The sequence below is a fragment of the Vitis vinifera genome, chromosome 16, assembly GCF_030704535.1.
Source record: "Vitis vinifera cultivar Pinot Noir 40024 chromosome 16, ASM3070453v1".
NCBI classification, from domain to species: Eukaryota; Viridiplantae; Streptophyta; class Magnoliopsida; order Vitales; family Vitaceae; genus Vitis; species Vitis vinifera.
Window position 1 is genome coordinate 15,496,083 of NC_081820.1, and position 144,179 is coordinate 15,640,261.

General features: G+C 33.3%; 4 protein-coding genes and 1 non-coding gene across 8 annotated transcripts; 3 read left to right on the top strand and 2 right to left on the bottom strand.

The window, feature by feature from the left end:
* Positions 1-47,163: 47,163 nt before the first annotated feature.
* Positions 47,164-71,740, bottom strand: LOC100245029 (structural maintenance of chromosomes protein 2-1). Its single transcript, XM_002269818.4, has 20 exons — positions 71,311-71,740; positions 69,430-70,110; positions 69,095-69,238; positions 68,687-68,977; positions 68,399-68,584; positions 68,122-68,286; positions 67,976-68,035; positions 67,671-67,733; positions 63,304-63,395; positions 62,926-63,022; positions 61,946-62,062; positions 61,562-61,780; positions 58,767-58,907; positions 58,532-58,699; positions 58,277-58,461; positions 57,981-58,074; positions 57,822-57,910; positions 57,460-57,685; positions 49,336-49,410; positions 47,164-47,420 (listed from the first exon to the last, which is right to left on the bottom strand). The coding sequence occupies exons 1-20, from the start codon at positions 71,626-71,628 to the stop codon at positions 47,301-47,303; spliced, it is 3,531 nt and encodes a 1,176-aa protein (XP_002269854.1). The 5' UTR covers positions 71,629-71,740; the 3' UTR covers positions 47,164-47,300.
* An 81-nt stretch (positions 71,741-71,821) lies between these two features.
* On the top strand, positions 71,822-71,894 carry TRNAF-GAA (transfer RNA phenylalanine (anticodon GAA)). Its single transcript has one exon. It is a non-coding gene; the product is annotated as a tRNA-Phe (tRNA).
* A 20,859-nt stretch (positions 71,895-92,753) lies between these two features.
* Positions 92,754-96,257, top strand: LOC100246778 (receptor-like protein EIX2). Of its 2 annotated transcripts, XM_059733610.1 has the most exons (3): positions 92,754-93,941; positions 95,553-95,890; positions 96,095-96,257. In XM_059733610.1, the coding sequence occupies exons 1-2, from the start codon at positions 92,813-92,815 to the stop codon at positions 95,885-95,887; spliced, it is 1,464 nt and encodes a 487-aa protein (XP_059589593.1). In that variant the 5' UTR covers positions 92,754-92,812; the 3' UTR covers positions 95,888-95,890; positions 96,095-96,257. The 2 variants fall into 2 exon arrangements, with proteins under 2 accessions (XP_059589593.1, XP_002270042.1); XM_002270006.5 differs by having other exon boundaries at positions 92,754-95,890.
* Positions 96,258-96,682: 425 nt separating this feature from the next.
* LOC104882120 (receptor-like protein 51) lies at positions 96,683-100,938 on the top strand. Of its 3 annotated transcripts, XR_002032202.2 has the most exons (3): positions 96,733-97,691; positions 98,788-100,294; positions 100,448-100,938. XR_002032202.2 is itself a non-coding variant. In XM_019226192.2 (2 exons), the coding sequence occupies exons 1-2, from the start codon at positions 97,358-97,360 to the stop codon at positions 100,549-100,551; spliced, it is 438 nt and encodes a 145-aa protein (XP_019081737.1). In that variant the 5' UTR covers positions 96,761-97,357; the 3' UTR covers positions 100,552-100,938. The 3 variants fall into 3 exon arrangements, 1 of the variants encoding a protein (XP_019081737.1); XR_002032201.2 differs by having other exon boundaries at positions 96,683-100,294; XM_019226192.2 differs by lacking the exon at positions 98,788-100,294 and having other exon boundaries at positions 96,761-97,691.
* A 21,515-nt stretch (positions 100,939-122,453) lies between these two features.
* LOC104882146 (uncharacterized) lies at positions 122,454-124,944 on the bottom strand. Its single transcript, XM_010664187.1, has 2 exons — positions 124,662-124,944; positions 122,454-123,145 (listed from the first exon to the last, which is right to left on the bottom strand). The coding sequence occupies exons 1-2, from the start codon at positions 124,942-124,944 to the stop codon at positions 122,454-122,456; spliced, it is 975 nt and encodes a 324-aa protein (XP_010662489.1).
* Positions 124,945-144,179: the final 19,235 nt, after the last annotated feature.

Consider the following 144,179-nt stretch of genomic DNA (forward strand, 5'->3'; position numbering starts at 1 on the left):
CAATGAATAGGGATGACAATTTCGCAGGTTTCTCAAGTCACCCGCCCCGCCCTACCCCTATTAGAATGGATATGGTAGCATAGTAATAAGGGATGTGATGGGTTTGAATTAATTTTTTATAACCTACATCGAGTTTGGGGCCAGGTCGTGTTTTGTAATAATTTACCTCGCCTTGCCCCAAATATGAAAATACAAATTTACCCTTTATATCCTACAAAATACCAAAAAACTTCACCTATAAATATCTTCTTCACCTTTCGTTTCTAGTGTTTCTCTCACCAATGCAAACATCTTCTTCTCAGTTCTCATACTTTTTTTTTCCTAGACTGATTTTCTAAATTCAAAAATCTTCTAGCCCCAATTTTGAGCTGTTAGTTTCAAATCTATATTCATTTTTCTAGTAATTTTTTTTCATATTTATTTTCAAATATCAATCACCAAAAACTCACCAAAAACCAGAGAATAACAAAGAAAGAGTTGGAAAGTGAGCGACGAAGAGAGAGATGTTGATGGCAATGGCATTTTGAAGGCTTTCATCATCCCCCGACAAACCAATTCGTAGCATCTTCATTGGTGGTTCCATCTATTACATGGTTCTTTCTTTCTTATTTCTCTATTTGATGTTAAGAAAATACATGAAAAGATGGAATGGTGGAAGAACTTTTGGTAGTTCTAAACTTGTTCATTTATTTTCCTTTTCCTACATTTTTATAGCACCCTATTTCTTTGGAAATGCTTGTTCTGTTTCTCCCATTCCATTTTTTGTTTTGGTTTCATTTTCCAGACAATGAAAACAAGACCTGACCCAACCCGATCCAAAAATACATACACGGGGTGGGTCAGGGTGGGGTGGGGACGGTATTTTAATATATGTTTGACGAGAATGGGAACACATACCCTTCCTCACCTCGGGTTTGGGACAGGGATGGAAAATAATTATATATTTTGGGACGAGAATGGGAAAGGGGTGCCTTGTCCCAAACCCGCCCCGTTGCCATTCCTATTAATGAAGATTTATCATCCTTAAATGAATGGACAAAGAGATGTTGTTACTAAAATTTTGGAGATTTATCTTCAATGTTTTACAAGTTCCTAGCCAAAAGAGTGGTTTAAGTGGTTGTGTTGGGTTGGGTATTGTTACAATATTAGTTAGCAATTCATAGTGCAAAAGACTCATTTTGAAATTGTGTATGGAAGAAGCCTCCACAACTAATTGATTATGTTCTAAAGACCGCGAAGTTGTAAGCCATTGAACATGAGTTGATTTCCAAGGATTGAATCCTCAAAGAAGTTCAACAATGTATTGTACAAGCTTAAGCTTAAATGAAAAGGTTGTACAATTCCACACATACTAAAAAAGAGTTTTAGGTCGAGGATTATGTTTATCTTAAGCTACAACCATATCGTTAAACATCCATTGCCTTGAGAAGAAATTTTAAGCTCTCTACTTGTTACTATTGGGCCTTTGAGGTAAAAGAAAAGATTGGTAAGGTTGCTTATGTTTTAAAACCATCTCCTTCTTCACAACTTCATCTTATTTTTCATGTCTCATAATTAGATAAAAAGATTAGAGAGGGTTGCTCTATGTTGCCAAATCTTCTAGATATCAACTTAGATGATCCTCTAGCACTTGTCTCTCAAGTTGTTTTGAGTCAATGTCGTGCTAGAAGTTTTGGTTTATTGGCAAAGGTATCTTCGACAAAAACTACATTGGAAAAACACAAGATATTCTTAGAGAAATGAGTTGGGAACCTTGGATTACTTCGATCACTTGGCCTAGATCTCGTAGGGTGCATGCATCTATCCCTAGGGTTCTCTAGATCTAACACAACGAAAAATAATGACTTCAAAAACCATTATAGATTAAAGATCTAAAGATTTGAAACTTATACCTGTGATTTGGGTGTTCCCAAATCAAAATCCATTGGTTGAAAAACATGCCCAAAAAAACTAGAGAGTCTCTTTCCTCATGCTACTGCCCATGCGTGCATCATGTGCAGTTCTCATGCACATAGCCTATGCGCATCCTGTGTGATTCCCGTGCACGCAACTTATGTGCGTCCCGTGCGATTCTTGTGCACTCAACCTGTGTGCATCCTGTGCACTATAACCTTGTATCCAAGGAGGTCTCATACACCCAAGATCTTCTGCTTGATGACTCAAGCCATGATCTTAGCACTCCAAAACGTGGGGTTTGGAATAGAAGAGACTATGACTCGGTCACTCTTTGGAGGTGGAAGACAACTTTCACCAAAAGTCATTAAGAAACCCTAACCCCTAAAAGGGTATTTATATCCATTGGGCTTAATTGACTTATGCTTATCAAGGCTTGGGTCACTTGATCTAACCTAAAATGGGTCCTAATTGATTAATTAACCACATAAAGTCATCTAGTTAATCAATTAGCCCAAACCAAATACCTTGTTCATTATCTTTTATGCAACCTTGCGAAATTATCAAAATGTCCTTATGCACAAAAATGAACCTAGAGTCAATCCAACCCTCATAAACCATGTCATCATGGTACATGAGCTCAGAGTAGGGACCATTAGGAACCATAGGAGTATTGGCTCCCTCATAATTCAATTCTGAAGTTGATTCAACATTCTACTAAAGAGAATCAACTAAACTCAAATATCTTATGTAAATAACAATGAGAAAAAGCTCGGGTCCGTGACATACTATACTGTCCACTGCATGCAGACTCCCTATGAATTAGTGTTTATAATCTAATAAGGTAGTGTTATCACTTATTAAAATTACCTCTCAAATCCTTGAGTTACAAATTCTACTTATTACATGATCAACTGACATACTCTAGCTTTAAGGAGCATATATGTCAAATTCCACTAAAGGAGTTACTATGGCCATAGATTTCATATCACATGCCCTTTAAATCACCTAAGGGGACATATTGTTTCAATCCCATGAGATATTATGATGCCTCTATTGAGAATACTTGTTGTTACCAGCCTCCATCAACAATGACCCAATCCATATATAAGGATATATAACCACTTTAGGGTCTCATGCATAGGTCAAAACTTCTTATTGATTTTGGTACATACTCAATATCCTCTTAAGATTGAGAGTCCATGTAGTATAATAACTTGGTGAATAATGACAATTGATAGACTTACGTCATGATTCACCCTAGGTCTTGTCCAGTGTGCATCACATACATTAGTGCACTCACCATGGGAAACTCATCCCTACGGTCAAGACAAATCATCCCTCTAATTAGGAGGTGGTGCACTATGGTTTCTATTGGATTTCCCAAATCCATGAACCAACTATGGACAACTTATGTACTTACAAGGAACTCATGACTTGTATCTTCTGTACAACTCCTAATGAACCCAAGTCATGTACTATGTAAAAGACATGAGTTGAATGTTCAAATAAACTTCAATACATCAAAGGGATAACAAGGGGATAGTTAAGTCTAACTTTGTTAAATCATTCTTACTTTTATTTGCTCAATCCCAACAAAAGGTTCCCAAAATTTCATATGGAGGATGAAGTGTATTGATTTTCTTTGTTTCTTTGTTTGGGGGGAGTTGTTGCATGCACTTGTTTAGTCTATTAATTTTCTTTGTTTTAACTTCCTTTTTTCTTGGACTTATTTAGGTTGATAAGGAAGAAAACAATAAGGACTCTATCTTCTTTCTAGTTTGTTCCTATTTTTGTAGAGTAGGTTAACATTAGACATTCCTATATATAAGCCCTTGTTTCAATGGAATAGGTGGCCAATTAAAATCTTATCAATTTGAGAGTTGTGTTCAGAGGAGTTAACCCCTCAAAGTGTTAGTGAATTACATATATAGTGTATTGGACTACAAGTTTACTAATTTTTTTTATTTATTGAAAATACAAAAAAATGTTATTGGTTGACTTTATAAGATTATCATTAATCTAAGTTCTCAATGGTATCATTTAAAGAAAATAGTTTGCAAAATATTTTCTATTTTATGTATGTATAAAAGGATTTCATTTTTTTTAAAAAAAGGGTTTTGATGTGTTTAGTTAGTAATTATATATAGATCAACAATAGATATGAGAAAAGTATACACCATTTATCGATATGATAGATAGTCTTGTACTTTCTTGAACTGATTATTATTATGGAAAGTTTTATCTGTAATCATCTACAAGTTGGGTCTTAGCATAATATTTCCTTTATCTTGGAATTTAGTCATAACATATTAGTAAGATTTGCTCATGCTTTATCAACACCAAAGACTATAGAGATTGATTGAAATATTAGTGTGTTATAACTAATAAGGAGCCATGACATAAGATGACCATGATATAATGATAGAAAGTAGTTTCGATAGTGAAAATGCATAGGAAAACAATTAGCGTTCCTTGGGAGTACATTAAGAATTAAAAGTAAACAAGAATTGCTTGAAATAGTAAGCAATGGTATATCATCCTATTGGACCCCTCTAGATGGCTTGAACTCTTCTATAGCTTCCCCATTCCATAATACCCGCCTATGACGATATATATATATACCTATAGGTAATCCAATCTCCACTAAAATGAAAAAATTACATCAAATTTTGTCATAGGCCTTCTCGAGGTCCACTTTGATAGCCATCAAACCCCTTTTTCTTATCTTCTAGAGTGAGCTAATTTTCTTATGTTGGATGATCAACTTGTCTTCAGTTCAAGTAGAGTTTGTGTTTTTCCTAAGTCCTAGTTCTTGCCAAGTCTAACTTCTATTCTTAGAAGAAAGAAGAAGCAGCCTTTAATGGTGAAGCCCACCCCTACTATTGGTCTAGTGGTGTGAGAGTAGGAAGAGTGGGAAAGGGTCTTCCTACGCTCTTAGAGGAGATCCACAAGGAGCAAGCGAAAGACTTGTTGGCAAAATCAACACAGGGGTACACAAATCCACCCTAAGCGACTTTCAACAGTGAATTAAGCAAAAGTGCAAAGTGAAATTCACCCCCACACCCTAGCAAGAGTAGATTTATAGTAATAATTTTGGTCGATGCTCAATGTATTTTTGTCTTAGATCCATTTGTAAAGACTAATGAAAGTGTTTAGCATGGGATAGACATGAGGAAGGTTGTTGAAAGTGGATTCTTTATATTATGCATGTTCTTGAGTTGTTGCATAAGCATGGAAAAGGTAAATTGCTTATTTGACAAGCTTTTATTTGAAGACTATGGAAAGTTATTCTCTCTCTGAGAGCAATTTAAATTCTAAGATAATCTAATGAGGGTTTCTAATCTACTTAAGGTAATATATTCTAGGCTCTATTTGAAATAAGAATATCACTCAGAATATGGATCAAATTAAGAAAGATACCAAAGAGAAATAAGTTAGTGGAAGAGAATTTCATACTTTTAAATTGCTCTTTTAGGACTTCTATCATTCCTCCTGACGCTATCCTCCTTTCATATCCTTCTTGAGTTTGCATGCATTCCAAATAGCTAAAATTTATTAAAACATCCTAAGATTTTTTATAATGAGTGGTAGTGAGAAGCCTACATCCCTAACTGCATGACACCCTCAAGAGCACTATCTAAAGAACTCTCATTGTTAACACAGACTTTGAGTTCATGATTAGTGGCTACATCAAATCATCTTGAATTCAAATACACTAAATATAAAAATCTGGGCCATTGTTTAATTTCATGAGCACAACTTATGATTTCTATATTTATGATGAGTTTGTTTGGGTGTCTGTAAATAGTTGTAGCCTAGTAAATAGGGTGTTGGATTTCCTACTAAAGTTCCCATGGCCATCATTTCAAAAGCCTTTCAACTGGAAGTTAACTGGGTCTATGCTAATTTTTTTATAATACCAACCCTTGCAACCTTTTCTCCTGAATTATTTTTTGGAGTTCTTGATGTTCCATGCCATTTTTCCTGTCTTTGGAATCCTTTTGTCATTTCAAAGGGTTGCTTGCTTAATGAAGTAAAATTGAATTTCATTCTCCCAACCACATTCTTTGCCCAGAACAACTACATTATTTAGAAATGATAATTGATTTCTGTAAGAAGAGTTAGAATGCGTTCAATAGTTTTTATATTCGAAATATTTTTAGTAAAAATGTTAATCTAAATTTTTTTTTAGAAGAATTAACTAAAATATATAAAAGTATTTATTAAATTTTATTAAAAATCAATTTTTTTTAAAAAATATTTTTAAACTAAAAACGCTTCTTAAAATTACTATTAAATAAACTTTTAAAATATGTTTGACAATATTTTTATTAGAAGTGTTTTTAATAAAAACATTTTCTTTAAAAATATTTTTAAGAGAATTACCCATAATTTTTAGATTTTTAAAATTCCTAAAATCACAAATTTCGCTCCCTTAATTCACAATTTTGAGTATGAAAATATCTTAGCCCACTTGTACACTTGTTTTACTTCACGCCGAAGGATAAGAGATATTATCACAATGATAGATTGATTGGAGCCGATTTCAAAATATATTCTTAGCATAAATGCTTTTGAATTTTAAAAAATTAAATCCATTATTCTTTATTGTACCAAAATATTCCCGTTATTATTATTCAATGCAGAGTATAATGATATTTTGGTTTGGGATATTATTGTACATTTAATGTACCAAAATTTCCGAAGCATGAACGAAATTATAAATGAAAATTTTCTTGTTAATAGACACTCTCTGGGTGATAAGAAATTTTCTTTTTTTAATCATTTTAGTTATGATAGTAAAATAGTGGGTAATTTAGATTATATAAAAAAAAGTGTGATAGAAACTTACATAAGTATTGGTTTTATGATAATCAAGACAATATTTTTATATTTATGATCAAATTTGAGAGCCCATTGACTTAGGTGTTGCTTGTTTTTTTTTTTAATTTTTTATTAAAAGTAATTTGTTTTCAAATTTTAGATTGTTTATTTTATTTTTATTTTTTGCTGACTTATTATTTATTTTTTAATTTTTTTTATTGAATAAAAAATACATAAAATATTTTACTCTTTCTAAATGCTAAAGTGAACCTTAGTAACTAAAATGAATGTATTGGTTTTTTTTTAATTTGCTAATACTTAATAGAAACAAAATATTAAAAAAACAACTTAATACTTAATATTATTAAACATTATTTAGTAATAAGTAAAAAAAAAAAAACAAACATTGTCTCTAAAAGTATTTTTAGGAAAATTATCCATCAATTGTTTTCTTATAAAATATTACTAGTAATTTTTCAACACTATAAGTAATTTTAAAAGTATTTTCTAAATTTTGTCAAATACTTAATTTTTTTTATTCAAAATTAGTTTTTAAATAAAAATTACTTCGAATGCGTTTGATAGTGATTTTAGAAAATATTTTTAGTATTTCTAATACTTAAATTGCAAAAATTTTTAAGTGTTAAAAAATTTAAAAATATTTCCTAAAATCATTGTTAAACAGACATTCCTTTTTAAAATCAATATTAAGAGTTTGAAAATTATTTTAAAAAATATTTCTAACATTTTTAATATGTGAAATATAAAAATTTAACAAAAAAAAAATTAAAAACAATTTCTAAAATCAACCCAACACAATTTGGTATAATAATCATAACAAAACCAAGGAAAATATCAAAATAGAGTGGAAAAATGAGGAATGTAATAATAGTTGAAAAATCAGTAATCAGATGTCACCAACACGTGTTCAGAGAGGTAGCCTAATATATTTTCGTTTTTGAAACTGAAACAACCAATTTAGTTTACTTTACTATTTACAGAAATGTTTGAAGATTAATTGAGATCAGTTGCTAACTTTATTAAAGCTATTGTTCATAATTCATACATATATATTTTATCATTATTTTTTGAAGTTTCTGGAATCTCTTCTTGTAGTTTTAAAGAATAACTATTTCAAGCTTTAAATTTTTTTAATAAATTTGATAATTTTGCCTTTTTAATTCACTTATTTGTTTTTTTATTTTATTTACATTTTATTTTTCAAACCTTCCTAGTATGTATAGTTTATTTTGTATTTTAATTTTCTTAAGAATTTTTTAAAGTTTTGTTGTACATTCTCTTTTGATTTTTAAGATTTTCTATGTTGTCTATTATTTTCTAGTATTTATTTTTGATAATTGGTTAATAATTTGATATGCTTGATGTTAAAAGACACAACCACCTATCCTATTGTTTCTTTTATCTTTTGATACAAAAGGGAAGGATGGAGTTTCGTGATCATATTGATTACACGATGATCCTAATTTTCCTTGACTTAGTAAATATTTAGTAAATCAACTTAATAACTTAAAGTGATTTAATAATTTAATTTATATCATTAAATAAATTTAGTATGTTTGATAAAATAACTTAATAATATAATTTAAAAAAAAAACAACTTTAAGGAATAAATAAAAATAATTAACTTATTCTTAAGTCCACATATTTATTTTACCTTTTTACTCTTATTTGTCCTATTACCTCTGGGGTCCCTTTTGTCGTTTCATGACCTCCTCTATTATTTGATTTCCTTTACTTCAGTTATGATTTATGAGAATAAATATGTCAATTTGATGATTTTGAAATGAATTTTAAGTTAATTTTATCAAATAATCTTAATACTTAAAGTAAGAATTAAGTAATAAATTTAAAGTTTTAACTTAAAGTCAACTTAAATTATCAAGTAACAAGTATTTATTGAAATCATAATCCGACTTAAAGTCAAATTATAATGAGTTTAGGAATTGGATAAATATTAGGAATTGTTATTTATTTAGGCTTCCTATGTTAATTAGGACTTTTAGTCTAATAAGAATTGAGGTCCTATTACAAGTATGATTAGTTTATTATAAATAGGCTTGTTATTATGTTGAAAAATAGAAAGCAATAAATTTTTTTATTTTTAGCAAAAATATTATCAATACCTAATTGTGTGGGTTCCAACAAATGGTATCAGAGCCAGAAGATCATAGAATGTGAATGTCAAATCAAAGTTAGAATACCAGGGAATGTGTAGAATCACAAGAAAGTTGCAATCTTGTTGATGAAATTATGACTACAAATAATAACTCAATTCATCTTCAACTCCCAAAATTCACAGGTAAAAATTTTGATAATTGGTGTATTTAGATCTTAAGATTTATGGGATCTAGTGAATATTGATTACAACAAAGTTATCGATTCAAAAAAATTTGAGGCACTATTAAAGGAGCAGAAAGATTCATTGAAAGATTCTCGAAAGAAAGATAAAAAAGCACTTTATGCAATCTTCCAAGTAGTGGATGAATCCATATTTGAGAAAATCTCAGAGATGGAAACAGCAAAAGAGGCATGGGTTACTCTACAAAAGTTATACAAAGGTGATGAATGTGGCAAGTGAATGAAGTTGTAAACATTAAGAGGTGAATTCAAGTCTCTTTGCATGAATGACTCCGAATCTATCTCATATTATTTTAATCGGGTACAAACTATTGTTAACTAGATGCAGGTTAATGGTGAGAAGCTTGATGATCAACGACTAGTAGAGAAAATTATGTGTTCTTTAAGTGCAAGATTTGACTATGCTGTTGTAGACATAAAAAAATTAGTGGATTAAATTACCAAAAATTTGGTTTTCAAAAATAAATAAATAAATAAAAATCCTCTTATGGATAAGTCTCTTTAATCTCCAACTATAAAAAGGATAATAATAATAATAAGAAAATTACTATTATTATTATTATTATTATCTTGTTGGTAAAACCTCCCGGAGAAGAAAATTTACTAAAATTAAGGAACCTAATCCCTTGAATTAAGCAACTAAAATTCGGGAATTTGAAATTCAAATTCTTTATCTTCACCTATAAATAGAAGTGTCTTCTATCAAGAAGAGTGGAGAAATCAGAAAAATCCAGAAAGGAAAATCTCAAGGAAAAAATCTGAAGGCAACTTTGTACGGGAAAAGAGGCTTCACAACAAAAGAAAAAGCTTCATCAATTCTCCTACAAGTTCAGTAAACAGTAAAAGAACTGCTACACACGTTCTTCGTCATTCAACAAGGTCATTTGGGAATAAGCCACTTTTGGCCTTCGATTGATCTTCGAAATCCAGAAAACGTCATCGTCGTATTCCAAAGTGTGATCAAGACAAAAAAATCAGAGGGAAAAATATTCTTTTGGAAAGAATATTATTTTTGAGATTGTTCCCACAATATTCTTAATTTTAATAAATATTTTGTTCACATTATTTTCCTATTTGTTTTTCTAATTTTGCAAGACAAAAAATTTACGAAATTTGTGCATACAAATTTCTGACATGCAAGGTGGGACATCTCTGTCTCTCATCTCTTTTGTTAGAAGATTGATATTTACTACATCGATGACACCCAAAAGAACTCAAGTTGTGCATGTCAACAAGGGCAATGACAAGATCATCATTGCAAAATTGACACATGACACCGTTATAGGCCCCATGACTCGTAGCAAAGCAAAATCAACATCTTCAATCTCAACAAAACAAACAAGTGAGTCTGCTTGCTTGCTAAAATAGGTAAGAACACGTGATGAACACCAACCACTCATCACTTTGGTCTCTCTGGGAGCAAAGAGACATAGTCCTCGTAGCAGGGGAAAAAACCCTTCAACACTACAGGACTTTGGGGATAAATCTCCTTGCTTTGTTACCGATGCCAACTCTAGCATTGGTTCACACACCGGATCGCCAACTAGAATGTCAAAGGAGGAAAACTACTCCAATCGTTTTGACTCTTTTATTTCTCCCTTCTCGATGACTATGCCGGTAATGGCAACTGACACTACATTCAAAGATGAACAATTAGCAGAGATGGCTAGTGCCATCGCCAAACTCACCAAGACGGTTTAAGAGAAGGATATGCAGATAGCCTCCCTCATAAACAAGGTTGAGGCACAAGTATAAAATACGGGTGAGTCAAGTCAAGGACTCAACCACCTTCTGAATGTTGCATCTCCTCTCGATGATGCACCACATATGTATAGGACAATGCAAGTTGAGAAACAAACGGTAGAATCTGCCTCAGTAGCATCATTATCTGTCCAACAACTTTAGGACATGATAACTAACACCATTAGAGCCCAGTACGGTGGACCCTTATAGAGTACGCTCCTGTACTCTAAACCTTACACTAAGAGGATTGATAACCTATGTATGCCTATGGGTTATCAACCTCCAAAATTTCAATCATTTGATGGGAAGGGAAATATAAAACAACATGTTGCCCATTTCGTTGAAACTTGTAATGATGCAGGTACAGATGGTGACTTATTAGTTAAACAATTCGTCCGTTCTCTTCGAGGGAATGCTTTCGATTGGTACATAGACCTTGTGCCTGAGTGTATCGATAGTTGGGACCATATGGAACGTGAATTCCTCAATCGTTTTTATAGCACTCGACGAACTGTAAGCATAATGGAGCTTACTAACACTAAGTAATGGAAAGATGAGCCGATTGTAGACTATATCAACCATTGACGTTCTTTAAGCCTTGACTGTAAAGATAGATTATCTGAGGTATCAATCGTAGAGATGTGTATACAAGGAATGCATTGGGGTCTCCTCTACATTCTCCAAGGGATATGACCTTGTACCTTTGAAGAATTAGCTACCTAAGCACATGACATGAAGCTCAGCATAGCCAATCTTGGTTCTGAGAAGGACCTTACCGTTGATCGGTAAAAAGAGAGACATGATGGGAAAAGGAGTGACAAGACCTCAAAAAAACCTATCTAGGAGTCAATGACGATAAATACCGCTCCCGTCAAAATCTCAACAAGGGATAAAAAGAATGAAGTTAAAGAGGATGGACTAATCCAAGAAAATGAGAGGCGTCGATTCACCTTGAAAGAATTAGAGGAGAAGAAGTATCATTTTCCTGACTCTGATGTGCCTCACATGTTGGAAGACTTGCTCCAGAAAAAGGTTACCGAGTTACCTAAGTACAAGCATCTAGAAGAAATGGGTCATGTTAATGATCCAAACTACTGTCATTACCATCGAATTGTCAGTCATCCTGTGGAGAAATGTTTCATTTTAAAAGATCTCATAATGAAACTTGCAAAGTAAGGAAGAATTCATTAAGATCTAGATGAGGTAGTAGAGTCAAATCATGCTACAATCACATTTGGGTCGTTTGATCCTATTCCATGAGACTGGAGGCATGTGCCAATACTATTCAATGCGAGTCACTGAAACTAAAGCAAACACAAGTGTCATGTCAGGATAGCTTTCTTCGTCTTTGCTCTGATAATAAATCAATGCCATATGAAAAAGAGGGTTGGACATTGGTGACACAAATAAGACATCGCAAGAAGCAAGTGTCGCATTCATACGCTAACCTTCCTAGGAAGGGATGACATTAGTGGAATACTCGTCAACATCTGAAGAAGAAAGAAAAAAGAATCTTGAGAGAAAATAAGAGATTGTACAAATAGACAACTTTTTGGTTTAGAAACTCATCACCCCTATCACCCTAGGAGAATACTTTCCCCAAGGGTTCTTTGATAAAAAAAGGGTGACAATATCAACTCATATGGTCTTTTGCAATGAGACTTCAAAAGAAGAGGGGTTAAGTGAAGATGAGGAAAGCATTCTTAGTGTTGAGTCAAGAAAAACTAAGGAAGAAGATGGGATAGTAGCAAGCTTACAACACCTACCCTCACTATTTAGTAACCACGAAATGCTACAACTTCCTAATGAGATGCGAAATGCGTTGATTCAAGTACTTAAAAATCCAACACTCTATGCCACCAAAATAAATGGGGCAAAAAAACTTGAGGATGAAAGCCACAATTGGGCCAAATGTTGTGCAACCATCACCTTTACCGATGAAGACCTTCAGTTAGGGTCAAAACCACATAATCGACCTTTGTTTGTTACCGGGTACATACGGGAACAAAATATCACTCGCATCTTAATTGATGGAGGGTCTGTAGTAAATATCATGCCCAAAACAACAATGAAACGACTCAGGATTGCTACGAAAGAACTAACTCAAAGTCGCCTAATGATCCAGGGCTTTAACCTAGGAGGACAATGAGCTATTGGTATGATTTTCCTAGAGCTTGTTACGGGTGAATTGAGTTCAAACACATTGTTTCATGTAATCGATGCAAAAACATCTTACAACGTATTACTTAGGCGACCATGGCTTCATGAGAATGGGGTAATTCCTTCGACATTACACCAGTGTTTCAAATTCTATAAAGGAGGGGTAAAGAAAGTAGAGGCTGATACTAAGCCATTTACAGAAGTCAAGTCTTATTTTGCTGACGCTAAATTTTACATATGAAATGATGCTATGGAGGAAGTCCTTCCTACGATCATTCCCTCAACTGGGAAAACTAAATTTAAGGGAAAAGTTAAACAGTGTAAGCCGACATTAGTAAAGAAAATTTCACAACCAATGATGACTCGAATTGAAGAAAAAGAGAAATCCTAAAAAAAATCAACACTGGACTTGACGATTGTCACTACTTCCCTAGTTTTTAGATACATCCCAAGATCTCGATGAAGTGAGGGTCAACCACCTTTCATAGAATATAAAAGTGAAGTACAACCTCGAATATTAGAAAATGGGGACCTTCAAGTCATGAAAGAAGATGCGACCATTCCCCTTCCAAACTTATAACTTATCTTTAGGGATGAGACACAAAAATCCGTCAAATCATCAAGAGATCAAACAAAGCAAGAATTCTTTCCTGGTAAAATAAGATATGAGGGGTTCAACTCTAAGGCTTATAAGTTATTAGCCAAGACAGGGTATGACTTCACTTTGTTATCATGATTAGGAGAACTTAGTCCCGAGACTACAGGTGAAAAGATGCATGACCTTAACGAAACTCAAAAGAAGTTGAAACAACAAGGGTATGTACTCAAACCTTCTAGGGTTGGTTTAGGGTTTGTACCTTTCGAGCCTATCAAAATTTCAGCTAAGACTAAGAAAACTAAGGTGATTCGTTCCCAATTGGTGTATCAGCTGATTCATGTCCTCTCAATGGTCCCAAACAACGATGCCATTTGATTCATGTCCAGCTGATGTTCCTTGATTGCGGTCCTCATATGGGAGTAATCAACAAAATTTATAACCTATTACACCATGTACTAGGATAGCCTCAGCTAGCATAGCATAGTGGCTCTAGGATCGTTCACTGGGATGTGTTTTCACTTCACACTTGATATTAATTCAAAGTTGAATTGATGTTTTTTCATTTCAAGGTTAGCTCTAAAAGAAAACATAAAGATGTTTCAAAAGGTTGGTTTTAAGCTAACAAAAAATAAAGTAACGAAAATTACTTATAAAGAAAAGTGTTTCTTGGACTTTCAAATCACTAGGCTCAGGTTCCTAATACAAAAAGAGAGTTCCGGTCACTTGTTTCTTTTCCTCGCGTTGGGGATTTAACATATAGTTATTTCCCGAACCGATGTGGTACAGATGCTTCCCTTTAATGGGTTCAAACACTAAATTCCTCTCACTGATTCATCTTGCAATGGCTCGTGCCTCTCACATAGCATTTGCCATTCAAGGATCCTTAACCTTGGATTACCCGTCAAAAGCTCGCAAGAGATAACTAATGGATGTCTCCTTAGAGTCCAAAAGCTTACCAAGAAAATCCTACCTTTAAACCACCTCCCAGAGGCTCACAAGAGATAAACTAGTGCATCTCAATGGATGGAGATCACTTGCCTTACCAAGTGTTGGCCCAGGTGATTAAAAGGCATTTTAAGTTAACTAAAAAGATAAAAACCATTAACGGATCACACTTTCTCTTCATTAAAAGTTGAAACAATAAAACTTCCAATTTTTGCATGTGGAAACTTACCCGGCTTTCTTCACTCCAAGAGACAAAGAGTCTAGCCACTCATCCTTTGAAGAAACATCCTCAGAGTTTGATTGGCTAGAAATAAAAATAACGAGAAAACAAAAATATGAAGGAAAAACAGAGCAAGTGCTCTGTAAAATATATTTCTTACTATCGTCGATTACATCTATGATCTATGATCTATTCTCCCTTCTTTACATTGGTTCAAAGATATATGTAGAGAAGATATTTTCTAAGAAATATCCCAATAATATCTTTGACTTATTACAAGGAGAAAATAGAAATTTACACAAAATATCTTGAGAAAAAATCTAAGTAAGTCGGTTGCAAATATCTGAGTTTACATAGGTGGATTTCGTAAGGTGATTCACACGTTGAATTATCCATTTTGCAAGTTTGAACTTTGATTTTGCAAGTTGAATTTATGATTTCACAACTTAGAGATGATTTGCAACTTCATTCGCAGCTTGGAGGTGATTTCGCAACGTGGTTCGCAGCTGCGAAGATGGAGGCATAGGTTGCGAAATGGCACTCATGTGCCAAAGGTGGGTTTCGCAGCTGCAAAATAGGCTTTGGGCTGCGAAATTTTCGCTCAGCTTTGCGCGATTGTCTTCAAACGGCCATAACTTCTTTGTTTCAACTCCAATTCGTGCACCGTTTGAAGCGTTGGACTTTTGACTTCCCAAGCTTCGAAAGGACATATAGTATGCATGAAATGGACTCCAGGAAGTACTCGAAATGTTTCCTAAATTTTCTATCCTCTTGAATTTCTTTTTAGATTCCTCTGTTTTTCCTCATTGCATCCTTGATTTGGCTTTGGCAAAGGACTACGAAGCTCCAAAGCTTGGATTGTTCATGTAAATGAGTTTCCATTTTCTTTTCCATGGATTATATAAAGCTCTCCCTCATTCTTGGATTGCTTTGGTGATAAAAAAGCTATCAAAAACACAAAACTTAACACAATTTGATTAGAAACGATTGCAAGGGTCCTTAACATGTTAATTGAGTTAAAAGGTAATAACTACTACTCAAAAGTGTTTAAAAGAGTTAATTATAAGCTATAAAATATCACTTTTTGAGTAGTAATCATAAGACAAGTACACAACATATCACTGTAGAAGACATGGAAGAGAGTAGTGGGTTAAATTCTCCTCCTCGAATTTCAGTATTTGATCGGATTGAAGCTTCAATTACACGAGCTTCAATGCTCACTAGGTTGGGCGATTTTAACCAAGTAGAATGGAATTTAGCACATATTCCACAAAGGTCAATACAACAAAGGATTGGGACTGTACCCTGAAAATCATGGCGACGAAATCCCAATAAGAAACAATGTATTAAACTAAAGGAGGATGCAAAGACAAGAAGTTTAATCCCATCATGGATGAAGTGCCATTCAACTTGGAAAATTTGTACTAATGGTTCATTAAAAGTAAAACAATGTACCATCGTGATCACCAAATAGTCGACCAAGGGATGCCCTAAAGATGTTGAAGAAAGTTCGACGCACACTAGCTACCATGTTATAGTAGAAGTTGACTCTAATACAGAATTTTCAGAAGATGAACCAGAGGAAGCTCCTCATGTGTTTGAGGACGGGGGGCAAGCCACTGTAGATGAGTTAAAAGAGCTTAATTTAGGAACAAATGAAAAGCCAATGCCAATCTATGTAAGTATGCTTCTAAGTCCTTTTGAAGAGAAAAGTTATTTTGAGTTGTTACTCGATTATAAAGATGTTTTTGCATGGTCGTACAAAAAAATGTCAGGTCTTGATCCAAAAGTTGCAATACATCAACTCATGGTGAAGCATGGTGTCCGACCAATTAAGCAAGCCCAAAGACGATTTCGACTAGAACTTGTTATGCAAATAGAAACCAAAATTGAAAAATTGATTGAAGTTGGTTTCATTAGGGAGGTAAATTACCCGACATGGATTGCTAACATCGTTCTAGTTAAGAAAAAGAATGGCCAGATCCGTGTTTGTGTGGATTTAAGAGATTTAAACAATGCTTCCCCAAAAGATGACTTTCCATCACCAATCATCGAGCTTATGGTTGATGCAACTACTGGTCATGAAGCTTTATCCTTCATGGATGGATCATCGAGGTATAATCAAATATGAATGGCGCTAAGGGATGAAGAGCTTACTGCATTTCGTACCCCAAAGGGTATTTACTATTACAAAGTGATGCATTTTGGACTAAATAATGCAGGTGCAACATATCAACGTGCTATGCAGAAAATCTTTGATGATATGCTCCGTAAAAATGTCGAGTGCTATGTTGATGACCTGGTTGTAAAGTCTAGGAAGAGTAAAGACCACCTGCAAGATCTCTGTAGGGTGTTTGATAGGTTAAGAATGTACCAACTCAAAATGAACCCGCTCAAATGTGCTTTTGGTGTTACTTCTGGTAAGTTTCTAGGGTTTATTGTTCGACACCGTGGAATTGAAGTGGATCTATCTAAGATCGTAGCCATTCGAGATATGCCGGAGCCGAGGAATCTTCAAGAACTTAGAAGTCTTCAAGGACGTCTTGCTTTTATTCGACGGTTTGTTTCAATCCTTGCAGGACGATGTCAACCCTTCAATCGACTTATGAAGAAAGATGTCCCATTTGTTTGGGACGAAGCTTATCATAATACCTTTGGGAGCATAAAAAAATATTTGGCTAATTCACTAATCTTAGGTGCTCTTATGGCAAGGAAGCCATTGATACTCTACATTGTCGCACAAGAATGCTCTCTTAGAGCATTACTTGCACAAGAAAATGAGGAGAACAAAGAAAGAGCATTGTATTACCTAAGTTGAACTCTAATGGGACCAAGAATAAATTTTTAATGAGTCCTTTGTCACTGGCTGATTACTACCTAAAAAGTGCTATTTTGCGCCTTTAATTCATTATGTTTTAAGCACTTTTGTGTAGTAGTTCTCCATCTTTATCCCAATTGGCATGTTAAGGACCTAACAATGACTTCTAATCATATTTGTGGCTAGTTTTAGTATTTTGACAGCTTTTTGGATCATTAAGACAAGCCAAGCAAAGGAGAGAAGCAAAGAGAAGCAAAGAGCAAAGTGAAGAAAACAGAGGACAGTAGCTGCAGTCTTCTTTCGCACTTTTGGAGCACTTCCCGAAGTCCATTTTCTACATGCTATATACCATTTCAAAGCTCAGGAAGTCAAAAATCCAACGCTTCAAACCGTGTACGATTTGGAACTGAAATGAGGAAGATATGGCCTTCGGAAGACAACTGCTCCAGGCTTGTGCGAAATTCGCACAACACCTTGAAGTTTGCACAACACCTTAAGCTTGTGCGAAGCTTGTGCGAAGCTTGTGCGAAACTCGCACAACACCTTCCAAATTCGCACATCCCATGTGTGGTGCGAATTTTCCTCTATTTCGCCGACTCCACGCAAGATATTTTCTTTTAGATATTTTTGTATAAATTTCCATTCTTCTCCTTGTAATCCACCAATCATAAGATTTCTTAGCTAGGAAGGTTGGAAAAACTTCTCTATATATATTCCCTTTCATCCATTGTAATAGAGAGACGGAGAGACGGAGATACAGAGACGGATGGAGATGTAAAATATATAAATATATAGACTATACAGAGCCTTGCTCTATTTTTCTCTCTTCTCCTGTTCTTCCCCATTTCTATTTTCTTAGTAGCCAAACAGCCTCTGAGGGCTTTTCCTCAGAGGATGATTGGCTAAAACTTTTAGTTTCTCAAAGTATGGATGTTATGTGATGGCTTGGATGCAATCCCATGGAAATTTCTCGCACCTGGAAGGTAAGGAAGTCGTTTTTCATTAAAGGTTCATTAATGCAAAGTTTGGTTTTTTATTTCCTTTGGACAACTTCCAACGGCCAATACTTGATAAGCTTTTGGATTTCTATCCATTAGTTATCTCCTACGAGCTATTCAAAAGTGAGGTTTTCAATTCCAAGTTTTGCATTAATCCGTTAGAACCAATTTCAATGGCCATTGAAAGGTGAGTTTATCACCTGGAATGACTTTGAGTTGCCAATATTTGGTAAGCTTTTGGATTTAGACCATTAGTTATCTCTTACGAGCCATTCAAAGGAAGTCTAAGGTGAATAACCATTGATGAAATTCACTACCATCTGTTTTGCCATTTTAAAGGATTAAAACTTGATTTGCTAAATCCATACCGGTTCGGGAAGCAAGCATCACCATAGTTGCAACCCCAACACGAGGAGCCTATCCTGAGATTTCCAATTTGCATAAGAGCCAGAGCATAGCTATCCTATCTTTGAGAAACTTGTTTTTACACCCTTTCATTTTAGTCTTTAATGTTAGCTTAGATTAGTTTAAATCTTTCTAAAACATTTACATCTTCTTTTAAAACTAACATCCATAAGAAAATCACCTATTTTCCTAATTTGAATATCACTAGTGTTTGCGAAAACCCTTCCTAGTGAACGATCCTAGAACCACTATGCTATAGTAGCTTGGCTACTTTAGTAATAATATTTAAGATATAAATTTTTTTGATACGCCTTTAAAGCTAAGCTACCATGAGTCGAATCACTGGCACCAACAAAGATTGAAGGTCAGTAAGTGACTTATGCACTGACAAGGTGGTGTTTTCCTCAAAATCTTCACTATCATCCTCAAGAATGGTTACGGTCTTCTCCTTGAAACATTTGAAGAACGCCATCCTACACAAAAAAAGGGAAAGTAGAAAAAGAGATGAATAAAATATGGGTCTAAGTTTTTAGATGCCACTATGCATTTAAGTCAGGCCAATTGGCATGAGTGAAGACCTTAGCGCTCAAGTCGTATTAAGTGCTGGAAGTACAACATCGTGTAGTATCAGGGCCATATCTTGTCTGCATAGATACCAAGTATTATTCCGGTTTTAATTAAATATCAAAACTTGAATATCACTATGCATTCAAGTCAAGCCAATTTGCATAAGTGAAGACTTTAGCACATAAGTGCCGAAAATACAACACTGCGTAGCATCAGGGCTATAACTTGTTTGCATAAATACCAAGTATTATTTTAGTTTTAATTAAATATTAAAAATTGAATATCACTATGCATTCAAGTCAAACCAATTTGCATGAGTGAAGACTTTAGCACATAAGTGCCAAAAATACAACACCGCGTAGCATCAGGGCTACAACTTGTTTCCATAAATGCCAAATATTACCCCGATTTTAATTAAATATTAAAACTTGAATATCACTATGCATTCAAGTCAAACCAATTTGCATGAGTGAAGACTTTAACACATAAGTGCCAAAAATACAACACCGCGTAGTATCAGGGCTACAACTTGTTTCCATAAATACCAAGTATTATCCCGATTTTAATTAAATATTAAAACTTGAACACCACTATGCATTCAAGTCAAGCCAATTTGCATGAGTGAAGATTTTAGCACATAAGTGTCGAAAATACGACAACGCTTCGCGCCAGGGCTACGACTTGATTACATGAGGGTCAAATTTTAAATATTCATTTTTTTTATGGATATTTAATTTTATCAAAAAAAATTCCCCTCAAATATTAAGGTAATTAAAAATTAATTAATTAATTAAAAAATTAATTAATTAATTAATTAAATTTACTTGAAATCAAATTCGTCTCTGCAAATGATGAATGCTGACACGTGTTCGAAAAAGGTAAGTCTTTGTCTTCCTTTAAAAAAAATGTTAGCAAAAAAAAAAAAAAAAGTTTAAGGAGAACACGTGTCAACATATATATAAATATGTATGGAAATCACTTATGGATGGTTGACTTTTTCCATGCATGTTATATATATTAAAAGAAAATCTCCATTCACTTTTTAAGAGATCACGTAAATGAATATATACTAAATCTTCATATGTACGCCAATTGAAGCTCAAATATATATATATATATATATGCAGGTGATCACGTTTCAAGGCAACGCCATTGTGGCACGTTTCCATTGAATTTGATATGCCACCCACGACATGGTCTTGGTATGGCATGATATATGTATATATATAACAAAAAAAAAATTTACAAGTTTGAAGAGGTGAAGATTTCTCCCGGTGAATTCAAGTTAGATTTCTCAAGTTGGGTTGAAAAACACCCAAAAATCAAAAGAGTTCTCTGAAAAAAGTTCAAGTCAAGTTTCTCAACTATTGTCCTCTTTATATAACAAAAAAATGTATATAAGGATGACAAATTGGAAAGGATTGAAAGTGTAAAGCAAAAAGAAAAATGAATCGGAAGAGGATTCAAAGTGTAAAGTAAGAAGGAAAACGAAGTGGAGTTTGAAAAAAAGTGGGAAAGAAATTTTTTTTTTTTGAAAAAAAAAAACCAAATTACTTCAAGACTCACCCCATTTACATGACAATGCATGTACGCGATGCGTCTTGAAGTGGGGGCATTTGTAGACATAAAAAAAATTAGTGGATTAAAATACCACTAATTTGGTCTTCAAAATGAATAAATTAAAAAAAATGGAACTACGTTTCACTTAATCCCCTCTCTTTGAAGGTACGTAGGCAACTCGGGGAACCACATGAATTTAGTCACTACAAAAAAAAAAGTCTCATTTTAATTAATAAATAAATCTGGCTAACAAATATTAAACTTTATTACATCTTAATAAAAATAAAATAATGAATGAAGGAAAAGAATGAAAGTTAAAACTAAGTAAAAAGGTACAACGATCACATCCACACCAAGCATGCAAGCTTGTCACGTTGAGTTCTTAAGGCTTCTTGAAGTGTCTCTAAAGTCTTGACATCAACATCAGTAAGCACGGGGGTTTGGGCAATAATGACGTGTTCTTTCCTCAAGCGAGAAACATCACTCTCTTTATTAGCTATAATCTCATCGATCTCCAAGATTGAGTTCTAAAGGTGCTCCTTTTGTATACCTAGTTGCTCCAATACCTTCTTAAGTGCTTCCTGTTTAGCATCAAGAGTAACTAAATCAACCTTTAATGATTGACAATGGTTTGCCTGTACACCTTCAGAGTTTAGAGCATCTGCAATCTGAGACGCAACAATAGTTGAACGTTCGCTTTGTACTTTCGGAGATATCTTCATAGAATGGGTGTCTTGCACTACATCGAGGTGATCTACACTTTCCATGTACTTCTCAATCTGAGACTTCAATGGTGAAGGGTTCACTCCAATCTTTGTGATAGCATTGAAAAGCTCATCAATTTTTCCTCTCAATAATGGGAGACACTCATTGGAAGTTTTGATAATCATCTCCTTAATGCTTTCTCCTATCATAAGTGCTGCTTGGCATTTGGCATTAAGGATGATTTGTTAAACATCGAATGTGTGAGTGGAAGTAGAATGAGCAACCACAGTAGGGCATGGAGATTGTTGTTCAGCAATTAAACCTGCAACTGCTAAAAATGTCAATTAATCATATGTTGTATCTCCAATTGTGGTCTTTTGACCTTGAGATTCAATCAAAACATCACTTAAGATGTTAGTAATACCTTCATCACCTAAACGAGAATGAGGCGAAGGTAATGGGATGATAGAGTGATTATCTCATTGCATAGCCAATGTAAAGGGCATAGACTCCCTAGTAGCAACAACATTTTTGAACCGATCCTTAGGAGAGGACTCATCCCCTTCATCGACAAATTGGTTGTCACTCGCCACTTAAGGCAAATATTTATTTTTGTTAGTATCAATGCTAAAATAATAAAAATTACCTCTTCACCATCAAGTTCTATTAGTTGAGTAGAAGTTGGGACGTCAGCAAAAAAGACATCTGCATCAAGAGGATGAGAGTTGGTCTCATTATAGTACAGAAGGTTGGGTCTAATCTTTCAGCTTTTCAAGTGACATTCACTTGTATTTTCAAAGTCGTCATCTGATACATAAAGACCCTATGCATTGTTATGTTGTTTAAAAGTCTTGTGACAGTGAGTACTACCACCATTGAAAATAGTTTCCTTATACTTTGAGTGTGTAGAGTTATTAGTTCGATGTCCACCCATTGAACGCTTAGAAGAAGCTCTTGAATCATCAGGTAAATTATCAAAATCATTCTCAACATTGTCTTTAACATTCTCCTTAATAGAAACACTTAAGTCATCCTTGCGCATTCTACTTTCTAAAGATTTTGAGGGTATTTTCCAAGAAGAATCAGCAGGGGGCTCTATACAAGCAGTAGTAAGAATTTCCTTACCAGGATTACGCACTCTGATCCACCAATCCGCATAAGCTTTAGTGATTGAAAACTCTTCAAGATTATGATAATCTAGTATAGTAACTTTGGAGTAGTTACCAAGCCTCGTGCATGACTCCCAATGTTGATACACCACCTCTAAAGTTCCAATGCGAAAAATCTTTGGCAAATTCCCTGGAAGGTCTTGAGGATACCCAAATTGCTTGGAAAACCGATGAGTATAATATGGTTGGATCACCCGATGGTTACCTTGTCGCAAAGATAAATAGCTAGAGCGAAGACTTATGAGATAAGAAGCTTAGGTAACACTAATAGATTCATTATTAGTCCAGTGCACACGCTCCTTGTGGCGCAATGCCAAGTGGTCCAACTTTACACCTTTGCAAGACATTATCAAAGTCTAAGCTTGCAAATCATCAAAACACTTAGTAGATAACTCTCCAGCGTAATAAGTCATTCGTGAGGGATGGTTCCAAGAAGGAGAAATAAAATGGGTGTCGAAATATTCACCTAACCATCCGTATAAGTAATGAATGGGAAAAATAGATGCATTAGTCCCAGGTTTCGAAGAACAAGTAATTTCATTTAAGTAGTTGTAAATGTTTGCCAACACCAGAATAGCAAGGCTACATGTCTCACCTTGAGCCATTCTACTAGCTATTTTGAAGATTCTAGGACAAATCAGATTGACACCCCCTAAGGAAGAACAAATTTACATAACCAACATGCTAAGAAAGCGGTCAAGTAAGTCTCTTTAACATCTGTCTCAACTACGCCAAGGTTGTCAAAAACTTCCATCTCTGACTGAGTACAAGATTTAATAGGATCAATTTCCCCGGGCGAGTTATGAGTCTCCTTAGGCCTCTGTGCCTTATTTCTTGTACTTTTCTTCGGAGGTTTGGCATACTTCATAGAACCTTTGTACCAAAAGGCTAACTTGACTGAAGACTTCCCTTTCGTCTCAGAGCAAATTCAATGATATGCAAAGAATAAGTTTCGACAACTTGGTGGGAGTGAGGACTTTGTTGCATCATTAGATAACTTTTCCGCACTCGGTACCATCTCATCATAAAAAGATCCATTGATGGGTAGTCCAGCAATATGATACAAGTCCCAAAGAGATATGGAAACCTCTCCAATGGAGGTATGCAAGGTGTTAGTTATAGGAGACCAACGTTTGCAAAAGGCTCCAATCACAGAGGCATGATGATCATAACTGAATAAGGATGCAAAAATAGCTTCATAAAGTTTACATCCTTTAAGAAATGGTCCATGCCAATCCAATACCTCCTCAGCCCATTCCCAATATCCTTTGGTAAAGAAAGATTTCCCAAGTACTTTGAATGAACTTCGTCATTTGGCTTCTCCATCACGAACACGAGAACCTAACAATCCAAATTCATCATGAACTTCAGTAGTAGTTGGGTGAGAAGAATTTAGCAGTAGAACATCATAAACAGGTTTCATCTTATTAAGTTTTGAATTGCTGATATTTGTAAGCTTGCAAGATGCAACTCGAGACTAGGAATAAATGTGTAATGGGTCCTTTGTCACTAGCATTGACAAAGATTGAAGGTCAATAAGTGACTTATATACAGACAAGGTAGTCCCTTCCTCAAAATCTTCACTATCATCCTCAAGAATGGTTACGGTCTTCTCCTTGAAACATTTGAAGAATGCCATTCTACACAAAAAAAAAAGGAAGGTAGAAAAAGAGATGAATAAAATATGGGTCTAAGTTTTTAAATGTCACTATGCATTCAAGTCAAGCTAATTTGCATGAGTGAAGACTTTAGCACATAAGTGCCGAAAATACAACACCGAGTAGCATCAGGGCTACAACTTGTTTGCATAAATACCAAGTATTATTCCGGTTTTAATTAAATATTAAAACTTGAACACCACTATGCATTCGAGTCAAGCCAATTTGCATAGGTAAAGACTTTAGCACATAAGTGCCGAAAATACGACACTGCTTCGTGTCAGGGCTATGACTTGATTACTCAAGGGTCAAATTTTAAATATTCATTTTTTTTATGGATATTTAATTTTATTAAAAAAATTCCCCTCAAATATTAAGGCAATTATAAAATTAATTAATTAAATAAATAAAATTACCTGAAATCAAATTCATTTCTACAAATGATGAAGACTGACACGTGTTCGAAAAAGGTAAGTCTTTTTCTTCCTTGAAAAAAAAAATGTTAGCAAAAAAAAAATTAAGGAAAACACGTGTCAACATATATATAAATATGTATTGAAATCACTTATGGAAGGTTGACTTTTTCCATGTTATACATATTAAAAGAAAATCTCCATTCACTTTTAGGAGATCATGTAAATGGATATATACAAAGTCTTCATCCATACACCAATTGAAGCTCAAATATATATATATATATATGCACGTGATCACATTTCAAGGCAACGCCATTGTGGCACGTTTCCATTGAACTTGATATGCCACCCATGACATGACCTCCAAGGATGAAAATATCGATAATCACGGATATATCGGTACTTCGATTTTATGGATATATCGGCGGATATTCTGGAAAAAAATATCGGTAGGCTTAAAATTGTTAAAAACTCATAATAGATGAAGGAAAACCTCATAATAATATAATTAGAAGTATAATAGACATTTTAAAGTTGTTTTATTGAAAATTTTGATATACATATGATATAATTTGTGATATTAGATGTAATTATATCATGTTGATCTATAAGAAATGTTAATTTCGTAATTGTTCTCATTATAAAGTCACATAAAATACTTCATTTCATTAAATATCAATAATTTGTACACATTACATTGCAATGTCCCTTTAGTACCAAAATGAGGATCGATGTGGTTCAATGGGATTGATAGATGAAGAAACCCTGGCTTGTTGTTTGAGACAATATTGGTACCAACTCAATAAGCCTCAATAATATTGGTTATAAATTCTAACATGCCATGCATATATCTCTTAAGTCCTGCCTACTGCCTTTACATGGATAAGATACTCAAAGTTCACCTATGTATTAATGTCAAATCCTTCTTCCATCTGATATGGAACTTGGTATGGCATTTGTCTGGAAGGGGAATAATGTGATATACCATACTCTTCATCTGTTGAACTTGAAGGTTAACCATAACTCATCACATAAGGAGGGTAGACGTTAGCTTCATTTGAGGAGTCACTAAATTAAGTCCTTATACTCATAGATTCAAAACTCCCTGAAAGTAACTCCTCGTTATACGGTTCCATCATTCGTTCTCTTCCCCTATAAGGCTTCCCAATAGCTCCTATGCCTGGACCAGCTCTTCTAGAGCCATGGTCTTCATCCTGTGTGCAGTGTGTGAAATCATTTTCACAAGTAAATTGGTTGATTGGATATTGACTATGTCGACGTTCATCAATACTTCCTCCCCCATTATCACCTCCATCATCAGTTCCACCTCTTGAACCATCGTAACCAGAAGCAGAAGTACCTATAGCACTAGGTCTACCACTATGGCCAACACTTGTGGAGTCAATCTTTTGGTGGGAATTCAATGCCGCCTGAAGTGAATCATCGGTATCTTTACTAAAACTTTCAAAGTGAACTTCTTCGGACAACACACGTTCAACATTAACTCCAAATTCTCGAGCATGAGCGGCAATTCGTGGATCAGGATTTCCAACTTCGTCATCCAAGTGTATAGGCCTAACCCATTGGAACAACTGATTATCTTCTTCTTCACCCACCTCGGCTAAAATGTTAAGAAGATCAAGGTAATCTTTTTCAGCAACTCGATCATTTTCTACCTCCATATCGCGTAACTTTAGCCTCATATTATAGTAACAAAAAACTAATTGCTCCAATCAAGGGTAAGCCAAACGATTTCTTTGCTTTGTGTTGATGAGAGCCAACGTGCTCCAATTTCTCTCACATGCAGAAGATGATGCAGTTTGTGAGAGAACTTTGATGGCTAACTTTCTCAATGTAGGTGTTTGATTCCCATACATAAACCACCATTCAGTTGTAACGAATTTGATAATCATATAAATACTTATGTGGTGAATTTACAATAATGATAATCAATTTTTTCCTATAAAGACTCACCGGGCACCATGGTTGACCTTGCTGCAATTGCCGCTCGATCACTGAATCCTCTTTTTGCATCTCGAAAAAGGAGAAGCTATGTATTCAACATTTAATTTGTTAGTAAACGTTCAAATAAATTGATGAATGAAATTATTGTTTTATTGACAAAAATAACAGTTTTTTATTCACCTCATTTCCAAATTGACTAAGCGATTCAGTAGTTGGATCTAATTTTGCAAAAACATCATGGACAACTTGAAGTAGTTCCGGATCACTACCAACTTCACGCCTATATTGAAATCTTGGATTCAAGAAGTATGCTACAATAAAATTTAGTAGAGTTAGTATTTTTTTTTAAAGAAACTTAAATACAAAGTAAAAACTTATAAAGATATATAGTACTTAAGTACCTGCTGCATGAAGTGGATGTTTTAGGGTTTTCTCCCAACGATCTTGTATTATTTTGAACATCCAATCTCTAGCTCCTTGACGAATAAGGTTCTCTTTCATCACATGCATAAGCTCGTACACAAATGGCATTGTAGGAAAAACTTCATAATCCATAAGTCGAAGCACCACGTATAATGGCTCATATAATAAAACTATATTTGTCAATCTGTCCCAATACGTATGGTCAAAAAATAATTGCTCCAATTCTCGTCCAAGTTTTGTTCGAATGAGTTTGTGTTGTGCCCATTCATCACTCATAAACAATTTTTTCAAATCAACCCTTTTTTTTTAGAAGATTGTCAAGAGCAATATAATTAGTAGCAAACCTTGTAGCTCCTGGTCGAACAATGTCTCCACCACAATACTTTCTCATTTGTGCTAGTAACCAACCATGATTGTAAATGAAGTTAGTTATCTTGCGAGCATTGTTTATCACCTCGATAACACTGGGTCTTTTACCGATGTCTTCAAAGATTAAGTCAATGCAGTGGGCCGCACACGGAGTCTAATATAAGTTATACTTCTTCATCAATTGTTTCCCTGCTTTCATGAACGCCAACCAATTATCTGTGACAATTTGGACCACATTTTCCTAACCGACTTCTTTGATAATAGTCTTCAAAAGCTCATATATATACTTGTGGTCTTTGATATAGTTCGATGCATCAACTAACTTAAGGAACATCGTGGTCCCTTTAGAATAAACCATGAAATTAATAATACTTAATTTCGTGGGCCCTGTCCATCCATCTGACATTATTGTGCACCCATATGTCTTCCATTTTTCTCTTTGTTGGTTCACATAAGCTTCCATTTCTTTGTACTCCATTTCCAAGTATTTGGTTTTTATTTCATATGGAGATGGAGGTTCGATTCCCATTCATGCACTTCATATGTAAAACATGTCACAAAATACCATACTTACTAAAAGTGTAACACAATAGAACATTTGATAAATTAGTAATTACCTGCTTGTTGTGCACCAATAATCATATTCTTGTAGTGATGAGACTTTCCTTTTGCGGGTGCGACACTCTCATAAATGAAGAATTTGCTAATTAAGCGTCCCATCATTTCTTTAATTGCACCACCCTTGAATATATCTTTGATATTTTTTTTGTCTTGTTGCAGAAGACTTGTAAAACGAAAGGGCAATAGGGGGTAAATGATGAGAATGTTGCATACTCTGTGATTTTCGCATCGTCAACGGTATACCAGTAGAAGACTCTCCCGGTTTGCATTTGCTTCCTACAATATTCTCATGTTGTTCACGTTCCCAATTAGATGCTTTCGAGGCACTAACTATAGATCGATATGCATCCCGCTCATCTGGGTGCATATCTATTGGATACATATACACATCTTCATCCTCAGTATCTTCATCATCATCATCTTCGTTTACCAAATGTGTATGATGAGTCCCCATTGTGCCACGTAATTGACTACGAATGTCTTCAATATTAGCATTTTTCTTTGTTCTTGCTTTTTTTTTGTCATGCACCAGCAATCGTATCTTTTCTTTCACTTCGGGCGGCACTCTTGGACACTTTTTGGTGTTGTTATGCGGGTCTTTATGCGTTAAATGAGACTTGAATCGCATGATGCCTCCATTTTTCATTACCAACTCATAGAAATTACAAATTGTTCCATTTCGGTTACCCTCAATTGGTGAACAATACTTCCAAGCCGGATCTCGCCCTGGCATGGCAGAACCACCTTCACTAGCCATGCTAAATCTATTGCAAGAAAAATAAACTTAAATTTAAATCTATGTTAATTAAACTAATTAAATAATTTAGCTAAGTTAATTTTTTTATTCTCTATGATAAATTTACTAAATATAGAAATTAATCATAATTGAATATGAAAATAAATTGCAATAATAAAAAAATTGAGCATATTTAATATTCCATATATAGTAGTTCATGTTAATTAAACTAATTAAATAATTTAGCTAAGTTAATGTTTTAAATGTAAATGTAATTCTATTCTATGATAAATTTACTAAATATAGAAATTAATCATAATTGAATATGAAAATAAATCGCAATAATAAAAAAAAAATTGAGCATATTTAATATTTCATATATAGTAGTTCATGTTAATTAAACTAATTAAATAATTTAACTAAGTTAATTTTTTAAATGTAAATGTAATTCTATTCTATGATAAATTTACTAAATATAGAAATTAATCATAATTGAATATGAAAATAAATCGCAATAATAAAAAAAAATTGAGCATATTTAATATTCCATATATAGCAGTTCATGTTAATTAAACTAATTAAATAATTTAACTAAGTTAATTTTTTAAATGTAAATGTAATTCTATTCTATGATAAATTTACTAAATATAGAAATTAATCATAATTGAATATGAAAATAAATCGCAATAATAAAAAAAATTGAGCATATTTAATATTCCATATATAGTAGTTCAAGTTAATTAAACTAATTAAATAATTTAGCTAAGTTAATGTTTTAAATGTAAATGTAATTCTATTCTATGATAAATTTACTAAATATAGAAATTAATCATAATTGAATATGAAAATAAATCGCAATAATAAAAAAAAAATTGAGCATATTTAATATTCCATATATAGTAGTTCATATTAATTAAACTAATTAAATAATTTAGCTAAGTTAATTTTTTAAATGTAAATATAATTCTATTCTATGATAAATTTACTAAATATAGAAATTAATCATAATTGAATATGAAAATAAATTGCAATAATAAAAAAAATTGAGCATATTTAATATTTCATATATAGTAGTTCATGTTAATTAAACTAATTAAATAATTTAGCTAAGTTAATTTTTTAAATGTAAATGTAATTCTATTCTATGATAAATTTACTAAATATAGAAATTAATCATAATTGAATATGAAAATAAATCGCAATAATAAAAAAATTGAGCATATTTAATATTCCATATATAGTAGTTCATGTTAATTAAACTAATTAAATAATTTAGCTAAGTTAATTTTTTAAATGTAAATGTAATTCTATTCTATGATAAATTTACTAAATATGGAAATTAATCATAATTGAATATGAAAATAAATCACAATAATAAAAAAAATTGAGCATATTTAATATTCCATATATAGTAGTTCATGTTAATTAAACTAATTAAATAATTTAGCTAAATTAATTTTTAAATCTAAATGTAATTCCATGATAAATTTACTAAATATTGAAATTAATCATAATTGAATATGAAAATAAATCGTGATAATATAAAAAATTGAACATATTTGATATTCCATATATAGTAGTTCATGTTAATTAAACTAATTAAATAATTTAACTAAGTTAATTTTTTGAATCTAAATATAATTCTATGATAAATTTACTAAATATAAAAATTAATCATAATTGAATATGAAAATAAATCTCAATAATCATAAAAATGAACATATTTCATATTCAAAATATACTAGTTCATGTTAATTAAATTAATTACATAATTTACCATGTTAATTAAATTAATTAAATAATTTAGCTAAGTTAACTAGTTTAATGTAATTCTAAATGTGAATTACAAATAATCATCTAAAATAAATATATCAATTTTTAATTAAATAATAAAATTAACCTAAATTAATTCAATAAAAATATACAAATTAATTACAATTGAATGTAAAAATAACATTAAATCATCCTTGCAAACATACTAATTAATTAAAAATACATGAATTAATTACTATTACAAACAAAATTAATTACAATTTAAAGCAAACATACCTTAAAATGATTGAATAATTGAGCAACCTTAGAAAAAATTGGAGTAATAAGAGAGAAAATGAAGAATCAAAGCAAAAATTGATGAAATTGATGCAAAATGGGCTATTTATATATGAAATTTGGGCCAAAATAGCCATTGGAACCTTAAGTTATCGTTGAAATTTAATTTTGGTCGTTGGATCACAATTTGGGAGCAATCTGGCCGATGGATCTCTTTATTACCATTGAGATTCAAATCTGGCCGTCAGATCAACACGGGCGTGATCTGGGCCATCAGATCACGCTGGAAAGAGAGGGCTGATTTTTCGCAAAAAATGGCCAAAAAATCGGCAATATATCACTGATAAATCGACAATTTATTGGCTTCCTAGGCTATTTTTCCTTAAAATCACCGATTTATCGCTAATCGCCAATATATCGACGATATATTGCCGATTTTTTGCGAAAAATCGCCCCTCCGACATATCTCCTCGAAATATCATGTTGCTTGCCTCCGATACGCGATATATCGCCGATATTTCGCGACATTTTCCTCCTTGATGACCTCTACATCCCAAGGTAACCACTATCATGGCTCACCTCTCCACCAACATTGTGGCTCCATCCCACCAAGCTCCAACATATATATATATATATATATTAAAAAAAAAAACACTTACAAGTTTGAAGAGGTGAAGATTTCTCGTCGTGAATTCAAGTCGGGTTTCTCAAGTTAGGTTGAAAAACACCCAAATATCAAAAGAGCTATCTAAAAAAGTTCAAGTCAAGTTTCTCAACTATTATCCCCTTTATATAAAATATATATATATATAGGGATGACAAATTGGAAGAGGACTGAAAGTATAAAGCGAGTAGGAAAACAAAGTGGAGTTCGAAAAAAAAGTGGAAAAGAAATATTTTTTTGGAAAAAATAGGAAACTTCCTATTAAAATATTTCTTTGAAAAAAAAAAATTTACTTCAAGACTCACCCCATCCACATGACAATGCATGTACATGATGAGTCTTGAAATGGGGGCATTTGTAGACATAAAAAAATTAGTGGATTAAATTACCACTAATTTGGTCTTCCAAAAAATAAAAATTCTCTTATGGATAAGTCTCTCTACTCTCCAACTATAAAAAGGATAATAATAATAATAAGAAAATTATTATTATTATTATCTTGTTGGTAAAACCTCCCGGAGAAGAAAATTTGCTAAAATTAAGGATTAAATCCCTTGAATTAAGCAACTAAAATTCAGGAATTTAAAATTCAAATTCTCTATCTTCACTTATAAATAGAGGTGTCTTCTATTAAAAAGAGGGAAGAAATCGAAAAAATCCATAAAGGAAAATCTTAAGGAGAAAATCCAAAGGCAACTTCATATGGAAAAAAATGCTTCACAACAAAAGAAAAAGTTTCATCAAATCTCCTACAAGTTCGGTAAATGGTAAAAGAACTGCTACACAAGGTCATTTGGGAATAAGCCACTTGTGGCCCTCGATTGATCTTCAAAATCTAGAAAACGTCATCGTCGTCTTCCAAAGTGTGATCAAGGCAAAATAATCAAACGGAAAAATATTCTTTTGGAAAGAATATTATTTTTGAGATTGTACCCACAATATTCTTAATTTTAATAAATATTTTGTTCGCATTATTTTCCTATTTGTTTTGCTAATTTTGCAAGACCAAAAATTTATGAAATTTGTGCGTACAACTATTGCAATAATTGAAGAAGGAAAAGACATTTTCACTCTCACAATTGAAGGGTTGATGAGTTCATTGTGTTCTCATGAACAACGAATGAATCAGAGAATCAACTCAACAAATTTGGAGTAAGCCTTGCAGAGTAGAACATCTACTGGAGGTCGTGGTGGCCAACAAGGTGGTAGAGGTTGTGGTTGTGGTAGAGGTAGAGGAGGACACAACAACTTCAACAATAAAGATGGAGATGGTGACACAAATTCTTCTAAAGGAAATGGCAACCCTTCTAAACCTAAAGATAAGTCACACATACAATGTTTTAGATGCAAAAAATGTGGACATTATAAGTCAGAATGTTGAACAAAATTGCAAAATGAACAAGATGAGCAAGCGAACGTCGTCAAGGTAAAGCATAATTTGGTATTGGATTGCAATGTGGCAACATCAAATGTAGATCGACAAGATGATTGGTATCTTGATACAGGATGCAGTAATCACATGTGTGATAAGAAAGAATTGTTTTCACAATTAGATGAATCAATCCAAGGCGATGTTAATTTTGGACACAAATCCAAAGTTTCTATCATGGGCAAATGTAATGTTAAAATACGTTCTAAAGATGGTACTGATGTTACTGTAGTAGACGTATTTTTTGTTCCATGTATTTTTTGGAATTTGTTGAGTATCGGACAATTAACAAAAAAAAAGGCATATTATTAATATCTCTAACGAAGTTTACACCCTTAGTGATAAAAATAAGAAGATGATTGCAAAAATGCAGATGACAAAGAATAAGATGTTTCCTATGTTTCTTTAAGCAAAAATTTTATTTAGTTTGAAGACAACAGTAGAAAATAGCAATTGGCTTTAGCATCTTTGGTTTGGTCATCTCAATTTTCATGGGTTTAAGTTGTTAGTGCAGAAGAACATGGTAACAAGATTACTGATTCGTCCCCATTGCAGTTGTGCCATTTGATTATGGCCCAGATGGGTGTTATCAACAAAATTTATAAAACCTAAATCACCTTACACTAGGGTAGCATAGCTAACATAGTATAGTGGCTCTAGGATCGTCCACAGGGATGAGTTTTCATCGTATAGTTGACTTTAGTGAAGGAAACAAAATGGTGTTTTTCCTTATGAAAATTAGCTTTTAAAGAAAATGGAATCGTGGTTGGAAAGATTGATTTTAAGTTAAGCAAAAATAATAAGTCAAGTTAACTATAAAGAAAAGGTCTCTTAGAGCTTTAGGTCACTAGGATCGGGTTCCTTAGGCAAAGGGGGAGATTCCTTAGGCATAGAATCCAAAAATCTTACCAAGTATTAGTCATTCAAGATGATTTTAAGGGATTTAAAGCTAAACCTTGAAATAAAAACCATTAATGGTTAACAACTACTTTCATTTAAAGTAAGGACAACTCTCACCTTTGCATTCGGGTCCTTCACCTAGCTTCCATCACTCCAAGAAACGTAAAACCTAGCCACTCATTCCCTGAGAAATCATCCTCATAGGTTGTTTGGCTAGAAAGGAAAGTGAAAACAAAATGAGAAGGAAAGGCAGAGCAAAAGCTCTGTATATTTCTTACTACGAGAATTTACAAGTGTTCAATGAATTCCATCCATCTATGTGTCTCTCTGTCTACCAAAGATGTTACCAAAAGATATAAAAAAATATAAAAAGAAAATATCTAGGTTGATTACAAGGAGAAAATAGGAAATTACACAAAATATCCGGAGATAAAAATCTAACGGAATCGGTGCACAGGAAGATTTCGCATGGTGTGCAAAATTCTTTGGCTTCCTCTTGTGGTTTCGCAGGGTGTGCGAAATTTCGCATAGTGTGTGAAATTTGTCCTTCACTCAGTCCTATAGCTGCTCCTCCTCTAAATTTTCGCATAGCCATGCGAAAATGCTAGTTGTTGGATTTCTTCCTCTGGTTTTCTTCCTTGCATCTTTGATTGGCTTGTCAACCTATTGCCAAGCTTGGCAAAGGGCTATGCAGTGCTCCAAAGCTAGGATTCTTCATGTATTTGAGCTTCAACTTGCATTGCCATGAATTTCCCAAAATTCTCCCTCATTCTTGGCTTGTTTCAATGATCAAATAGCTACCAAAAACACCAAAACTTGCCAAAAACTAATTAGTAACCCTTGCTAGGTTCCTTAATGTGCCAATTGAGTTAAAAGGTATTAACTACTACTCAAAAGTGTTTAAAACAGTTAGTTTCAAGTTATAAAAGAGTACTTTTTGAGTAGTAATCACTCCCCCCAACCGACATATTGCTAGTCCCTTAGCAATGAAAGAGAGATAAAGAAAAATAGACAGTAAAATAATTTACAAAATCATGCTGATCACTCAAAAAAAATTTCAAGTGGCATGATGCGGATTATACTCTCTCATGGAACATCAAAGAGGCAAAACCCAACCTTCAACAAGAGTCATCAAATCTCTTGCCTAATCACAATTTAAAAAGAGTAGGCATTATGAAAATTTAAGCATCAAAAGAATTTCTACTCCCAAAGGTCCAATCCTTATTTTTCCACAAAAATCTAAGTGTTAAGCTTATTAGTTTCCGATTATAGTATGTCGAACTATTTTCTCCCCCCAACATAGTTCTTTCTCAAACCTTAGCAAACTGACCAACCTCCAATAGGCTAAGAACGCATTTCTTTTATTTCACAAATTTTTTTTTTCATTGTAGGAGTGCAATGCTAAAGGTATTGTTTTCTAAAGTGTCCATGTAATGGGGATCCATCGATGACTCCCAACCAATCAAGGTTTAGGGCATCAAGCTTTAAGGATCTTTCGACCACTAACTCCTCAGATTTTTCCCCGAACTTTTGAGATTGAAATTCAATACCCAAGCACCTACAATATGTTAAACTTCACCTATTCACCCTTGTAACGAGCATTGAGGTCGGTGACTCCCAACCAATAAAGGCTTAGGGCACCGTGTTTTAAAGACTTTTGCCATATACCCCTCGGACCTTGCTCGGGTTTCAAGGCAAGTGTAATACTTTGTTCTTTTTTTTTTTTTTTTTTTGAAGGCTCATTGGCCTTTTATAAGGTGTCCCAACACTATTAAAACGAGGTCAAAGGTACCAAGTCGAAATTTTCCTAAGTTCGGGGGGTGAGATAGTTTTTCATCTTATAATCGGAACCTAATATGCACAGTGTATAGTAAGATTAAAGTGGAAGAAATAAGGTTAAATTCAATAGGAGTTTCAATAATTCAAAACCTTTAATAAGCATAATACAAACTCTAAGATTCAAGTAAAAATGCAAGAACTCAATTTTCCCCATTTCATTTTGAGAATTTTCCTTAATAACCATGGAGAGTAGGGTAAAAAACTTTTAAAATTAAGATAAAAGTAACTAAATTAAAAAATTAACCTAGCATTATTATCAAAACTTCCTTCCTCAACTCCCCCCCCCCCAACCAAGATCAACATTGCCCTCAATGTGTCAAGAGCAATTGAAAATAAAGGGAGGAAGTGATACCTCCTGAGTGAAATGGAGTCTGAGTCGTATAGGAGAAACCACATGAGTATAAAAAAACAAATGAGTAATGAGTAGAGGAAATAGAAAAATGCTAAGTATAATAAAAAATAATAATAATGTCTATATATTAATATGAGAAAGTACAATATGAGATATGATCAGGTAATACATCCAATCCCGGAATATAAAACATCAAAATAAGGACAAATCTCCACTAATATAATATGTAAATACAATAAGATATAGAGATGTCCTATGATCAAGTAGTGGCAGCCTCAGGTGGAGATGATGCATCCTCAGGTGTAGTTGTGACTGTGTCAATTGTTTGAGGCTCATCCTGAGGATCATTTGAAGCAATGGCATCTGTGGTGGCCTCCTGAGGTGGCGAGATCTGGACCTCTACTGTGGTAGTGTCCTTAGCTGGAATAGTATCCTCAGCTAGAGCTAAAAGCCCTGATGATGCAGGAATGTCAGGTTGAGGTGGAGGCAGAAGTCCCAAGTGCTGCTGAATCTGGCGGAGTATAGCAGTCTACTGGTCTTGATGGGCACGCATCTCAGCCATTTGTTGAGCAGCATGTGTGGTGGTCAATGTCTGAAAGGTATGTATAAGGTCACGAAACTTCGAAGCAGAGATGGTGTTGGAAGGCTCGGATGTAGTAGGAGCAATTAGTGGAACAATAGGAGTCATAGGGGGAGCAACAGAAGTAGCCTCAGGCATGGGCACTGGTGGTGCTGAAGTAGGTAATGCAGGGACCGGTGGTATAGTATCTGTTGGAAGCTTGCCTAGCTCTGTCTGTGGGGGCACTGGAGATGCTACCATGGGAGGGGCTCCTGGAAGTGCAGAATAGCCCGCCAACTGATTCTATTTGTCGAGAGTGAATCGCTCTCGACAAAGGTCGTGACGCTCAAGCCGAGGCTTAGTAGGAAAGCCCATATATTCCAAGATCTGGCAAAGCAACCTCGGGAATAGTAATGGAATGGTGTCCGCCCTCTGAAGCTTCTTCCTATGGACCTTCTCCTCAAAGTGAACAAGGGAGACCATGATCAAGTGGTGTGGACCAAAGTAGAAGCCCTCTGATATACAGAATAAAGCATCCAAAATAGCTCATCGCCTCTATACAGAATGTTGTAGGGGAAAGAGGTTGGAGCGTAGCACCACATCTATGAGGAGCATCCCAGGTGGAAGCTCCTTCCGTAGAAGAATCGAATCTATAAAGGTCCCCCTAGATAAAATGTGGACCATGTCCCTCTGATATACTGGGGACCACTGGCGGAAAGTAGATGGATCCATTGGCTCGAAAGGAATCTGTAGAGCCTCTCCAATACCTCTGGCATCGAGGATACCATGACGTCCATCAATGGTGAAGTGAATCGCGGTAGGACTCGAGACGCAACGAGTAGTTATGGACTGGTAAAAGTCTAATGCTACTCTAGGATAAAAGAACTCACGAGGAGTCATAAGGTGCTCAAGATGGTACCTCTGCAGTAGGTCATAAGAGTCTCGGAGCTCAGGCTGCATTCGCATGACCTATTGATCAAAATATAACTCTGAATGGAAAGGTCTCACTTTACAATCTAAGTTGCCTTCAATGGGCGGTGCTGTGAGCATCGGGCATCTGATAATAGACTCCGATGACATGTTAGAAGGAAACTCACAATCTGTAGGAGGCTCATGTTGTGAAGCTCTGAATGACTCGCCTGGGCCTAAAGTCCTAGCCCTCTTGGCAGGAGGGTGCTGCACTGAACTCTCAAGGCGCAAAGTAGTCGCCTCTAGTGTAGTAGGTGGTCTCCTTGTCTCATATCTGCGCTGAGGAGCAGGAGAGGAAGGACTAGTGGGCGTTCCACCCTCAGAAGGTGGAATCTGCGGGGCCTCCATGGCCTAAGATGGAGAATCACGAGGCACCCGAGCAGAGGAGGCTCACTGCCTCGGAGTGCGACTCGGTGAAGGGGCAAGAAGGGCTCCTCGGGTCCGTGCCATGTCGGAAATGGAAGGTGGGCCTCGAGTCTATGCTCGAAGAGGGCTCGGAGTGCGACTCTTTGACATTGTGAAGAGATGAGGTCGTAAGGTGGCAGAGGAAAATGAGGGATTCGCAATGATAGGGGTGCTTGCGAAATGGGGAAATTAGGGCTCGGGGGTTTAAAAAGATATGGCAGAGTGTCTTTTGGTTTTTGCACAACGCCTTTTGATTTTCGCACAGCGTGCAAAATGGGTTCGAAGACCCCTTAGGTTTTCACACAGTGTTTTGCACGATGTTGGGTATGCGAAATTGGTTAGCAGGGTGTGCGAAATTTTCGCACCCCATGCGAAATGAGCCATGAATTTCGCAGGGTGTGCGAATTGTCTTGGTTTTTCCTTTGCTAAGAATCTTTAAGGACACGTCCAACTGCTTTGAAGTCCCCCTTGCAATTGATCATCAAAAACCTAAGTTAAATCAAACCAAAATAAAATTAAAACAAGACGGGTGTTATCAACAAAATTTATAAAACCTAAATCACCTTACACTAGGATAGCATAGCTAACATAGTATAGTGGTTCTAGGATCGTCCATAGGGATGAGTTTTCATCATACAGTTGACTTTAGTGAAGGAAATGAAATGGTGTTTTTCTTTATGAAAATTAGCTTTTAAAGAAAATGGAATTATGGTTGCAAAGATTGATTTTAAGTTAAGCAAAAATAATAAGTGAAGTTAACTACAAAGAAAAGGTCTCTTGGAGCTTTAGGTCACTAGGATCAGGTTCCTTAGGCAAAGAAGCAACAAGTTGTAGCATTATCAACTACAAAAGTTGAACACATGGAAATTACTTCCACAGCATGTCAAGCAGTTGGCTTCATAGGATGCTTAGTGAATTGAAGTATGAACAGAAGGGCCCTATAAAGATTTTATGTGATAACAAGTCTGCTATTGCATTGACAAAGAATCCGATGTTTCATGGTAGAAGCAAACACATAAGCATCAAATTTCATTATATTAGGGAACTTGTGAAAAATCAAGAGATTGAACTTGAGTTTTGTAGATCAGAAGATCAAGTTGCAGATATTTTTACCAAACCATTAAAGACGAATGTGTTTGAGAAGTTGAAGATGATGCTTGGTGTGATTGACTTTACAATTCGGATTAAGGGAGACTATTGAAATCATAATCTGACTTAAAGTCAAATTAGAATAAGTTTAGGAATTGGATAAATATTAGGAATTGTTATTTGTTTAGGCTTCCTATGTTAATTAGGACTTTTAGTCTAATAGGAATTGAAGTCCTATTACAAGTATGATTAGTATTATAAATAGACTTGTTATTAAGTTGAAAAACAAAAAACAATCAATTTTTTATTTTTAGCAAAAATATTTTCAATACCCAATTGTGTGGGTTCTAACTATATTAGGTTTTGCCAAACACCCCCTTAAGTTGATTTTGAACTTTAACATTTACTTTTAGTAAGGAACATAAGGAGATTCTTGATTTACATGATTGATGAGTTCTTTGTATAGGTTAATCATTTCATCTAATCTTTCTTTGACTCTTTAACTTATCCCTTTCTATAAGGACTATGAGAAAACAATCTATAAATGTCTTTTAATTAAGATTGGTTATAGTCTATTTTGGTATCTTAGTGAAAGAAATACATCTTCCATTTTCTTCCATTTAAATTTAAAAAAGAATTTTATGCTCTGAATTTCAATATCCTTTTAGTTGCCCTCTAAATCCTACAACTAAATGATGCACAATCATATGATCTGAAATTTTTCTTACTTGAAGAGTACTAAATATTTAATTTAATGTTCATTTATTCTATATATATATATTTCATTGTATTCACATTTATTCTATTGGCTTGTTTGGGAATTCATTTTGAAAATAGTTTTCTCTTTAGAACATAAAACATTTTTGTAATTTAAAAACCATGTTTGATAAATTTCTTTACTAAAAAGTATTATTTTTAAGAATTTGTTTTAAAAGTAGGTTGCTTGTTTAAAGCAAACTTGAGTTGTTCTTTGAAACCTTTTGTGTATAATTTTGATGAATCATTAGAGATATGAAAAATATTTGAAAATTTTTCCATTATATAATACATAAGTGCATGATACTTAATAGAGACTAAGTTAAAGAAAATTATTTTTCATATTTGAGTTTGAAAACATAATTTTTTTCTTAAAAATAATTAAGAGTGATTTTTAAGATTTGTTCTAAAAACTTAAATCTATATATATATATATATATAAAGAAGTTCTTGATATCTATTCTTGAAAATAATTATTTGTTTTTCATAATATAAAATAGTTTTCTATCTTTAAAAACAATTTTTATAAACTTTGGATAGAAAATGGGGTTTTAGAGTTATTTTCTAGAAATAAATTATATTTTAAAACAAATTTGAGGTGTTTTTAGTTGTCTCTTATAGAAGGGTATAGGTAACACTTAAAGCAATGGAAAATATTTTGAAAAGCGAAACTGTTTTTCATATTTCAATTACAAATACAAATAAAAACTATTTTGAAAATTGCTTTTAAATACGTCCTTAGAGCAATAACAAAGAAAGAAACAAAGGAACTCCAATAAATAAAAACTATGTAGTTTATTTATTTATTTATTGTGTGAGCATTAGTTTACATTTACATGATTTCTTCAAAGAAAAATATGCATATACAAGTTTTTCTATTAAATTTTCCTTTCTTTTGGATTGGTCTTATTAGATTGATATTCATACATTTTGTGGAGGTTTTTTGTTTTTTATTTTGTTTTGTTTTGACATTCTATTTATTAATAAATAAAAAAAGTATTTTCTTTTTACATAACTCAAAGGTTATGTTTGGTTGTCAAAAGATTTGAAAGAAAATGTAAGAAAAAAAATATAAAGAAGAAAAATGAAAGGAAAGAAAAAATTTTAAAAAATAAAAAGTAGATTTAAAGTTAATAAATTATTTTTATATATTTCATCAAACTTATTTTAATTATATTGTTTTCTTCTTTATTTTTTATAATGAAATGAAAACCATTTTTCTTAATATTATTTTCTTTCTTTACTACTTTCCGCAACCAAACATAAGCAAAAAGATTTTCCATATTATAAGTACAAATCAATTTATATATTTATATATATATATATATATATATATAAATACAGATAACCTTTTCAAATATTGGTAAAGGATAATAATTGTCCTGTTGAGCATGGTTGAAATTAGTTTGCTAAGGTTATCAAATTAGCAATATTAATAAAGGGAAAAAATATAAGAAAAAAATTAATAAAGAAAATTTATAAATTTCCTTTTCTTTGAAATTTGATAAATGTATTTTATGGTTATTTCTCACATTTTCTATCACATTCAAACCTAAGAAGACATAATTTTCTTTTATTTGCCACGAATAGAGAGTATGAGCCCATGAGAAAAATTTTTATTTAAAAGAGTATAATTGGAAAATTAAATGTAATTGCTAAAAATGTTTGAATAGAATTCTTCAAATAATTTTTTTTTTCAACATGAATTGCAATTTTAGACATTTTCGGTGAAGTTTGAATATTAATATTTGTTCCTCAATGATAAAATTCCTTTTAATATTTTTCTTAAAAAATAGAGACTCCTATTTAGTATTTTCTTCATATAAGCTTTCTATCCTAGTAATTTTTTTCGTAATCTATTTACTATGGTTAAAATTAGTTCCCTTAGGCTATGTTTGGTTCCCATAAAATTTGTGGGAAAATGCGAAGAAAAAAACATAGTGAATAAAAGTATAAGAAAAGAAAAAGTAAAGTAAAATAAAAAAAATAGAGCTAAAGTAGATAAATTATTTTTATTTGTTACTTCAAACTCATTTTATTTATTTTAACTCATCAATATAAAAATTAAATAATTTAAAAATGCATTAGTTTAACTAATTTTAATTTTATTTAATTTTCTATAGGATAATTAAACTTGAGAAAATAATTTTTCTTAATATTTTTTTTCTTTCTTTAATACTTTTTGAGAACCAAACGTAACCCAAAGTTTTCAAAATAAGAATACTAATAAAAAATACAGATAAAGAAAAAAGTATAATTTTTTTTTAAAATAATTGACCATCTATAAAAAAAATAATTAAATTATTACAAAAATGTATTTTCCTCAAGCTTCTCTTTTTCATTTTCTTATACCTTTTTTTTTAGGTTTTATTTATTTTTATTTTTTTTACACATTTTCCTACATGGCATTTAAACATAAGAAAAAATAGTTTTCTTTTAAGAGGTTTTCGTTTACCAGCGCGTAGGTGGTCTAAGTTCTTATGATCGAGTCTTTTTGACCCCTATGAACATCTTTTTTTTTTTTTTAATGTATTAAAGATGGTCTCTCTAACGGGTGAAAAGTGGTGGGTGTCGACTAATAGTCCTTCTTGAAGGAAAGAATGAAAAAAAATGTCATTATAGTATCTTTTCTCTCTTTCAAACCAAGGGTATGAGGTAGATGAACATGCCAAGAATCAAAATTTTCATCAAATACTTTATGTTAAAAAGGGAAAGAATCAAAATTTTGAACATAAATAAAGCAATAAAACAAACCCAAGCCAATTGTCTCAAATTAATACTCAATCATTAAAAAAGCAAGATTTAAAATCACAAACATAATATAAAAAGTCAAAAAATTCAAAATCCTCAAGATAAATAAAGCAATAAAGTCAACCAATGGCAATAGTATCATATTAATATGGTTTTTTTCCTCTTCTCGGCAGTCATTAAACAGGCAAAGATCCAAAATTACAAAAGCTTTGGAAAGAATTTTAACAAATGAATAAATAATTGGATAAGGAAAATCAGAAGCAAACAAAAAAAAAAAAAAACAGTGCTTGTTCCCTGATCAAGAACTTAGAGGGGAAAGGGATAAGGAAAGGGAAATTTTTACTTGTTTTGGCTACCTAGATTTGGTTGTTCTCTCCTACTTTAGATCTTATCTTACATATGGAAGGGAGAGTAAAGAATGTCAGTCAAAACAATGGTGGGGAATCAAAAGGAAGTGCAAAATAATGGCAAGTAAAGAGACAATGTAAAATAATGACTTCTTGTGTTTGTGGTAAGGGAATGGACCGACTTGAAATGAAAAGACTTCACATGAACAACATACTCTGTAGAGGCCTTAAATAGTGACAGAGGATCAAAACCTATAATTTGACATGCACTTTATCATTAAAAAGAGTTATTAAATCTTAAGTTTTCCTATTAAAACAATCTAAGGTGTTAAAGGGCATTTGTGTATCAATTTCTCACATTTTGTTAATGTTTGACCTTAGACTTTGGCCAAAGTGGCTCAATCGATCACTGCTCACATAACCAACCAGTTGAAATGATTTATTTATCAGTTGATGAACCAATTGAAGTTTACAAAAGCTTATTCTAACCGGTTGAGGTGGAAACTTGTTTGGTAGACCTTTTGTAGGTTAATGGTAACTTCTTGTACATTCTAATGCCTAATGATTAATCACTAGTTTGACCGATCAACCCCAAATCATACCTAATGGTTAGTTTAAGCTACCAACTCTTATTTAAAGGCTCCAAGCTTCTTATATAGAGTGTAGAAGAATTCCAAATCATTTTTTTTAGTATTATTTGAGTCTTCGGGGAATGGTTTTTTAATATACTTACTCTCAACCTTGCATTTTATCTTAGCGCATTATTCAATTCTAGTTTATTTGGATTACATTGTGACAAATTATAAATTAAGAGTTATATTTTTGATAAATCTATTTTTGCATACCTTGTAAGGTGGGCTCAAATGTAGGGTGATACTTGAGGGTTTCGCAAATGCGGTGTAGCATTTGGGGTTTCAAGAGTTGTTATCTTAAGGTAATTGTAGAGGATTCTCAAAATCATAATCTAAGAGTGTACTTGAGACCATAAGTCCAAGAGGGTTCGAAGTCATAATCTAATTGTAAAACTTAAAAGTTTGGGTTTGAAGTTTTGTTAATGAAACTTTCACTTCATTAGAAGCTTGAGGAGAATGAATATAGGTTGGGTTACGTCGAATACTATAAAATCTTGATTTTGCATTTCTCTTTTTCCTACTTCCTTTATTTCATATGCAATTGTTTTTCATTATAATTGTTATATTATTACATACAATTGTCACTTCTTTTCTAAGTTTAAATTTATAAAAAATGATCATCACCTTATTCCTCTTTGTAGGATGATTATCTTAAATTGATGTAACTAAAATCTTAACCACTTTTAGATATATTTCCTTTTTATTATTATTATTATTATTATTATTACTTTAAAATTCAAAACAAAAAACTAATATAAATGCTAACCAAATTATATTTAGAAATTCAATTCAAATTTGTCCAACCTCACTACAAATTTTATTTGCTAAAAATTGGAGATTCTATCATGTTGAAGGAATAAGAACAACTTTTGGACACCTTTTATAATCATCATGTGAACCCATATTTTTCACGTGTCCCCACTCGATGACCAAACTCGCTTTTTATTTACGAAAGAATGATATTTAGAAAAGATTTGAAATCGCCACTTATTTTTATTTTATTTTTAAAAGGAAAACAAAATAAAAAAGAAAACTTTATTTGACTCCTTATTTGGAAAAGACGTATTTGTAAAAAATTAAGTTTGAATTCGAAGGTCAAGTTATGTATCAAGAAAGTACGGTGATGAGCCATAGCACACATTTAAACCCGTATATCTATAATCTCTATTAAATAAATTGAGGTAATTGTGGTAATTAATTAATTAATCATAGATACCAAGATTAAAGAAGCAAATCAATATATACAAAAATGATAATAAAATTTAATTAAAAGAATGTACAAAATAAATGACAAAAGAATTATGCAAAATGATTTATTGAACTAAATAAAAATAAATAAATTCAAAAGAACTAGTTTTTAAGAAATTTCAAAAGATTTTGTCAAAAACAATTTTGAATTAATGATTTCAATTAATTTATTCACAAAAAAAGTCAATTTATTTTTTTTCAAGTGATTTGATTCAATTTTCAAAAAAGTTATTTACACTTATTGTATCAAAAGAATTTATTACAAAATTTCAATTTGACAACAAAAATTATTTTTACTAGAAATGAATGAATTTTTAGAATTTTATTTACAAAAGTATTTTAATTTGATTTTATTTACAAATGAATTAATTTATTTATAAAGAAAATATTTTCGTTCCAATTGAAGAAAATGATTTCTACAACTTCAATTTGCAAAATAAATAAATAAACAAATAAAAATTCATTTTATTCTCATTAAAAAAATTATTTAAAACCTTTATCTACAAAAATTACTTTTAATCCATGTTAATATAAAGAGATTTAAGTATGCAATAGTTCGAAGAAAGAGTTGAATTGAAAAAAAAAAAAATCTAAAAAATCAATCAATACTCTTATGAATTTTTGTTTTTTTATTTTTCTTTATGGACTTCATTAATTATTAATGTATATATCCTTGGACCCTTAAGGCTTTTTAAAAAATTTATTATCTCATGCATTTAGCTAAATTATTAATTTTTTTTAATGATCCAAATTATGACCAAAAGATTTTGTTATTTAAATGAGATTATTAATTTTTTGAACATTTATTTATCAAGTTTAGTTACACTAGATTATCAATCCCAATTCCTCCCTCTTATGTGTGAACAAAACAAATTAATGATTTACTAAAGTCCAATAACATCATATCCCTAACAACTTATCTCATCTTAATGAAGGTGGCTAATAACCAAGCTTAATTATCACAAAAGTTCAAAAAAAATAATAGTAATTGAAAAGATAAATGAGAAAAAAGTGATGAAAGAAAAAAAAACATTTTTTTCATTAAAACAAAATCATCTTACAATAAATAATACATTGAAAGCTTGAACAGGCCAGCTACTTAAAACACATGGAAAATTGTCCCCAAGATATATAAAAGCTGGACCTTTTTCTTTATCTTTTTTCATCATGGGGTGGATGCAAATGAGGTTCAATTATCATCAAATTGAGCTTAAGATGGATAAAATCTCGAAATAATTTATAGGGTTAGCAATTCAATACAAGCACAATGAAAATTACATTACCAATTGAGCTTAAGAATCACACATGCATATACACTTCTCAGCAAGGTGCACATTATTGCAGTTGTATTTCGCATATACTATCAAAGCAATAGCTTCTCCAAGAAGAGGTAACAGCTACCACTTCTTTAGTTCTTAAGACCAAACACAAGATCTAATGCACTCATTCATCAAAGGAATATCAGAATTAGCAGGGTTAAAATGGCCGAAGGTCAGGTGTTTTAGGAGGTCTGGTCAGGGTGTTTTGATCCTAGGGCCAGATTAAACCCAGATTTACTAGCCCATCTGAGTATCAGGTCACGCCTAGTCATGGAAATTCAAGCCCAGCCCAACAGTCCTTGCCTAGGGCTAGTTTCCTAATTGATTTACACAAAAACGATATGATTATAATGAAGCATATGATTTATATTCGCTAGGTACTAAAATGATTATTTTATAGTTTAGGATTGGGCAATAGTTCACTATGATGTTTCAGGGACCAGGTTAGACTGAAAGTGCTTAGGCCCGAGGTAATAGGTAAAGCTAGGGCCGATACATTTCTTGTTAATTTGTAAAGTGGTGCAGCCCACTACACTCCTGATCAGAGGTTTCCCTTGAGTGGAACCAAAGAATCATGAAACAGAAGTACCTAGATTAGATCATAAGAATTGGCACATCAAAGGCATTGACAGATGCCAGATCTATATCAGTAAAATTAAAACCTAATAAACCCCATGATCTGTAAAATAGGAATGGCACTGTAACTTCCCACCACTACAAATTGGTCAATAGTATTGTCATGTAGGGATTACAACTATATACATCAAACTGAGTCAGGACATACCGCTTTAATACAGAAACTAAGAAGATAGCAAAATCACTTGTTCTGCTTAGCTGCAACAGTTCTCTGAACTGTGGAAACACCATCCACAAATTTTGTCCGGAAAAGAACATTGGCATTATTGAACATGCCTTCTTTAAGAGAAACCACAATGAACTGAAAGACAAGAAAACAAACGAAAAGGAAACCCATTGGATACATGAAAATTTGATAAAAAGAACATGAAATCTTGTCTGCCAACTGCTTGATTCCTGATTTATAATAAATGTTGAGTACATTTGATGCATTTTATTCTAAAATTTTCCCTTGCAATCCTTAGATTTATTTAACCAACCCAGGATACAACTACTACAGCAGAAACTAAATCCATGTTTAGTTCAACGAACAGTGGTGTACAGTGTTCTATTCTATACTAGGTTGAGCAAGGGTTCAAACTGATCCATTAAATACAGACTTCCCCTAACTTTCATACTTGTCACTTATAATATAATATATAACATATGTCTATATCTTAAAATTTTCATAACTTTTCTTGACTATTCATTTGACTGTGTAGCAAAAGCACAACTACAATAATTGATCTTATGGCCACTTTATTAACTTCTAGAAAGTTTCATCTTGCTCTTAGTAATGAATAGTTTATTCTTCCAGTTGGCCATATGAACAAATCTAATTATAGAAATACTGAGTAGAGTTACATCTAAGATAAAAGTGTTGACTCCTCTTTCTGCTGGTTTCTTGAGTTAAGAACCCCTTATGTTGATTAATGTCAACTAGGTAGCAGACTCTTCTAGAAACAAGCATTGTTCATGTCATACATGCTACTCTTCATACGCACCTGAATGCATTTGAAGGTATTATCCACTAAAATATATATAACTAATAAAAATTAACATTTTACTATTTAATATATAATGATGTATTAGATTAGGTTGATAATTTTGTTCCATTATTGTATTGAGTCCAATGTAGCTTACCTCCTGAGGGTCTTACCAATTAAAATCAATCATTAGTTACTTCAGAGTTGATTCGCATTTGAGGTACATATACATTAGGTGAAATTAGGCCATGAGAAATGGTTACCACATGAGTACTAGGTGAAATTTTGGAGAAGAGATTGAAAAACTCAACCGAGTGGGCAAAATGCAGGTTGGACATCTAAATGTCACTCAGGAGACATTCAAACATCTCAAACATCACCTACAGACTTTCAAACATTGGGCCATATTCTTGCATATTTCTAGCCGTTTTCCAATTTTTTTAAAGGATATTTTGGTAAATTTTTGGAAAAAAGATCTCCAAAATTGTCTCCTAATATTTTGATATAAATACTAAGTTTTTATAAATTGAAGACATGCATAAGAACATGACTATTATCTCTACCCTAGATCTCCATCTCTCAAACCTTTCAAGCACAATCTTGAAAGAGTTTTCATTGAAAAGGAAGGTATGTTCTTTCATAGCCTTAGCATGGGATAAGGTATTCAGTAAGGAACAAAGAGTGTGGCGATAAGGATATGAAAAGTTGGGTAGGTGCTTACCGGTATAAGACCCTTTGGGAGTTGGATCTTCCAGATTAGGTAATCTACATACAATCTTTTACGTATTTCGTGACTCTATTCCCAATCATTCAACCTATAGGTTTATCATCTACGAAATTTCTCGAGAACTTTGTAAGTGTTATTTCCACCTATAGTTGATGTCCTTTTATGTGATTGATTTCTATATATACATTGTTTGAATCTACCTCTCATAAAATTTTAATAAATTTTAAATTGGGAAATAAAATTTTGGACTACCTATTCGCTTCCCCTCTAGGTAGTTTCATGTATTAAGAAACAAACTCTCAATCTCATTAGTTGACTTTTGGAGGCATGAATCATGATACCTTTTTCATACCATAGAAAATTTATTTTTTGATTATAATTTAATTATAACTAAAGGCCCCATTGTCTATTACAAGAGCTAAAATTCAATTGGCAAAAAAATATCCTAAAGTTTAGGAGGATAAAAAGAAAAGTGAATCAACATGCTGATGAGAACAAATAAAATAAAATATATATTTACTAACCTGGGAATGTGGGAAATGGGATTTAATCATTCTTCCAATGTTTTGAGTGTGACTTAAATCAAGGGCAGCATCGACCTATCAACAAAATCAAATTATTTGCAGATCCATTTGAATATGCAAGTAGAAGTATAGAGCAACAAAATATAGAAGGGAAAATGACTTTCATGAACAAAACCAGTAATGAATAATGAATATTCTAAGTAGGGAAAACTCTGTTTTTAGTTCATAAGTTTCTAGAATAAGGTCTTTTCTTCAATCTAGACTGACTAAATATGGTCTTAAAGTTTTCAAAATCTCAAAATGCTGAGTCTGATTTCGCAAAATTCCAGCAAATGTTATGACTATATTATCTGAATCGGAAATAAAATTAATATAACAGCCATCATGTGAACAAGGATTAAAATATTGGAAATTGCAAACATGTAAATGTGTGATGGTTGGTGGGGTAAAAAACTCCTACTGTTCCTGGCAATACTACTGCTGATAACTCTGCCCTGACAGCCTGTAAAGATGACAGTTCCCATGGAGATACTTGCAACAACAGAAGAAATGACAACCTTTGGTGTCACTGTCAGAGATCCAATCACAGCCACTTCAGATACTGAATAGCAGAAAGGAGAGAGCTCTGTCAATATTTCCTTAAACAAGGAGCAGTTAGAGAAGCTCTACAAATTGTTAACACCATCGTTAGCCTTGGTACCAGCAGAATCAGGCACTAATACATCCTAAAACCTCATTAACTCATCCTTCCTAGCCCAAAAAGGTACATTTCAGACTGCTTTGAGTGGAACAACAGAAAAACTCAACCCTTGGATCATAGACTTAGGGGCAACAGACCATATGACAGGTTGTGCAAGTCTTTTTTTCTACTTATACTCCAGGTTCTGGACACATTAAAGTCAAAATTGCAGATGGATCTCTCGCTACTGTTGCAGGGACTGGTACTATAATTTTAGTGCCTCATATAACCCTTTTCAATGTTCTCCATGTCCCAAAATTATCATGTAATTTGCTGCCTAAGGAATAGGATTGGCAGTGCTGAGGAATATGGAGGGCTCTACTACTTCAAGGAAGACAATACCAAGGATGGATAAGTTCTATAAGCTGGTTGTGAATCTTCCTAGAGGACTAAGCAACAAGAAATAGTGTTGTGGCACTTTAGTTTACGCCACCCTAATTTTCAATATTTGAAGCATTTGTTTCCTTCTCTTTTCAATAATAAAGATGTTTTTCAGTATGATGTTTATCAATTTGCTAAACATCAACGGTCCAATTATCCTTCTCAACCCTACTAAGCATCCAAACCTTTTGCAATGATACATAGTGACATATCTCTTGAAAGAAAAAAATGAGGTAGAACCAACATTCAAAAATTTATCAAATGATTCAAAACCAATCTAATGCTAGAATCCAAGTCTTACGAACGGATAATGGGAAAGAGTATTTTAATACCATTTTGGGGAATTATTTGTTAGAAAAAAGGATTATGTATCAAAGTTTGTGTGTAGATACACCTCAACAAAATGGAGTGGCCGAGTGAAAGAATAGACATTTATTGGAAGTAGCCCGATCCATTATGCTTACCACAAATGTACCAAAACAATTTTGGGGAGATTCCATTCTTACAACCTATTATCTTATAAATCATATGCCTACCCGAGTTCTCAATTACCAAACACCATTAAAAAGATTCCTTCAATTATATCCACAAACTTAGTCCATTAACCAACTTCCCCTTAAGGTTTTCGGCTATAAAGGCTTTGTTCATGTTCTTGATCAAACTCGAACTAAACTGGATCCTACAGCATTAGCCTATGTCTTCCTTGGTTATTCAGCCACACAAAAGGGGTACGTTGTTACTCTCCTAAAAAACAAAAATACTTTGTCGCTTTGGATGTTACATTTTTTTGAGAACTCACCTTTTTTCTCCAAAAATTCACTTCAGGGGCAGAATGTAGATAAAGAGAATTTTTGGGAATTATCATTGCTAAGCCCACTACCAGAACAACCACCAAACTTGCTGCCTAATCTAACTATATCACCAAAACAACTATTAAACTGGCCTTCTTACCCACTTGAACAGCCAGAACACCTCCTTAACTAGCTAGTGTTTGAAATTGACAAACCAGAACAATCAAACCCAGCCGGACCTGGGGTGTCAACAACAAAAACAGATTGATTCACTACAGCAACCAGAACTTTGTGTCTATTCAAGGAGTAGTAACTCAAGAATAGTAGAGACCAAAATGGACCAATAGTGCTGTCAAGAATCATAACAAACTGTCCTTCCTGAGGTAAGTGACCTTAATTTGCCTATAGCCATAAGAAAAAGAGTTTGGCCATGTACTCAACACCCAATATCCAATTTTGTGTCATACAACCATCTCTCACCTCAATTTCAAACTTTTATTTCCAGACTTTTAGGAGAAGTTCTGGAACACATTCATGAGGCTCTACAAGATCATCGATGGAGAGAAGCTTTGATGGAGGAAATGAAAGCTTTGGAAAAAAACCGAACTTGGGATTTAGTGGACAAGCCCAAAGGAAATATGCAAGTTGGATGCAAATGGGTGTTTGTTGTAAAATACTAGATGGGTTCATTGAAAAGTACAAGGCGAGGTTGGTAGCCAAGGGATTTGCACAAACTTATGGTATTGACTATCAAGAAACGTTTGCCCCGATTTTCAAACTTAATACTATAACAATTCTTTTATCCCTTGCTGCAAATCTGGATTGGTGACTTCAATAACTAGACATAAAAAAACGCTTTTATGAATGGAGACCTAGAAGAAGAAGTGTACATGGAATTGCCTCCTGGATTTGATCAAGGAAGGAAGGTAGGGAAAGTCTACAAGCTTAGAAAATCTCTCTATGGGCTGAACCAGTCTCCTCGTGCATGGTTCAAGAGATTTACTAAGGCCATCATGATGCATGGATATACACAGGATCAATCCGATCATACCTTGTTTTACCATCACAATGATGGTAAGGTCACTATTCTCATTGTCTATGTGGATGACATTATAGTGACTAGGAAATGATCTAGTGGAGATGGAACAATTAAAAGGGAAGCTGGCTGCTGAGTTTGAAACCAAAGATCTAGGACCTCTATGTTACTTTCTAGGGATGGAAATGGCAAGGAACAAGAGTGAAATATCAGTTTCCTAAAAAAATATATATATTCTAGATCTCTTGAAGGAAACTGAGATGCTAGGATGTAAACCTTTTGATGGTTCAATGGACCCGGTAAAGAAGATTGGAGAACAAAAAGAAAGCACACCTATCAACGTCGAAAGATATCAATGTCTAGTAGGGATGCTAATTTATCTTTCCCACACTAGACCAGACATCACTTTTGCAATAATAATTGTGAGTCAATACATGCATGCTCCTTGCAAAGAACATATGGAAGTCATGTATAGAATTCTAAAGTATCTTAAAGGATCTCTAGGGAAAGGATTATTCTTTAGAAAAAATGAAAAGAGAAGCATTGAAGGGTTCACGAATGCTAACTGGGCAAGTTCCCTAGATGATCAAAGATCAACTTCAAGCTATTGCACCTTTGTGTGAGCCAACTTAGCGACTTGGAGGAGTAAGAAGCAAATGGTAGTAGCTAGAAGCAATGCAGAGGCAGAATTTCGTGCAATTGCTCATGATATGTGTGAACTACTATGGCTTAAACAACTTCTAGGAGAAATTGATGTGAAGGAGGAGATGCCAATGAAGATGTATTATGACAATAAGGCGACCATCAACATATCACACAACCCAGTTCATCATGACTGAACTAAACATGTGGAAGTTGACAGACACTTTATAAAGGAGAAGGCTGAAGATAGTACAATTTGCATGATTTATGTACCAACAAAATAAACAACTAGCAAATGTACCTATCAAATTACTATCAAGAAGATGATTCGAACAATTAGTAGACAAGTTGGGCATGTTCAATTTGTACCGCCCAACTTGAGGCGGAGTGTTGGAAGATAATTCAAACAAAATCAAATCATTCTAATTATGGGCAGATTTTGTTTCAAACTAATAGCCGAATAATCAACTCTTATTTGAACGTTATTTGACTTTTTTCATTTTGAATAAATGTTGTTGATTAATAGCAACAAAATCTTAAGAGATATGACTTTATTATTCCTAGAATTAAGGTTTGTTTCACGTTCTACTTTGTATAAATTAGAGCTTGTACCTCTAATTTATTTTTAATAAGAATTTGGTGAATGTTGGTTTTTTCTTTTGACCCCTGGCAAAACCATCAAAAGACTCTAATACTTCATTATTAGCATAGAGAGGTAATTTTTTTTCTCAACCTTTGGTAGTTACAACAATGATCTAGAACCATGATGATTGACTCTAGAGCCACAAATCATATGATGGACTACATAAAATTCTTCTCGTCATATAATCCAAGTTTAGGAAGTTTCAAGGTTAAAGCAGCATATGGATCTCTTTCAACAGTGGCAAGAACTAGAACTATTAGAATTAGCCCTAATATTGAAGTACATTCTTTTTTGCATATTCTAAATTTGTCTTGCAACCTTCTCTATATTAGTAAGCTAACTAGACATTTAACGTGTGGTGCTCATTTCTTTGAGTTTTCTTATGTGTTTCAAGACCTGACTTCGGAGAAAAGGATTGGCAATTCTAGAGAACATGAGGGCTTATATTATTTTGAGAAGGAAGTTGAATTGAATAAACAAACTTAAATTGCAAGTTGTAAGTCTCTTTCTGGAGAACAGGAAATAATATTGTGACATTGTAGACAAAGCCCCCCAAGTTTTTCATATTTGCAAACTTTGTATCCATCACTATTTCATAATGGAGATTTTTTTCAATGTGGAATTTGTCACTTAGCCAAGCATGTTCATACCACTTATCCTCCTCAAAAATACAAAGTGTCATCACCTTTTTCTTTATTCCATAGTGATATTTGGGGTCCTTCACGTGTTAAACATTTTAACGAAAAACAATGGTTTATCACATTTATCGATAATCACACTAAGGTTTGTTGGGTATATCTTTTGAAAGAAAAATCAGAAGCAAAGCAAGTGTTTAAAATCTATTTTAGAAGGTTTTCTCTCTGAGAAAGGCATTATTCGTAGAAGTTTCTGCAGAATAACCCCACAACAAAATGGCATTATTGAAAGAAACAATCGCCACCTTCTAGAAGTAGCTAAAGCCACTATGTTCACAAATAATGTACAAAAATACCTTGTTATCTAATAAATAGAATGCCAACCCAAATTCTCAATTATGAAGCACCAGTAACTTGTTTTCTCAAATCCTATCCTCACAACCAATCTATCTCTTCACTTAAATTAAGAGTCTTTGGTTGTACTTCCTTTGCACACATCCACGATAATAATAGAAGTAAACTTGACCCTATAGCTCGAAAATGTATTTTCTTAGGATACTCTCCTACGTAAAAAGGGTACAAATGTTATTGCCAAACACACGCAAATATTACACTTCTATGGATTTGATATTCTTTGAAAACAAATCTTTTTTCACCAAAAATTTCCCTCAAGAGAAGAGAGTTAGTGAGGACGAAAATATTTGGGATGTGAGCCTGAATAGTCATAAACACCCTTTGGCGAACCTACTATGACCATGAACAAGGGTTCAATGATAGGAGGACTTGCAACTCCAATCTCCCAAGCCAATTGTTTATTCAAGACAAAAAAATACTCAAAAAGTGGAACACCTAACGGACCTCTTGCAAAACCATGAATTTGAATCAATATCAAGTACTCAAACTTCTAACCCACATGTTACTTTTGGAGGTAATGATCTTAATGTTCCTATAGCTCTCAAGAAAAGAATATGATCTTGTACTCAACACCCAATCTCCAAGTTTGTAGCTTACAATCACTTGTCATCATCTATTCAAGCTCTTGTAACTAATCTATGGAAATTTTGAAAACTACATAGGAAGCTTTATCAATGCCAGAATGGAGAAACACAGTAAGAGAAGAAATGTTAGCTCTAGAAAAGAATAGAACTTGGGATGTTGTGGAAATGCCAAGGAAAAAAATCCCCTATTGACTGCAAAAGGGTTTCTCAGACATATGGAGTTTGACTATCAAGAGACATTTGCATTAGTGGCAAAGCTAAATACTATTCAAGTACTCTTATCCTTGGCAACAAATTTGGAAAACAACTTGATGTCAAAAATGCATTCTTGAATCGTGAGTTGGAGAAAGAAGTCTATGGATCTACCAATAGGATTTGATGACGCTAGAATTAATGGAAAGGTTTGCAAGCTCAAAAAATCTCTTTATGGAGTGAAACGGTCTCCACGGGCTTGGTTTAGTAGATTTACGAAGGCTATTCATCAACAAGGGTACCAATAAGCTCAATCTGATCATACTCTGTTCTATAGACATAAAGGGGATAAGCCTATGATTCTCATAATCCATGTTGATATAATCTTGACTACTGATGATATTGTAGAGATGGAAAGGCTAAAAAAATCTCTTGCAGCAGAATTTGAGATTAAAGATCTAAGCCCATTGAGATATTTTCTTGGTATGGAAGTAGCAAGAAATAGAAGTGATATTTCAATTTCTCAAAGGAAGTACATCCTTGATCTCTTGGAGGAGATAGGGATGTTAAGGTGCAAACTTGCAGATACACCCATAAATCATAATTTGAAACTAGGCAAACAATCTGAAAGTACATCGGTTGATAAAAGCTGATACCAACGTCTAATAGGAAAGCTTATCTATCTTTCTCATACTAAACTGATATTGCCTTTGCAGTTAGTGTCGTGAGCCAGTATATGCATTCTCCTTATGAAGAACACATGGAAGTTCTGTGTTAGATTTTGAGACACCTCAAAGTGACTCTAGGATGAGGACCTATTCCTTAAGAAAAGTGAAGAGAGGAGTGTTGAGGCTTTTACATATGCAAATTGAGTAGAACCAGTGAAAGACAGGAGGTTAACAACCGGATATTGCACCTTTGTGTAGGGTAATTTAGTGACGTGGAGGAGCAAGAAACAGATAGTGGTGGCTAGAAGTAGTGCTGAGATAGAATTTAAAACTTTAGCACATGGGATCTGCAAGTTACTTTGGTTAAAGATATTGTTGGATGATTTGAAATTTATGAGAAATGAGCCTATGAAGATTTATAGTGACAACAAAGTTGCCATCACCATCTCCCATAACCATGTGCATCACAATAGAACAAAACATGTAGAGGTGGGCCGCCACTTTATCAAGGAAAGGATTGAAGAGGGGAGCATTTGTGTCGTGTATATACCTTCATCACAATATGTTGCAGATTTGCTAACTAAGGGATCATTCAAGCCGGTGTTTAAGATTGGTTGACAAGTTGGGTCTATTCAATGTGTTTAGTCCAACTTGAGGGGGAGTGTAGAGAATCTCGGATAATTCTTATTCTCTAAATAAGGATAAAATCCAAGATGTGGTTTATTTTCTAAATATGGGAGATTGTGATTGTGTTCCTTGTTTCTATTTCTAATTGCTAGCTATAGTATTACAGCTAGCTTGAATCTCCTAAAATACAACTGATTTGAATCTCCTAAAATAAAGGGTTGTGGTTACAAAGTCTAGCCCATAAATCTACTTGTATTGAAGAAATAAAAAATAACAATAGCAACCTCCACTTTATGGTCTGCCCTTTTTTTCTGCAGTGCTTTTTTTTTTTAATCATTGTTTTTGTTTCCTGCCCAGTTTCAGATACTTAGAATATCTAGAGGGATACAATATTCATAGCTTGTAAAATTTTGAAAAGATCAATTATAATATACAATAGTAATGGCTTTGAAAATTTTTGAAAGATGAGAGAAAAAATCCCTCGGTTTAATGTGCTTCGCAAGAAGACCCTCAGACTAAACCCTCATAAAAGTAAACTGCACCATTTGAAAAACTAAAGAAAAGTTGTACATAGTACCATGAACATAGATGCATAAAGCAAATCCAGCTATAACAATTATCAGAAGAATCCTTGTAAACTCTTCCTCAAAGCAAATCCATTTAATAAGTTTGGTAATGCAATCTATATTATAAGTTTCAAATGCTAAAGATATGGAAAAAATATTTCAAAACTATGCCAAATTATAAATGAAAAAAGAAAATCGTACAGCACCTCATCCAGAATATAAAGTGGAGCTGGTTTGAAGAGGAGCAATGCCAAGATTAGAGAGAGTGCAAGCAGTGAACGTTGCCCTCCACTCAATTCTGACAAGGACTGTTTCCAAACACTTCCAAATGCAACACGAACCTCAAGACCATCCAAGAAACTGCATCCTTCAGGAGGTTCCAGCTTTGCCATTGTGCCTGGTAATAGAGTAGAAAAGATGGATCCAAAGTCCCTGAAAACGAGACACAAAATTATGAATAGTAAGCTTCATCAAGTTCTATAAAATCAAAGATCAATAACCAAATAAATGATTAATTTTAGTATCAATTAAAAGAACCATGTAATCTAGCATGATGCAATAGACTCACTTGTTAACTTTAGTCCAAGTAACCTTTAATGTTTCCTTCTTCTTTTCATCCAGCTCTTCAATCACCATCTTGATTTTTGACTTGTCATTCTATTAAAGGCATATTATCATAAGTAAAATCATAGTATGACAACATGTCAACAGATTGAGAGCTACAAACCTCAATTATGCTTTTCTTGGATATTAATTCATTGTACTCATCTTCTGCTTTCTCAAACATTGCCATAACTTTCTTATTCACCCTTTTCTCCAGGCTACATTAGTGAAAAGAAGAAAAAACAATCAGTAAAAAATTGTTCTTTGCTACCTCTTCATTTCACAGAAGATAATGATAGCACGGTACTACGTTTGAGTATGAGAATGTTTGGAAAAATCACTCAGCTCTTGAAACCAAACCAATACAAACAATAATGAGAAGAGACAAGGAAAAAGAAAAAAGGTTTCTGAGCTACATACCCTGATTGTTCAGTTTGCAGTTTGTCAAGTTCAGCCCTGGCTTTACTAGGATCACGGCATGCAAAATCATAATCAGTTCCACTTCTTCCGAAAAGCTGCTTTTCTGATGCAATCCAGGCATGCTTCTCAATTAACTTTTCTACCTTTGAAGAGCAATCTTTTTGTTCCATCTCCATTCGTTTTACCTAAAAAAATGGAAAGTAGATTATTACTTATCAAGTCATGAAGAACACATATAAGGCAATTAGAATTTACCTCATTTTCCAGCTTCTTCCTTTCAATATTCATCTCACTGAGTTTGTGTTGAAGCTTCTCCTGCTCCTTGAGAATGCAACTAATTTGAGAATCACATTCCTTCATCTTCAAACGGATCAAATTGAGCTCAGATTGAGCCTGATCATGATTGTTCTTTACTGAAGAAACCTGAGAGAGAGGCCAGAAGGTTAAACTTCATGTTACATAACTTGCCAAAACAGATGTTGAAGGGTACCTTGTTCTTAAGTTGATCTACTTCTGATGTGAGACTGTCAATTTGTCCTCTCAAACATGTTAGTTGACTCTCCAAAGATGCACGTTCCTCTATGACTGCTTCCATTTCCATAATAAGCCTCTCTTTTTCATTCTCATGCCTCTACTAGCAAGAAAAATCAAACCATAAGAAATTGAAGCGCTATTGAGCACTCTAGCACTTCATCTACTAGCAAAATCAGAATGTATATAAAAAAATATAATTACCAAACAGATTTTAAGAAAATGGTGAATAAAATGATTTAGTGAGATGCAAAATCAAAATGAATAATGTCAAATACAACATATTTAAACTTTTTAGAGAGAATAGTAGAAGATATTTCACATTGTGAAATGTCTTGCATTCTTGGATTACTTGACTTCTAGGCGGTCTCAAATTCTCTTTGTGAACATATTTCATTAAGCATTATAATGGAAAACTAAGGTAAGGATTATAGAGAAAATCAAGAATTAATGGAAGAGGACGAAGTACAAGATGATGAGAATAGGAAAATTTTGTTTAGCCATGGAAAATCCAAGAAAAAAGAACTCCAAAAAAGGAAATGAAAGAATAAAAAACTCAGGGAATTGATTGCAGCTCTGAGTTGAAGCTTCAATATAAATAATTTTAAAGTGTACCTTAGTTGTTCTTTGCAATCAAACAAATGAACTTAGGCAATCACATCAAGTTTGAAGCTTCAAGGTACAAAATCTCACTTGAGCATTCATTAACCGTGAAAGAGATTCTAACAATCCCTTCTATAAATGTGTAAGCCTAATATGATAAATTCTAGCACTTGAATAAAAGTATTCCAACCATCAATTAAAAGTTAAGAAAAAAGATACTCAAAATGATAGAAAAGCCCTTGCTAATTGATGGTGTTAGTGTGTTTGTGTTGGGCAATTCTGGATCAAAAAGATTTTCCATTGTATTCTACCATTCCAAGTCCTGAAATTCTCTCTTGGACACTCGTCATTTAAAAAATACTCATGAATATGGGATGGATTCACAAATTGATCAACCAAGTTTAAAGTTCTCATACTTTTATCAAAAATAGGGTTGGAAACTTGGGAGGAGAAAAAACTTTTGTTTTAAACCAAATGGCTCTAGTTTTGATTGCTCATGCTGAAGGGAGATTATTCAATTGTTATATAGAATGTTTCAATCTTACATTGGATCAATCATTGTTTCAATCATAACTTAAAATTTTCATTTTTTTCCAAGCCGATTTGAGTCGTTGAATTAAACTTTAAATCCTACCATTTAAACTCATTTCTGGATTAGGGATTTATAGTAGAGAGAGATGAGTGTCTCCTTGAGCTTCAAATCTGTTTCATATTAAGGAGTGTTTGTTTTCTAGAAAAAATTTTAGGTATTTGAGTTGAAAATTAGATTTGATTGAGAAATTTTCCAACAAAATATGTTGATTCATTTTTTTGTTTTCATGCCTAGTCTTGTTCTTCATCCATTGGGACAAAAGCAAATACCTTCTTGTGTAAATATCAAGAAGAGGCTAAAATCCTGTTTGGAGGTAATTCAAAAGGGGTTCCATATGAAGATGGTGGGAAGTTAAGTTTCCTAAGGTAATAAACAAGCAATTTGGGAGAGGATTGACAATGTTATTAAAGGCAATTGCTTCAAAAGGCTAGGTAAAACCTTGTACTGATTATTTTCTTCATAGCAATGTTATTAAAGGCGATTGCCCAGGTCACCTAGGCCATCAGGCCAAGTGGGACAGATGAAAGTCACTTCTTAAGGACTAGGCAAAGCGGCTTCAAAGAGGCAACGCCTAGGCGATTGCCTTGGGATAAGGCACAAGGCATAGAGGTGGTCACCTTTGACCATGAATTAAGATTAAACATACTTAGATTATTTTCATTCAATCTAACATTAGATTAAGATGAAATATTATATTATCAATTATAGAGATAATAAAATGGAGGGCCATTAACCTAGTCTTGATGGAAACGATGACAATTTAATTTCAATGATGACTGTGATGATGATACCCAAAAATTTTCTAAGATGTTCATTCTCTTATTTTATTTTTTATTATGACTTTTAGATGTCTAAAAAATTAGAATATCCATTAAGACAAGAAGAATATCTTTAATATGATGTTTCTTATAATGTGGGGTATAATATTTAACACTTTGAATAATTATTACTATTTTGTCGATTTTATAAAACATCATGAGCGATGAAAAATAAATAATATTGATTGTTGAAGACAACGCTTATATTGGTTAAGTATCGAATAGGTAAATATATATATATATATATTTTATTTTTTTATTATAATCAGGCTATCGCTTTGTTTTTCACCTTTCGCCTTAGGCTAAAAGGAGTCTTATTGCCTTTTGCTTTTGACAACACTGCTTCATAGTGGATGTTGCAATTATGATTAACCCATGTTTTTTTTTTCTCTTTGGATATTTTCCATGTTATATCACTGTGTCTTTGTCTCTCTTTTATTTTCTAAATTTATGTTTTGATTCAATTTATAGCATGAATTTTAGATTTGTGGACCATGTTTTAAAAGGTATTGAGGGTTATACATTGAGGCTCACCTCAAGGCAATTGAGGTGATTGAGGCTTAAGCCTCACCCTATCAAGGCTTATAGCTTTGAGGATATAGCCTCAAGGCTGTTGAGACCTAATCCTCAAATATCCAAAGGGTTTTTGGTCTTTATGGGCTTTTGGTATATATTTTATAAGAGCCTTAAGTCTCTATTCAATAAGTTTTAATATGATCTACTTCAGCAATTACAAAATACCTTGAGGTCCTTGGAAGCTGATGTCATTTGAGACTTTAAAGCCTTTGCCTTCTTCTCTAAATCTTTAAGCCTGCCAGCCCGATTAGTAGCATGCTCTTTGATCGACTTCTCAAGCAGTGACACTGTATTTATACAGTTTTCAAGCAGAAGTTGCTTTTCTCTAGCAGCTGACTTTGATTCCCCAAGCTCCTGCTCAATCCTTTTAACCAGTTCACTGAGCTACATTGCAAGCAAAAATAAAAAACAAAAAGAATGTAAATTAGAAAGAATAGAATCATATTACATGAGAAGAGGCAGCCTGATGGTAAAAATATATTGCTTCATATGGCATAACACCAAAGCTTCCTCCTAGATATTTTATGTGAGAAAGGAAAGGCCCAAAACCTTATGATGCTCATTTTGCTCAGCCCTGTTCTGAAATAATGAAAGGTCATACGACTTAAGTTCCAACCGCGCTTTAAGGTCCATGAACCTCTTCTGAAGAGGCATGAGGTCGGCGATCTGCAATGTCAACCAAGAAATAGGCAAAAACATAAAATTAGTATTGGAGAAGACTGATTTTATTCAAATCGCAATGAATACATCTGAAGAGAAAACATACACTTGCAATAATAAAAATCATTTATCTTCAAATGATTGACAAATAATTAAAAGATAGATGTCAAGTTTGTTCTCAAAGTTCCAAATACGTACTGAATAAGTAAAAATAATATGAATATGATGCGCTATTTGTGTTCATTGAATAAAATCTCCAAAGCTGATAATAGTTATGCAACCACAATACAATCAACTTTCAATAAGAAACTTTATATAACTTTGGACTGATCATAACCTACTAGAGACAAACAATAGGGAACAGTGCCCCTAACTGTTTATGAACTTCAGAAGCTGGCAACCCAATCAGATAACCTGAATGTTTATTTATCATATTCATTAACTATAAAATAAAAAAATAAAATAAGGTTCATATAAAGATAGCATTTTTAAAAGAAAACAGAAAACATCTTCCCATTGTCATGTTGAATGGAGATAAAAATTAAAACTTTGCAAAGTAATCATCATTTTACTGGAAGTTTTTTCACTTCATGAACACAAACACAACAACCCTGTTGAAGAAAACTTATAAGATATTAATATTTTGAAAACATATGTATGGTGGACAACATTAAAGTCACAAATGATGTCAAGGACTATTGGGTTAAATAAATACTTCTTATTAAAAGAAGATGCAAACACATGCATACAATATTAACATATTGAAAAGAAGTTTTATTTAAATAAACACATGAAGATTTTTACTTCTATTTTTTTTAATCTCAAATACTTCATTTTTCAGGAAATAAAGGAGGCTGTTCAAAGTTGACCTTTGCTTCAATTTCTGATAACTTCTGCTGATGAGTTGAAAGTTTTGATTCAGCCTCTGCCAAAGCATGAAGTTGCCTCAATAGATCACCACCACCTCTGAAACAATAAATTGTTAATTTAAAAGGTTATTTTACTAAAGTAGATTTGAACCTTGAGAGCATCTTCTAACATAGGTACGGTAGTACAAATGGCCTTTTTCCAACATACTTGAAACATATGTATGCATAAAAATTGAAAAATAACCAAAAGAACTGCAAAATTACTCAAAATTTTGTATTTACATGTTCTTACAAACAATAAGCAATTGAAATGACAGGTAACTACACCCTCATAAAGAATGTTAACTAGATAGAAAATAAGCAGGCAGGGTGGTTTACTTGCGACTACCACCAGTCAGAAGACCACTTGGTTGAAATATATCACCATCAAGAGTAACACTTGGAGTGGAGATATCCCTGTTAAAAGCAACCTGTCGACCATTCATTTCAATACAAATTAGCTTTGGCTAAATCAAAAATAAAATTTACCATATAATTCACACTATGACCAGTTTGCATTTAAATAAAAAGCAATAAGAAAGCAGTGAACGTATTAGAGCTGAAAATAATACCCTGGACCTGGGACCACCTGATTTGATCAGGTTTACCTCCATCCCTTGAGTAAAACAGGTTAACTAATTATAGACATGTCAGGTTAGAGGTTAGGCTCTAACACCAGATAAACTCATACCCAAGCTGAAGTTCTTGAACTAGGTTATAAACAGGACAAGCTTTGGTCGGATAGTGTTAGAGAACATGCAGGTATGGGGCTGCACATCCATGAATGAGTGAGGGTGTAAGAGAGCATGACCTTATGAGCCCAAATCCAAACAACTTAAGCTTTTAAACCTGACCACATGTTTATTTCCCCAATTTATCGAGCTCAAAGGAGGTTGTTCACAATTTGTTTGCCTATGGACTCATCTATTTCTCCATGTATGGGAATAGGGCCACACATGAAAGAGGATGCTAGAACACATACAGGTATGGGGCCTCCCATGTGGCCTGTGGGCCTATTCATCTCTCCATGTGTGGGTATGAGGCTACACGAGGGAAGGTATTGGAGAACATACAGGAATAGGGCTGCACATCCCTCATGGTTTGTCTATCTCTCTTCATACAAATATGAGGTCACACATGAGATGAGGTCACACATGAGGAAAGGTCTTAGAAAGCATATAGTTATAGGGCCACACACCCACAACTATTAGGAAAATTGGTTGTCCAAACAAGTAGTTTTAGACCACTACTCTATCAATTACCAACTCTAGATATACATCCAAATCATTATGTGTTTTTTACATATCATACACTTCAAAATCACTGCAGAAAACAAACAAAATGGACTGAAAATGATATTCCCAAATCTTATTTCATTCAAACAATAATTTAGCAAATCCTTGATGATATAAATAAACCAACAATACTAATTTGATGATACAAAAACATAATATCCTTGACCAATGATTTTGAAGACTATACACTAAAGGAAAACCCAAAGAGTTAAGAATTAACTTTAATTGGCATAATCATCAATTTTCTTAAGCACAAAGCAACTGAACTTGGTTTCCATGCCGATATTTAGAGTTATATTTATCCAATTACTCATTAAAGAGCAATTCCATTGTAAGTATCTATTTGGATCATTAATGGTTTTGATTGACACTACCATCATGGTCCTAGCTTTTCTCTAAGGGACCATTTAGATGAGAGGTGCAAAAGAAGGGGTTTCAAGATAAATAGAATTTGGCATTGTCTTCTTCAAAATCCATAGATCTCTGTGTTTCAGACAAAGATATAGAGCCATAGACAATTACCCCACCCACCATTTCCGCTAAACCATCACTATAGCCACCAACACTCCTATCACTATGCCATCTTCACCACTACTTATGTAACCACCACCACTAACACATTAGCTCTATTGCCAAATCATGCCACCCCACTGTCATTGCCATGACAACAGATCAATACTTCTGCTGCCAGGAAAATGCTTTTCATACCATATTTATTACCATCCTTATTACAGCCTACTCATATGGTAAGGGATTGTTGGATGTGAAAAGAAAAAAACCAAATAAAAAGACATTTTTACTTATTTTATTCATTAGCATCTTTTCTACATCCAATAACCACCTGCTACATTCAGCAATGGTAAAAGAGGTGGTATAGAAAATGTTAATGATAGCATCATGCCCATTGCTACTACCATTCCATCACCAGTACAACTACAACAACTCTCATTGTTTTTAATAAGTAAAGGCAATGGTATTAAAAGAAAAAGTATACAAGACATATACAAAGCAACCAAGGTGCCAGTACACAAAGCAACTCTCATTGTTACAATGCCACCATCACCATCCTATCAACCTTCAAATTTATTAACATCAAACATACTCTTCTAAATAGTAGAATCTTCAAGAGACCATTGGCATTCCATTCATTCAAATACTTGATCACAAAATCCTTAATGTTAAATCAAAATCATCATCCAAACAACGATTAAAAGAAAAGCATTGATCGGAATGAAACTTCTATTTGTTGGCTTAGTTTAAAATTGTCTTATTACATTAATACATAACAAGTGTATTAGTCATTTCATTTCAAACCCATTTCTATCATGATAAATTGCAATATATGAAATGGGTTTGACGAACTTCAATTTCCATAATCTTTAAAAAAATTCATTAAAATAATTCTGCATAAGCAAAATGCAGTCAAAATCTACTACCTAATAGGTCCCACATACTACCCTCAATGTACAAAGGCCAATTTAACCACATGATTTTAACCATACAATTTTTCACATACTATTTTCCTTAGATATGATAGGGGACTTGCTCTATGTTCTGAGGGGTTACAGGCCCTCTTTGGAGGAAGACTCAGTTTTTTGGAAGGGAGGAAGAAGCGGATAGTTTAGGGTCAAAGAAGCGTACAGCTTGTTGGTCAATCCCAATGACATTGTTTTTCCGTCAAGTTGTATTTGGGTGGATAAAGTTCTAACCAAGGTTGCGTTCTTTGCTTGGGAGGCTACATGGGGGAGGGTGCTTACTCTTGATAGGCTTCAGAAAAGAGGATGGCAGCTCCCTAATTGTTGCTTTCTGTGTGGGTGTGAAGAAGAAACTGTAAATCATATTCTTATACACTATATAGTGGTCAGAGTCTTGTCGAATATTGTCCTTGGGTTATCAGGTGTACGGTGGGTCTTTCCAGAAACTGTAAAGGAAGTCTTAACTAGTTGGAAGGGCGCTTTTGTGGGGAAGAAAAGGAAAAAGATTTGGAAATCCATACCGTTGTGTATTTTTTGAACGGTTTGGAAGGAGAGGAATAGATTAGCTTTTAGGGAGGGAGTGTTAGATATTCAAAATCTTAAGAATTCTTTTGTTTGTAATTTATGGAGCTGGGCTAGATTGTATATTGGAGAGACACGTCTATCCCTTATAAGGTTCTTGAAGTGGTTAGCTTCCAATTAAGGGGTGGTGAGGCTCTGTTGGTTTTCTCTTTTGTTTTGAGAGGTGCTAGTTGCTTTGTATACCTCCTGTATGCTTTGTAGCTTTCGCCTTTGTTTTAATACAATATGTTTTACTTATCAAAAAAAAAAAAAAACATTTACCAACTGTTCAAACTTTTTTATATAACTCAATGAAAATCCAAGGGAAGAAATGTTCAAATCAAGGTATCTTATACATAGGGTACTAAATCATGCTCATTAGATGGTGATTTCAATTTTTTATTGCTGATGACATTGTTTGAGTATAACAGTTGAGGAAACCTCAGAATAGCTCATAAGGTGCAGGGCAGTATGGCAGTCCCATATTTGCTTATGAAGCTATATTTATAGCCATTTTAAATTTAGAGGATGGAACTAATTGATTGATACAAGCTATCTAATTCTATTTAACCTATATGTCACCAGTAGGAGTAATCATCCTCAAAAGAGAATTAATAGAAAAAATCTACTAAACAAAGAAGAATCTCTTGGAGGCAACTGACACAGAAACCTCAAAACAAAATGAAAAACAAAGGTGCTGAAGCCTCAAACATATTTCCATAAAAAATTGCCTACAAGGCAAGGAAATTTTTTTAACAAGATTGTCCTTTCAGATGATGGCACGCACTTGAAATCTTAAGATGGTATTGTCCTTGTTTCCTAAATATTCTATTTAAATGACTAGATGGACAAGGAATAGGAAAGATCAAAGGATAGAATATTCTCAAAGTAGATCAAATAATAGGTAACACAGACACACACTAAGTATTCTACTTAAATGACTGGATGGACAAGGAATAGGAAAAATCAACGGATAGAATATTTCAAAGTAGATCAAATAATAGGTAACACACACACACACATAACACATGTTTCATCATTTCACTTTTTACAGAATTGTTCAGGGCGATGTAGCAAAAATATATGAAACTTTGTGCTTTGAAGTAAATTCCAAAAGAGCAGAAATATACTTCTGCTTTTCTGCTGCATTTCTGGAAAAATCATTGCGTGCTTCATTGTTTCATTTTTACAGAATTATTGCAATGCAGCAAAAATATGTCAAACTTTGTGCTTTGAAGTCAATTTCAAGAAAATAATTTTTCCAGAAATGGAGCAGAAAAACAAGTATCTGAAATATGGCATCAACAAAACATTCAAATAGAATCATACTGCTCAAATAACTACACAGATAACTGCTTTGCCAAAATGAGTTTACCTCCTTTGCAGCATCAATCCTTTTACAAACAAAGGTTGAACCAAACACATATTCCATTGCACTCTGCGACATTTATACCAACTTTTAGTAAAGCTATTATCCAGCAGAATTTGGTTAAAAATGCAAGAGGTCAATGCTCAATTCCCACTGCGTATGCTATGCAATAAGATAAATAAGGTTTGCCCATTCCACAGATATGTGATGGAATTATGTCCAAGCACTAAAGTTTCTAGTAACATGGCAATATACAAACATTTCACAATGCGCAACATTCAGTGATGAGGTTCAACATCATGGAAGCATACCTTCAGTTCCTCATCATATCCAACCAAAGAAAGAGCCAGTTCTGCATTCTCCTTACCAACCTGAAGATGCAAAATAATAATATTTGAACCATGGCTCACAGACTGAAACCATTAATTTATGGAGAAAAATAAGTGCATTGACTAACCAATCTAGAAGCTTCTTTTTGAACTCTTAAAGGAACAGTATGGGATTGAATTTTGTTCAACGGAATGATCGTTACTCTTCTCCGGAGATCACCATTTTGAAGCAGTAGTTTTCCAGTGTTTTCTGTGTCTACAACAACATTAAACAACTTTCCACCAGCAGCAACCTATAAGTGAACTCAGCATAAGAATGCGTATGTTATTTTGTAGTCATAAACATTGGCAAATGAATTAAGCCCTTGAAAGCAAACCAATTATATACTATCATGCATTCCCAACCTCTAAGGCAGTCATTGTGGAGCTATCCTTCACTTTAATTAGTTTTGCAACCACACCTTTCACCCTTGACCTATCAAAATTCTTCAATGGGTCATGGTATGTAAACTGAACATTTCCCAGTTGAGCAGAAAGAATCCTTGTCTCATCTTTTAACTCCTGCACCATGCCCAGCTCAAGAGCACGTTCCTGAAAAGCATTTTGCAATCTAATATGTAAAAGTGTGATCAAATTGGGATTCATATATCATTCATGTAGTGCTGGGAGCCATTTGGGGAAGAGCACACTAACCTTTTGTAAAGCTTCCATCTGACCTTCTTTGTATGTAAGAGATTCCAATGCCATTTTGATATTTTCCACATCCTTTCTCCTCACATTAAGCTCATTCTCAACAGAAACAGCTTCTTCATGCTTAGATATTAACTCATTTGTTTTCTCTTTCAGATCTTTTTCACAATGAGTTATTTTTGTGTTGAGCTGTTTCAATTCTGTTTCTGCACTCCCAACTGCTACTTTAGCATCAGCTAGTTGATCTTCAAGGCATTTTTCCTCACTTCCACTGCTCTTACCAGCTAGAACACCCTATCATGGTATGTACAACATCGCTTTTAAGTACAGCTCAGCTTGCCCATAAATGAGAGCAATAACAATGCCCATCAAGTTCAATGGCAGAATGTGATACATTAGCACTCTTTTTACCTGGTACTCTCTTTCACACTCTTCCAAATTCTTAGAAAGTTCCTCAACTCTTTGTTTTAGATCAGCCGCCCCATCTTCAGCCCTTTTGACAGCAGAGGCCCTCTCTTCAACAGACTGTTTTAAATCTTCAATACCTCTAACAATCTGGTAACATCAGCACAACTAAATGTGATATTCCATACAACTCACAATAACAGCAGAAAAATATTAGTACAAAACAGAAAAAGAAAACACAAAAAGCAAACTGTCAAAAAACAAAAGCTAGTGGTAAGCATGCAATGCTTGCAACCCAGAGAAAACATATCTTCATTTGCTTGGTGCCAGGCTCCAGTTACCTTTGCAGCATTCTCTTTTTCACTCTTGAGAGTGTCTTCTTGATTTTTCAGTACTGATGCTTGCTTCACAAGCTCACGAGAAAGAGCATCTACATTCTCTGATAAAACTTTTACCTCTCCACCCATACTTGCCTCCTTTTCAGCAGTCAAGTTTGACACTTGTGTCTCCATTTCCTGTATTTCCACCTGCATCCTTTTGTGACTGTCTTCAATATCAGCAATCTTCGTCTTTACTTGTTCAACCCCAGAGACTGCACTGTCCCTAATCTTCTCTGCCTGAACAAATTCATAGGCAATGCAGAACCTTTTAAGTCGATCTAATTCTGCATTGCCATTAGCCCATTGCATATACTGCATCCGTTCTTTCCTCAACTTCTCCAAAGCAGGCAATATCTCCTGGTCAAGAAGCTTATCAATCTCATCAACTTTGCTCTGCTTCTTCTCAAGTGTTTTCAGAGCAGCCTCTTTCTTTGTTTCATACATTCTTGTCCCAGCAGCCTCTTCAAGCATAGATAAAATCTCAGGAGGTTTCATGTTTAAGACCTTGGTGATGCGCCCTTGCATTATGAGAAAATGTGGGTTGTTAACATTGAGCTGTACAGAGTGGAAAAGGTTTTGAACTCGACTAGGCTGGGCAAGGTGTCCATTTATCAGGTATTTGTTCCTTCCACCAACCACAATCTGCCAAGTAAGCAAACAATTCTAGTCTAAGTTGGAATAAAAGCAAAGCATTGAAGGTCCAAAAGGACATTAGCATAGCACAAGTTGGAACAAACCGATTATTGGGTGTATTATATATGCTATCACATAAAAGTGACAATTAACTTTTGGAAATATATGTGAAATGACTTAATGCTGATTAATTTTGGTACAAATTTGCCATGGAAAGTAAAGTCATGATCCAAACAGTAATAGAATAGAATTCTTGTCATTTAGTAAATCCCAAAATTATAATTTTATCTTCTTTTTTTCCATATTTTATGTTTTTTTTTACCATCTAGAATAGAGCCATCAACAGAAGAACCAAAATAGTTTTAAAAAGTCATAAGAATTTGGTCAGTTAACACCCTTAAATAACAATGTTTATCCCAGAGTGAAGAGAAAAAACTAGACTAAGTTCTTATGTTATTAAAATTAAAAAAAAAAAAGAAAAAAAAGATAAGACTTTGTCCTCCATTTAGTTGCTGAGAAAGGTAGGAAAACAAAACATCGGATAAAATTTTGAATCTTCATGTTCCATTACTAAGGACCATAGGATCTGCAAACCTCACCCAACTCAATGTACTACAACTGTTCAGCTTAATTAGGATATTTTTCAGTTGCGGATACAAAAACCACATAAACAGAGAAGTTAAATTTCTATTCTAGTTATTTTCTGTGCCTGAAAAATGCACAAAAATCCCCCCAGATCTAACATTTTTACCAATTTCTCAAGTTCAATCGTGTTCTAAGATTGGCCTATTTCACATCATGGGTAACCAAAGAAGAAAGAAAGAAAGAAAGAAAGAAATCCAAAAAATAAAAAAACTAATTACACTGAAAACAGGCTTAAATCATATCCAAAGGATTATGCAATTTCTGAATACAAGCAAACATGCTTCACAATTTCACCCATATTAAGCTTTCTTCTTTCAAATTTGAACAATCTAAAACATACATACCAAAAAATAACAAAACAAAACATAACATCACATTACATAATAGTATTACAATACTTCTCAACAGTTCCCCAGCAACCAAACAGGACATCTTTCTTTTTCATTTTAATGCAGTTGTCAAAAACTCGCATGGATAATACATTCACAATAGTCAGAAAACCTAAAATTTACCAAACGGCTATAAAATACACTAAAACTAAAAACCAGTGCAAACCCCACGCACCTGCCGTGTTACCGTAATTTCTGGACAATCCTGGTAACCGAGCGGACTCCGACTCCTATCAGAATTATCGAACACCACCGACACGGTGGCCTTAGTAATCCCAGCTTGGCCTTGCTTATAGACCAGCTCCTGGAGATTGGAAGCCCGAACCTGCTGCAAATTGGTAATGCCCAACACAAAGCAAATGGAGTCAAGAATGTTGGACTTGCCGGAACCATTAAGGCCCGTGATGGCATTGAAGTAGGGATCGAAGCCAGGGACGACCGTGCGAGTGGCGTAGGATTTGAAGCCCTCCAAGCAGATCTCCTTTATGTACATTATTGGGATGAAATTGAAACCCTAAGGGGGAGAGCTGAAGAGGGTGGTCTCGGAGATGGAAACCCTATAGTTCGAGAGCGGGAGTTGGGGATTTTGGAGGGCTTTTGAAATGAATGTCTCAAAGGCGGGAGATATTCCATTTTTAATTTTAATTAAAATATTATATAAATAAAGTATAATCATCACCACAGTAGCGGGGATAGCTCAGTTGGGAGAGCGTCAGACTGAAGATCTGAAGGTCGCGTGTTCGATCCACGCTCACCGCAATCTTTCCTTTTTAACGAATTTACATTATTTACCCTTTTACTTCTCTATTTTCTATGAGGCCCATCACCAATTTGTTTTTTTCATTTTTTCACACTTGATAATATTTGGTGCATATTATTTGAACTCTTTTGAAATGATAGAAATGTTTTTTTTTTTTAACCTAAATTCATGAATTTATTTTTCTGATTTAAATACTCAATAAGATTAATGTTCCATCTAACAATGAAAAACATTAAGGAAAGAAAAAATATGAAAGAAATCATAGTACCAATTTGGAAACCATTGTTGAAAATGATTTTTGGTTTTCTAAAATAGAAAAAAGTTTTATAACCTAAAAAACACGTTGACAATTTGCTGACTAAATATGATTTTAAAAGTATGTTTTTAAAATTAAATTTAAAGTTTTTTCTAATTTTTTTTATAAAGTATTATAAAAGAATTAAATTATAAATAATACTTTAAAACTTTTATATTATATAAAAATGAAGATTAATAAAGAAATTTTTATTTTCATAATTGAGTTTTTAAATAAAATTTTGTTCTCAAAAATTAAGTAAGAATTTTTAAAAATAAAATTGTCCTAATTTTTTTTCTAAAAAATTGTTAAACTGTTTTATGATGTTTGTTTTTAAAAACTATTAATTTTTACATTAACAAGTTAACACTGGTACATAATATTGTCATATTAAATGTTTATATAATCAAATGTTTCTTTATTATCATTCAGAGTGACATAATTTCACAAATTGAAACATTTAATATACAAATAATTACCGGTGCATATCATTAGTTCTCTTATTTATTTTTTCATAAAAATTTCAAAAAGTAAAAATAAAATAAAAATTATTTAAAGAGTCTCCAATAATAAATAGCAATGTAGTGTTATTTTTAACATTGATAATTGTTTTTGGGAGAATTGTGTTTTGGGTCTAGCTGGTCCAAAAATTAACATTTGGTCCATGTATCATGCATATTTAAGCTCAAAACCCAAACAAAGTATGAAAATTAAGATGAAGGATATTGTCTTTCATTAATCCATAAAATATCCTTAACCCTTATATAGACACAAGTGAGTGTGAATTTTAATTTGCTTGTATTTTTTTTCTTTTTTTTATTCTCTATTAAGTATTACTCATTTCTAACTTTTTTTTTTCTTCCAATCTATATTTCTATTTTATGTCAAATAAAAAGCATAGGTGTAGACCCCAAAATTTGTCTAATTTTTATTTTAAATTGATTTTGACCTCAATTTTGTCCATAGATTTTAAATCTCGATTACACGTGTTTTTTGACTCACTCACCATTTATTTCTTAATTTTTATTATTTTGTATATTATTTTATTTTATTTTATTTTTATTATTATTATATTTTATTTTTTCTTTTATGTTATTTATTATTACTATTATTATTATTATTTTTATTATATTTTATTTTATTTTATTTTATTTTTTCTTTTATTTCCTTCATTTCTCTCTCCTCTCTCCTCTCACTCCCCTACCAACCCTTACCTACCCACGTCCAAGCCATACACCCCTATTCCCTCTATTTCTTTTTCTTTTCTTTTTTTTCTCCTTTCTTTTTCTTTTTGGCCGCCCCCCATTCATGGGCTCTTTCTTTTTGAATTTTTTTAAGATCTCCCCCATTCCCAAGGCAAAAAGGGTCGGGCCCCCATTCCTCTCTTCCTTAGCTTTTTTAGTTTTTCTCCCCCCTACCCTCAGGTGGCCGGAGCTACCCCCATTTAGCCCCTAATTTTTTCTTCTTCATTTTTTTGGGGAACACGACTCACAGCGGGCTCCCCCATTTTCCCATTCTTCTTCTTTTTTTTGGTTTTTTTGGCCCGACACTGGACTCTCGGCAGGAGCTCCCAACTCCCCTTCATTTTTCTCTCATCTTTTCCCCTTCATTCCCTAATAGCAGCCGACCCCCCTCGATTCTCTCCTCTGGTTTTCCCTTTCTTCCCCTCCATTTTTCTTTCTCCTAACAGCCCTTCCTCCACTGCACCTCAGACACTATCGGCCAAACACCCCCTCATTTCATTCCCATCTTTTTTCTTTCATTCTCCATTTTTTTCCTTATTTTCTTTATTATTATTATTATTATTATTATTTTCAAAAATTCAACCCCTCACCGCCGCCGGGACACCGACCAGTCGCCGCCGGCGAGCCACTGATGGTCGGCGAACCCCTTCCCACCTCATCTGTTTCCCATTACTACTATTATTATTATTATTATTATTATTATTATTATTATTATTATTATTATTATTATTTATCATTATTATTATTGTTCATTTTGCTCGATTTGATTATAATAATAATTGTTGTTTATGATATTTGAATTATTGAATTAATACGAAATGTGAGTTAATTTATTGGTGGTAAATTAATAGGAAACTTGAGCTATTTTTGTTTTTACATGGGCTCATTCTGCGAACATGTTGACTGAGTATAAATTTATGACACATGGAGTACGGAATTTCATGGAACAAAGTGAGACTCGAAAAGCTGTAAATGGAGCATTGAACTTGTTGTAAGCCTACTGGGTACATATTTGATTTCCCATTTATACTTGATATTTGATTTCCCATTTATACTTGGTTTTATTTTTAATGATTTCTGTAAATATTTATCTGTGTATATTTACTTGTGTGTACAGAATTGAACATCAAACAAACTAGAAATTTTGTTTAAATGAGAGGAAGAATTCAGTAAATGTGTTTTAATGAAACAATAATTTTAAAATATTATTTTTAATAAAAGGAAGTTTTTTTTTTATTTATAAAAATTCAGAAAAATGCGTTTAGAAAAATCCAAAAGAATTACTTTTAGAAAAATTGTTTTTAATAAAATTGTCTAAAGATTTATTTGTTTAATAAAAATTGTCCAAAAAAAGATGTTTTTCTTAAATGAATTCTTTTTCCTTAATTAAAATGGGATTAAAAGTATTTTTTAGAAATTGAGGATTGGATTTTTTCTTCTTTTTAATTAAAAATTCTTTTGCAAATAAAGTTTTTTTTTTTAATAATTTGTACAATTACTTTTCTTAAATAAAAACAAATTGAAATACTTTTGTAAATAAAATTGTAAAAATTCATTATTTTCTAGTAAAAGCAAGTAAAAACAATTTTTGTACCCCAATTGAAATTTTGTAATAAATTATTTTGATACAATAAGTGTAAATAACCTTTTTTTTAAAATGGAATGCAAATGAAATTGAGAAAATAAATTGATTATTATTTTGTAAATAAATAAATTGAAATAATTAATTCAAAAATCATTTTTAATAAAATCCTTTGGAATTTATTGAAAACAATTTTTTTTTAATTTTTTTTAATTCAATAAATCATTTTGCATAATTCTCTTATAATTTATTTTGTGCATTTTTATAATTAAATTTCATCATTATTTGTGTATATTGTTTTTCACTATGACTTGTACATGCTCATTTGCTTGATTATTAATTTTGGTATCCATGATTAATTAGTTAATTGCCACCATTGTTTCATTTTATTAGTAAAGACCCGACTTTAGGGACTTAGAGGGGTGCTACAATCTTTACCGTACCTTCCCGATAAGTAATCTGACCCTCGAATTCGATCCGGTTTTTCACATACCACCTTTTCCAAAATAAGGAGTCACATTTAGGGTTTTCTTTCTTATTTTGTTTACATTTTAAAAATAAAACAAAAATAAGTGACGACTCAAAGTATTTTTCTAAAAATCAGATTTCATCAAATAAAATAAAAAGCGAGTTTCGCCATCGAGTGGGAACGCATCCAATGAAATGCGGGGTCCACAATAGGTCATATGAAAACATTTTAATTGAGTACTTAAAATAAAACTCTCCATCCATCCTCTGTATTTCTTTTTCTTTTTCTTATTTTAATAAATTTTCAATTAATTCAAATCATTAAAAAAAAATCCTTAATAAACAAATTTGTAACATTTGATATAACTTATTACTAAAAGTCATGTTAAAAAAGTTATTAAAATAAAGAAGGGAGAAGATTAAAAAAAATTAAACTTTTTATTTTATAATAGTAAAAAAAAAAAACTTTAAAATACTTTTTAGTATAAAAAAAAAATTAAAATAGTGAATATATTTATTTTAAATGGTATTTTAATCATTAAATTATTTACTTCTAAATTGTAAAAGATAAAAATAAATGTAAAATATAATTTTTATTTATTTAAATTAATATTTTTTTTAAAGTATTTCCCAAAATAGTCTTTGAATCATTAATATAATTTTTGTTTATTTATAATTTAAAAATAAAAAATAATGTTAATTTTTCAATTATTTATAAAAGAATTTAAAAAAATAATGAAAAATCCAAAAATGGTTAAATAAGAAATAATAGTGGCAAATAGTAGAGAATAAAGACAAAAATGAGTCAAGTGAGTATTTTTGTCGATTATTATCTCATATCCTTATCATCAATTATGAGTGGTTGGAGGACCTTATCTTAATTATGAACCCCATATGGATTGAAAACACAATTGTCCTATTGTTTTTCATAACAAATGCCAAATTTTGATGGATACTTCAATAACAAATGCTAAAAAGAATGTTCTTTTGGTCAAAAGAATGTTTTGTTTTACTGTTAATACCATAATTTTTAAAGCTTAAGAAAAACAAGTGAAAAAAACAATTGATTGAGTTTGAATCAAATTTTCATTTTCTTTTTGTTCTCCTTTCCCTCTTTATTGCGTCTCTACCTTTTTTTTCTCCGTACTTTCCCTTCCAATTTTTATAATTCTTAGAAAACTTGGATGTGATTTTTTTTTTTTATTTTATAAAATGAAAGATGATTTACGCTCTAGCGCCAAAAAACAATCAAGTCAAGATATATATACATTGCAATTGAACTTTTAAATTAATTTACTACCATTTATTACAAATTTCTCAAGTGCTACTACTTGTAGAATAATCTAAAAGTCTATTTAGTCATGTGATTTGAAAATAGTTTTCTATTTTTAAAAATAAAAAATTATTTTTAAAAATTTATAATACGATTTGACCGTTGTTCTTTAAAAACAAAGTAAAATATAGAATAATTTTTAGATAATAAGTAGGAGTTGTTTTCATTGGTTTAAAAAAAAAAAAAACATGAGCCCGTTTTGTCATATTTTTCAAACTTATTTTTAAAAATTGTTTTTAAGTTATAAATATAATCAAATTTTATATTTAATCAAATTTATCTAATCAAATTTTAGAAAATATAATCAAATTTTTAGCCAAATTTCACTCAATATAAATATGAGCTTTTCTCAAAATAATTAATTACAATTCCCGACCCAAGGTGGGCTCAAAGCATAAGCCAAGTTGGGCTTAGGATTAAACTTGAGCTAAAAATTAAATTTCTAATTGGATATATGACTTGTTGGGCCTTGTTACGGCCAACTGAGCCCAAGCCAAGGCAATCACTTAATGTTGAAGATGGGACATTATATTAGCCCATTCCACATCAGAACACATAAGCTGAAGTCCAAGGTTGGTTCAAAAAATTGGGGCTTGAGATTGGGTGTTGCAACATCTTGGACATGGGCATCTATCCCCACCTGGAAATTATTGCTCACCATATTTATGTTATAAAAGTCTATAATGGTTTTGGAAATTTTATCCTTATTCCTCCATTATTTTTACTAGCAAATAAAATAAAAATTATATTTACATTCGAGTAAGGATTTAATAATGTCAGCAAATATACATGTCGTTTTGATAGGTTGGTGGGCCATTGAATCAAGTTAAGTCAAATCGGATTTAGCTAGTCAACAAGTTATAATTACATTTTTACTATCTCTTGTAGTTGATATACATTTAATAAGGAATTGATTGTCAAATTTATAAAAGTCATATTTTAATGGGCTAATATTTGAAATTATAATAATTTCATTAAACATGACAACTTTTAATGTAAGAGAAAAGGGCCTCCATTAGAAGTAGTATCATTATTCTTGCTCATACATATGAAAACTCTTACTACGATTAAAGAGGAGCTTTTAGTTTCAAAAAAGAAAATCCAAAATAACATTTGGCTCTCCTTAGTCTTATGGAAAATTTTATTTCATAGGAGGAAAAGAAGTTACTATGTTTTAAAATTTGGAAAAAAAAATTAAAAAGTTACGATTTATAAGTTAGTAGAGTATTTTGAAATTTTAACTTTTCTAACATAGTATATTAGAACTGAGTAGTGCCCAATACTTTTATTTTCAAATTATTTCTTATCGCTCAAACACAAAGTCCACAAACTTCATTTCCTACAAGTGAAATGAACATCAAAATTAGCAAAAAAAAAAAAAAAAAGATCAGCATATTGGTTTTATAAAATAATATGTGGATACAAACTTGTGTTATTTTTGAGAAAATAATAACTTGAATATCTTATTTGGTTTTTTTTATGTAGATCCAAGAAGTTAAGCATATGCCCTTAAAATGGAGTGATTAAGGGGGTATAGGTAGTCATGCTTGATTCTTCCTCAAAGTTGTTAAACCACCTCTGAAGTTGTGATGATTTTGGCCTGACAAGTCAAAAATCAGCACTTACGATTATGTTTGACTTTTTCATATTGCTCTATACAAGTTTAACATGTGCCACATCCTTCGTCAAACTCATTGAAGCACATTTTAAGTTGTCTTAGATTTTGGAGTTTTTTTAGGTCTCTTGTTGTATTTCCACGAAGAGACCAATATTTATGGGTGGTGGATGCCTTTTTTGACATCCTAAGATTTGATTTTATTGATTCTAAAAATTTAATTCATTGATTGCATTACTTTGTCTTTTCTTAGATGACATTTTACTAATGCCAACAAGAGTAAACCCTCTTAATTTCCTATAATTTGATTTGATTTTCTTTCGCAAGGTAATTTTCTTCCATAAGGCATTTTTATGTATAGTTTCACAAAATGATACAAAAGTGCTTCTATAGTCTAGTGATAGTTATTGATTTCATGGTTTAACAAAATGATGAATATTGAAAATTATGGATAGCGAAGTAGTACTTCACCTTATAATGTCAATCTCTTATTTATTGTATGAATAATTTTGCTTTAGGATAGTCTTTCATAAATTTAAAGAGCATTTGATATAGTATTGAAGAAAAATCACACTTACATGGAACACAATCATATAAGGTGAATTAAAGGGGTTTAAAAGTAAAATATGGAATTCTTTTATTTATTAACTTATTAAATTTTTATCTTTTACTAAGAAAGAGAATAAATTGGGGAATGGTTAAGAACAAACAGAGTTCAAATGTTACTTTTTATTTTCTATTTTCTTTTACCTTCTAAAATTTTATTTTATTTTTTATTTTAATTTTTTAGCCCATTCAATTTGAGATAGCAAGATAAATATAGTATCATCATAATCATATATGTATATTTAGGTTGTTTGTTATTGGGACTTTTACTAAATTGGTATACTTTACATTAAGATCTAGCATTTCTTTACAATGGTCTTATATATTAGGTAAAAAATTTATTTTATATAAATCTTTTTCAAAAAGTATTTGCAAAATGTCTTGCGTGAAAAAAAACTCCAAGAACTCAATACTCTTGTTAAAAGAATTTATAAATACACAATCTTGTAACTTAAATTAATCAAATAAAGTTACCACTTTATAGGTTATAATAAGACCTAGCATTTCATGAGGAGGGAGAATTTAAAAAAAATGTCGGTGGTTGGGTAAAAGAACTTAAAAACTTTATGAATAATAAGTTTGGTAAAAGTTAAACAAAAAGCAAGTCTTACTTTTAAAAAAAAGTAAAGTTGAATTGTGGATGTCTTAATCCACTAGCTTGACTAAGATGCAAGAATGCTTTATGCCATTAAGATCATGAGATGTTTTAATTTATTACTTATGAATTAAAGGATTAGGTAGACTTATAGAAAGGTAAAGACTAATATAGTTATATGATTGTTAAAAAGTTAAAAAAAAAAAAAGAAAAGATATCATAGTCTCTCTTTCTTATTCTTTGCTTGGGGAACACATCCCTAGTTGATTGACTTGACTCTAAATCATTTAAAATCTAATGATTTTGCAAAAAAAAAAAAAAAAAAAGTGACCTTAAAAGCAAATACAACCGTAGTTCTAAAATTTTATTTCCAAAATATATCTTCTTGTGAGGATACAAAATTGACTCTTAAGAATTAATATAGTTTCATATTAAGTGTATCTATGTCCAAGATTCTTTTTTTTTTCTTCTTTCTAAACAGTGCATTGTTTTTTATATTAAAAAGAAAAAAAAAACCTTTTAATGTCAATCTCTTATTTTATAAATAATTTTACTTTACAACATTATATTATAAATTTTAAAAACCTCTAATTTAATATTGAAGAAAAATTGCATTTGCATGTACACAATTATATAATATAAATCAAGAGGGTACATAAGTAGTAAATACCAAAGACACGAGCTTAAGAGAAGGTGAAGATGTATATAAATTAATAAAAGGTTTAATGATTATAATCTATGGGAGATTGCTCCTATATATCTTCCTTTTAGGTACCCTTCACCGAGCATTAAAATTCTCTCAAAATTTTTCAAGTGTATATCATATTGAAGTCATGATAGGTTGGTGAAATAAATTAAATAAATTTTTGGATAGGCTTAGTATTTTGTGTAATGTGATGATGAAACTATACATTTCATTCATAATTTGAAGAATTTAGCCCAAATATAATTGAAGAATCAAATGAATAAGTGAGACTCATAATAAATAATGAGATTTTTGGACTTCTTTTTTCCTTCCAAAGTAAGGTGACTTTGATGCATTGCTTAAGGTAAATTAGTGATCCAATACTTAATTAAAGTAAGTCAAAACTCAATGGTTTCCAATGCCAAATAATAACAAAAAAACAAAGATCAGTTTGGAAATTGTTTTTTAAAATAGTTTTTTATTTTTTAAAACAAAAAACATGTTGTAGACCCCCCCTGAGGCTGCGAAGCAGGGGGGAGTTTCTTTGTTTTTTTTTTCTTTCTTTTTTCTTTTTTTTCAGGCGGCTGATGGGAGGTTGGCTCGGGCAGAGGAGTGCGGCGGATGGCAGGAAGCAACGGCTGGCTTGCTGAGGAAGACAAGAACAGAAGAAAAACGAAGGAGAAAGAGAAAGAAGAAAAAAAAAGAGAAGGAGGAAGGAAGACAGAGGATTTTAAAGAGGATCCTTTTGAGAGTGCTGGCAGAGGATCTCGGAGGAGAACTGACTGAAGAGGGGGGCGAAGGAACGGGACCTAGAAAGAAACAATCTCAGGTATCATTCTTAACGTTTGGTTCTTCCACGTTTATGTCTTTTTATTATGGTATCTAGGTATCAATGAAGTTCGTTTTCAGCGTTTGAATGTGTCTTGTGGCATGATCCTCGTTTGTTTTTGCGGAATTTGAGCTAGCTTGCTTTGGCCTTATGTTTGTTTTCCTAGTCTGTTCTATATCCCCTGTTTTGAGTTTTCATCTGATCTGTGTCTTGAAACTCATTCTGGTAATTGTTTCGCCCCCCCTCCTGCATATGAATTCATTAATGGATACATGAGATGAGACTCGTATGGATATGCTTTTGGTCGTTGTCACTTGTGTCCCGCTTTGTTGTTTCCCTCTGTTCTCAATCCTCGTCATTTCGCATACCCATCCTCATGCTCTCTCTCTTTACCCTTCGCTCACACCCATTCTTCCCTCACCGTCCCCGCCACTTCCCATCACCTGCCCCAAGCATCACCCATTCAACCGTTCCTTTCCTTCTCCGCGTGCATGAAGCTCCATGCATGCGTGCATGGGAGCCATGCAAAGGTGACCCATCCTCCTCCTTTGCAGCCAGTTCAACTCTTCCCTCGCCGTCGACGCCCTTCGAAGACGCTTTACCCAGCTCGCCCGCTACAAGAACTCGATGGCCGCGGCATTGTCGGCGACGTGCGTGGCGAGCTCTCCCCCAGACGGCCAGGTTCGACCGAGGAAGCCCCTCACGCGCCTGTGAAGGTCCCAGCTGCTGGCTCCGTCCTCAGACGCAGACGCCAGGCCGCAGCTGCAAGCTTCAACGCCGACGCTAGAATACGACTGAGAACGCGGCACGGGCGGGGATAGTCGAGGCGGCGGCGCGGACAGCGGGCAGCCTGGACAGATTTTGAGGCCCTCCGGCGCTGCCTCTCTCACCTCCATTTCCTCCGTCGCCGTCTCCGGAGGTGAGGAAGAAGATGAGGACTTGGCTTGGGCTTAAGGAGGGCATAGACTTGATGGATTTGGGCTTGAGGGAGATGGGCTCTTTTAATGATTGGAGATGGGTTTAGGCTTAATGGCTTTGGGCTTGATGGAGATGGGGAGCTTATTAGTGGGCTTAGGCCTATGGACTTGGGCTTAATGGGTATGGATATTATTATCATTATTATCATCATTATTAATTATTATTATTATTATTATTATTGTTATTAACTAGTGTAATTATCATTCTCAGTAGATATCATTATTATTATTATTTATCATTATGGTTGTTATCGGATATTATTATTATTAACGAATTATTATCATTATTATTATTATTAGTGGATATTATTATTATTATTATTATTAACTGATATCATCATTATTACTTATCATTATTGCTATTATTATTATTACTATTATTATTATTATTATCATTGTCATTATTATTATTTGTTCAATTTTTCAAATCTGGCCATTATTATTATTATTATTATTATTATTATTATTATTATCATTGTCATTATTATTATTTGTTCATTTTTTCAAATCTTGTCATTATTATTATTAATATTATTATTATAATTATTATTATCATTATCATTAATTATTATTGTCATTGCTATCATTATCATTATTATTATTATTATCGACATTATGATTGTTACTATTATTATTAATCATTGTTACCATTATATTTATTATTGTTATTATTAATCATTATTATCATTGTTATTATTATTATTATTATTATCATTAATCCAAACTTTCAACACCTATTCATTATTATTTATTATTATCATTAAACCCAACTTCCAAAATCTCATCATTATCATTATTATCAATTCACATTTTCAACACCTATATATTATTATTTATTATTATCATTAGCCCAAACCTCCAAGATCTCATCATTATTGTTATAATTAACTCAACTTTCAAAAATCTATTTATTATTATTATCATCATTAATCCAAGCTTTCAAAAACCTCATTATTATTGTTATTATTACCTCAACTTTCAAAATCTTATTATTATTATTATCATTGATTAAAACCTTCAAAACCTTATTATTATTATTATTATTATTAATTCAAACTTTCAAGACCTTATTATTATTATTAATTCAAACTTCCTAACTTTCAATTTCCAAGCCCAATTTATAAAAATTCGACCTTCAAATAATACTTCAAAATTCCGATCTTTAAAACTCAATTTCGATTTCCGAAAATTCTCATACTCACTTTAATCTATTTAATTATTATTATTTTGATTATTCATTTCAAAACTCCATTTTAAATCAAATTCTCTAAAACTTCTGATTTTCCGAATCAAATTCCTAATCCAAAAAATTCTCATGTTCCCACTAAATTATTTGATCATTGGTATTTTATTTATTTATTTATTTCAAAACTCTGTTTTAAATCAAATTCTTTAAAATCGTTGATTTCCGAATTAAACTCCCGATCCCGAAAATTCTCATGTTCTCATTAATTTATTTAATCATTAGTATTTTATCTCCATTTTAAATCAATTCTTTAAAACTTCAGATTTACAAATCAAATTCCTAATCTTGAAAATTCTCATATTCACATTAATTTAATCACTAATAGTTTGTCTATTTATCTTAAAATTCTATTTTAAACAATTCTTTAAACTTTCTGACTTCTAAATCTAATTTCTAATTTCAAAAATTCTAGCATTCCCATTCGTTTATTTAATCATTATTTTCGTCCTTATTATTATAAGTTCCTTTATTTATTTCAAAATTCCATTTTTAAACATTTTTTTGAATCCCAACCTTCGCACTTAATTTCTGATTTCTAAAATTCTAATTTCCTTCAAGTTTGACATCCTAAAATTCCAACTCTTAAATTTAATTCTCAAGACTCCAATCTTCAAATAATTTTCGAGACTCCAATTTCCAAATAAATTTCAAAAATTCAATTTCCTCTCTAACAGTTTTAATTCCCTTCGGGTTTCAAATAATCTTCGATTTCTCTTGATTTTATATAAACTTGAATGCTATTTTCATAATTCCAGAATAATGGGATTTGTGATATTAATTCCTGCAAAAATGAACGGGCTTTGGTGGAGCCCAACATACGTGCTTTCCTCATGAATGATTGATTGTTTGTTTGATTAAATTGCCATGCATGATCGATTTTATTTTGCTCTATGACATGCTCGAAATTATTCCTTAATTGTGCGCTAGCCTCACTTCTTGATAGCGCTTTATGGATTACTGTCCAGGTACGCATCCACCCCCGCTCGGGTCATTTTTCTGTATGCATGTTTAGATTCCCACATGTGCATGATCACTCTGGGTATTCATTGATCTCTTAATTAATTGCCATGATTGCTTCATTTTATTAGTAGAGACCCATTTAGGGATTTAGAGGGGTGCTACGGTTTTTACCGTACCTTCCCGATAAGTAACCTGACCCCCGAACCCGATCCGGTTTTTCACAGACCAGCTTTTTCCAAAACAAGGAGTCGCACTTAGGGTTTTTCTTTCTTATTTTGTTTACCCTTTAAAAATAAAACAAAAATAAGTGGCGACTCCAAGTCATTTTCAAATAATCAACAAAAATCAATTTTTTTTTCAAATAAAAATCGAGCTCGCCATTCGAGTGGGAAACGCATTGAGCCGAAATGCGGGGTCCACACACGTTTGATAAACAAAAACTATCTTTTGTTTTTTGTTCTTAAAAACAGAAAATTAAATGTTTTTAAATAACATATTTTAATTGTTTTATTTTGTTTTCACTTGTTTTTTGAGAGTTATTTTAAGAAATAATTATACAAACATATAGAATGATTAAAAATAAAATACTAGATATAAAAATTATTTTTAAAACATATTTAAAAATATGTTAAAATTATTTTAGATTTTCAAATAATTTTTTGTTTTACAAAAATTAAAGAATAGTTTTTAAAAATTGTTCTCAAAACTATTTTAAAGAGTTGTTTTCGAAAATAATTATCAAATATGCCCAAAATTTTTTTAAGACTATTTGAACACTGTTCTTGAACTTTGTTTTTTAAGTCAAAAAATGCATTTGATTAACTTATGACCCAAAATAGCTTTGTAATTTTTTTTTTATATAAAAAATAGACTATTTTCTAGAATAAATTTTATATATTTTCAATTGGTTTTTTTTTTAATAGTATTTTGAGCAACAATTAATTGATAATATGGAGAACACACATCAAAAATTTTATGCTACACATAATTGCTTAGTAATTTCATTTAGAATAAGCTTAGAAAACTATTTCCATGCATGTTTAACTTCTCAAATAGAGTTTTATTTTTGAAAATAATTGAGAACTATTTTTAAAAGCAATTATCAATAATTGTTTTTTAAAAACGTTATCAAACAAACCCCAATATACTATTATATCAATATGCTCAGGAAAAGCAACAATAAAAAATGTAATTCGAATTTGTCATTCAAATAGTTTATGCAATCATTATTGACTTTATCAAACAGCAATGAAATACAATATTAGTTGATAAGATAGAAAACTTTTCATGCTTAGATCATCTTCATATATTATAAAGATCACCGCCCACTGTTCTGGCCGTCCAGTGAGAGTGGTCATAACAGACTTCTGCCCCGGAGGTCCCTGTGCCTCCCTGGTCCTTTAAACATTATTTTATTTTGGATTAATAAAAGGTGAAGATTTTATAAATTAATAAAAGCTCTGTGAAAATCAGGAAGGAAAGTACAAAAGAAAAATAAAAGAAGGAAAGGAAAAGAACGAAAAACAAAGAAAAAAAATGAGTTGAACAATTTTTTTCTTACATACTTTTAAATTTATGTTTCTACTTTCCTTTTTATATAATTAATAAAGATTTGAAGATGCTTAAATATTTATTATATTTATTTCTCTTTCTATCATACATCCAACTAGAGAATTTAGACTTTTTCAACTTTATTTTTATTTTTTTATAATAGTTTCCATGATCTGAGTTATATCTAAAATATCTTAATATTACACATGCTTCAAATTTTTTTTTTTAATTTTTCCCCATCTTCTTTGCTTGTTGAGCACTAACAAAACATATTGTGGAACACATGTTGTCCCAATCTTAGGGTGTAATTATTTGAAAGACCCGCAAGAATAATAGCCACTTTAACAATTAGATAAAATTACTACTTTGTATGTTAAACTCATAAATTTTTCCATGTTCTTTAGTAGGTAGAGATATTGTTAGATCAAGTCAATTGGTATTGAAAACCTAGACCTTGATCAATTATCCATTTTCTTTGATCTCTTTCACACAAGGTAAAGACATACATTGATATTTCTATGTCTTTTGCAAAGGATACATTACAGTTTTCTTTTTGGAGTTTTTTCAGGTCAAGTCAATAGATGCATGGGTGGAGGAGAAAAAACAAACTAACAAACTTGGACCTTAGACCATTACTTTTTTCTCTTTCACACATGATAGTGGTCCTAGTTCATAAATTTTTCTATGTCCTTTAGCAAGGGTAGGGACTCTTCATTCTTATCTCTCATGTCGTTAGTTTCCATCTTTAATATCGTGCACGCTATCTTATTCCATCTTTAACTTGTAGCTTGGTGGCAAGTCTATTTATTGTGACTTGTAAGTCAAGTATTTGGAAAATTTGAGACTGTTTTTTAGCAAGACTATTAAGTCTTGAATTTATTCTTTCATAAAAATTCTCTACAAAATTTAAGTAAAAAATTTATGTAACATATAAAAAAAAATTTAAAGAAATGAAATATTTTGAATATACATAACAACATATTTGCGGGAAAAAGGAAAAGAGAGATATTTTAATCTTACTTTCTTATCCCTTATTTTTAAGAATGTCCCAACTAATTGCTTTAAATAAAACATGTTTTCAAAGCATTATGGACCTAGAAAAATTAAAGCTATGTGAAAATCATGAAAAATAGGAAGGAAAGTACAAAAGAAAAAAAAAAGAAGGAAAGGAAAAGAACGAAAAACAAAGAAAAAAAACGAGTTGAACAATTTTTTTCTCACATACTTTCAAATTTATGTTTCTACTTTCCTTTTTATACAATTAATAAAGATTTGAAGATGCTTAAATATTTATTATATTTATTTCTCTTTCTATCATACATTCAACTAGAGAATTTAGATTTTTTCAACTTTATTTTTATTTTTTTATAATAGTTTCCATGATCTGAGTTATATCTAAAATATCTTAATATTACACATGCTTCAAAAAATTGTTTTAATTTTTTCCCATCTTCTTTGCTTGTTGAGCACTAACAAAAGATATTGTGGAACACATGTTGTCCCAATCTTAGGGTGTAATTATTTGAAAGACCCGCAAGAATAATAGCCACTTTAACAATTAGATAAAATTACTACTTTGTATGCTAAACTCATAAATTTTTCCATGTTCTTTAGTAGGTAGAGATATTGTTAGATCAAGTCAATTGATATTGAAAACCTAGACCTTGATCAATTATCCATTTTCTTTGATCTCTTTCACACAAGGTAAAGACATACATTGATATTTCTATGTCTTTTGCAAAGGATACATTACAGTTTTCTTTTTGGAGTTTTTCAGGTCAAGTCAATAGATGCATGGGTGGAGGAGAAAAAACAAACTAACAAACCTGGACCTTAGACCATTACTTTTTTCTCTTTCACACATGATAGTGGTCTTAGTTCATAAATTTTTCTATGTCCTTTAGCAAGGGTAGGGACTCTTCATTCTTATCTCTCATGTCGTTAGTTTCCATCTTTAATATCTTGCACGCTATCTTATTCCATCTTTAACTTGTAGCTTGGTGGCAAGTCTATTTATTGTGACTTGTAAGTCAAGTATTTGGAAAATTTGAGACTGTTTTTTAGCAAGACTATTAAGTATTGAATTTATTCTTTCATAAAAATTCTCTACAAAATTTAAGTAAAAAATTTATGTAACATATAAAAAAAATTTAAAGAAATGAAATATTTTGAATATACATAACAACATATTTGTGGGAAAAAGGAAAAGAGAGATATTTTGATCTTACTTTCTTATCCTTTATTTTTAAGAATTTCCCAACTAATTGCTTTAAATAAAGCATGTTTTCAAAGCATGATGGACCTAGAAAAATTAAAGCTTTGTGAAAATCATGAAAAATAGGAAGGAAAGTACAAAAGAAAAAAAAAGAAGGAAAGGAAAAGAACGAAAAACAAAGAAAAAAAATGAGTTGAACAATTTTTTTCTCACATACTTTCAAATTTATGTTTCTACTTTCCTTTTTATACAATTAATAAAGATTTGAAGATGCTTAAATATTTATTATATTTATTTCTCTTTCTATCATACATCTAACTAGAGAATTTAGACATTTTCAACTTTATTTTTATTTTTTTTATAATAGTTTCCATGATCTGAGTGGTATCTAAAATACCTTAATATTGCACATGCTTCAAAAAATTGTTTTAATTTTTTCCCATCTTCTTTGCTTGTTGAGCACTAACAAAACATATTGTGGAACACATGTTGTCCCAATCTTAGGGTGTAATTATTTGAAAGACCCGCAAGAATAATAGCCACTTTAAAGATGCATTGAGGTCCACAAAAATAATAGCTACTTGAAAGATTTATTTTAGGGTTTTCCATAAGTCTATTTGTTTATTTCTTTATTGTCCTTTATCTTTTGGTGATTTAAGTAGAGTTTTAAATAAGTATGCTTTTCTGAACCTAAAGAAATAGTAAAATATTATATTAAGATAAATAACAAGTATCCAACCAAATTTTATTGAAGTGATATGTTATTTTATAACATAGTAGTCGAAATGCCCTCTAATTGATATTCTTATCAAATTTTATATTTTATATTTAAAATCAACTATTGATTCAATTTTATATATGTATATTAGACTAAAAATTTTAAAAAGTAATTATTGAAAGTTTCATATGAAAAAAAAATTCTTAAATGTCTACAAAGTTGCTCATAAATTCCAAAAAAATAAAAAAGATAGTAATTTAAGGTAGTAAGTTAAGACTTTGCGTGTCGGAACCACATGATTTGGTATTAGTAGTAATTTACTAGAAATATTTTATTTCATTTTTCTCTCTTTACATCAACATAATAACAAACTTATATTTATAATAAACAAATAGTTGAATATGACTCTATTTCATAATTACACTAAGAGTCCCAATTAACATAATAATCTTAAATAAATTTGAATTTCTAATATTTTTCAAATCCCTAATATACTTCTAATTTGAATTGAAGTTAGATAACTATATATGACTTATGGGTTATGGTGATTATATCAAAAAAAAAAAAAAAAAACCTTTTAATGTCAATCTCTTATTTTATAAATAATTTTTCTATACAACATAACACTATAAATTTAAAAAGCCTCTAATTTAATATTGAAGAAAAATTGCATTTGCATGTACCCAATCATATAATATAAATTAAGAGGTTATATAAGAAGTAAATATTCAATAGAAGGTGAAGATATACATAAATTAACAAAAAATTTAATGAATGTAATTATATGACTATGTCATTTAAACTTTATTGATGTTTTTAATGGAATCACACAAATTTTATTTTCTTGTAAAAAAGCAAACATTGGATTTTTATAACAAGAAGTATTTGCATGTAAAAAAAATCCTAGAAGTTTACACTTTTACCAAAAGAATCTACAAATACATCATCTTACAACATATTAATTAGATAAAATTAGTACTTTGTATGTTAGACTTTATACTTGATAATACATGCTTTAACAATTTGGTAAATTTTTTTTATTAATGGTAGTCTTGTAAGATATGATAATTAGACTTCATAATGCAAATTAACACCAAGTACCATGAGAAAATAAAGGAAAAATGAGTGCCTCTCATGTTTCTAGGTGATAAATGGTGATTAAATAAAGAACGATATTTATTTATTTTTTTACTTTTCATAAATTTTGTTTTCATTATAGTGGCATGCATACCATCCTAGAAGATAAAATAAATGTAAAATTGGGGAAAGATTAACTAAGAAAAGTTGAAACAAAGTAATATATAAGTCTTGCTTTACGTGTAATGGTCTTCTCTTTAATATAATTTATGCTTTATATGCCATTGAGTTCATGAGATGTTTCAATTAATTATTTATGAATTAAAGTGTGTGGGAAGAGAAAGACTAATATGCTTGTTGGAAACATAAACTTTAGACAATTGTCCTATTTTTTTTCCTCTTTCACACATGGTAGTTGATAGGTGGTCCCAATCAAAGCTGTAAAAAAAAAAATATATCTTTAAAATAATATTGTGCTTGAGGTGAGAATAAACCTTGTGATTTTATTATCTGCCGTCCCTTGTCCTCCATGGCTAAAATGATTAAATACATAAAGGACTCAACTACTCCACTAAACAAAAGGAGTGAACAGCTAGTGGACAATAAAATAGCCAACAATGGTGGAATTATTCTTTCCACTTATTGACCGATTCCCATGCAAACAAAATAACATAATAACAACTTATTGACCATTGACTGATTCCTATGCTGCAAACAAAATAACATCATAATCTGCCAGCCCATGGTCCCATGCTCAACCCCTATACCTTGGATTCTTGATAGGCACTTGAGTTGATGTTCTTAGCTTATCAGTAGTGGTAAACACTCACAAATTTTTCCATGTTCTTTAGTAGGTAGAGATATTGTTAGGTCAAGTCAATTGAAATTGAAAACATAGACCTTGTCAATTATCCATTTTCTTTTATCTCTTTCACACAAGGTAAAGACATACATTGATATTTCTATGTCTTTTGCAAATGATACATTACATTTTTCTTTTTGGAGTTTTTTCAGGTCAAGTCAATAGATGCATGGGTGGAGGAGAAAAAACAAACTAACAAACATGGACCTTAGACCATTACTTTTTTCTCTTTCACACATGATAGTGGTCTTAGTTCATAAATTTTTCTATATCCTTTAGCAAGGGTAGGGACTCTTCATTCTTATCTCTCATGTCGTTAGTTTCCATCTTTAATATCTTGCACGCTATCCTATTCCATCTTTAACTTGTAGCTTGGTGGCAAGTCTATTTATTGTGACTTGTAAGTCAAGTATTTGGAAAATTTGAGACTGTTTTTTAGCAAGACTATTAAGTCTTGAATTTATTCTTTCATAAAAATTCTCTACAAAATTTAAGTAAAAAATTTATGTAACATATAAAAAAAATTTTAAAGAAATGAAATATTTTGAATATACATAACAACATATTTGTGGGAAAAAGGAAAAGAGAGATATTTTAATCTTACTTTCTTATCCCTTATTTTTAAGAATGTCCCAACTAATTGCTTTAAATAAAACATGTTTTCAAAGCATGATGGACCTAGAAAAATTAAAGCTCTGTGAAAATCATGAAAAATAGGAAGGAAAGTACAAAAGAAAAAAAAAAGAAGGAAAGGAAAATAACGAAAAACAAAGAAAAAAAATGAGTTGAACAATTTTTTTCTCACATACTTTCAAATTTATGTTTCTACTTTCCTTTTTATACAATTAATAAAGATTTGAAGATGCTTAAATATTTATTATATTTATTTCTCTTTCTATCATGCATCCAACTAGAGAATTTAGACCTTTTCAACTTTATTTTTATTTTTTTTATTATAGTTTCCATGATCTGAGTGGTATCTAAAATACCCTAATATTGCACATGCTTCAAAAAATTGTTTTAATTTTTTCCCATCTTCTTTGCTTGTTGAGCACTAACAAAACATATTGTGGAACACGTGTTGTCCCAATCTTAGGGTGTAATTATTTGAAAGACCCGCAAGAATAATAGCCACTTTAAAGATGCATTGAGGTCCACAAAAATAATAGCTACTTGAAAGATTTATTTTAGGGTTTTCCATAAGTCTATTTGTTTATTTCTTTATTGTCCTTTATCTTTTGGTGATTTAAGTAGAGTTTTAAATAAGTATGCTTTTCCAAACCTAAAGAAATAGTAAAATCTTATATTAAGATAAATAACAAGTATCCAACCAAATTTTATTGAAGTGATATGTTATTTTATAACATAGTAGTCGAAATGCCCTCTAATTGATATTCTTATCAAATTTTATATTTTATATTTAAAATCAACTATTTATTCAATTTTTTATATATATATTAGACTAAAAATTTTAAAAAGTAATTATTGAAAGTTTCATATGGAAAAAAAAATTCTTAAATATCTACAAAGTTGCTAAAATAGTTTCATAACTTCCCAAAAAAAAAAAGATACATCATCATGGAATTTAAGGTAGTAAGTTAAGGCTTTGCGTGTTGGAACCACATAGAGGCCTTCCAACTGTGCTAAACCCAGATGAGAAAGGGGTTTTATTCCAACCCAAAGGTAAAAACGACGTCGTTTTCTCAAACTAGGACGACGCCGTTTTGGGTCAGGACGCAATGAAATAATATTGAATTCACAGTCGTTTCCCAGTCTTTCATTATTTGCCGCTTTTTCCAGTTGCCGGAAACGACAAAGCTTCACGGACTGAGTGGTATAAGAATTTCAATTAACTTAAACAAAAGTGATTTCAAAAAACAGTTTTTAATACAAAAATTATGAATTTCACTCTTCAATAAATTAAAGTGGAAGGAATCTTGGTATTGCGTTCATATGGTAGAGTCAAACAGATACTATATATATGTGAGTGCTTGGTCTCCTGGGAATTCATAAGAGAAAAACAGCAGTTGCAAAGCCTCTCTTCTATTACTTGCAGACCATGGCAGGACGGTCCTTTCAACACCTTCTTAGCTTTCTTGTGCTTTTGTTGCTATGTGCCAAACCTGGCCTGGGGAAAGTTACTGGGTGCATAGAGAGGGAGAGACAAGCTCTCCTTCACTTCAGACGTGGCCTTGTCGATCGCTATGGCCTTCTTTCCTCTTGGGGAGACGACAACAGAGATTGTTGCCAATGGAGAGGAGTCCAGTGTAGTAACCAGTCTGGTCACATCATCATGCTTCATCTTCCTGCCCCGCCAAATGAAGACTATTCTCAAGATGTTATTTACCAGTCTCTAAGAGGTGAGATAAGTCCTTCTCTGCTTGAATTGGATCACTTAACTCATTTGGATCTCAGCTATAATGATTTTGAAGGGAGGCATATACCTCCATTCCTTGGTTCCCTCAGCAGAATGCAGTACCTCAATCTCTCTCATGCCAATTTCGCTCAAACTGTTCCCACTCAACTGGGAAATCTTTCCAACTTGCTTTCCCTTGACCTCAGCGATAATTATCTCTTGAATTCTGGGAACCTGGAGTGGCTTTCTCGTCTTTCTTCTTTAAGACACCTTGACCTGAGTTCTGTCAACCTTAGTGAAGCCATCCACTGGTCACAAGCAATTAATAAACTCCCTTCTCTCATTCACTTGGACTTACAACACTGTTATCTCCCTCCCATCCCCCCACTCACCATTCCGTCTCTTTCCCATGGGAATTCCTCTGTCCCTCTTGTTTTCCTTGATCTCTCTGGGAATTATCTCACTTCTTCAATATACCCATGGTTGCTCAACTTTAGTACCACCCTCCTTCATCTTGATCTCTCTTTCAATGGTTTAAACGGTTCGATTCCGGAATATGCTTTTGGGAACATGAGTTCCCTTGAATATCTTGATCTCCATTCGAGTGAACTTGATGATGAAATTCCGGATACAATTGGAGACATGGGTTCACTTGCATATCTTGATATCTCTGAAAATCAACTGTGGGGCTCAATTCCAGATACAGTTGGGAAGATGGTTTTACTTTCACATCTTGATCTCTCTCTCAATCAACTGCAGGGCTCCATTCCAGATACAGTTGGGAACATGGTTTCTCTTAAAAAACTCTCTCTCTCTGAGAATCATCTTCAAGGTGAGATTCCAAAATCCTTGAGTAATTTATGTAACTTACAAGAATTAGAGTTGGATAGAAACAATCTCTCTGGACAGCTTGCACCAGACTTTGTGGCCTGTGCAAATGACACATTAGAGACTCTGTTTTTATCGGATAACCAGTTCAGTGGATCAGTTCCTGCTCTCATTGGATTTTCATCCTTGAGAGAGTTACATCTTGATTTTAATCAACTAAATGGAACTTTACCTGAAAGTGTTGGACAGCTGGCCAACCTTCAATCCTTGGATATTGCCTCAAATTCATTGCAAGGCACTATCTCTGAAGCCCATCTCTTTAATCTATCCTGGTTGTCCTATTTAAACTTATCTTCCAACTCTCTCACTTTCAACATGAGCTTGGATTGGGTTCCTCCATTTCAACTGCTTTCTCTACGATTAGCCTCCTGCAAATTGGGACCTCGTTTTCCTAGTTGGCTTCGTACTCAAAACCAGTTGAGTGAGCTTGATATCTCCAATTCTGAAATTTCAGATGTCCTCCCAGACTGGTTTTGGAATGTAACCTCAACTGTCAATACCTTGAGTATTTCCAACAATCGGATCAAAGGGACCTTACCGAATTTATCATCAGAATTTGGTTCTTTTTCTAACATAGATATGAGCTCAAACTGTTTTGAGGGTTCAATACCACAACTTCCTTATGATGTGCAATGGTTGGATCTCTCCAATAACAAGTTATCGGGGTCCATTTCTTTATTATGTACAGTTGGTACTGAGTTACTTCTACTTGACCTCTCAAACAACTCGTTGTCGGGAGGGCTGCCCAATTGTTGGGCGCAGTGGGAAAGCTTGGTAGTTCTTAATTTGGAAAATAACAGATTTTCTGGGCAAATTCCAATTTCATTTGGTTCCTTGCGATCAATTCAAACACTACATTTGCGCAACAACAATTTAACTGGAGAATTGCCTTTATCTTTTAAGAATTGTACAAGTTTGAGGTTCATTGATTTGGCAAAAAATAGGTTATCAGGAAAAATACCAGAATGGATTGGAGGAAGCCTCCCAAATCTGACTGTTCTAAACCTAGGATCTAATAGATTCAGTGGAGGTATATGTCCAGAGCTATGCCAATTGAAAAATATTCAAATATTGGACCTCTCTAGCAACAATATGTTAGGTGTTGTACCGAGATGTGTTGGTGGTTTCACTGCCATGACTAAGAAAGGGAGCTTGGTCATTGTTCATAATTATTCATTTGCAGACTTCTCTAGTAAGTATTCACTTATTAGGAATGCCTTTTATGTTGATAGGGCATTGGTTAAATGGAAAGGAAGAGAATTTGAATATAAAAGTACCCTTGGGCTTGTAAAGAGTATTGATTTTTCAAGCAACAAACTATCGGGGGAAATTCCAGAAGAAGTAATTGATCTTGTAGAATTAGTTTCATTAAACTTATCAAGGAACAATTTGACGAGATTGATCCCTGCAAGAATTGGTCAATTGAAATCATTGGAGGTTCTTGATTTGTCTCAAAATCAACTCTTTGGTGAAATTCCAGCTAGCCTTGTTGAAATAAGTGATCTAAGTGTCTTAGATCTCTCTGACAACAACTTGTCGGGTAAAATTCCACAAGGTACTCAACTTCAAAGCTTCAATATTGATTCCTACAAGGGAAATCCTGCACTCTGTGGATTGCCTCTTCTGAAAAAGTGTTTTGAAGATAAAATAAAGCAAGATTCTCCTACTCATAACATTGAAGACAAAATTCAGCAAGATGGAAATGACATGTGGTTTTATGTTAGCGTTGCTCTTGGATTCATTGTTGGATTTTGGGGAGTGTGTGGAACTTTACTACTCAACAACTCATGGAGATATGCCTATTTCCAATTCTTGAATAAAATAAAAGATTGGCTCTACGTGATTATAGCAATAAATATGGCTAGATTACAAAGGAGTCTTCAAAGCTAAATGGTACAATTCTCTCCCTCTCTCACTCTCTTTCATTTGTACTTGTTTTTTCAGGCTAACAATTGTCAAAGAAAAGTAGGCCTTTACATATCCTTGGGATATACTTTATAAATCACGAATGCTAATGCAAATTTTCTTTCCAAGCAACTAATTGAAGGGATTTTTTCAAATTGATGAACATTGATTTTTACTTTGTGTTAATTGCAGGACTGCAACTCTTGTTCTTGCCATATTAGCATGGTTGAATGCAAATCGTTGTGTCCTTCCTTCTATGATTGATCTTGGGATGTAATAGGTTTCTTGTTTTATTTTGAGGATTACTAATGTTCTTTAGATGTGTATTTTATATTTTATTCAGAAATTTGTGTGACATATTATCTCTTTTCTTCCTTACACAATGCTTTTATTTGGTATTTGGATACTTTATGATTCATCCAAACAGTATTATACAAGGATATCAAAGGTATATTAGAGTCCAACTTTCTAATTTTAAAAATATTTCTTTAGCTCTAAAACTAATTTTTTTTCATTAAAATTAAAACAAAATAAAGGATAATGTCATTTGGTTATGTATGACATAAGTTTTCAACCAATTATTAATAATTAAATCATAATTTCAAAACTAAAGAATTTTTTTTTTCACAAGTTATTAATGATATGTTTCTCTCTTTCTAAAAAAACTAAATTACTCTAATAAATGGGAAACTCTTACTTTCAGTTCGTTTAAGCTTTTTCACTTGAAGTTGTCTCACATGTAGATAATTTTTGTGGAATATTTTGTTTTCATCAATTTTATAAAATATTAAGTCTAACTTCTTTTCTTAATAAAAGGTTTTTTCTAAGCAATTAAAAAACCTCTTGTTCTTTTCTCTATTTTAACATAATTCAACTTTAGGATGACTAAAATATGATTGAAAAATATAAAATAAGAGAGAATAATTATTTGGATCTTAGCTGTAATCATTTTGAAGGGAGGCACATACCTCCATTCCTTGGTTCCCTCAGCAGAATGCAGTACCTCAATCTCTCCAGGGCCAATTTCTCTCAAACTGTTCCCACTCAACTGGGAAATCTTTCCAACTTGCTTTCCCTTGACCTTAGCGGTAGTTATTATGAGTTGAATTCTGGGAACCTGGAGTGGCTTTCTCGTCTTTCTTCTTTAAGACTCCTTGACCTGAGTTTTGTCGACCTTAGTGAAGCCGACCATCCACTGGTCACAAGCAATTAATAAACTCCCTTCTCTCATTCACTTGGATACAAAATTGTGGTCTCCCTCCCATCCCTCCACTCACCATTCCATCTCTTTCCCATGTGAATTCCTCTGTCCCTCTTGTTTTCGTTGATCTCTCTTCGAATCATCTCACTTCTTCAATATACCCATGGCTGCTCAACTTTAGTACCACCCTCCTTCATCTTGATCTCTCTTTCAATGATTTAAACTGTTCGATTCCGGAATATGCTTTTGGGAACATGAGTTCCCTTGAATATCTTGATCTCCACAAGAGTGAACTTGATGATGAAATTCCGGATACAATTAGAGACATGGGTTCTCTTGCATATCTTGATCTCTCTGGCAATCAACTGTGGGGCTCAATTCCAGATACAGTTGGGAAGATGGTTTTACTTTCACATCTTGATCTCTCTTACAATCAACTACAGGGCTCAATTCCAGACACAGTTGGGAAGATGGTTTTACTTTCACATCTTGATCTCTCTCGCAATCAACTACAGGGCTCCATTCCAGATGCAGTTGGAAACATGGTTTCTCTTGAAAAACTCTATCTCTCTCAAAATCATCTTCAAGGTGAGATTCCAAAATCCTTGAGTAATTTATGGAACTTACAAGCATTTGGATATGTTTCAACCAATTATTAATAATCAAATCATAATTTCAACATTAAAGAAAAAAGAAATTTTAATCGCAAGTTATTAATGATCTGTTTCTCTCTTTCTAAAAAAACTAAATTACTCTAATAAATGGGAAACTCTTTCTTTCTTGTTGTCAAAGTTTTTCACTTGGAGTTGTCTCACATGCAGATAATTTTTGTGGAATATTTTGTTTTCATCCATTTTTTGCTTATCTCAAGTTAACTTCATTTTCTTCTTAGTGGTTGATTTTATAGGATATTAAGTCTAACTTCTTTTCTTAATAAAAAGCTTTTTCTAAGCAATTAAAAAAAAACTATTGTTATTTTCTCTATTTTAACATAATCCAACTATAGGATAACTAAAATATGATTGAAAAATATAAAATAAGAGAGAATAATTATATTTTAATTATACTCGATAAGTAATATCAAATATTTGATTCACTTATTAGAAAGTAGTATTGATCTCCAACATCATGAGATTAACATCCCAATGATTTTTTTTTTATTTGTTAAAAATTCTTATCTTTCAATACATTACAAAATTCCTTAAACACTTTAGCCCAATGATCTCATGTTGTTTTGTTTTAGTTTTTTTTTCCTTCATTTCCAGTCTTTTTTAAGGTCCTCCATAGCTTGGATTACACTTTGTGAGAATTTACTCAAAAAGTCATTAAGAATCAAGTCCTATCAAGTTTTTAAAATCGTAAAAATGAAAACTTTTATATTACCATTCTTTTATAAGTTTTTGTATTTATTAATTTTTATTTATTTCTTTATGATAAAATCTTTTATCTAAAATATTTTTCATGAAACAATAATTCTTTACTATGATTTTTTAAATTTAAAATTATAAAAGACTTCAATTCTTATTAAAAATATTATTTATATTAATATTTTCTTCTGAGCTCTTTCTATCAGAACAAGTAGTGACTGTGTAGATCCCTCATTTTGGTTCTAGATGAGACTTAATTCTTTCTAGTCATCTTTCGTTCTATTTTCACCTTTTGAATGGTGAACTGTAAAAGACAGGTGGCAAAAGAGGATATTATGGTGGCAGACTATGAGGGTAAGACACGTGGCAATGAGGTTTTGGTTTTTCTGTTGGCTGTTTTAGAGAGAATAGTGGAGTGTCTTGGTGGTAGAAAGAGTCGGGGGTTGTTAGAGGGCAGTAGAAAATGTCCTCTGCAGGGATGGCACGTATCAGAGGGATATATTTTCCTTTTGGGGTATCTTGAGAAAAGGAAAAAGAAAAGGGGGAAGAGGATTTTATAGGGAGGTGATACGCTGGATCTCGAGAAGAGCTGAGGAAAAGCTGTGAAACAGAGAGAGTGAGTAGGCTGTGAGAGAGCCATTGTTGAGAGAGTAAGCAGGCTATTTTTGAGAAAAAAAGGGATCAGATTAGGAGCTCACCAGTTTTGTACTATGCATGCTTGTGGAATCTGAGACCATTTTTTTATGTACTTTATATCTGGTTCTACTTTGGCTCCTTTGGCTCTGTTTATGAACAACTTGTGCATTTCACTTTTTATGAATAACTTGAATATGGATCCATCACTAAATCTGATTGTTAAAGATCATGCCCCAACTTTCTTTTGATTCCACCCTAGTGTAGCTCATTGACAATCCATGAAAGAGGGCTAAGATTCATTGATGTTTCGTTTATTTGTTCGTTTATGCTCTGCCCCTGTTTTCGTTCTTCCCTATATTCCTCTATTTCTGGTGTCTCTGGGTGAGGATACAATAACTTTGGTTAGACAGCCTTTGAGAAGTCTACATATTCCTGGTATCTATCACCATTTTGTTGGCGTGTTGGAGAAGCATTGCATTGGACCAGGATGAGATGGTAAGAGACTTCCAGCTTCGGAGCAATACCTTTGCTTTCTTGCTGAGTACCAAAGCTGGGACTGGAAATCTGATCAGTAAAAAGAATAGTGAGCATTTCGGGTTGAATGAGGGTCCTTCGAGAGTCTACGGATGATGGCTACTTGATTTTGGAGTTGGGGAACGAATTTTCTCACTACCGATGATATGAGTGTCATACTAGTTGCAAAACTGAAGAGAAGATTGGGATGTGAAATGTGGGCAAAATTACATTTGACTGGCATGCATGTTGACATGGGTATCAAGTTCCACTGGAGATCAGGTAGAGGCAATGGCCTTTCTAGGGGGTTTAAGACATAAAATGTGCTTTAATGGCATGAGAATTTCTGGGTCCCTTTCATCTAGTACTGTTTATTTGTTAATTTGGAGACCCATTTTTGGTTTTGTTGAGGGTTCTGAGTTGAAGTTGGCCTGTGTTCATGTGCAAAGTTTTGTTGGTAGAATGTTAAAATCATTAAGAGTGACAGTTTACGCCGAGCCACATTGTTCAGAAAGGAGAAGTGGTTTTGAAGGAATCAATCCCATGAAGTAGTTGCCTCCAACAAAGATTTGAGCATTTTGAAGTCTGGGGCTCTGAGCATTGTACACTTGAAGAATGGCTTCAACAGGGCTCTGAGCATTCTTGGGTTGCTAAAGTTGCCTCGGTTCATTCCAGGTGCTAATCAAAATGATAGTTAAATTAAAGAATATAAATAACATAATGATTTCCAAGCTAATGAGTGTTGTATGCTTATATCATGCTCTATCTATCATCTTTTCTCCACCATAACGGTGTTTTATTTTATTGGTTTTTTGCTGGTACTGGCAGATGTTTGTGGGTGGTGGGAGTATGCTAGAGCTGATCACATGGGGGCAATTTCTTTTGTTGTTTGTTTCTCTACCAAATTCAAAGTGTTAAGCACACAAGGGTAACATGGAGATGTTTATATCCTCTGTAGTCTGTTATGTAAAAGAGTCTGAACAGAGCATATGATTGAGATGCGGCTTCGCCAACAAAATTAGTATGGTGTTTTATTTCTTTTCACAGAGCACCCACCTGCCCATTCCCTGATCGTGAGTGTTATTCCTCTTCCTCGGGATGTCTCGTAAAGGCCCTTCAGTCTATGGCGTTGAAGACGGCATTCTCAGTTTGGAGAGACTCCCAATTTGCTGATTGTAGTTAAGAGTTTCACTACATATATAGTTCTATCATTCAACATACTTATTCCGGAGTTAGGAATGTAAGGGATAAGAGCTTATTTCAGACTATTTATTCATGTTCTGTTTAAGATTTTTAAAAGAAAAACGAATGTGTGGCAAGTGAACCGCTTGAATATCTCCCTCAACACAAATCAGGGAGTTCGACATTCCTCAAAACAAGTACATTATCTCAGTTTGCAGTAAACAAGGAATTTACCGTCCATAGACAAATAAACCAACGGCTGGCATGTGCCTCTTCAAGTAGTCTAGGCTCTGCATTGAACCATTCCACACTTAGAACTTTTGAGAAATCAATAGTTGAGCGACATTCAAATGACTTTAAAGCACTCGAGCTTATTCTTATCATGAAAAAGATGAAACAAAGAGAAATTTAGTTTGCTCTCAACTGCAATCCATATCTTCTGGAAAGGATGAAATTCATTATGGGCATCTCGAAAGCATATTTCAAGGCTGAGAAATTCACGAGTCAATTAGGAAACACAGGGCATGTCAAGATGCTACAGCCATTTGCGTTTTCTTGCTTTAACATGGGAACAAACAGAAAATGATGTAACAGTTCAAGATGAATCAGAAAAGATAGTCTTGAAAGCATCAAGTTTTCCCAAAAGGGGGGGGGGGGCGAGTTCAGACCATGAAGTGTAGGAGAAATTGGTTGGATGCATATCTAACAAGAAGACATGTTTCTAAGGCATATAACCAATTTTCCAGATTCTGATTTTCATGATTTTGATATCGACGAAACTGAGAGTTCCTTTGGGGATGACCAATTTTAGTCTGCATATGATAACAAATGATGAGAGAAGCCTCCTCAATGTAAGCAGCTCAGGGCCTTCTAAGGCATTTCCCTACGTATATTCCAGCAGATAAGGACGAAATTAATATTAGGACTTATGTCTATGGAGATGTGGAGCTAGTCGAAATTGCAATTCAGCTTTCAAAACGTTATTCTAATAGGATGCTTCCAAAGATCCATGAAGCTGGAAATTTGAGACAACAACTCTTTTGCTGTTAACATTTGGAACCAAATCGTAACAGATATTGGTATTGCAATAACCAAGGAGCACATTGACCATCTTGGAATCATAACTCGAGATGGTGCTCCATGATTCTTAAAGGCTTTTGAGGAAATTAAAGGTTTCGAGGTTGATGGTGTACTGATTGGTCAACTTGTTGGCATATTTCCTACATTTCAGGTACAGCGAAGGTGGCAGTGCCAATGAAGGGCTCATGATCTGATGAGCAATATATCTGAAAGGCATCAGGATCTTCACCCCATTCTGCAAGTGATACATGCACGAGCAACAGGCTTGAGATCATTATTGATCCTTATCCGAAAAGATGCTAGTTAGGGAGCAGTTCTGGAAGGAAAAGAATTCCTACAAGCTCCACAAAATGAGAACCTTATTCTCATGATGACAAAACAACAGTAAAAAAAAAAAGTTTGACTAGGAATTCATAATGAACAGGGGAACACAAAAGTTGAGTTACAATGTTAAGGCGAATGAGTGGCAGCACAAGCAGTTTGATCCAAAATCAAACTTTACTGCTGCACCACAAGCTGTTGTTGTTGATGAACAAGGATTAAAATATCGAAAATTAGGGGCAACAGACCATATGACAGGTTGTGCAAGTCTTTTTTCTACTTATACTCCAGGTTCTGGACACATTAAAGTCAAAATTGCATATGGATCTCTCGCTACTGTTGCAGGGGCTGGTACTATAATTTTAGGGCCTCATATAACCTTTTTCAATGTTCTCCATGTCCCAAAATTATCATGTAATTTGTTGTCTAAGGAAGAGCATTGGCAGTGCTAAGGAATATGGAGGGCTCCACAACTTCAAGGAAATACCAAGGATGGACAAGTTCTATCAGTTGGTTGTGAATCTTCCTAGACGACTAAGCAACAAGAAATAGTGTTGTGGCACTTTAGGTTAGGTCATCTTAATTTTCAATATTTGAAGCATTTGTTTCCTTCTTTTTTCAATAATAAAGATGTTTTTTAGTGTGATATTTATCAATTTGCTAAACATCAACGGTCCAATTATCCTTCTCAACCCTATAAAGCATCCAAACCTTATGTAATGATACACACTGCATATGGGGTCCCTCACGTCTACAAAGTCTAATTGGGAAAAGGTGGTTTATCATTTTTATTGATGATCACACGAACTACATGGCTATGTCCTTGAAAGAAAAAAATGAGGCAAAACCAACATTCAAAATTTTTTATCAAATGATTCAAAACCAATCTAATGTTAAAATCCAAGTCTTATAAACGAATAACAAGAAAGAGTATTTTAACACCATTTTGAGGAATTATTTGTTAGAAAAAAGGATTATGTATCAAAGTTCGTGTATAGATACACCTCGACAAAATGGAGTGGTCAAGTGAAAGAATAGACATTATTGGAAGTAGCCCGATCCATTATGCTTACCATAAATGTATCAAAACAATTTTGGGGAGATTCCATTCTTACAACTTATTAAGATAATAAATAATATGTCTACCTGAGTTTTCAATTACCAAACACCATTAAAATCATTCCTTCAATTATATGCACAAACTCAGTCCATTAACCAACTTTCCCTTAAGGTTTTCGGTTGTAGAGCCTTTGTTCATGTTCTTGACCAAAATCAAACCAAACTAGATCCTACAGCATTAGCTATATCTTCCTTGGTTATTCAGCCACACAAAAGGGGTATCGTCATTGCTCTCCTAAAAAACAAAAATATTGTCACTTGGATGTTACATTTTTTTTAGAACCAACCTTTTTCTCCAAAAATTCACTTCAGGGGCAGAATATAGATAAAGAGAATTTTTGGGAATTATCATTGCTAAGCCTACTACTAGAACAACCACCAAACCTGTTGCCTAACCCGACTATATCACCAAAACAACTATTAAACTAGCCTTCTTACCCACCTGAACAGCCAGGTCACCTCTTTAACCAACTAGTGTTTGAAACTAACAAACCAAAAACAACCGAACCCAACTAGACTTGGGGTGTCAATGATAAGTCCCAAACTCAGTCTTTGCGAAGATACTTTGTTTTCTCTTCGGGTGAGAAACGAACCACAATTTGATTGCAAAGAAAAATACCTCCTATTAACGAAAGCATTGGCTGCTTTAAATAAGCAAAGCCACGTACAAACGAACCGAAATAAAAAGGAAACTAACAGCTAACAAATGGAACCCAATACACTTAAAACAGAGCATAACAAACGGAAATAAAATGACTATTCAAGCAAAGACTGGTTAGTCTCCCATGTGGCGTCCTCGACTGGTAGATGCTTCCACTGGATAAGATTTTCTTCTTCAAATTTATTCCCCCGTTTGACCTAGCGAGTGTCCAGTATATGCTGAGGTTCGAGTATAACAGCCCCTTCATCATTAACTGGCGGCAGCTCTTGTGAAGGTTTTGCAAGTTCTCCCACGAAATTTTTTAAGAGTGACACGTGGAAGACAGGATGAATGTGGGCTCCTTCCGGCAGTTGAAGTTTATATGCGACGACCCCAATCTTTTGTATCATTGGATATGGTCTGTAGAAGCGACTAGCTAGCTTCTGGTGGGCTCGTTTGAAGGCTGTCTGTTGTCTGTAGGGGTGCAATTTAAGAAACACTAGATCACCAACTTCGAAGAAAACATCCCGACGTTTTTGATCCGCAATCTACTTCATGCGATTAATGGAAGTCTCTAGATTAATTTTGAGTTGACGCAACAGTTCATCTCTAGCCTCTAGACTTTGGTCGACTTCATGCACCGAAGACATCCCATTATGGTAAATGGGAATTTGAGGAGGTAATATAGTGCCTGAAAAGGGGTCATTCCTGTGGACGCATGATACGTTGTATTGTACGAGAGCTCAGCCCATGGAAGGTAGTTGCTCCACTTGCGTGGCCATTGATGAACCATACTCCGGAGGCATTGCTTAACACAACGATTGACAACTTCTGTTTGTCCGTCCGTCTGTGGGTGGTAGGCGGAGCTAAGTTGTAGCTTGGTTCCCAACATTTGAAAGAACTCCTGCCAGAATTTGCTGATAAAGATGGGGTCCCGGTCGCTGATGATAGACTTGGGTAGTCCATGCAATTTAATAACTCCTTCTACAAACCTTTCAGCCACGATTTTAGCAGTAAAAGAATGAGTTAAGGCTAGAAAATGTGCAGACTTACTCAAACGGTCGACAACTACTAAGATTGTGTCCTTCCCGTGGATGTCGGTAGTCCTTCAATGAAGTCTAAGGTGATGTCGTCCCACACTTGACATGGAATGGGTAACGGCTGCAGGAGCCCAGTTGGAGGCATTGTTTCAGACTTAACCTTCTGGCAAGTTTCACATTTCTTGATATACTATTGCACCGTCTGGTACATTTTTGGCCAGTAGAATTGTTGGGCCAATTTCTTGAATGTCCGCAAGACCCCAGAATTCCTCCTATTTTTGTATCGTGCATTTCATGGAGTAGTTTCGTCTGTAAGGCAGCATGAGAAGGAATGATGACTCTCCCTTTAAAGAAGAGCAGCCCATTACGCCATGCATACGGCCCTTCTAGTTGAGCATTAGCCAGTCGAGTTAGAGATTGGACGTAAGAGTCTCCTTCATAAGCTTTTTTAATCTCATCCCATATGGTCACCATTGGCACATGAAGATGGAGAAGAATTGGACTACTAGACTTGCGTGAGACGGCATCCGCTACTAAATTCTCGTGGCCTAGGCGGTAAATAATCTCATAGTCATAGCCCATTAGCTTGACTACCCATTTTTGCTGTTCTGGCGTAGATACATGCTGCTCCAAGAAATATTTCAAGCTACGCTGGTCGGTGAGAATGAAGAATTTTTTTCCCAGTAGATAAGGACGCCATAGGCGTATGGCCTCCACAATTGCAAGCATTTCCTTGGCGTAGGTTGACCAAGATTTTTTTGTAACCCCCAATGCTCGACTCATAAATGCTATAGGCCTGCCTTGCTATGATAAAACTGCACCAATCCCCTCCCCAGATGCATCAGTTTCAATGGTGAAGGAGTCATTGAAATTAGGCATAGCTAATGTTGGAGTGGTTGTCATTGCTTGTTTGAGAGCTAGAAAGGCTGCTTCGGCTTCATCATTCCAGCCAAATTTTCCCTTTTTGAGCAAGTGGGTTAGGGGTCACGCTATGATGCCGTAGTTTTGAACAAACTTTCTGTAATACCCTGTTAAGCCTAAAAAACCACGTAACTCAGAAATATTAGTGGGGTGTGGCCATGCGACCATGGTTGCAATTTTATTGTTATCAACCTTCACTCCTTGATGTGTGACAATGTGCCCCAAGTACTCCAGTTCCTGTTGGCCAAACACGCATTTGCCTGCCTTGGCAAAAAATTGGTGTTGTCACAAGGTCTCCAATGTTTGTTTAACATGCACCATATGCTCATCCTAAGTGGGACTATACACCAAAATATCATAAAAAAAGACCAAAATGAATTTTCGAAGGTAAGGTCGAAATATTAAGTTCATGATGGCCTGAAATGTCGAGGGTGCGTTACAAAGGCCAAAAGGCATTACGAGATATTCGTAATGGCCATTATGAGTACGGAAAGCAGTTTTAATAACATCGGAAGGATTTACTCTTACTTGATGATAGCCGGCCCTCAGATCAAATTTGGTGAAGTAAGTGGCGCCATATAATTCTTCCAACATATCATCCACTGTTGGAATGGGAAAACGATCCTTGATGGTGGCAACGCTAAGTGTACGGTAGTTTGTACAAAATCGCCAACTGCCATTTTTTTTCTTCACTAGTAGTACCAGCGACGAGAAAGGACTGGTGCTCGGACGAATGAGCCCCGAATCTAACATTTCTTGGACCTGTTTCTCGATTTCTGCTTTCTGAAAGTGGGCATACCTATACGGCCGGACGTTAATTGGCTCGGTTCCCTCCTTTAGCGTAATACAATGATCCACTTCATGTGCAGGTGGTAAACTTGAGGGCTCTTGGAACACGTCCTCATACTCTTTCAACAACCTCTGCATACTTTGCTGGGTAACTTTAGTTGGTGCATCAGCTGGTGCGGTTTCCATGGTTGGTTGGAAACACACAGCAAATAGCGCATGTCCTTGGCGAAACTCCTTCAATATTTCTTCTGGTGAAGCGGCCTGAATGGTTTGCACGTCCACTCCTTGCAGCCTTCGGTCTTGATTTTCCCAAATAAAATCCATGGTCAACTGTTTCCAGTTACAAACCACAGATCCCAGCATTTCAAGCCATTGAACGCCGAGGATAAGATCAAGACCTGATAAGGGCAGAGAGAAAAGGGTGAGGTAGAATTTAGTACCTTGTAATTCTACCCGTACCTTATCGTAACACCCCTGACACGTTAGTCTTTCTTCGTTGGCCACCTGGACAGGGAATGTCTCTGTAGGTATGACTGGCAACCTAAGCATGTTTGCCAAACGGTTGCTGATGAAGTTGTGTGTCGATCCATAACCCACAGGTCCCATGTTTCTTATGGGAACCAACAAGGAGCGAATTGAGCACTTGGAGACTAGACTCGGTGTAGTTCAGGAAGAACTACAGCGAATGGAGTTGGGTATGATCGACAAACTCCACCATCCGGAGGAAGCTCTCAATCGACTTTCGAACGTGTTGCTCGCTAATCTGGAGTCCTTAAATCAGGCAATTACCACCAAGAAAACCAAAATGGAGGTCGGTAGATCGTCTCGTCCAAATCAGCCAAGCTAGAATTTCCACGCTTCTCTGGAAACGATCCAATGAAGTGGTTCAATCGGGTGGAACAATTCTTTGACTACCAGGGCACTGCAGAAAACCAAAAGGTTCCTATGGCTGCTTACCACCTTGAAGGGGAGGCCAACCAATGGTGGCAATGGCTTCGCAGGATGTTAAAGGAAGGACACGTGATTTCGTGGGGGAAATTTGAAGAGGAATTATGGGCTCGCTTCGGACCATCAGGATGCGAAGACTTTGATGAAGCTCTCTTAAGGATCAAGCAACTGGGAACTTTGAGGGACTAATAGCGCGAGTTTGAAAAGCTTGGCAATAGGGTCCAAGAATGAACTCAGAAAGCATTGGTGGGGACATTCATGGGTGGCTTGAAGGCTGAAATAGCGGATGGGATTTGGATGTTTAAGCCACAGTCGCTCAAAGAGGTCATTAACTTGGCACGGATGAGGGACGATCAACTCGCATGGCAAAGAAGGTTCATGCGGTTACCACCTGTGAGAGCTCCGATAGCTCTTCCACAAGCCACTCGTGTAGCTCTTGCTACACCTGCAAAACCCATTAAGCTTTTGTCTTGGGAAGAAATGCAGAGGAAGAGAGCACAAGGTCTTTGTTTCAACTGCAATGAACGTTTTACAGCAAGCCATAGATGTCAAAAACCACAACTCTTACTCTTGGAGGGGCATGCAGGTAACGTGTATTGTGGGGACGGTACTGATCAACAAACGTTGGAAGATGACCATGGTGGAGAGGCAGCAGAGGTGCAGGAACATGAACGTAAACCAGAGATCACCTTGCACACACTAACAGGATGGACAACACTGAAAACCATGCGGGTAACAGCGAAAATGGGTCGCCATGAAGTAATGGTTTTGATTGACAATGGATCGACACACAACTTCATCAGCAACCGTTTGGCAAACATGCTCAGGTTGCCAGTCATACCTACGGAGACATTCCCTGTCCGGGTGGCCAACGGAGAAAGACTAAGGTGTCAGGGGCGTTACGATAAGGTACGGGTAGAATTACAAGGTACCGAATTCTACCTTACCCTTTTCTCTCTGCCCTTATCAGGTCTTGATCTTGTCCTCGGCGTTCAATGGCTTGAAATGCTGGGATCTGTGGTTTGTAACTGGAAACAGTTGACCATGGATTTTATTTGGGATTTGGTTTATGGCCCTTCTCAGATCGTCGTGGCCTATCAAAGTTCCCAGTTGCTTGATCCTTGAGAGAGCTTCATCAAAGTCTTCGCATCTTGATGGTCCGAAGAGAGCCCATAATTCCTCTTCGAATTTCCCCCACGAAATCACATGTCTTTCTTCCTTTAACGTCTTGTAAAGCCACTGCCACCATTGGTTGGCCTCCCCTTCAAGGTGGTAAGCAGCCATGGGAACCTTTTGGTTTTCTGCAGTGCCCTGGTAGTCAAAGAATTGTTCCACCCGATTGAACCCCTCTGTTGGATCGTCTCCAGAGAGGCGTGGAAATTCTAGCTTGGCTGATTTGGACGAGACGATCTGCCGACTTCCATTTTGGTTTTCTTGGTGGTAATTGCCCTGATTTGAGGACTCCGGATTAGCGAGCAACACGTTCAAAAGTCGATTGAGAGCTTCCTCCAGATGGTGGAGTTTGTCGATCATACCCAACTCCATTCGTTGTAGTTCTTCTTGAACTACACCGAGTCCAGTCTCCAAGTGCTCAATTCGCTCATTGTTGGTTCCCATAAGAAACCTGGCTCTGATACCAATGATAGGTCCCAAACTCAGTCTTTGCTAAGATACTTTGTTTTCTCTTTGGGTGAGAAACGAACCACAATTTGATTGCAAAGAAAAATACCTCCTATTAACGAAAGCATTGGCTGCTTTCAATAAGCAAAGCCACGTACAAATGAACTGAAATAAAAGGGAAACTAATAGCTAACAAATGGAACCCAATACGCTTAAAACAGAGCATAACAAACGGAAATAAAATGACAGAAAACTCTCAACTACAGATGACCCATTTCCTTCTGCACGTAGGACTCTCAACTGCCACGACCTAGTCCAAGTCCAACGGTCCTTCACGTTCCAACTCATCCCAAATATTTGGGATTTGGTTTATGGCCCCTCTCAGATCGTCGTGGCTTATCAGTCAACAACAAAAACAGATTCAAGGCCAGGAGAGATTCACTACAATAACCAAAACTTCATGTCTATTCAAGGAGGAGTAACTCAAGAATAGTAGAAACCAAAATGGATCAATAGTGCTGTCAAGAATAAGAACAAACTGTCCTTCCTGAGGTAAGTGACCTTAATTTGCCTATAGCCATGAGAAAAGGTGTTTGACCATGTACTCAACACCCTCTCACCTCAATTTCAAGCTTTTATTTCCAAACTTTTAGGAGAAGAAGTTCTGGAACATATTTATAAGGCTCTACAAGATCCTCGATGGAGAGAAGCTTTTATGGAGGAAATGAAAGCTTTGGAAAAAAACCGAACTTAGGATTTAGCGGACAAGCCCAGAAGAAATATATTTGTTGGATGCAAATGGTGTTTGCTATTAAATAAAAGTCAGATGGGTTCATTGAAAAGTACAAGGCAAGGTTGGTAACTAAGGGATTTGCACAAACTTATGGTATTGACTATCAAGAAACATTTACCCTAATTGCCAAACTTAACATCATAACAGTTCTTTTATCCCTTGCTGCAAATCTGGATTGGTGAATTCAATAACTATATATCAAAAATGTTTTTATGAATGGAGACCTAGAAGAAGTGTACATGGAATTGTCTCCTAGATTCGATCAAAGAAGGAAGGTAAGGAAAGTCTACAAGATTAGAAAATATCTCTATGGGTTGAAACAGTCTTTTTATGCATGGTTCAAGAGATTTACCAATGCCATCATGAGGCATGGATATACATAGGATCAATCTAATCATACCTTATTTTATCATCACAATGATGGTAAGGTCACTATTCTCATGGTCTATGTGGATGATATCATAGTGATTGGGAAATGATTTAATGGAGAATGAACAATTAAAAGGGAAGCTAGTTGCTTAGTTTGAAACCAAAGATCTAAGACCTCTACGTTACTTTCTAGGGATGGAAATGGCAAGGAAAAAGAGTGAAATATCAGTTTCCTAAAGAAAATATATTCTAGATCTCTTGAAGGAAACCGAGATGCTAGGATGTAAACCTTTGGATGCTACAATGGATTCGGTAAAGGAGATTGAAGGATAAAAAGAAAGCACACCTGTCAACACTGAAAGATATCAATGTCTAGTAGGGATGCTAATTTATCTTTCCCACACTAGACTAGACATCGCTTTTGCAATAAGAATTGTGAATCAATACATGCATGCTCTTTACAAAGGACATATGGAATCCATGTATAGAATTCTAAAGTATCTCAAAGGATCTATAGGGAAAGGATTATTCTTTAGAAAAAAATGAAACAAGAAGCATTGAAGGGTTCACGGATGCTAACTAGGCAAGTACCATAGAAGATCAAAGATCAACTTCAGGCTATTGCACCTTGGGGCAAGTACAATATATTAACCCATTCCACATCAGAACTCATAAGCCAAAGTCCAAGCTTGGTTCAAAAACTTAGGCCTTGAGATTGAGTGTTGCAACATCTTGGACATGGGCATCTATCCCCACTTGGAAATTATTGCTCACCATATTTGTGTTATAAAAGTCTATAATGGTTTTGGAAATTCTATCCTTATTCTCCATTTTTTTATTAGCAAATAAAATAAAAATTATATTTACATTCAAGCAAGGATTTACTAATGTCAGTAAATATACATATCGATTTGATAGGTTGGTGGGTCATTGAATCAAGTTAAGTCAGATCAGATTTAGCTAGCCAACAAGTTATAATCACATTTTACATCAATTTAATTAGGAATTTCCTTTCAAAATAAAATCACATTAAATCAGCTTACTACCTCTTGTAGTTGATATACATTTAACAAGGAATTGATTGTCAAATTTATAAAAGTCATATTTTAATAGGCTAATATTTGGAATTATAATAGTTTCATTAAACATGACAACTTTTAATTTAAGAGAAAAATGCCTCCATTAGAGATTAAAGAGGAGCTTTTAGTTTCAAAAAAGAAAATCCAAAATAGCATTTGTCTCTCCTTAGTCTTATGGAAAATTTTATTTCATAGGAGGAAAAGAACTTCTATGTTTCAAAATTTGGAAAAAATAAAAAATAAAAAGTTACGATTTATAAGTTAGTAGAGTATTTTGAAATTTTAACTTTTCTAACATAGTATTTTAGCTGAGTAATTCCCAATACTTTTATTTTCAAATTATTTCTTATCACTCAATCACAAAGTCCACAAACTTCATTTCCTACAAATGAAATGAAAATCAAAATTAGCAAAAAAAAAAAAAAAAAAAAAAACCAGTATATTGGTGTCATAAAATAATATGTGGATATAATCTTGCTTTATTTTTGACAAAATAATAACTTGAATATTTGATTTGGTTGTTTTGATGTAGATCCAAGAAGTGAAGCATTGTGGACTTGCATTTTTTCACGTGCGCCCCCACTCAATCGGTGAGACTCACTTTTATTTGTGAAAAATTATTTTTGAAAAAGTCAGAGTAACCAATTTGTGGACCTACATTTTTCACGTGCGCTCCCACTCGATCGACAAGACTCGCTTTTATTTTTGAAAAATTATTTTTGGAAAAGTCGGAGTCGTCACTTATTTTATTTTATTTTAAAGGGAAAATAAAATAAGAAATAAAACCCTAAAAAAATGACTCCACATTTTTGGAAAAGCATGTCTCGAAAAATCTAAGTCTAGGTCCGGGGATCAGGTTATCTATTAGGAAGGTACCTCTAAAAGGTAGCATCTCTCTAAGCCTTACAAAGGTCTCTACTGACTAATTTAAGGGAAATGTGGCAATTAATTGATTAATTGAGGATACCTAGGTAGGCTAAGGTGATTTCAAAAAAATAGCATGCCAAACAAGATCAAATCATAATAAATGAGAGTTAGGATGCGTACCTGAACCGCTTCTCAAGCGCTATCATAAAACATCAAAGTCAATATAGAAATATAACACACGACATGTATTTAATCATAGCAAATCAAGCATACATCCAAGAACCTAAGGATCATATCAAACATAAATAAGGCTCATAACAACATGCATGTTCATGAAATTCTGAAAAGTAAAGATAGAGAGCGCACCTAGATAACATGCATAATTTATAAGATTCCTCCAAAAATGTAATAATGGTTAGGACAAGTATAAATTATATAATATCTCTATTATATCTAATATATAGTACCAAATCCAAAAGTGAACCAAGGTAAGTCAAATGACTCCAAAAGCAGATAACAAATTCCAACAAGTACTGAGTCATCAACATGCATATAGTAAAGGGAGCATCACAAAAAAATTGCTAAAAAAAATGTCTTGGAGTGGAATTTAATCACAAAAAATTTCCATAAGCAACTCCTACATATCTAGAACAAGATACCAAAATCAAAACACTCATTCGAATGACAAATTGCAACAAAGACACCCAAAAATTCCAAAAGGTCCAAATTAGGTAAAAAGAAAATAATGACATGCATAAACGAATTTTTTAAAGAATTATAAGACATCACATAAATTCTTACAAAAAATCACATACATCATTCAAGGTGTTTATATCACAAAGAAAATAAATCCAGGGTTGGGTGGTACTAAAAAATATTTTAAAAACACTCAAGCTAATCAAATGTCCATATTCCATCATGCACAGTAGGTACAAATTTGAAAAGTCATATCTCCCTCAACGAGGCATGTGTTTTAATATTTTATGTGTCTAAGATCAATTTCAAGAAGCCTAGAATTGAGAAAAAAATATTGAATCAAATTTAAAAAATCGCCTGGTATTTTATTTTTTCAAAAAGTTCTCGAGTGTCCAGAACTGGGTGAAAACAAAGCCCCCCTAAAGACTCATTCATATTTTCTATTCCAGAATGACTTTCTAACTCAAATGAAAGTTTAAATTCAAGTTCAAGAAGTGAGGAAAGTCATGCAAGTTTTGGAAAACTTTTAAAAACATTCTAAAGTTTCTAAAATGAATTTTAAATCTAAAGGGTCAGTGGCTATAAGTGAAAATTTGTAGCAAGGAAGAGTTTTGAAAAATTTTCTTATGTAGGGGTTTCACCAATTCCCTAATTGATATATACAAATCCAACCTAAAATCATCCCATTTGTTTGGGACCACAAGCTTGAATTCATATTCCGTTCAAAACCAGGATATTTTTTTGAAAACTGAGAAAGATGCAAAATGATCAAAACATGGTTGCATATTTTTAAAGAAAATGGGATTTTGATTCTGAAGACTGTATATTTTTTGCACAAAATTTTCAAAGGTATCTTTTGAGAAAAGCATTTGACTTTAAAGTAAAGGGAATTAGTATGAAAACAACAAAACATAAGAAATGAAATACCGAGCAAAACAGAAGAAAACGAATTCACAAAGTGAAATTTTTTACAATCTGAGTAAACCAAAGTGGTGAGAATGGAGGCCAATCTTCACTTTTTTTTTTATGACCTATGAAAATAAAATTAAAGATAAAATTATTATAGCAACCTACCAGAGATGTTTAGATCAAGTAAACTAACATTTTAACAAATCCAACTTTTAATTTGGCACCAAAAATTACATGCTAACGTTTTAAAAAATCTAACTTTCATTCTATTACTAAGGAGTATGGAAAACAAGTGTCTAAAGAAATTCTATCTTTTAAATGATCACCAAGAATAAAAAAAAAAAAAAAAAGACTTCAAGAAAATCTTAAACTAGCATAGATAATCAAGAACTAATTGTTGGAATTTTAAATGCATCTAAACTTAAGATAAATCAATCAAGCGCTTAGAAATGAGTTTTAAAATGAAACTAATAATACGGGATATTCACAATTATCAACTTAGTTCCAAAGAAATAGTAAACGTCATCGGGATCACTAAAACAACATCTAATAATCTAAAGAACAACATATAATGGCATAAATCATCAAAAAACAGTAACTTATTGCTTAGAATCGAATGTAAATTAACATGGGTTTTTAAAATTAACTACTAAGGATTCAGGGAATAAACGAAACATCATGGATCAATATAGAAAAGAATTCATAAGTATGCACTAAGGGGATCAAAAGATTTCATGAGTGTTGATTTAAAAAAAAAACAGTTGATTCCTAATTCAATAGTTCTAATGAATTTTATTTATAAAAGAAAGTTTTGATTAGTTTAAATAATAAAATGCTTTAATTTCATTTAAGGAAAATACTTTTAAAAAGTTTATTTACACGAAAATAAATGTTATTACTTTTGTAAAAGAAATATTTCATGAGTATTAAAAAAATAATTGATTTCCTATTCGATAGTTTTAATGAATTTTATTTATAAAAGGAAGTTTTGATTAATTTAAATAAAAAAGGCTTTAATTTTATTTAAGGAAAATATTTTTAAAAAGTTTATTTACACGAAAATAAATGTTATTACATTTGTAAAAGAAATATTTCATGAGTATTAAAAAAATAATTGATTTCCTATTCGATAGTTTTAATGAATTTTATTTATAAAAGGAAGTTTTGATTAATTTAAATAAAAAAAGGCTTTAATTTCATTTAAGGAAAATACTTTTAAAAGTTTATTTACAAAAAAATACCATAATTCTATTTTATTTACAAAGGAAAAAAAATTCATAGGAAAGAAATGAACAAAAATAATAATAATGATAAATTTTATCTATAATTATAATAATAATAATAATAATAATAATAATAATAATAAAACCTCATAAAAAAAGAAAAGAAAATTATCTCACCATTTTTAAAAATATTTTATAAATGTGAAAAAAATATATTTTATAATTTTATTTAAATTGTGTACGATATTTAGAAAGAGATAGGATTGTAAAGTATTGGAATAGGATTTTTTTTTTTAAATAGGAAAATCTTTCGTGGAGGATGATTGGCTATTGTGCGTCACCATTGTTTTCATTTTTTTTTTTTTTTTAATGTAATTTCCGGGGACTCATTAGAATATGACCACATATGGAACCGTACTAGCGGGAAGGCCGACATCCTCAAGCCTAGGGTGTACTTCCTTCGCCAAGGAGCGATTTAGATTAAGCCTTGGCACACGCCAGCCATGGAAGGAGATGGTCCAACTCCGGTCACTCTCCATTCCGACCAACGCTACTGGAGCATTCCAGAAAATCCAGAACCCACGCTGCCTACTTTCGAATAAACTACATCATCGTCATTCTCTTCATCTTCTTCATCGCGGTATCCATTCAGATCAAGCCTTGGCACACGCCATCCATGGAAGGAGATGGTCCAACTTCGGTCACTCTCCATTCCGACTAACGCTGCTGAAGCATTCCAAAAAATCCAGAACCCATACTGCTTTCTTTCGAATAAACTACATCATCGTCATTCTCTTCATCCTCTTCGCCACGGTATCCATACCCATCCCCAAGTCCTTCACCATATACTCCGCATAACCACTTGGTCTAACCTCTCCATCATCTTCTTCCCGAACAACTCCATCGCTTTTGATCCTGCACGCACTAACACTCTATATTGCGCCTCCATCTCCACTACCAACCTGCACCATTATTCTTCCACTCAGTCGAAACGGCCCATTGCACCACCCTCATAATCTCATCTCGACACCACCATGGATGGTCATCACCATCCTCCATCGGTCAAAGTCAATCATCGTTGTCATACCTGTTGTGCACCAATGTTCTCCTTCACCACTCTCATCTTCACAACTCGCCACTTCCTTTTCCTATCTTTATTCTCGTCAACATCACAAAATCATTCATTTTCACCCTTTAGCCTCGTGCAAATGCCCACAACATATCATGCTCGCTTCAATTCCGTCATAATCGATAGCATAATTCCCATCATAGCCGGCCATGATCTCATTCCATTCATTTACTCATATAAATAAGAAAAAATAAAAAAATAAAAAATAAAACATACGAAGGACATCATTCAAATCATAGAAGACCATATATTCACATTCGTTTGCATTTTGAATCAAACAAAACATTGTCGAAGAACACTAACCTTGCCTGAAGAATGGTGTGGCATGATGAAGATCCTTCCTCTTCTCAATGGTGCGGTTCCTCTGGAAAATCTCTTGATGATGAGGTTGCCTCTTCTCAATCGTCCATCTTCCCTCTTCTATCCACTTTTTTCACTTTGTGCAGCTGTTCTAAAAAAAGATCTCTCCAGCACACTTGCCATCCTTCGCTACTCTTTCCGCTCATTTTTCTTTCTTTTTTAGTGCTTTTCACAACCATGGTAATGGAAGGAACAACAGAAACAATCCACCTTCCCCCTTTCGGATCACCTTCCCTTTTATCGTGTCTCTCTTTCATTTTCTTTCTTAATCCATTCTCCATCATCTAGTTAGCTTATCTGCAGCCACGGTGATGGAAAAAAAAATGGCAGAAAAGGTTTCCTTCTCCTCTTTCAATTACTCTCCATCCCCTCAAATTTTCCTTTTTTTTCTTTGCTTTTCCTTTTCTCTCTTCTTCTCTTTCTTAATTTTTTTCTTTTTATAGGGCACGTGGGATCCATGCAAAACAAATAATAAATAAATAAATAAAAAGAGATAGGAAAATAAAAATACCAATAAAAGAAAATAAAGATTAGAATAATAAAAAAAAACTTATAACTAAAAATTAAAAATCCATAATATGCAATTTTAAAGGAAATTAAAAATATAGATCACATGCAAAACTAAAATGAATTATCAACTCAAACAACTTTCTATCAAAACAAATTAATAAATGGATAAATAAAAACAAAATGAATATGATTATTAAGCTCATGTAATTTCCTAAAAGTAAATAAATAAATGAACAAAACTAATAAATTGGGAGAGATAAAAAAACAAAAAACAAAATCAAGCACCTACAAGCCGTACGAGCCATCTATCCATGCAAAAAATAATTTGAATGTGCCTAAGTCTAAACTAGGGCTACCAAGAGTCACAATGGAGTTAGATAATTCCCTCAACCAAAGTCCCCAAGGTGACTTAGAAAAGATAGGCTACACGAGTAGTAATGGGCAGCCAGGGAACTGTTGTAAAATACTAGACAAATACCTTATAAGACATTTGTTAAGATGACAAAATGAAGGGTCTACAAATATGCTCCTCTTCGGTAGAGATCACGAGTATAGGGAATGTGAGTAAAAATACAAATAATGAGCGAAACGAAGTAAACTATACTGAAAACCTAAAAGAAAAGGACCAGAGATTTTGTCCTAGCACATGACGAGAGAAAGCTCGGAACACGAGGTCATAATCACAAAAATGGAACAACTTTAGGCTGTGAACGCAAGACTCTATGTAGAGAGAAATGACTTTGGGTCGTGAGCTCAAGGCTCTACTAAATAGAAAATAAATGACTTTGGGTCGAGAGCTCTGGGCTCTAAATGGAAAAGATATGACTCTAGGTCATAAATGAAAATAATGGTGGCTCTAAACGCCTACGAAAATTATGGCTTTGAATGCCTATGAAAATGATGGCTCTAAATACCTATGGAAATGGTGGTGGCTCTGAACGCCTATGAAAATGGTGGCTTTAAACACCTATGAAAATGGTGAGTTTGAACGCCTATGAAAATGGTGGCTCTCAACGCCTTTGAAAATGGTGGCTCTCAACGCCTATGAAAATGATGGCTCTGAATGCCTATGAACATGATGGTCGTTCTGAACGCCTCTGAAAATGGTGGCTCTAAACGCCTATGAAAATGGTGGCTCTGAATGCCTATGAAAATGGTGGCTTTGAACACTTATGAAAATGGTGGCTCTGAATGCTTATGAAAATGGTGGCTCTGAGCGCCTATGAAAATGATGACTTTGAACGCCTATGAAAATGGTGGCTTTGAAGGCCTATGGAAATGATGGCTCTGAACGCCTATGAAAATGGGGATGGCTATTCAGGCTTATGAAAATGAGGGTGGCTCGTTCGCCTATGAAAATGGTGGCTCTGAACGCTTAGTTGTGAGAGAATGATGAGGGGAAAAATGCCTCAGTGTGGTGTGTCATCACAAATCTCGATCCACTTAAAGGGTCTAAAAGAGACTCCATGAGTCTCAAAAGATGCTCTGTCGATGAGTCAGAATGTTCAAATCAACTATAAAATAACGTCTCACAATCCGTCTGACTAAATCGAGGCCTGACAAAGTGTCCTAATAATCTGGATATCTCTAACTCGAGATACCTTGTTGGAGGAATCTGTCGTCATATCAAAGGAACGACCCACTGGCGGGTCTCAAGAAAAATGGTCCATTGGGGTAATTGTCACTACCTCAACATAATGATCGATTGAAAAGTCATAGGTAATGAGACAGTCAAAACCTAAAGGTCGGGCTCCTTTGAAGACTCATCTTGGCATAAATCATCGATATTGTAACCAATAATGCGAATAAATATCCCTCGGCTGAATAAAGAAAACGGTAATAGCTCCGTGAGAAGACGATCATCTCCACAACAGAAAAGGGGAATATGCCCCAGTATAGCAACTGATGCATCTTGCCATGTGGGTAACCGAGGAAAATATGCCCCAGTATAGCAACTAGTACATCTGGTCTGTCCTGATGACTCGAGAATAACTTAATGGGGATGTATAAGAGATCTGACATGTGCTCCACTGAAATGATGATATGGGAGTCTATGCACTTGAGACAACTCCATCAAAGAATCACGACAATATCAGAAAGTATGAGCTTGGCTGAATGACTCAAGAAAGACTTCACTAGGGAATAATCGTAAAATAAAATAAAATCATCAACTCGACATGTATCTCATAAATGAGGATAATCATGCAAATCAATGTAGATTTACAAATCTCAATCAAAACGAAAATATGCCCTAGTATGGCACAGATGTGTGGTAGGTCGAAAAAAAAAAAAAAAGATGACTCCGAATCATCCATCACCAAGTGTGTAATCCTAGTCATCCATGTCCATAGGTGAATCAGATCCACATATCAAAAGGTGTCTCTCAGAAGAAGAAGCATAAGAACATCTAAATATAAAAAAGTGTGGGCATGATTGAATGGCCTAAAAGAGGCCCCACTAGGGGATCATGATAAGTTAACAAACAGGTCATCGTCTTGGTGTGTATCTCGTAAGTGGAGATTATCATGCAACTCCATGAAGATCTATAAATCTTAATCGAAAGGGAAATATGCCTCAGTATGGCATATGATGTATGGTAGATCAAAAAAATTAGACGACATCGGATCATCCATCATCAAATATGCAATCTCAATCATCCATATCCACAATTGAATCGAGTCCATTCATCAGAGAAATGTCTCCCGGAAGAAGAAGCATGATGATATCTAAATATCAACCAAATCTCAAACACCTGTCCAAGTAGAGGCTGTCGAAGACGACATTTGATCTCATGGCCTCAGGGTGGTCTTAAAACACGGGACGTAAATTAGGCTAGGGCGATACGGTAATAGAAATGAAGGGAAACTAGGCCCAAATACCCAATAATAAAAAACCCATGCCCTTGTGTATAAAATGCGACATGTATAAAATAACTCATGAGCCATGAACCGAGGTAACCAAGGGAAATGTCATGGAACAAGAAAAAATGATAAGTATTCAAACTATCAATGAAATGTGTGAATGATGTGTAGAAAGTATCGAACCAGAAATGTGTCAATATGAGGAAATGGATAAAAGGTGTAAGGCAGATCTGGAAGGAGGTGATGGGATACAAAATAAAGCAATGAGAAAGTAGAATGAATGATGATCAACCCATATCAGTACAATAAAGGAAAGTCATATCACCAATGATGGAATGGTGGGTGAGACGATGATCTGGAGACCCTAGTAAAAGGTCACTCATCTCTCATATGTTACTCATCTCTCATACCTAATACATATCAACCTTGATCCAAGAAGCATAGGATCTCATAGAACTCTCACATGAACCTTCGACACTCCGAATGCATAATGAAAGTGACTCAAAGAGAGAAATGTCCTCATGGAAAACTCGCGCAAACCCTTAATGATAAACTCGATAAACCCTTAAATAACAACACATGCTCAATGGAGTAGGATGCCAAGTACAAACATATCATTGCACTTTTTTTTTTTTTTTTTGTGGCCATACCCTAGTCATCAATAAATCTTACTCCAATGAGAAACTAAAAGGAATGAATAAACTCCCTCAAATTACTAACGAACACATGAAACCACATCCTATGAGATAAACCCTCAAGCTAAAATCTCTAAGTCAATGTAAAATGATGGAATGAAAGGGGTGATATGACTACCCTCTATACATTAATATGTGAAGAATCAACATTCCAAGTGAAGAAAGTATGAAGTGTAACGACCAGTAATGAAATCCAAGATAGAGATGAAAATGTGAAAATATTGGAACGTAACAGATGGGGTGGTGAGGTGATAATAGAAAAGATGAGAAAGATAAGCCTAAAAGTCAAAAGCTCATGAGACTCTCCTAGCAAAGCATAACTATACATTAAAGGGCCCCAACCCGGGTGTAGAAATGATAAGCAAGGTTATAGAAAAGAAAAGGTTATAGCATACCACGTGAGGCTCAATGGGCTTGCAACGGTCTAATATACTAATAAATGTGATAAGGTGTAAGGCTGATCGAAATGATGGCCACCCATCCTACGACCATAATCTCAAATGTAATACTTCTTTAGCTAATCCACATTGATGGGCTCTGAAAACTGGTTTTCATCTAAGTCGGTCAACCATGCAACCCCTTCTGAAGTCAACTCTCAAATAACATAAGGCCCACTCCAACTAGGTCTGAACTTCCCTCTAGGGTCTCTAACTAAGCCTCTAAGAATCCTCAAAACCAAATTCCTTTTCTATAATGGTCTAGGCTTAACCTGTTTCCTAAAAGCACGTGCCATCTTTCTTTGATAGGCCTGAACATGATCCGCTGCTCTCAATCTCTTCTCATCTAAAAGGTTAAGCTAATCAAATCTAGCTTGAGCCCACTCTGTCTCAGAAATCTGCTGCTCGAGAGCTACTTTCAATGAACTCATCTCTGTCTCAACTGGCAAAATAGCCTCCATACCATATACCAAATAATAAGGCATAGCTCCTGTAGGGTGCGAAAAGAGGTACGATATGCCCACAATGCAAAATGGAGTTTCTCTAACCAATCTCGAGAGGTTTCAACCATCTTCCTCAAAATCTTCTTAATGTTTTAATTTGCGGCTTCTGCTTTCCCATTAGTTTGTGGCCTATATGCAAAAGATCTATGATGTCGGATGCCAAATTTCTGTAACAAAGTGTGAACCTCAGCTTGAAAGTGTACTCTTCTGTAAGAAAATCAACTCATGTGGCACCCCATAGCGACAAATAATGTGTGATATGATGAAACTGGCAACTCTAGCAGATGTCAACCTCGTATATGATGCAGCTTCCACCCACTTGGTGAAATAATCTATGGCAACTAGGATAAACTCATGACCACTAGAAGATTTTAGTGAAATCTTCCCAATAATATCAATACGCCGTACTGAAAACGACCATGGTGAGGTCAAAACGTGTAACTTTGATGGTGGTGCATGAATAAGATCACCATGAATCTGACACTTTGGACATCTCTGAACAAACTAATAACAATCTGTCCCCATAGTCATCCAAAAGCAACATGTCCTCATAATCTTACGGGCTAGCATGTGTCCTCCCATGTGTAGGCCACAAACTCCCGCATGAACCTCTCTCATCACTCGATCTGTAGAGGCTCGATCTAAACATAATAAATACATACCATCAGTTGATCGCCTTTATAGAGTCTCTTTGCAAATCACAAATCTAGTGGCCATCTACCTCAATGCCCTTCGATCTTTGGCTATGACGGCCTCTGGGTATGTGTTAGATCTAAGAAATCGATATATGTCATGATATCATCTTGGACTTTTGTCTCTCCAATAAGACAATAGTAAGTGGGTGACCACCTCGACTCAATCAACAATGGACGTATAATCACATCGGTCGGAATGTCCACGGAAGAAGCTAAGGTAGCTAAGGCATCAACAAACCGGTTTTGTGCTCTAGGTAGACGAGTGTATCTTAAATCATCAAATCTCCTAACCAGTAACTCTAAATAAGCATGATACGATCTAAGATTTACGTCCCTGGTTCTCCAATCACCTTGAATCTGTCTGAGTACCAAATTAGAGTCACTGAATACCTCCATCTGTCTAATGCCAAGCTCCAATGCAGTCTCTAGACCAAGGATACAAGCTTCATACTCAACTATGTTGTTCGCGACGGGATGTTGATTTGAAAACGCAAAGCGAACTAACCTCGGAATATGATCACCTTGGGGGGATATCAACAAAACGCCTATCCCAAACCCTGATTGGTTGGTTGCACCATCAAAGTACATGCGCCAACCTGATAAGCTAGTCATAGGAATGAACTCGTCATCTAGGAAAACATCATCAACTGGTCTACCCTTAGATATCAGTAATAAGGCTAAGTGATCGACGACAATGCTTTCCTTGATAGACTTCTGAGAAACATACTGAATATCAAACTCTGTCAAAAGTATGAGCCATCTCATCAATCTACCAGTCAATGCAGGTCTGTCAAACAAATACCTCAATGGATCTAGTCGAGAAATCAAACACACTGAATACTCAGTCAGGTAATGCCTCAATCTCCTGGTGGTCCAAACTAATGCTAAGCAGAGGCGCTCAATCATAACATATCTCATCTCATACTCTAGTATTCTCTTACTCAGATAGTAAATAGCTCGCTCCCTCCCTGAATCATTAAGCTGAGCTAGCATACATCCCAAGGTCATGTCTGAAACTTACAAATACAAAATAAGTGGGCATCCAGGCATAGGAGGCACTAAAATAGGAGGAGAAAGCAAGTAGTCCTTGATCTTCTCGAATGCAATCTGGTAATCATCATTCTAAATTGTTGGTTGATTCTTTATCAAAAGATGAAAAATGGGCTCACATATGTTTGTCAATCTGGCTATGAAACGACTAATGTACTATAACCTGCCCAAAAAACCCTTGATCTCTTTCTCAGTCCTTGACATAGGCATGTCAAGTATGGCTTTGATCTTATCTGGGTCAACCTCTATACCCCACTCACTGACCATATGCCCCAACAATTTCCCAGAAGTCACTCCAAAGGTGCATTTTTTGGGGTTTACCCTCAACCTGAATTTTTGAATCCCCTTAAAGAATCCCTCTAGAGCCATTAGGTGATATGCTTAACCTCGGGATTTCACAATCATATCATCCACATAAACTTCCACATCCCTATGTATCATGTCATGAAACAAAGTGGTAGCGGCTCTCTGATAAGTAGCTCATACTTTCTTCAACCCAAATGGCATAACTCTATAACAGTAGCTACCCCACTCGGTAATGAAGGTTGTCTTCTCCATCCATGAAAGACAACAGCGAATAGCCTACAGTGCTATCGACCAACAAATAGATATGTGGGAGAGGAAAATCATCCTTAGGGCTGGCTTTATTAAGGTCTTTGAAATCGACACAAACTCTAACCTTGCCATCCTTTTTGGGAATTGGGACGACATTAGCCAACCACTCTGGATACTCAACCATTGATATAAATCCAACATTGAGTTGTTTCTGAATTTCCTCTTTCACCTATAGACTCCAACGTGGGTGCAATCGCCTCAGTTTCTACTTAACGAGTCTTACATGTGGTAAGATAGGCAGATGGTGCTGGACTATAGAGGGATCCAAACCTGGCATGTCCTCATAAGACCACACAAAAACATCCAAGTATGACCTGAGTAAATGAATAAGTCTATCCCTCTCATCTATAAACAGAGGTGAACAATCTTTAGCTCTCTAGGTTGATCCTTTGTGCCAAAATCAATAGTCTTAACATCCCTTGTAGCAGGTGAGACTTTCTCATCTATAGGATCTGAGTCATGATAAGAAGAGTCTCTATTTGAATTAGGTTTCACGATCTCATCATCTATATCAAGTATTTGTGGAGTGGGTGAGTGGGGTGCAGATAAACAAATACTATCACAAAAGACAGGCAAATACTCGAAAAATACTCAAATCTATAGATACGAAATCATAAACATTGTCTGAGTGGGAAATGAATCCCAATAAAATGTCAAATGAAAGAGGTGGGTTCACAAAGTTGGACGTTCCCTCAATAAATCCAAAAGTGTCCTCAAACTCATCATCACTAACTGTAACATCCTCTATAAGCTCTGGAGCAAGAACTGTCTGGATATCCTCAACAATCTCGATAGCAGACACCCCAAACAAATCGAATGATGAAGCAGGCTCATGTTGAACCATCTTGGCAATCTGACTCATACTCATGTCCATCTCATCTCAATACTCGTCATGAGGAACAACTCCATCAGTCACCCCAATAGGCTCAATGTTTACTCCATAATTAGTAGTCTCATTTGGAAAGCACAATGATAAGAAGCTGGCTCGATCTGGTGATGAAGGAGCAATCATCACTGAAACTAGTGCGTCAAAAGTCTCATCTCCTAACTGTAAATGGTGAAATTGATGTTGAAGCTCATCCACTCCCTCTATATTAGTCACATCGCTAAAATCCCCCATATGAGGATGAACCTCTGATCCTCTGATGTAGTAATCTGCCAAGCTCATCCTATAAGATGAACAGGATAATCAAATGATGTGCAAGTTTAACGGGCTCTCACTCTCTCTTGGTGCAAATGCGCCATATACCTATAGTTAGCCTCTATAGGAACAAACCCAAGCCCAAATGGTGTATCATGATGGACAGTAGCCACAAACTCCATAGGCTTGTGCTGACGTCATCCCAACCCCGAACTAGGTATAAAAGACATACCCCTCATCATGTCGAGTACCACCATACTACTATGTTGATCAAATGACATAGTTACGAGATCTCTGCAGAAGTCCCCAACCTCAAGAGTCTGCACCTTATCAAATGTAAACCCGATAAAAAATAGGTCATCCTTACTATGATTGATCTGAAGCATCGGCTCGGAGGAGGCAAACATATCTTTAGGAAACTGTACTACGATGACTTGCCTATCATGTATAAACTTCACCTTCTAATGAAGGGGAGATGGAATAGCCCCGACCCTATGAATCCAAGGTCAGCCCAAAAGTAGGTTAAAGGATGTGGGAATCCTCAAAACCTGGAATAATTTAGGGAATGTAGTCAGACCAATCAACAACTCTATCATCAAAGTACCCATGACCTCACTCTTAGTACTGTCATATGCTCTAACCGTCTGTGTAGAGGGACCAAAGTCTAAAGGTGCATAGCCAAGGGCGATAGCAGTAGCCAATGGGCAGACGTTCAAGGCTGAGCCATTGTCCAACGGGACAGATGGAACTTTGTGGCCTGAACAACCAACTGTAATATATAGAGGGCGTGCATGGTTTGAATCCTCTGGTGGCAAGTCATCATCTGAAAACACAATACATGTGGCCTTGTCGGCCGTCATCATATGAATCAACCCCTCCGGGGTAGTGGTGGTCTCCACGAGAATCTGGCTCAAAGCTCGAATCAATGCATCTCTATGAGCACTAGAAGATGCTAGCAAACTCCATATAGATATGCAGGCCTGTGTACTCTGTAACTGCCTCAGTATCTCATCATCCTCTCTCCTGACCTCCTCATGAGAGACAACACCATCAAATGGACTGGCTACTAGAGGTGAGGCCTGATCTACTCTCCCACTATGGGTTATAATTTGTACATCTCTCCCCTCTAAATCGTCATCATCTGGCTGTAGGATAAATGAGACGAATGGGCCCTGACGTGTCGTAGCCAACGGTGCAGTAGGAGTCAACTCAAACGGTACCCAATCTGAAATCAAACTGAATGGAGTAGAAGTTTGAGAACCCACTGTGTCAACCTCATAACCATCATCTAAAAAAATCGGCTCTGGAGATCCATCATCCCAACTCATCATGTGTATGCTGTCATCTTCTAAAAAATCTATGTGATGGATACCGCTCGGGAGTGGTGGCATTACATGCGTAGAGTGAGCTGGTAGAGGGTTCGTGGTTAGACTTGGTTGCCCCAAGTTAACCAAACCCTGGTCTATCAAGTCTTGCATAGCACGTCTTAGAGTTGAGCAGCAATCAGTGTCATGTCTTGGACTCTGATGGTAAGCATAGTGAACGTCCATCTTGAACTGAGGTGGCACGGACTGGGGTACAGGCCTAGGAGCTAACTGAGTCATCAAACTACCCTCCATGAGCTTTTGGAAAGCTCAAATCAAGGGCATACCTAGCTGAGAGAACTATCGTATCGGCCTCTGTGCACAAGGAATAGCAGTCCGTGGAGCTCGGCGCTGAGGGTGTAAGGTAGGAGGTCTCTCTAAGACTTGTGTAGCAAAATAGGCTTTGGGGTTGGATGTAGTTATGTAGGAGTCATAGGCCTGGGCGGTCTATACTGAACATAACGCTGTGGGTAATAGGCTCCTGAAGTCTGCCCAAATGTCTGATAGCGCCTGGGAGATCTCGATCCTGCTGAACTGATAGTACCCACATCTCCAAGTCTCTATCCTCTTAAGGGCTTCTTTCCTTTTGAGTCAGAAGGGGAAGACTTGGGCCACAATCCTCTAGCACTGTCCTCCTCTATACTGTATAGAGCCTATACCAGGGATCTAAAATCTGTGTGAGGAAATCTTATCAAATGTCTGGCAAATTTGGGTTGTAAGATCCTCAAAATCATACTAATATGGTCATTCTATGAAGGACGATCAATAATCTATGCAATATTCTCCCTCCATCGAGAGATAAACGAAGTCACCGACAGCTCCAGTCCCTGTCTTAAGGCCTCTAGCTCTCTCCTTGAGACTATAATGACAATGTTAAAAGCAAACTGTCTCAAAAACTCTTGGGCCAAATCATTCCAAGTCCTATGGCGTGAAGCATCTAAAGAAGTAAACTAATGCTATGCTACACCACTCAAGGACATGGGAAAAAGCATAATCAAGTGGGTCTTATCCAACCTGTGGGCCCTTATCACAGTATTGTATAGCCTCAAATGAATCTTGGGGTAACCTATGCCCATATACCTCTTAATCTCTGGCATCCTGAAATGGGACGGTAAATTGGCCACCGGTGCTCCATCAAAGTCATTCCAACTGATAGCTCCATCTAAAACCCTCATCTGTCTTATCTTCTGCTCAAGTCTATCCATACGAGCATGTGCATCCTTTGAGGTTTGAATGGGTGCTATGACAAAAAGTGGGGTAGCATCAATTTGACTATGTAAAACATACGGTGCAGGGTGTGGAACCAACTGACTGAGTGAAGGAGGTGGTGGCGCCGCAGAGTCATACTGTGCGCTATCCTAAGGCGGGGCTTGCTACCCATCTATCTTTTGGCCGAGGCCGATTATAGCCTCCTGAATCGAAGCCATGGCTATGACAAACTGGTCAACAGTGACTACCTGGGAGTCCATATCTCTCTGATCTACTCTCTGGTTTGGCTGATCTTATACTCTAGTCTACCTGCCTCTAACTCTAGTCCATGAAGGTGAATCCATACTAGGCACCAAAATTACTCTTAAAAACACGGAAACATTAGATGAGAAGTTGTACAAGGGTAGCTCTATAGGAACCGACTAAAAGGTAATCAAGCATAGAGCCCATGTATACTCAAATTGATACTCGTATTTGATCATACCAAAATGAAACTATGGAGAGGGTTACCAAACCCAATTGTAACCAAAGCAGCTCTGAAGGTCCACAAATGCACCCACGTGTAGGAATGAAATCCTAATTGGGTCTAGGTTAACCTACAAGGTTGAGGTGGTTCTATAAGATAAAAATGGGTGAGTTAAAGGATCCCTAGCAGAAGCGATCGTACCCTCTACCGATACGCAACCCTTTGCACGCCTCCAAGGAGACGGGGTGCTTCCATGCAAGGTGGTCATCACCTCCACACATGCACTTCTTCGCGTTCCTAGGGGGTTTCTTAATGGTCAAGGCTCTCCCATCTCTCAGCGCTTTGGGATAATCTAAGGTGCACGGTGAAGGATGTGGGTACATTCGAAACACCTAAGGTCTAAAGTGAGATAGTGAACAAAGACAAGCAATCATGCAATCATACAAGAGAGAGGGTTGTCATGCGACAAGCAATCATGCGAAACAGAGAAATATCAAACAATCAAAGTCCTATGTAACAAATGTGAGAGTGAATCATGCTGAAGTGAGCAAACAATCAGGTGATCATGCAAGATAAACAAGTATAAAGACATGTTAAGATAGCAAACCAATCAAGCAAGCAAACCAAATCACATTGCCTAAAAAAAGGAGGTACCCTCTAATCGACCAATTAAACGCCATATTTTCCTCAACTAGTGTTCAAGCTTGATCCTTAAAATCCCTAGTGGAGTCGCCAATTTGTGGACCTGTATTTTTCATGTGTTCCTCTACTCGGTCGACGAGACTTGCTTTTATTTGTGAAATATTATTTTTGAAAAATTCGGAGTCACCACTTATTTTATTTTAAAGGGAAAATAAAATAAGAAATAAAACCCTAAAAAAAATGACTCCACATTTTTGGAAAAGCATGTCTTGAAAAACCCGAGTCTAGGTCCAGGGATTAGGTTACCTATTGGGAAAGTACCTCTAAAAGGTAGTACCCCTCTAAGCCCTACAAAGGTCTCTACTGACTAAGTTAAGGGAAATGTGGCAATTAATTTATTAATTGAGGATACCTAGGTAGACTAAGGTGATTTAAAAAAAAAAAAGCATGCCAAACAAGATCAAATCACAATAAAGGAGAGTTAGGATGCATACCCGAATCGCTTCTCAAGCGCTATCATAAAATATCAGAGTTAGTATAGATATATAACACACGACATGTATTCAATCATAGCAAATCAAGCATACATCCAAGCACCTAAGGATCATATCAAGCATAAATAAGGCTCACAACAACATGCATGTTCATGAAATCCCGAAAAGTAAAGATAGAGAGCGTACCTAGATAGCATGCATAATTGATAAGATTCTTCCAAAAATGTTAGAATGGTTAGGACAAGTATAAATTATATAACATCTCTATTATATCTAATATACAGTACCAAATCCAAAAGTTAACCAAGGTAAGTCAAATGACTCCAAAAGCAGATAACAAATTCAAGCAAGTATTGAGTCATCAGCATGCATATAGTAAAGGGAGCATCACAAAACAATTGCTAAAAAAATGCCTTGCAGTGGAATTTAATCACAAAAAATTTCAGAAAGCAACTCCTACATATCTAGAACAAGATACCAAAATCCAAACACTCATTCAAATGACAAATTGTAGTGAAGACACCCTAAAGTTCCAGAAGGTCCGGATTAGGTAAAAAGAAAATAGTGACATGCATAAATGATTTTTTTAAAGAATTATAAGACATCAAAGAAATTTGTAAAAAAAAATAAAATACATCATTCAAGGTGTCTATATCACAAGGAAAATAAATTAAGGGTCGGGTAGTACTCAAAAATATTTTTAAAACACTCAAGCTTATCAGATGTCCAGATTCCATCATGCACAGTAGGTACAACTTTGAAAAATCATATCTCCCTCAACAAGGCATATTTTTTAATATTTTATGTGTCTAAGATCAATTTAAAGAAGCCTAGAATTGAGGAAAAATATTGAATCAAATTTAAAAAGTTTTTTGTTATTTGATTTTTTCAAAAAGATCTCGGGTCCAGAACTAGATGAAAACAGAGCCCCCCTAAAGACTTGTTCATATCTTCTATTCTAGAATGGCTTTCCAACTCAAATGAAACTTTAAATTCAAGTTCAAGAAGTGAGAAAAGTCATACAAGTTTTGGAAAACTTTTAAAAACATTCTAAAGTTGCTAAAATGAATTTTAAATCTAAAGGGTCAGTGGCTGAGTGAAAACTGGTAGCAAGGAAGAGTTTTGAAAAAATTTCTTATGTAGGGGTTTCACCAATTCCCCAATTGATATACACAAATCCAACCTAGAATCATCCCACTTGTTTGGGACCACAACCCTGAATTTGTATTCCGTTAAAAACCAGGATTTTTATTTGAAAACTGAGAAAGATGCAAACTGATCAAAACATGGTTGCATATTTTTAAAGAAAATGGGATTTTGATTCTAAAGACTCTAAATGAATTATTTTTAGCACAAGATTTTCAAAGGTATCTTTTGAGAAAAGCATTTGACTTTAAAATAAAGGGAATTAGTATGAAAACAACAAAACATAAGAAATGAAATACCGATCAAAATAGAAGAAAATGAATTCACAAAGTGAAATTTTTTACAATCCGAGTAAACCAAAGTGGTGAGAATGGAGGCCAATCTTCACTTTTTTTTTTATTTTTTATGACCTATGAAAATAAAAGTAAAGATAAAATTATTATAGCAACCTACCAGAGATGTTTAGATCAAGTAAACTAACATTTTAACAAATCCAACTTTTAATTTTCCACCAAAAATTACATGCTAACGTTTTAAAAAATCTAACTTTCATTCTATTACTAAGGACTATGGAAAACAAGTGTCTAAAGAAATTCTATCTTTTAAATGATCACCAAGAATAAATAAAAAAAATAAAGACTTCAAGAAAATCTTAAACTAGCATAGATAATCAAGAACTAATTGTTGGAATTTTAAATGCATCTAAACTTAAGATAAATCAATCAAGCGCTTAGAAATGAGTTTTAAAATGAAACTAATAATACAGGATATTCACAATTATCAACTTAGTTTCAAAGAAATAGTAAACGTCATCGGGATCACCAAAACAACATCTAATAATCTAAAGAACAACATATAATGGCATAGATCATAAAAAAACAGTAACTTATTGCTTAGAATCGAATGTAAATTAACATGGGTTTTTAAAATTAACTGCTAAGGATTCAGGGAATAAACGAAACATCATGGATCAATATAGAAAAGAATTCATAGGTATGCACTAAGGGGACCGAAAGATTTCATGAGTGTTGATTTAAAAAAAAACAGTTGATTCCTAATTCAATAGTTCTAATGAATTTTATTTATAAAAGAATGTTTTGATTAGTTTAAATAATAAGAATAAAAATGCTTTAATTTCATTTAAGGAAAATACTTTTAAAAAGTTTATTTACACGAAAATAAATGTTATTACTTTTGTAAAAGAAATATTTCATGAGTATTAAAAAAATAATTGATTTCCAATGCAATAGTTTTAATGAATTTTATTTATAAAAGGAAGTTTTGATTAATTTAAATAAAAAAAGGCTTTAATTTCATTTAAGGAAAATACTTTTAAAAGTTTATTTACAAAAAATACCATAATTCTATTTTATTTAAAAAGGAAAAAAAAATTCATAGGAAAGAAATCAACAAAAATAATCATAATAATAAATTTTATCTATAACAATAATAATAATAATAATAATAATAATAAAACCTCATAAAAAAATTATCTCGCCATTTTTAAAAATATTTTATAAATGTGAAAAAAATATCTTTTATAATTTTATTTAAATTGTGTACGATATTTAGAAGGAGATAGGATTGTAAAGTATTGGAATAGGATTTTTTTTTTTTAAAAAAAGGAAAATATTTCATGGAGGATGATTGGAAAATCTTCATCTTCTTCGCGATCAGGCCTTGGCACATGTCAGCCATGGAAGGAGATGGTCCAACTCCGATCACTCTCCATTTCGGCTAACTCTGCTGAAGCATTCCAGAAAATCCAGAACCCACGCTGCCTACTTTCGGATAAACTACATCATCGTCATTCTCTTCATCCTCTTCGCCGTGGTATCCATACCCATCCCCAAGTCCTTCACCATATACTCCGCATAACCACCTGGTCTAACCTCTCCATCATCCTCCTCCTGAGCAATTCCATTGCTTCCGACCCTGCATGCCCTAACGCTCTATATTGCGCCTCCATTTCCACTGCCAGCCTGCACCATTATTCTTCCACTCTGTCAAAACGGCCCATTGCACCACCCTCATAATCTCATCCAACATCATCATGGATGGTCATCAACATCCTCCATCGTTCAAAGTCACTCATCGTTTCCATACCTGTTATGCACCAATGTTCTCATTCACCACATCTTCACAACTCGCCACTTCCTTTTCCTATCTTTATTCTTGTCAACATCACAAAATCATTCATTTTCACCTTGTAGCCGCGCGTAGCCACCCACAACATCTCGTGGCCGCTTCAATTCCCTCATAACAGATAACATAATTCCCATCATAGTCGGTTATGATCTCATTCCATTGATTTAATCATATAAATAAAAAAAATAAAAAAAAATAAAAAATAAAACATGCAAGGACATCATTCAAATCATAGCGGACCATATATTCACATTAGTGTGCATTTTGAATCCAACAAAATGAAGTCGAAGAACACTAACCTTGCCTAAAGAATGGTGCAGCAGGATGAAGATCCTTCCTCTTCTCAATGGTGCGGTTCCTCCGGAAAATCTCTTGATGAAGGGAAAATCTCTTGATGAAGTGGTTGCCTTTTCTCAATCGTCCATCTTCCCTCTTCTATCCACTTCTTTCACTTCGTGCGGTAGTTTTAAAAAATAAAAATAAAATCTCTCTAGCACATTGGCCATCCTTCACTACTCTCTATCCTCATTTTTCTTTCTTTTTTAGTGCTTTTCACAACCACAGTAATGGAAGGAACAACAGAAATAGTCCACCTTCTCCCTTTCGGATCATCCTCCCTTTAATTGTGCCTCCTTTTCCTTTTCTTTCTTAATCTATTCTCCATCATCTAGTCAACTTCTCTACAGCCACGGTGGGAAAAAAAACGGCAGAAAAGGTTTCCTTCTCCTCTTCCAATTACCCTCCATCCCCTCCAATTTTCCTTTTTTTTCTTTGCCTTTCCTTTTCTCTCTTCTTCTCTTTCTTAATCTTTTCTTATTATAGGCACGTGGGATCCATGCAAAACAAATAATAAATAAATAAAAAATAGGAAAATAAAAATACAAATAAAAGAAAATAAAGATTAGAATAATAATAAATAAAAAACGTGTAACTAAGAATTAAAAATCCAAAATATGCAATTTTAAACGAAATTAAAAATATAGATCACATGCAAAACTAAAATGAATCATCAACTCAAGCGACTTTTTATCAAAACAAATTATTAAATAGATAAAGAAAAAAAATAAATATGATTATTAAGTTCATGCAATTTCCTAAAAATAAATAAATAAATATATGAATAAACTAATAAATTGGGAGAAATAAAAAACAAAAAAACAAAATCAAGCACTTGCAAGCCGTACGAACCATGCAACCATGCAAGCCATACAAAAAATAATATGAACTTTCCTAAGGTGCCTAAGTGGGCCTAGGGTGGTGCTTAATGGGCCTAAGATGCCTAAGTGGGCCTGAGGTGTTTAAGTGATCATAAGGTGCCTAAGTGGGCCTAGTGTGCCTAAATGGGTCTAAGTCTAAACTAGGGCTTCCAAGAATCACAATGGAGTTAGATAAATCCCTTAACCAAAGTCCCCAAGGTGGCTTAGAAAAGATAGACTACATGAGTAGTAATGGGCTGCCATGGAACTATTGCAAAATATGGGACAAATACCTTATAGGACATGTGATAAGAGGACAAAATGGAGGGTTTACAAGCATATGCCCTTAAAATGGAGTGATTAAGGGCTACAAGTAGTCATGCTTGATTCTTCTTCAAAATTGTTAAACCTCCTCTGAAGTTGTGATGATTTTAGCTCGACAAGTAAAAAATTAGCACTTACAAGATTATGTTTGACTTTGTCATATTGCTCAATACAAGTTTAACATGTGTCATATCCTTCGTCAAACTCATTGGAGAACATTTTAAATTGTCCTAGATTTTAGAGTTTTTTTAGGTATCTTTTTGTATGTCCCCGAAGAGACCAATATTTATGGGTGGAGTTTGGATACCTTATTTGGCATCCTAAGATTTGATTTTATAGATTCTAAAAATTTAATTCATTGATTGCATTACTTTTTCTTTTCTTAGATGACATTTTACTAAGCCAACAAGAGAATACATCCTCTTTCTTGTAATTTGATTTGATTTTATTTTGCAAGGCAATTTTCATTTTTATGTATAGTTTCACAAAATGATACAAAGGTGCTTCTATAGCCTAGTGATGGTCATTGATTTTATGGCTTAACAAAATTATGGATATTGAAAATTATGGATAGGCAAGTGGTATTTCACCTTATAATGTCAATCTCTTAATTATTGTATGAATAATTTTGCTTTAGGATAGTCTTTCATAAATTTAAAGAGCTTTTGATATAGTATTGAAGAAAAATTGCATTGACATGGAACAAAATCATATAAGGTGAACTAAAGGGGTTTAAAAGTAAAATATGGAATTCTTTTATTTATTAACTTATTAAATTTTTATCTTTTACTAAGAAAGAGAATAAATTGGAGAATGTTTAAGAAAAAACAAAGTTCAAATTTTAATTTTAATTTTCAATTTTTTGTTACCTTCTAAAATTTTCTTTTATTTTTTATTTTAATCTTTTAGTCCATTCAATTTGAGATAGCTAGATAAATATACTATCATCATAATCATATATGTATATTTAGGTTGTTTGTTATTGGGACTTTTACTAAATTAGTATACTTAACACACTTAAGATCTAGCGTTTCTTTACAATGGTCTTATATATTAGGTAAAAAAATTTATTTTATATAAATCTTTTTCAAGAAGTATTTGCAAAATGTCTTGCATGAAAAAAGATTCCAAGAACTCAATATTCTTGTTAAAAGAATTTATAAATACACAATCTTGTAACTTAAATTAATCAGATAAAGTTACCACTTAAATTAATCAGATAAGCTTTGTAAAAGTTGAACAAAAAGCAAGTCTTACTTTTTTAGAAAAGTAAAGTTGAATTGTGGATGTCTCAATCCACTAGCTTGACTTCAAAAGCTAAGATGCAATGGTGCTTTATGCCCTTAAGATCATGAGATATTTTAATTTATTACTTATGAATTAAAGAATTAGGTAGACTTATAAAAAGGTAAAGACTAATATAGTTATATGATTGTTAAAAAGTAAATAGAAAAAAAAAAAAAAGAAGAAGAAGAAGAAGAAGAAAGATATCATAATCTCTCTTTCTTATTCTTTGCTTCGTTAACACGTCTCTGGTTGATTGGCTTGGGCTCTAAATCATTTAAAATCTAATGATTTTGCAAAAAAAAAAAAAAGAAAAAAAAAAGAAAAGGAAAAAATAAGTGACCTTAAAAGCAAATACGACTATAGTTCTAAAATTTTATTTCCAAAATATATCTTCTTGTGAGGATACAAAATTGACTCTTAAGAATTAATGTAGTTTCATATTAAGTGTATCCATGTCCAATATATTTTTTTTCTTTCTAAATAATGCATTGTTTTTTATATTAAAAAGAAAAAAAAACCTTTTAATGTCAATCTCTTATTTTATAAATAATTTTACTTTACAACATAATACTATAAATTTAAAAAACCTCTAATTTAATATTGAAGAAAAATTGCATTTGCATGTACACAATCATGTACACACTTAAGATCAAGCATTTCTTTACAATGGTCTTATATATTCGGTAAAAAAAAACTTTATTTTATATAAATCTTTTTCAAGAGGTATTTTCTAAATGTCTTGCATAAAAAATACTCCAAGAACTCAATTCTCTTGTTAAAAGAATTTATAAATACACAATCTTGTAACTTAAATTAATCAGACAAAGTTACCACTTTATATAGGTTATAATAAGACTCAGCATTTCATGATAAGGGAAAATTTTAAAAAATTGTCAGTGGTTGGGCAAAATAAATTTAAAACTTTATGAATAATAAGGTTTGTAAAAGTTGAACAAAAAGCAAATCTTACTTTTTTAGAAAAGTAAAGTTGAATTGTGGATGTCTCAATCCACTAGCTTGACTTCAAAAGCTAAGAGGCAATGGTGCTTTATGCCCTTGAGATCATGAGATGTTTTAATTTATTACTTATGAATTAAAGAATTAGGTAGACTTATAAAAAGGTAAAGACTAATATAGTTATATGATTGTTAAAAAGTAAATAAAAAAGAAAAAGAAAAAAGATATCATAATCTCTCTTTCTTATTCTTTGCTTGGTGGACATGTCCCTAGTTGATTGGCTTGGGCTCTAAATCATTTAAAATCTAATGATTTTGCACAAAAAAAAAAAAAAAAAAGAAAAAAAACAAAAGAAAAAAGAAAAAAAAAAGTGACCTTAAAAACAAATACGACTATAGTTCTAAAATTTTATTTCCAAAATATATCTTCTTGTGAGGATACAAATTTGACTCTTAAGAATTAATGTAGTTTCATATTAAGTGTATCCATGTCCAAGATTTTTTTTTTCTTTCTAAATAATGCATTGTTTTTTATATTAAAAAGAAAAAAATACCTTTTAATATCAATCTCTTATTTTATAAATAATTTTACTTTACAACATAATACTATAAATTTAAAAAACTTCTAATTTAATATTGAAGAAAAATTGCATTTGCATGTACACAATCATGTACACACTTAAGATCTAGCATTTCTTTACAATGGTCTTATATATTCGGTAAAAAAATTTATTTTATATAAATCTTTTTCAAGAAGTATTTTATAAAATGTCTTGTGTAAAAAAAAAACTCCAAGAACTCAATACTCTTGTTAAAACAATTTATAAATACACAATCTTGTAACTTGAATTAATCAGATAAAGTTACCACTTTATATAGGTTATAATAAGACTCAACATTTCATGATAAGGGAGAATTTTTAAAAATTGTCTGTGGTTGGGCAAAAGAAATTTAAAACTTTATGAATAATAAGGTTTGTAAAATTTGAACAAAAAGCAAGTCTTACTTTTTTAGAAAAGTAAAGTTGAATTGTGGATGTCTCAATCCACTAGCTTGACTTCAAAAGCTAAGATGCAATGGTGCTTTATGCCCTTGAGATCATGAGATGTTTTAATTTATTACTTATGAATTAAAGAATTAGGTAGACTTATAAAAATTAAGGTAAAGACTAATATAGTTATATGATTGTTAAAAAATAAATAAAAAAAAAGAAGGAAAAAGATATCATAATCTCTCTTTCTTATTCTTTGCTTGGTGGACACGTCCCTAGCTGATTGGCTTGGGCTCTAAATCATTTAAAATCTAATGATTTTGCAAAAAAAAAAAAAAGAAAAGAAAAATAAAAGTGACCTTAAATGCAAATATGACTATAGTTCTAAAGTTTTATTTCCAAAATATATTTTCTTGTGAGGATACAAAATTGACTCCTAAGAATTAATGTAGTTTCATATAAAGTGTATCTATGTCCAAGATTCTTTTATTTATTTATCTATTTTTATTTGTTTCTAAATAATGCATTGTTTTTTATATTAAAAAGAAAAAAAAAACCTTTTAATGTCTATCTCTTATTTTATAAATAATTTTACTTTACAACATAATACTATAAATTTAAAAAACCTCTAATTTAATATTGAAGAAAAATTGCATTTGCATGTACACAATCATATAATATAAATCAAGAGGATAAATAAGAAGTAAATACCAAAGACATGAGCATAAGAAAAGGTGAAGATGTATATAAATTAATAAAATGTTTAATGGTGATTATTATATGATCGTGTCCTTTAAACATTATTAATTTTTAATGGAATCATACCATTTTTCTTTTTTTTGTATAAAGGTAAAAACAAACATTGAATTTTGTAAAAAAATATTTTTCAAGAAGCATTTGCAAACATTTTTGCATGTAAAAAAATTCTAGATGTTAACACTTTTGCAACTTATATTAATTAGATAATTACCAACATGTATGTTAGACTTGACAATTTAAGTAATAAAAATTTATGCTTGATAATGCAAATTAACACCAAGTACCATGGAAAAATAAAGGAAAAATGAGTGTCTCTCGTGTTTGTAGGTGATAAATAGTTATTAAATAAACAACAATATTTATATTTTTTTTAATTTTCATAAATTTTCATTTCATGATAGTAGAATGCATATCATCCTACCAGATAAAATAAATGTAAAATTAGGGAAAGATTAACAAGCAAAGTTGAAATGAAGTAATATATAAGTCTTGCTTTACATGTAGTGGCCTTCTCTTTAATATATTTTGTGCTTAATATGCCATTGAGTTCATGAGATGTTTCAATTAATTATCTATGAATTAAAGTGTGGGGGAAGAGAAAGACTAATATGCTTATTGGAAACATAAACGTACTTTAGACAATTATCTTCTTTTTTTTTTTTCTTTTTTCCTCTTTCACATAAGGTAGTGGTGTTTACTCATAAATTTTTCCATGTTCTTTAGTAGGTAGAGATATTTTTAAGTCAAGTTAATTGATATTAAAAACATAGACCTTGGTCAATTATCCCTTTTCTTCTCTTTCACATAAGGTAAGGGCGTACATTGATATTTCTATGTCTTTTGCAAAGGATTATACTTAAGCGGTAATCTTTTAAGTTATGATAATTAAACTTAATAATACAAAAACTAGGTATGGTATGTGAAAATAAACAAAAAAAAAAAGGAATCTATCATGTTACTAACTGAAAAATAGTGATTAAATGAAAAAAATAAATACAATAATAGGGGAAAGACAACAAGAAAGATTGAACAAAAAGTAATAAAGTCTTGCTTTATTAGAAAGTAAAGTTGAATTGTGGATGTCTCAATCCACTAGCTTGACTTCAAAAGCGAAGATATAATGGGTTATGATGATTATACTTGAGTGGTAATCTTTTAAGTTTTGATAATTAAACTTAATAATACAAAGACTAGGTATGGTATGTGAAAATAAACAAAAAAATAAAAATAAAAATAAAAAAGGAATCTCTCATGTCACTAAGTGATAAATAGAGATTAAATGAAAATAAAAAATATAAAAATAGGGGAAAGACAACAAGAAAGGCTGACCAAAAGTAATAAAGTCTTGCTTTATTAGAAAGTAAAGTTGAATTGTGGATGTCTCAATCCACTAGCTTGACTTCAAAAGCGAAGATGTAATGGGTTATGATGATTATACTTGAGTGGTAATCTTTTAAGTTATGATTATTAAACTTAATAATACAAAGACTGTGTATGGTATGTGAAAATAAAAAATAAAAAAATAAAAAAGAAATCTCTCATGTTACTAAGTGATAAATACTGATTAAATAAAAATAAATAAATATAAAAATAGGGGAAAGACAACAAAAAATGTTGAACAAAAAGTAATAAAGTCTTGCTTTATTAGAAAGTAAAGTTGAATTGTGGATGTCTCAATCCACTAGCTTGACTTCAAAAGCGAAGAAGTAATGGGTTATGATGATTATACTTGAATGGTAATCTTTTAACATGTGATAATTAAACTTAATAATACAAAGACTATGTATGGTATGTGCAAAAAAATAAAAATAAAAAAAGAGTCTCATGTTACTTGGTGATAAATAGTGATTAAATGAAAACAAATCAATATAAATATAGGGGAAAGTCAACTAGAAAGGTTAAACAAAAAGTAATAAAGTCTTGCTTTATTAGAAAGTAAAGTTGAATTGTGGATGTCTCAATCCACTAGCTTGACTTCAAAAGCAAAGATATAATGGGCTATGATGATTATATTGGTTTGGTAATCTTTTAAGTTATGATAATTAAACTTAATAATACAAAGAATAGGTATGTTATGTGAAAATAAACAAAAAAATAAGGAATCTCTCATGTTACTAAGTGATAAATAGTGATTAAATGAAAATAAATAAATATTAAAATAGGGGAAAAACAACAAGAAAGGTTGAAAAAAAGTAAGAAAGTCTTGCTTTATTAGAAAGTAAAGTTGAATTGTGAATGTCTCAATCCACTAGCTTGACTTCAAAAGCGAAGAAGTAATGGGTTATGATGATTATACTCTAATGGTAATCTTTTAAGTTATGATAATTAAAGTTAATAATACAAAGACTGTGTATGGTATGTGAAAATAAACAAAAATAAAAAAAGAATCTCTCATGTTACTAAGTGATAAATAGCGATTAAATGAAAACAAATAAATATAAAAATAGGGGAAGGACAATAAGAAAGTTTGAACAAAAAGTAATAAAATCTTGCTTTATTAGAAAGTAAAGTTGAATTGTGGATGTCTCAATCCACTAGCTTGACTTCAAAAGTGAAGAAGTAATGGGTTATGAAGATTATACTTGAATGGTAATCTATTAAGTTATGATAGTTAAACTTAACAATACAAAAACTATGTTTGGTATGTGAAAATAAACAAAAAAAATTAAAATAAAAAAAGAATCTCTCATGTTACTAGGTGATAAATAGTGGTTAAATGAAAACAAATAAATATAAAATTAGGGAAAGACAACATGAAAGGTTGAACAAAAAGTAATAAAGTCTTTCTTTATTAGAAAGTAAAGTTGAATTGTGGATGTCTCAATCCATTAGCTTGACTTCCAAAGCGAAGATGTAATGGGTTATGATGATTATACTTGAGTGATAATCCTTTAAGTTATGATAGTTAAACTTAATAATACAAAGACTAGGTATGGTATATGAAAATAAACAAAAAAAAAATAAAAATAAAAATAAAAAGGAATCTCTCATGTTTCTAAGTGATAAATAGTGATTAAATGAAAACAAATAAATATAAAAATAGGGGAAAGACAACTACAAATGTTGAATAAAAAAGTTGAATTGTGGATGTCTCAACTCACTAGTCGGACTTCAGAAGCGAAGATGTAATGGGTTATGATGATTATACTTGAGTGGTAATCTTTTAAGTTATGATAATAAACTTAATAATACAAAGACTAGGTATGGTATGTGAAAATAAACAAAAAATAAAAAGAGAAATAAAAAGGAATCTCTCATGTTTCTAAGTGATAAATAGTGATTAAATGAAAATAAATAAATATAAAAATAGGGGAAAGACAACTAGAAAGGTTCAACAAAAAGTAATAAAGTCTTGCTTTATTAGAAAGTAAAGTTGAATTGTGGATGTCTCAATCCACTAGCTTGACTTCAAAAGCGAAGATGTAATATTGCTTTATGTGCTTGAAATCATAAGATGGTTTGATTTATTACTTATGAATGAAGGAATTAGGTAGACTAATATGGTTTTATGACCGTTGAAAAGGAAAAAGAAAAAAAAAAACAAAAGATATTGTAATATCTCTTACTTATTCTTTGCTTGGGGGATATGTCTTAGTTGATTGGCTTAACTTTGAACCATTATACAAAAGAACTTATGATATAATGATTTTGCACAAAAAAAAAAAAAAAAACAAAAAAGCAAAATTATGAATGTAACTATAAAAGCCAATACAACTATAGTTCTAAAATTTTATTTCCAAAATATATCTTCTTGCAAGGATACAAAATTGACTCTTAAGAATTAATATAGTTTCATATTAAGTGTATCTATGTGCATAATTTATTTATTTATTTATTTATTTTTTCAAATGATGTGTTGTTTTTTATATTAAAAGAAAAAAAATTTAATGTCAATATCTTATTTTATAAATAATGTTGCTTTACAACATAACACAATAAATTTAAAAAGTCTTTTTTTAATGTTGAAGAAAAATTGCATTTGCATGTATGCAATCATATAATACAAATCAAGAGGGTATATAAGAAGTAAATACTGAAGACACGGGCTTAAAAGAAGGTGAAGATGTACATAAATTAGTAAAAAGTTTAATGATTATGATTATATGATTGTGTCCTCTATACTTTATTGATTTTTTAATGGAATCACACAAATTTTCTTTTCTTGTAAAAAAGTAAAACCGAACATTGATTTTTTATTTATTTATAAAAATAAGAAGTATTTGCAAACATTTTTGCATGTAAAAAAAATCATTGAAGCTAGCACTTTCACCAAAAGAATCTACAAATGCATCGACTTGCAACTTCTATTAATCAGATAGAATTACCACTTCATATGTTACACTTGACAATTTAAGTAGTGAAAATTTGATGAAAAACTTTATACTTGACAATACGTTTGTAACAATTTGGTAAAATTTTTTATTAGTGGTAATCTTATGAGATATGATAATTAGACTTGATAATGCAAATAAAACACTAAGTACCATGGGAAAATGAAGGAAAAAGGATTGTCTCTTGTGTTTTTAAGTGACAAATAGCAATAAAATAAAAAACAATATATATATTAATTTTCATATTTTTTTTTTCATTATAGTGGCATGCATATTATCTTACAAGGTAAAATAAATGTAAAATTAGGGGAAAGACTAACAAGAAAAGTTGAAAAAAAGTAATATATAAGTCTTGCTTTATATGTAATGGTCTTCTCTTTAATATAATTTGTGTTTTATATGCCATTGAGTTCATGAGATGTTTCAATTAATTATTTATGACTTAAAGCTTTAGATAGACGTGTGGGAAGGGAGAGACTAATTAATAAGCATTGGAAACATAGACTTTGGATAATTATCTCATTTTCTTGTTCTTTTAAACATGGTAATGATAAACACACATACGTTTTTTTTAGTAAGTAGAGATATTGTCAAGTTGAGTCAATTGACATTGAAAATATAGATATTGGACAATTATTTCTTTTTCTTCTCTTTCAGACATGGTAGAGGCATACATTGATATTTCTAAGTCTTTTACAAAGTATACACTACCTTTTTCTTTTTTAGTTTTTTTGGGTCAAGTCAATAGATTAGTGGGTGGAGGAAAAACAACAAACTAACAAACATGAACCTTAGATTATTACTTTTTTCTCTTTCACACATGATAGTGGTCCTAGTTCATAAATTTTTCTATGTCCTTTAATTGGCAAGGATAGAGACTCTTCATTTTTATCTCTCATGTTGTTAGTTTCCATCTTTAATATCTTAGATTTTTTTTTTAATTTTATCTTTAACTTGTAGCTTGGTGGAAAGCCAATTTATTGTGACTTGTAAGCCATCTTGGAATTTAAAAAATAAAAATAAAATTATAGATACATCATCTTGGAATTTAAGGTTTAAAAAGGCTTTGTGTGTTGGAACTACATGATTTGGTATTAATAATAATTTAATATAAATATTTTATTTTATTTTGCTCTCGTTGCATCAATATAATAACAAACTTATATTTATACTAAACAAATCATCATTGTACTATGACCTTATTTGATAATTACACTAAGTGTCTTAATTAACATAATAATCCTAAATAAATAAAAATTTTCTAATATTTTTCAAATTCTTAAAATACTTTTAATTTCAATTGAAGTTAGATAACTAATTTCAATAGCCCTCCTTGAGTCAAGCTTTAAAGTCAATCATACAAAATAACATCTTCATCTTTTGTACATATTCGCCTTTAATGGGTTTGTAAAAGATAACTACAATTTCATCTTTTGATTTGCCAAACCCAAGCTTTATCTTACCATTTCGTGAGTTCTCTAATATGATGAAACTTGATTCTTATATGCTTCTACAATGAAATATTAGATTCTTTGTTATTGGTATAGCAAACTTATTATCACACAAAATCTTTGTAGTACATTTTAATTTATGCTTTAACTCACTAAGAATCCTATGAAGCTAAGCTACTTGACATGCTATCAAATTCACTACCA

What these genes read in the sequence shown, in the direction of transcription:
- LOC100245029 (XM_002269818.4), bottom strand. Translation starts at nt 71,628, where the DNA reads ATGTACATAAAGGAGATCTGCTTGGAGGGCTTCAAATCCTACGCCACT. An exon ending in GATATGATGAGGAACTGAAG is followed by an intron (nt 67,734 to 67,975) that starts GTATGCTTCCAT and finishes TAAATGTCGCAG; the next exon opens with AGTGCAATGGAATATGTGTT. An exon ending in AGCAAAATGAGCATCATAAG is followed by an intron (nt 61,781 to 61,945) that starts GTTTTGGGCCTT and finishes CTTGCAATGTAG; the next exon opens with CTCAGTGAACTGGTTAAAAG.
- LOC100246778 (XM_002270006.5), top strand. Translation starts at nt 92,813, where the DNA reads ATGGCAGGACGGTCCTTTCAACACCTTCTTAGCTTTCTTGTGCTTTTG.
- LOC104882120 (XM_019226192.2), top strand. Translation starts at nt 97,358, where the DNA reads ATGAGTTCCCTTGAATATCTTGATCTCCACAAGAGTGAACTTGATGAT. An exon ending in CTCTCAAAATCATCTTCAAG is followed by an intron (nt 97,692 to 100,447) that starts GTGAGATTCCAA and finishes TGGTACTGGCAG; the next exon opens with ATGTTTGTGGGTGGTGGGAG.
- LOC104882146 (XM_010664187.1), bottom strand. Translation starts at nt 124,944, where the DNA reads ATGGACATGAGTATGAGTCAGATTGCCAAGATGGTTCAACATGAGCCT. An exon ending in TTTCGTATCTATAGATTTGA is followed by an intron (nt 123,146 to 124,661) that starts GTATTTTTCGAG and finishes TACTTTTGACAG; the next exon opens with AGTTTGATATTCAGTATGTT.